Genomic DNA, 112,414 nt, shown 5'->3' with positions numbered 1-112,414 from the left:
CAAGTCACATCAGTCCAGGGCCCAGCAACTGTCTCTGTTCTTGGTTTCTACTGCAAGAGGTACTAAGGGCCTCAGACAAGACTGCTGATGCCCCTGCTGTTCCATTTCCTCTGGTTTGGAGATGTCTCATCAGTGCTCAAATCACCCCATGTGTGCACAGGACAGGTTCATGGCAAGGGGCTGGTGTCCTGTTGGCTTTATTGTGACAGTTTTGCCCTAATCAGGTGTGGAGAGCCACTTGGTGCCAGAATCTGCAGCAGCCCCTGGCCCCACACCTTCCTTCCGTGGCTCCAAGTCAACCCCTTCTTTTCCTGTAAGGAAGGCGTAGAGCAAAGAGAGCTCTGCAGGTCAAAACAGATTGGGAAAAGCTGTCAAGAATATCAAATGCTGCGGTAACACTTGCGAGATCAGCACGGATGGGGCACATTCTTTGGCAACCAAGTATAACAGTCAATGTACCAATTTGCTCTGCACTTAAGTACGTAAGGCAACTTCTTTAAAGACAGGCAGAGACCAAGAAAACCTGCAGCTTCACAACTTCTTTTGATTTTCCTCATACGGGGATGGGATACTAACTGAGAGCTAGCTGTTTCTGCCGAGACTTCTCTGCCCAAGCACGACCCTGCATGGCTCTTCAGGGCTCACTGGCACCTTGCCTCTGAGGAGGAAGCGCTGCTGATGCTGCCCATGATGGATGTGGCATTTCCCATCCGGCTCTCCCCTGCCAGATAGGGTAATGGCCGAGCTTACAGGTTGCAGCAGAAATCTCTGCCGGCACCTCTAACTTTTGTAAGCATGGCTGAAGCACTAGCAGAGGAGATGCAGTGTTTATCTCTTGAGAATACTGTTCTGTTTCCATGGCAGTAGACGGCTCAGTCCAGATTTGGGCAATCTTGTCTGCAAAGTGGTATGGAAAAAAAAATCAGAGAGAAAAACTTGACTGCAACTGAATGGAGGCAGTCAAAATTAATTAAGCTTGCATACACTGAGGTTGTGTCTGCTCTATGAGACTGCAGACACTAGGAAGAAACCTATTTTCTTCCTGCATAGCTAAGGTATCTGATTTAAAATCAATTTCAGTGAGATTCTGCACGAGACTTTTGCCACTTGCACTCTAGGGGGTTGTCTTCTGACAGGTAAAATATAACTACTTGCAATGAGAAGAAAAAAAAAATGTTGCAAAATATAATTATTAATTCTTGAATCAACAGTAGAGAATGAGATAGAGATTTTGTAACAATAGCTACAGGATAGAATGGTCAATGAAATGGCTGTTTCTTCAGGGATGCCTCAAACATCATCAGTGCACACAGCTTTGGAAGACAACTTGTTAAAGTGGATCATTTGCCTTGTTGGGACAGATATACTGTGATCTCTTTCTAAAACTTGATGAAAGTAACGGGGTTTGTTAGTCACAGAAAGGAGGAAAATGATAGATGAGGTAGGTTTCAAGTTGAGCTGTGAAGGAACACACAAACTAGGTGGAGCAATACTGGCCACATCTGAAAATGTTGGTGGATCTTTAGTGTGTTTCCAGTGATTTTGATGGCATCTGAAGGAAGGTTGTTTGACTCCCTCAAAGCTAACTTCCAGTGAAACAAAACTGCTCCTAGAGAATTTTAGTGAGTGTTTCTATTCTTTTAAAAATATAGAATAGCTGTTCTGTATTGATAGATGGTAAGCAGTATGTGTGCTGGATGATAGATGTATGTTTATTTTTGTAAATTATGTTAAGGCGTTACGTGTGTGTGTGTGTCTGAGTCAAATTGTATCCAACTCAGACCTAAAAACTAAAGATTGTTCTAAGTTCTTCATTAGGTTGCTTGATGGTCCTTCTGGAGTATCCCTGCAAATAGGCTGTTTCTTCATACAGTCTTTGCCAATGAAACCAAAATGACAGATGTTGCTGAGCAAACTATGTTATAGATTTTTTTTTTCTTTTCCTTCCTGTGGAGGATGTACTAAAATAGATAATAAGGTATCTCTTCTGTTTAGACAGATTTAGATCTTTCAGGCCATGCTTTTCTGTAGCTGAAGAAAGCTCTCTGGCCTGTATCTTCCAGGGGACTGTGACTTTATTATTATTTATATCATAGCACTGCTTAAAATGTGCAACAAGATGAGACCATCATTATGCTGAATGCAAGCATAATAACAGAGTTTTATTACTGTTCTGTTCTTCAAAAGCTTCAGTCAAGAAGAATGAGATGTGTAAAGAACAGAAAATTGCAGAAATGCTTACATTTCCCAAAACTTTCATGAAGCTTGCATTCATACCAGAAAACAAAAGTGAGACCCAGTGGAGGCCAGCATATCTCTGTTGGCTCATTTAGCAATACTGCAGGAGAAGATGCATGGCTTGGGCATTTCCCTGTCTCTCTGGGCTTTCTGGTTCCAAATGGAAAGATCATCAACCCCCTTTGAATGATGGAAGCTTGTACCCAAGAGCTGAAACTAGTTTGGAGTTGCTGTATTCATTTCCCTGTCCCTCTGGACTCTACATGCTTGACTAGATCATTCTAAGACAACCTTTCCCCCCGCCCCGTGACAGTCCCTCAGAAGTGGCACCGTGTTCTGACAGATTATGGATGAGAGAAATCACTGACCGTTAGCTGGAACTGAAGCAAAATTTCAGGATAGATCAAAAATTCATTCTTGCTATTTCGGCTTTTGGTCACCAAAAGATGTAAATATGGACAGAGCCTCAGGCAATGCCTCCTTCATGAGCAGAATGTAATATCCCACATTGCCAGGGAAAAACGTGCATCCCACAAATATGAATCAGCACTGACAAAGCTACTTGAGTTACAGCAGAAACAGGTGAGTAATATTTCTTTCCACCATCTTGCATTACTAATATCTCTGACATTTGTAATCAAGGGGAGCTGAAGGGCATGAATGAAAAAGCCAGAGGGTTTCAGAGAATTCTGGCATGAGTGACGTTTGGGCAAAGGGCGTGTGGGATCCACTTCTGCTTTGGAGGAATGGTGCCCTTTTTCATCAAAAGTGAAGGGTCATGGTTTCTAAGGGTCAAAGAAATGGTGCAGCTTTGTGGTATGACTTGCTTACAAAGAGGGATGTGGCTTTGAAATCCTTGGATCGCTTGTGGAAGGACTGCAGAACTGAGAAGAGGATGAGGACGTGCAGGCTGGTGTGCTCCAGGGTCTCAAACTACATCAGAAGAGAAGAGGAGTACTTCTGAGGGACAACACAGCCGTGTGGCTCAGAGCTGTGCCAGGAACCCCATGAGAAATGTGCGGCTGCAGCTGGAACTGCACAAGACCACATTGCTTCCCAACACCCCTTTCTTCTGATAGGAGAAATCTGAAGCCTGCCTTAATGTATGGAAAACTGTAGACATTACTCCCCACCTCCAGGGAGCATAGGCTGTGCTGTGCATTCCTAACCAGGCAATGCAATTAGTGCTCACCCATTTTTCCAATGTGTCGCGTGGCTTCTCAGCAGACCCCAGCCTGGGTCCTCTAGCTTTTTTCTTTCCTTAATAAACATAATGTAAAAATGATGACAACTTCCTTTTGGCTTTGTTTCCTTGTGGACTTTAATTACCCCATGGCTTTCTAATTGTTGTTTCACAGACATTCACTTAACCTAAGCTTGTCCCTCTTCCTCCCCCTAAATTCTGAATAGTGATTCTGACTTATCAGCAGAATACTTGAGTATAACATGGCTGTCACATTCTGCAAGATCTGGAATGAATTAGTATATGTAATTGTAAATAGTAGAGATGATTATAAATAATAAGGGAAAATAGAAAAATAAGTAAAAGAAACATGGAGAAGCTTAATAAAATGTTAATGATGGTGAATATTTAAAATAATTAGTTCATTTATTTAATCATCAACTAAACGGATATAAATTGATTGTATCTTGGCTGTGTTGCACTGTCTTCATTATAACTCTCAATTATAAAATTGATTTCTTTGTTTCCCAATTACAACATCGTATGAAAAACAGGAAGTGGTGGCTTCTACCTTATGTCCTCCTCCAGAAGGTAGTTGGGCAGGTTGACCTTCTTGGGCACCAGAGCTCCTCCAGAAGGTGGTTCAGAGCACAGCTGTAACAGGGGTATGCTCTATTTGCCCTCAAATCTGTTTTTCTTTTCCATGTGTCTTTTTTTTTTTTTTTTCCCTGCCTCTGCCTTCCTTCCATTTACTCTTTTATTGTTAGACAGCTGGCAATTCAATGACTTTGCTTTGCAGCACTCAAGCTTGCATGAATGACGATCACTACTAGTAACTAAAATGCTCATTTGGCTTGGGTTTCTGATGGCAGTCTTCACAGCTAATTTTATTGCTTTGTCAGTTAAAACAATAACATAGGACTTTTCCTTTCATAACACCTATCAAGCAGGGAAAATTGGTTGTATATTACCTAGCGTCACTCTGTTCTTCAAATTAAGTTCCAAATTCTGAGCTACAGAAACATTTCCACTGAACTTTTACATGAAAATATTTGAGAGTTTATGCTTATTGTCCCCCCATTTGCAGATATATTTCATGGTACGCCTAACTCAGGAGGCACATTTCTTTCTTACATATGTTTCATACATTTCCACTTTTATTGGAAACTGAGAGGTGCCAAAATTCAGGTCAGTGTCTTGTGGGGTGTGAAATTAATTCGTAAATGTTACTATTATTGCCGATGTAGAATATTATCTTCTTATTCCATTATATCAGTCAAGAAAATTTTGGCTCTGAAAAGTCAGTGTCTGACATAATTTCATCCTTCATTGAGAAATCTGCCACATGCTGAAAATACAAGGAAGAGCGACAGAGAAATTAATAGCGTTATGTTTAGAAACAGACGTGCTGTAGAATATGGACATTTTGACTTGACTGAGGGACTATTACATTACCGGAGAGACCACTCTTTTTCTTACCAATCATAAAAATGATTTTTGTAGCTACTTCTTCTCTATGGAATAATAATAATAATAATATAAAAACATTGAAACAAAAAATCCACAAAACTACCCTGCGTTTAAGAAGTCTGAAGCATAAACTATATACAGGCCTTTTCATGACATATGCGTTATGGGGTATGACTGTAAAGTTTTGATTATGAGATGCCATCCTTGCTAGTCTTTGGTTTGTGGTGGTTGGTTGTTTATTCGTGGAGGGATGTGCGTGTCCTGTAATGTGACCATGGATGTGGGATTTGGGCAGACGGTGGTAGTTCAGGGGGAAGTCCTGACACCGATGGTACAGTTTGCCTGGTGTTTTGGCAGCTACTGCCACCGCATGGCTTTCCATAATGGATAAATGCTGCAGAGATGTAGTTGATTGCATTTCTCCAGAAACCTCTTGTAGGTCAGAGAGACAATGATGCATATTCATTTTGCTTTGCTCTCTCCTTCTGCACGTCCCCTTTTCTCCAGAATCCTCTCTGCAAAGAAAAGCAAGTATGGCGTGAGCAGTGCTACTTTGGCTCAGGGTGGGTGAGTCCTTTCCACTGGATTTACAGCTATGTAATTGAATATTAATTTTGGCTCCCAGGAGTTTTCACTAACTGATTATATTTGCCTTGGCAGGAAATATTCCAGCTTTTTTTTTTTTCTTTCTTTTTTTTTTCTTTCTTTTCAAGGAACTTCAAAATGTACAGCTGGAGCAAGCTTCTGAAACTCATCTCAGAAAGTTGCTGCAGCTCTGGGAGTCTGCATTTACATCATGGATGCCACAGACCGACAGATCTGGGTTAAAGGAAGCTGGTCGAAGTGTGGTGTTGTCCTCTGAGCATTGCTTCCAGCATGGCTCTGACATGGAAGGGGATGTTTCAATAGCATTATTCCCCTCGTTACCCTGCTTCATGCCAGGGAATACGCTTGGTATGGAAGAAAAATGTTGGTTTTATTGCTGTTTTTTGAGGAAGGAGCAAGAGGAATCATGTCTCCTCTTGCATATCTTCTGGGGCTGGACATTTCTTTCCTTTTCCAACTGAGCTGAAACCAGACATCAGTAAAATAGGCTGTCGAAAATAACTCACATGGCTTAGAGTCAGAGATTTCAGCACAGGTGTTTGCAGTACCTTGTACAGTATTGGGATCTCTCACCTTTAATCCAGTCTACGGTGGCCAGAGCCTGTTGTGGGTGGAGAGCACCCTGTGCCCGGTGTCTGTGCTTTCAGGCTGCCCTACAAACCGCAGCCCCCCTCCATCATCTGCCCATGGTGCCTGAGGACCCTGGTGGCTGCAGGGTGCCAGGACCCTCTGCGGGCATCTCCTCCCTGCCCTCACCTGTAGCTGGGCGCCGCTTTTCTTCACGAAAAGAAAATAAAATCAGGAAAACAAAACACCGCTCGCAGCCCCCATCCCTTCCCGGCTGATTCCCTCAGGCGAACCACAGTGTGCGGGGACGGGGGGGGGGGGAAGGTGGGTTGCCTATTTTTTGGGGCGGCCGGGATCTGTTTGCGCTGCCGCCTCCCCCCGCCCCGGGGAGGAGCCTGGGCCCCGCGTGGGGGCTGCGGGGAGGTTGCGGGGGGGCTCCCGGGGCTCGCAGCTCCCGGGGAGGCGCCGCTCGCTGCCCGTGTCCCCGCTGGCCGCCCGCGATGCTCTGCCGGCCGTGCCGGGGCGGCGGCGGCCCGGGGAAGGGACGGAGGCGGGGGCTCGGGGGGCGCCGCTGGTATTCCCCTCGGAGTTGAGCCCGGAGGGGAGGCAGGAGGAAAACAACAAGTAGTTGGCGCCGCGGGAGGAGGAGGGGAGCCGCTTTCTGCCCCCTGGCTCAGGTACCGGAGGGGCAGGGAGGGGGGCGGCAGGGACAAGGTAGGGGGGTGGGGGGGGATCGGGAAGGATGCCCTGCCTTCCCCGGCTCGTCCCCGAGATGCGTGGTTTCCCTGGGAAAGTGGCAGCCCCGGCTCCGCACGAACGGCTTCTCCAAGGGTGTGCCTGCCGCCCGAGCTGCTTCATCCCACAAAGCAATCATAAATAGATGGGGAGGGGGGAACAAGCCTCCCACCCCTCTTTATCTCCATAGGAAGCTGCTCGGCTACCACAAGGCAGGTGCCCGCTCTCTGTTCCCCCAGCCCCGCGAGGAGCTGGCGGTGGCGGTGGTGGCGGTGGTGGCGGTGGGCTGGGCGGCTGATCCTGCCGGGGGGGAGCGCTGACAGCTCGCAGCTCGCCCCGGGGGGACCGGGGGACCGCCTGGAGCCGTGCCCGGGGCGGCGGGGGCCGGGCTGGGCGGGGAGCGGCGCGGTGCTGCCGGGGGGGGCTTCTCCCTCATCCCTCATCCCTCACATCTCTCCTCTGTCCGCGTTGAAGGCGCAGAAGCTCGTCCCCCCCGGACCCGCCCGCTCTGCCCCCTGCCCAGTCATGTCCCACCCGGAGCGATGGGGAAGCTCGAGGACAACGAGAGGGTGATCCTCAACGTGGGGGGCACGCGGCACGAAACCTACCGCAGCACCCTGAAGACCCTGCCGGGGACCCGCCTGGCCCTGCTCGCCTGCGAGTCCCGCAGCGAGTCCCCCGGCGCCGAGGAGCCGTCGCCGCCGCCCCCGCCGCCCCCCAACCCGCCGCCCCTGGCCGGGGGCTGCCCGGAGCCCGGCAGCGGCTGCGGCCCCCGGCTCGGGGGCGGCGGCGGCGGGGCCAGCGAGTTCTTCTTCGACCGCCACCCGGGGGTCTTCGCCTATGTGCTCAACTACTACCGCACCGGCAAGCTGCACTGCCCCGCCGACGTCTGCGGGCCGCTCTTCGAGGAGGAGCTGGCCTTCTGGGGCATCGACGAGACCGACGTGGAGCCCTGCTGCTGGATGACCTACCGCCAGCACCGCGACGCCGAGGAGGCGCTCGACATCTTCGAGGCGCCCGACCTGCTGACGGGCGAGCCGCCCCCCGACGGCGACGACGACGACCTGGCGGCCAAGAGGCTGGGCATCGAGGACGTGGGGGCTGCCGCCGGGGCCGCCGACGGCAAGGGGGGCCGCTGGAAGCGGCTGCAGCCCCGCGTCTGGGCGCTCTTCGAGGACCCCTACTCCTCGCGGGCCGCCAGGGTAAGCACCCTCGGACGGCGCTGCCGCCCCCAGGGGGGCCAGGGGAGACCCTGCCCCTGCCTCTGTCCGTGCCTCGGGGTGCTGGGGTGGACGGTGGGGGCGCGGGGCGGCGAGGGGAAGCATGGCCGGCTTGGGGTGGGAGTGTGGCTTGGGTGGGTCACCACCATGGGGTGATGCTGGTGGCCCTCTGTGTCTGCAGGTGGCAAGGGGCTCCTTTCCGAGGGCCCCCAGGGCGGTGTGTGGGGTGTGTGGGAGCCATCATCCCACCCCAGTTCTCAGGGTAGCCTTGGGTTTGGGGTGAGGTGGTGGCAGCCTCCTTGGCCACCTTGTCCCTTCAGCATCCCTCTGTCAGCGCTGGGAGAAGGTCCGAGTTCAACGCAGTGCGTGTGGCAGAGGGTCACCCTGACTGCCCGCACTGGTTTCTCAGGGTCACCCTCACCAGCCTGTGACTGGCAGGTTGGTGAACAGAGTAAGCTTTCATTATTTAGGTAAGGAATTGAGTTTTTGATGCTACTTTCTGCTCTGGAGTACGATCTGGATTTTAGTTCTGCCGGGTAGCTGCTGCTATCAGTGGTGACGGGAGTTTGCTTTCTTAACCCTGGCTTTGGAGCAAACTAATAGTTGTAACTCCTTTGGGAGAAATACACAGCCATGCCTTGAACGTAGCTGTGACAAAAGCAACCAGCAACAAATCCTCCCTGTAACGCGTGAAAAGAACTTGTAATGGGAAACGTGCTCGAATTAAGAATATCAGTAAGTTTTTTGTGGTGTATTTACTGGGATTTCCCGTGAAGCGTTCAGACCTGAGCCTCATCCTGCAAAAAGTGCAGTTACAACCAGTGCCATCCCCTGATCAGCCATACCAATTTCGTGGCAAGCCGATAGATGCGAGCATAAATGTGTGGCTCACAGATTTCTTGAGTTGCACCTCATGGCCTGGCGCAGGTTCTGTGAAACTTGGCAACCCCCACGAACTTAGTGGGCTAGGCAACACAGAAAGCAACATCCTTCTAGTTATTACTGACATTTGCCGAGTGCCAGCACTGTTAATGTTTTCAGTGTCCAACAATTTGTTTACCTTTGGCAGCTGGCTCCAGCTGATAGTTGAAGTACATTTTTAATACTGGATTAGTTCTGAAGACGCTTCTGGGAGTTTTTTCTGGTTTTGCTCATTAACGACTCGCACGCGTTGCTCACATCCTCGCTGCCGGAACTCCACAGCTCCTTTTGCTGTCAGGTACCTGACAAAACAGCAGCGTGCAGCGATCCTGCTGCAGCCTGTCTGTCACCACTGCTTCTGTCAAAGTTGCTGACAGCAGCGAGCCCGCAGCTGTTATGCTACGGAGCCTTCCCCGTGGACTGTGCTGGGGCACTGATGAGCCTGAAGTAAACATTACATGGAAGGTAGCAGGAGGAATACGAGGATAGGGTGCTGGTTGCCATTACACCCCAAAATCAGAGCCGTCACTTGTGCTTTCAGCCCACTTCAGTCCACCCCAACAGAACCTGTAGGCAAGGTTTGCCCAATTTCCCATCCATGCTACACCATCAGTGGGTCGGGTAAATACCTCTCAAATTTGGAAATGAGTGCTAATTAAGTTAATGTCATAGTGTAAGATTAACAATACTGACCTCTTAAAAACTGGTTTTAAGTGTTGTGTTCTGGTTTCTACCACAGGCACTGTCAGAGCTGTAGCAACAGTGTCTAAATTGGTGTTTTAATTTTCTTCTTCAGTTCTGCTACTGTGTATAGTGATCTTTCCAGTAGGAAGACAAGTTGCAGAATCCTGGCAAGTTTTAAACCATAAAGCACCTTTGCACTTAGGGACTGGCATACACCTGGTGCTCACACCTGAACACATAGCAGTTGAGGTGATGGGAAGCTCAGCGTGGAACTGAGATGTTACTGTCAGTTCAACATTTTCCCACACCTGAGAGAGAGAGAGAGAGAGAGACGTTATTTTCTGAGCATTCTGGCAAATGCCAGCATATTGTTGTGTGTCAGCTGAAATGATGACTAACTCTAAAAATATTTGGGTGAAATCCTGGCCTTACTGAAAGCAAGAAAAACTCCGTGAACATCAATCTTGTCTCATAGTGTTAGCTACTGACTCATGCACTGCTGGGATTATGGTGAGACTGCTTAGTGGTAAACTTTCTTAGTAACTGTGGTAATTATTTATTTATTTGTTTAAAGCATTGCTGCCTGATTTAACTTCCACGATATCCATTCTGGGAAATATGATGTTGATTAAAAACTGGATATTTGTTATTAATGAAACGGTACTTAATATTTCTGATTTTCTTTATCCTAAACTGTGATCTCTAAAAATAGAAATTTATAGAAATTCAAATATAAGTTGCCATGGTAACCTATTGGGGGATAGTGCACGCACAAGATTATTCTAGCAAGACCATCCAATGGTGTTATATAAATAGAGAAACTAGTTTGTTGACAAAAAGGTTTGCTTCATTGGAGATGAAAAAAAAATCAACTTTAATGTGTGCAGTTTGTTAATCAGTGAGTGACATCTACTAGCCATGTTTTTTTTGTAAATATAGAATGTAATACACATATGTACAATTACTTTGAAACGTGCAACTCTTTACTTTGTATTTCAAGTTCAGGAGTTATTTCTGAATATTGTTTCTGTTTTCATTTTATCATTTTGGGTTTTATAGTCTGTGAATTGTAATTAAAGGGTAGAGTGGCACTCCTTTCACTCCAGGATTAATAGAGCTATCATTCACAAACTTCCATCTGACAGGACACTGCTATGCAGGTGCAGAGATGCTGGCGTAAGATACTGTCACAGGAAAAGATGTATTGGGCAAATAAATCTTCCTGTGTGTTGGTTTAAGCAGCTCTGAAGCAGATCCTTATCCAATTCTTACCTCAGTCGTGTGAACTGAGTGTGACTAGTTAACACCTGTAGACTATTTTGGTATCCTTTGGCATCCCTCGCCTCATAAGTACAAAGTATTCATTATGCTTTAGTGCAAAGAAATGTCTAAATAGTTTGTAAGAAAGTACAAGAGGCATAATTAAGCACGAGTTTGAAAGAGCGTCTGCAGATGCCCAGAGGGACCTAGAATGTCAGTGCCAGTCTCAGATATCATATTTCAAATTAATTAAGCTTTTAAGGCCTTTTACTGTTGAATAATAGTTGAAGTATGGCACTGCTTAAAGAAATAATTATCATTTGTCATTGATTTTTCCTAAGGATTATGGATTATTCATGTACTTAGCGCAGGAACTCACAGATGCCCTGGGGAATCTCAATGCTCACAGCTGTCTGTCTGTCCCTCTGAGAAGCCTGTCCGTCTGTGTGTGGAGCTGGGACGGGGAAGCCAGGGTGGGTGGGTTGGTGGTGGTCTGGGGCACACAGTCAGGCACTGCCTGCTTGTCCTGTGTCATGTGTGGTGGCTGTAGGGACCTGGCATAACCCCACTGCTGCACCTTTCTTTTCTGTCAGAAAGACCATCATTATTTGGTTTGCAAGGGAAGGATAAAAGCTAATTAGCATTCGTATTTGTAAAGTTTGCTTGGGTGATCACAGAAATGCAAAAAAAAAAACCCCAAAACCAGAGAGCCTTGCAGTTTGGGATTTACGCTCACACCTTGCAGGTGTTCTTAAAAACAGTAATCCTACAGCACTTCATCGTGATGCAGGGAGCGGGACATGAGCAGCAAGCAGCACTGCTGGCTGGAAATGCAAAGTTCCTGTGTGCTGCTCTACGTGGTGGAGTCACATCAGCAGAGGCTTGTTGTAATGCTTCCACTGGCCTCGAGCATTTGGTGAGGTTAGTCGTAGGAAGGCTCAGCTGAAATAAGTCAGGAGGGAGAATGGGGAGAATATGATTTTATGGATCCCCTCAACAACCTAAAGCCCCAGAAATCATATTGGAGAGCATTCTTAATAAAAGTAACATATATTTACTTGGTAGCTTGTGCACTTTTTTTTTCCAGGAAACTAGATACCTGTCATGTCCCAGGGTGGCCGAATTGCATGGTTTATATTTAGGACTTTGGCTATTCATAATGTAAAACAGCTTTCATTTCTGGTGGAAGCAATGCTGCTGGGACAGTCTGATGGAGACACTATAAATGGAGTGGGGAGAATATGCTTAGCTCAGAATATACATTTGTAGGTTAATAGCGAAGAGAAGAGTTCATTTGCTTTCTTAAAAATAGAAAAGCCATTTAATTTATAAGTGCAAGCCTTTACTCTCTATCTTTTATGCAAGAAGGAAAGCAAGTATATTTTAGATCTTACTCTTAAGTAATTCTTTAATTATGAAGATTTTTTCTATCTGAAAATGATTATAGAAGTGTACAAAGAAAATAGTAAAGAATGGCAGAGAAACTGAAAGAGGGATTTCCTCTTGCCATCTTGGTAATCAAAGTGTTGAATTTTATTTCTAAGTGGGAAAGGAGAGTCCATTCTCTTAAATTGGCTAAAAAAAGTGGTTCTGCTTAAAGCATTCAGCCTATGGAAGCAGCAGTTGCTTTTAAAGCCACAGCAAGATTTGTACCTAGTGACAAACACCATGAGGCATCACTGTTAAGGGCATTTGTATGCTCCATAGTGTACACAGGATGACTAAATCACATTATAAGTCATTTTTATTAATTTATTTCTGGAATGCTGGCTATTGAAAGACTTAATTGTAAATTGTTGCTTAATGAGTTACCTGTTCAACATGGGCATGTCTGATCTACATTAAATTTAGTTGGAATATGATGGCACTGATATATCGGTGAGGTAAAATCAGAAAGATTTCTGCCTCCCTAACTTCTGCCTTTTTCTTCTACAGCTGTTCTGCCTGCTGCTGCTACTGTTTCCATGGAAACAAGCCAGCTCTTGGCTTCCTTTTTCCATTGAAAACAGCCTTCTCTCTGTCACTTATTAATCTCGGAGAAGCATTTTGTCATGGCTCTGACATGAACGCCACAGAGATGATCTGCCCTATCATTTCAGAAATAGATGCTGTCACATATTTGCCCATGCACATAGCCAGGTTCGTTTTCTGACTGAAATAATTTGGTTAATGGACTTATTCAGTATTTGCTTTGGTGTAACTGGAAGTGGAAATTAGCCTAACACACATAGCTCAAGATAATAACAGTGTGAGAATTATTCTTGGTTGAGAAATCTGGCAGACAGGATTCTTTTATGCAGTTCAGACATAACGCTCTGCTCTCTGTCATGTTTTGTTTACAACAGTGAAATGCTAAAATGATTTACTTTGGGGGTGAGAATGTGTTTTCAAACCTACTAAGATGGTGGAGGAGGAGTAGCTCAAATTCTGGTGAATATAAGGTATCACACAGAATAATGCCATCATGCAATGCAGTCAGGGTAAGAAAAAAGTGAATTAAAAATGGTATATTCAGGGACCCTATATTCATAAAGTGTCTGGTACTTCGCCCATGATAAATGTATCAATGCTCTTTGAAGAAGCCAGCATTTTTTTGCCTGTTTTTGTGAATTTGTTTTAAATAATAGTTAAAAAAAATCAGAACTTGGACTAATCTCAAGTCCTTGATTAGTTTCCCTCTTTGCAGAAACTCTAAGATGTTTTAAGGAAACTCTGTGTAAAACTTATTTGCCCTTTTTGTCTTCAGCAGTCATTGGCAGGAAGTGTCTGTTCTCTTCCTATGAAGTTACCTTGCAATCAGGGAAGAAGTATCAGAGAAGAGCAAAGGCATCTCTATACAATTTTTAAATATTTTTATATTCTGATTGCAAGTGGTGTTTCGGCGTTGTTCAACTCCACAGAGATTCCTGCTCTTAGCTGATCTTGGGGAAACATGGTTTCCTTCAGCCAGAACAGGAAAGAAAGGGTTTGTACTTTCCGTATTTAGCACCTGATGGGATGGGATGTTCCCTTCTAATTCTCTTCACTAAATTCTTCTTCAGACATTTCTGCTGGCAGTGTGATTTACATAAGCTTACTGATCCCATGTAGGAGCTTGTGGGGATTTCTGCTGTTTACTTTTTACCATGAGTAAAGTATGTAGGCCAATAAAAATACAGATAGGGTAATATATGGAATATCAAGCTGTTGGTTATAATTCTGCTAAGGATATTTCTTATAGCAATACTTTCTTACGTGTGCAGTTGCTTCTAAAGAGCCTTCCTCCTGATGCAAGGGCTGAAGCATGAGGATATTTCTTGCACCAGAAATACTTTGAAGTGGTGAACGCAATATACAACTATGGAAATGTGTACAGACATAGTAATATAATCTTAGCATTGGCAATTATCAAATTTAGCATTATCAACATGATAAAAGGGATTTAAGTTGTTAGTGCTGACCTGGTATATTTACATACACGTGTATACGTTTCTATAACTGAATGGTAATCATATCAGAAAGAGATCCAGAAACAGTTGTAGAGAAAGAACATGAAATCACTTTTCTTTTTTTAGTTCTACAAATGTGTTTAATTAACATCATTGTTAGTACTTTATGATGACTAAAGCACTTTTGAAAGAAAAACTCCACTTCCATCTGTTAATCAGTAGTGTTAAAAATAGAATGCCATCTAATCACATAAAACACATTTTCTTGTGATTTGTAATTTGCTTTGCAGAATTTTTGACTGAAGTAGTGACATGAAGCTTAAAAAATGGATTATCCAATTATATATTACATCTCTGTTTTTTTCCCTGTCTGAAGATTTTGAGATGTTGCTGTGATTTTGGTCTTTATACCTGTAGGTTAACTATTGCAGGAGTGTAATAATTCAATCTTCTCTTATGACAGACAGCCTTTTTTAGTTTCTTAGCATTTCTAGGTGAACCTTAGGTATCAGGTCTTTGATATGCTCCTGAAAAAATGCTGTAAATAGAGGAGAACAGTCTTTTATCCTGGTGCTGAATAATATGGTAAAGTTTACTTATATGTGTTGAATAAAGAATATGCTATCATTTAGTCTTATTTCTGAGATAAGTATAGTTTCTTAAATATTTACATTGTCATTAGTATATAGCATACAAATCTTTTTTGTTGTTGTTTCTTTCTTTTTTTTTTTTCCTTTTCAGTATGCCTACACTGAACAAGGTGGAGTATCTTGAAACTTGTGTTTTTTGTTTCAATGATTTGTAGAGTATACTGCTGTATAGCAATAATCTTCTTAAATGTTTAAACCTTATCCTAAGAGAAATAATTCTTCTTCAGGAATGACTTTCACCACAATGAAGTGCTTTCTTTAGTAAAAGCTCAGGGCTACTCTAATGCTAGGGGTCTAGCACTATGTGGGATTTTGAAGTAACAGAAATCATACACTAAGACTCAATTTCAATGGCTGAGAAAATTCTCTTTCAGGGAATCGCTTTAGAGAACATTAAGTATAGTGACACAAATGGTGACACAGAATGGTGCTGTGAAATGCTACTTACATGTGGTTGCAAAAATAAGGAGCGTGAGATGAGATCCTGACGGTTTTGCCTGGGGGGCACCTTTGCTGCCCGTCATGGTGCTGGTTTGGAGTAGTCAGCCTCCCAACAGGCACCCTGCTGCTCAGTGGGTCTTAACTAGGGGGAAAAGTAACATCTCTAATCATATTTCTCTTGGCTTGCTTAATTTCTCAAAATATAAATGTTCACAAAATGTATTACACTTTTATATGCTGTCTACTGTGAGATCAAGGGTAATCAAGCATGTAGTAATTAGTATTTAATATGAAGACTCTGCAACCACAGAAAGATATATATTTTTTTAAACTAGTGGTAAAAATTCTTATGGAATAAGGTAAAGGTTGTTTTTAAAGTACATAAACACATGGTTATAAAATTTCTTTAGTTCTTAGACAACACCATAGGAGACATCTTTGCGAGTCCTTATTCTTGAACATGTATTCAAAAATTCTAGGCAATTTTAAAATGAAGTGTCTGTTTTTACATGTATGTTATTCATTGGCACCTAGTAATCCTTTACCCATGTGAATGGCAATTATTCATAATAATTGGATTCAGGATTATATTAATTTTTACAGAATTACATTGGTTAAGAGGTGGAAAAAGCTATATTAGATTTTTTTTTTTTTCCCCAATATCATCCCAAGCATTCTGCATTATTATTATTATTTAAACAGGAACTTTGCAGCATTCTAAATTTAATCCAGTTCTGGCTTGGAGAAGAACCTCAATTCTCTTTTTGGTTTCTAATCACACTGGGGAAAGGAATTTTCTTTCCATTGAGATTCTAGGTCTAGTATCTACCTTCACTTTTCCATTTGAATTTTAGGAAATGATTCATCTCCAGGCACATATGGGTTTCATCTTGAACATCCTTGCATTGGTCTGGGAAAATATTTAAACACATTAGATGCTCATTTGATTTCTTGTGTGCTTAAGTTTAATCTTGTGTCAAAATATTTTGTTGGACTGGGAACTGAGTTTGGGCCACTTGCCGGAACTTAACTCTTTCCCTTACACTGAAAAATGAAGTCCTTTATGTAATAATTATTTTGTGATTCATATTTTCATAGTATAAAAAATAAAGTGTATATACAGTAACTGTAATAAATGGCATCAAAAGGGATTTTTTTTTTTTTTTTTTTGGTAGAAGTCAAGTGAGGTAGGATTTCAGCCCAAATATTGAACATAAGCTCTGCTGCATAAGTCATTGCCTGCTTGTTATCTGGTAAAACTTCATGTTAAATTTATTTTAAAAACTTAGATAGATGTCTCCATCCCTTGGTCAGTAAATCTCATTACTGGATATATGCTAGGCTAGGTTGAAACTTTTGACAGTAGGCTGGAGTTAGATTCCAGCTTGCCCAGGTGATATTATGCCAATGTAGCTTAGAGAAAGAACCAGTCGTGTTTGTCAATTGTCTCCAAAAGGGCCACAAAAAGCTGATGTTTCAGTGACCCTTGAATGGTCAACAAAATTGGTTTGATGCATTGCAGCTACAGGGTCTCCTTGGTTAGTCATTGCGTGTTCTAAATTGGTTTCTCAATAGCAGGACAAATGAGCTGGGGAAATTAAAAAGCAGAGAATATTTGATAAAAAGGAAAAATTACATCTTGGTTGAAATTGAACCATTGTAGACTGAAACAAGGAATGTAGCTTCATTATTTTACTTTATCACAATACAGCCGGCCAAACCTTAAAACCGGGAAAGGCATTTTGTATTATGTCTATTTTTTATGAATGGCTTTCATTGTTTTAAGGATGGAAGATGTCAGTTGCCTTTAAACTGCAGGTTTATCTACCAGATTGATGCTGTTCATTGCAGTTGCCTCTTCCTTAATCTTAAAATGAGAAGGGAGCTTTGATTTTTTCAGAATGATTTCTCTAATGACTAGGTTTATTCAATTTTAGAAATGTCTATTGTAGCAAGTACAGTTTTGATGCAGGTCTTCATCTTAATTCAGCTTCTGAGACAACTGCAAGTGTCTCCCCAAACCATATTTGGAGGCTCTTGGTTCTAACTTATCTGCTTCCTCAATCCTCAACCTCACCTCATTGCATTCAATACCTTGCACTACAACTGAGCCAATGACCGACTATTCTAATACTTATGAATCTGTGCTTTTCCAGTGTTTTTGTAATACAATTAACCATTCTGCTTGAGCTTGAGTTGCAATGATAATTATATATGCTTCTCTACTCTCAGTGCTACCTTCAGTAGCTGTACTAGCAGCATTTGTTTGAGAGAGTGACGGCATTCATCACGTATTGTAATGATTTTTCAATTTTAGTGATTTTGTATTCTCAACAATTTAAAGAAATTTAAATTCAGTATTTGGTAGCAGAAATGTACCCATTAGTCTTTAGAGAAGTGCAGATTTAGTTCATGTTGGGTTTGTATTTCATTAGAGGAATCTATCTCGCACTGGAGTTATGACAGATTCACGAGATGAAGGCAATCCTCTTTGAAACAGTGTCTGCTTTTGTTAAAATATCGATACCTAACTTTCTAAAACAGAGTGAGGAAAATTATTGAACTCCTGTCTTCTAGTGCTACTGTTTGTTCACTCCTTGAAAATACAGATCAGGAGGCATCTATTAGTAATTATAATGAACAAACATTGCAAATCTTGTTTGTTTACTGGCAAAGCTTTTTAAAAATGATGAGGTAATTGTTACGGTTTGTAATTATATGGTGAACATAACCCTTTCTTCATAAACCTAAACCTTGTTTCTAGGTGGGAATGTCTCGGCAATAGTAGGGCCTAAGGGAAAACACTATATGCTGTAAAAATTTGTGCTATAATTTTTTCTTGTGATTCTGCTGCTCAGACAAGCACCATGCCAGTGTGACAACTACATGCCCTGCAAGACCAGGTGTGAAGAGTAAGTCTGACACAGGAGAACAATGTTTATGGTCCTTGTGCTTTCAAATTTCAGGTGGAGTTTTTATCCATATATACATCAATAGGGATGTATCATAGAATTACAGAAAGATTTGGGTTGGAAAGGACCTTAAAGATCATCTAACTCCAATCCCCCTGCTATGGGCAAGGACACCTCCCACCAGCCCAGGTTGCCCAAAGCCCCATCCAGCCTGGCCTTGAGCACCTCCAGGGATGGGGCATCCACAGCTTCTCTGGGCAACCTGTGCCAGGGCCTCACCATCCTCTGGGTGAAGAATTTCCTCCTAACATCTAATCTAAATCAACACTCTTTGATTTTGAATTTACACTCTTTGAAACTCATTACTCCTTGTCTTATCACTACATTCCCTGACAAAGAGTCCCACACCAGCTTTCTTGACATCTCATGTTGAGCTTCTCATCAACCAGCACCCCCAGGTCCTTCTCTTCAGGGCTGCTCTCAATCCATTCTCCACCCAGCCTGTATCTGTGCTTGGTCCTGCACCCAGCCCGGGTACAGGACTTTGCACTTGGCCTTGTTGAACCTCACGAGGTTCGCACAGGCCCACCAGGCCTCAGGCCTACCCAGGTCCTTCTGGATGCCATCCCTTCCCTTCTGTGTGTCAACTGCACCACACAGCTTGGTGGCATCAGCAATCTTGGTATATATTTACACACACACATATGCGTTTCTAAACATGTACATAACAGTGTTCCTAACTTGATTATGATCAAGTTAGATTATAGTAAGTAAGATTAAGATTAAGTAAGATTATAGACAAGAAGATTTTCTCTGTGCATATGTATATTTTTCCCCATCTCTGTGTCCTTGAGGACTTTAATGAAGAAGGACGTATCCCAGGTCTCATGACTTAATTATTTTAATTGTTTAACACAGATTCCACCTATTAGTTCAAATACTAATAGTAGCATGTCTGAACACCTTGCAGAAGACATCTTTTCTTAAGAAAGCATTTGCATTTCCACTTGTTGCAGCATCAGGAAGTGTAACTCTGCCACAGTACCTGGAGTGGACTTGGCTGATGTAGGAAAATCCTTTGAGAGCTCTGCCTTTTGTTCAATAAATCATAAATCAAGTTGGAAATTGTTTTAGTATTTCATTCAGTCAATCCTGCATTATTGAATGTGTGAAACCAATAGTCTGTGGTGTTCATTGTTACAAAAAACATCTACAAACTTTAAACAAGAAGACTTCTTTTCACAGATTTACTTCCAACATCCTTCAACAGTTAAGAGAATTATATTATTTTTATAGAGTTAAACTGAATCGCTCAAAAGCCTATAACAAGTTCTGGTAAATTATACAGTCTTGCATTTGAACCCTACTGATTTTTATATTGTAAGATTCTGTACATTCTTTATTATTATAAGACGTTTTAGGAAAAACATGTCTCCCAGGGATGTAGCTTTCCCCTCTGCAACTATTGGTAAAAGGGAAATGCTAAATAACATCAGATTTGGCAATCATCTTCATGAGATGAGACTGATAAACACATACCATGATATTTCATCTTTGAAATAATCCAACCTGTTTTATTATTTATTTATTTATTTATTTATTTATTTATTTATTTATTTATAAGTTTAGTTATTTTTTGTAGAATGAAGAGAAGTTCATCTCAAATCAGATTCACGCATTTCTGCTTCTTGTAAGGCAGAATGGGATTGCCAAATAAAGAGAAGCATGAAAATGTGAACCTAACATTTATATAGAAGATGCAAAAATCTTAGTACAGTGCATACTGTGAGTGTTATAAGGATTACGTTATGACAAACTTGTTTGGTCAGACTCTGTGGGAGATGAGGAGTAAAGAGGGCTTGGGGACTAATGCACTGGCAGGGAATTCTGGAGATACAGTTTGTGCCTGCCAGGCTGTAACATCTTCCATGGTTCACCACACTGGTGTGATTCACCCTGTCTACAAACTGGGAAGACACAGCTGTCCTCCTGCTCTAGAAGATTACAAGATAACTTTTAAAAAATAACGCAGTGCTAAAATAATGCAGTAACATAAAGGGACTAAGTATTTTTGTTGGTGACAGTCAAATGTAGTTCAGAGGAGAGTTTAAGAACTTTTTAAAGAAAATTGGGGATAGTTTGCTGTTTTCTGTGCCCACTAGTTTAAGTATATATAATCATCTCATGTTCTTCTGTTTTTATTTTTTCATTACCTCTGTCTCATTTATTTTACAACATGGGTATATTCTGAGAATAAACTGGGGCTGTGTCTTTGTGGTATATGCAATAATTAGTAGGAGAGGAAATCCCCTAAGTATATTGATAATTTGATTTGCTCAACAGAGACAGAAGGGAATATTCAAATAAGAAGGCACATATCCCACACCTGAGCAATCTAGAAAAAAGAAAATTTGGAATTCAGTAAGCAAACATTATCCATTTTGTGAGCTGACTGAGGCAGGGTTTACATGGGAAGAAACTCTTCAGTCATGTTAATGAAGATTCCTTTGTAGCATATGAATGCAAGGAGATCAAATTAAGGTGGAGCTTGGCTCAGATACACAGATTGTCAGAGTTTTTCCCTGGAATTTATGTTAGAACTTATGAAATAAAAGATTCCTGGAATTCAATACACCTGAAAACAATGCAATTTTCAGTCTTTCTCACCAATTTCTGAATGTTTACAAAGACATTTGGCATTCAGCCTGTGCAGTTAAATTCAGGCAAAACAGAGCAGGGAGTCTTAAAATGAGAAATACTGGCCAATCTATACAGTTGGCTCTGCTACCAATTCAATCTGCAGTATATTAGAACAACTGTACAGTATTTTCAATGATCTTGTGTTGATTCTTGGTTGTGTTCTGCTTTTGAAGCATAGATTTGTGGTGGCCCTCAGCTACCAGATATGGGGAGGAGGGGAGGAATGGTTGAGACTGCAGGCTGTGCTTCTAGGGAATATGTTTTATTAGACTCTTCCTAATAATAATAATAAAAAAAAAGCAGCAAGATCCCATAAGAGTGCCTGGTATGAGCAATACTGATGGTACCATTTGATTTTGTACTTCAGGAGTGTTTGTATCATTTAGTGAAAGCTAGTTCCTACCTTTGATGCTTTTAATATGTTAACTTGTTGTGTGCAACTGTTTGGATGTTCATTATTGGCTAAGCACACTGGTGTTGTGACTGAATTACTGTAAATATTGGTAAATGATTTTCCCAAAGGAGTAGGTCATACCTGCTCCTTAATTCTGAAATAACACCCAACTTTCTGTCCTGCTTCATGTGCAAGACTGATCTATATGAGAACTCTAGCTGTGAGTTTTTCTTATGAGAGAATTCTTCCTATAGAGGTAAATGTATTTTCATGAAGAAGACGTAATTTAATAGTTTACTGAAAATTGAAGTCAAACATTTTGTTAACTCGATAGATCTGAATTATTGTGTAAATGGTGGAAGCCAAGGACAGCAAACAAGTTGCCACAGAAATGGTTGAAGTGTTTTGAAAATCTGTCTTTAACTGTGGGCACTGACATTGTTGATTTGATTTCTCCTTTATCCTCAGAAAAACCCTTTCCCATGTCAACAGAAGCATTTATATTACTTTTACATATTATGAAAGCCATACAAATTACTACAGGAAATTCATTAATAGATTAGCTGCTATGTTTCTGTGCTGGAAATGACATCTAACTTTATTTCGCCAAGATCTGGGGATATGTTTGCAGCACATGGCATTGTTGGTTGAATTCAGAACAGAAGACAGCAGCTTGCAAGTATTAAGTCTGCTCTGATTGCAGAAAGACAAGCAATTTCTTCACCCTGTTAATAGCTGTGGGACAAGAGGCAGGATAAATGAGTGAGCACTGTTTCTTTTTCCACCTGAAATGGTAACTGCCTGTAGTCCTGACAGGAGAAACCTACATTTTTGGACTTTCTTCTGAGGCTTTTGAAGTTTGAAAAATTCCCATTTGGAGCGTTGTTAATAGCTGCATAAAACAGATCTGGATTTCAGTACAGTTCCTTATGCAGAATAATATCTGATCTTGAAACAACATCCAAGATTTTACATAGAATTGAATGCACATTTCCAAGCAATAAATCAACTGTAAAGAATTTAGCAACAGAAAATATATAGAGTTATAGTTTTATGAGTCCACCTCATATGCTTTCTCCTTTGTGCATGTGTTGTGCTGATTTTGTGCAAGGTTCTGAACCTTGTGAAAGTGAATCAGGAACACAGCACAGGTCTGGTTTCATATTCACTGTATAACTTTGAAAAACAAATCTTTCATTACAGGAGTTTAGCATGAAAAAAAATAGTTCTATGTATTCCTAGTGGCAGTGGCAAATTGTTGGCATGGGTCACTAGTTTAACTCTAAAAAAGCTATGAGCTTGTAGCCATGCTAACAAGCTGTAGTGCTTTTCAAAGTGAATTTGGCAGTAGAGGTTAAGAAGGTCTTCCTTCACCGCCACAATATTTATTAGAGTAAAAACCTGATTTTTTGTTTTTATTTTTAAAATTATTTTTATTTTAAAGATAGTAGCGCATTGCGCTGTTCTTTCAGTTCCAGGATATTTGTATATAAAAGAATGACACTGGGCTTCTCATTGGCCTGGCAATCTTTAAATCAGGAAAGGATCTCCTAGAATATGCAGGGAATCTTGGATACACTGCACATTGTCAAACTGATAAGCTAAGTATGCTAGAGGATTTGAGTGTTCCTATAAATACCTATAAATAGGAAACCAATAAAAAAAATACATTAAGACTTTGAGGAGACAGAATCTTAAAGGAAATATCTAATCAGAAGAAGCTGAAGAAAAAATATATATATTCGAAATGGCAATTAACAAAAAAAGGCTAGGAGAGAGAGAAAAAAAAAAGACCTGATGATGGGGGTGGGGAGATTTTTTTTTTTTTTTTGAGGACCACGAAATGAGGTAGGCTCAGATAATTAGGGACTGGCATTGCCTTGAAATGGAGGTTGTGTTGGTTATAGTTGCTTCCAGATTTGTTTTATTCTGCAGCCTAGGGAAGGAAAAATACATGTTAACAGGTTTGTAGGGTGAAAATATTTGCATTTATTACAGTCCTTGGGAATCTTCAGTTGATTAGAATAAAATATTGGTGGAGAGGAAGGGAAAAAAGAAGGCCAGGGAGAAGCCTCTGTGCCTATCCATGCTGAGCGGTGCATCACATCTGAGGTGTAATAATACACTTGGTTCTTGAACTTCTGAAAACAATATTTAAGACTTTCAGTTTACTGTGAATCTGTCTGAGCTGTATCTGAAGGGCAAAAATTCAGTGTACCTCTGTAAGATTTGGAAAATGGTCCTGCCTGTGCACTTATTCTTTATTTTTCTAATGAGAATCAGTAGCTCACAGCCTTGACACTGCTCATGCATAAACTCTATCAAAACTCGTGCTTATTCTGCAGTGTTTGTAGTGGTTTAGATAAGAGATAATAAATAACTGGAAATATGTAACATATGGCATTGAGATGTAACTGTGTTAAAACGCTTTCAGTTGTTAAACATATTTATGTACTAATATTATAAAAATTACTACATGTACTAATATTGTAAATATTATTATATGGTGATTTTTCAAGAAAATGGAGCACTTTTTTAAGTTCATAGAAAAATGAAAAATAGGTCATGATAAAGAGACAGAAGAGGCTAATAAGATAAATTTTTAATATTTGAAATTCACTAAGTAGCAGAAAGATTTTTTTTTCCTTCATAGGAACTAATGGGCTAGAAATAATAGACTTGAATAAAATTATCCTAAGTCAGGGTATACTATATCATTCTGAATTGGTCTATTCAAGTCAAAGCTTTTTCTACATCTTAAAACCCTTTTTTGGGGGGGCTGTTGAAAGAACACTAGTACTGCAATTGTAAGAAAGAATACTAGCAAGGCTTTGAGGAACCTCAAATTCCAGCTGAGTCTTCTACTTTTTTAAACAAAGAGCATTTCTGAAGTTACTGGAAACGAAGAAAGATGTGTGATCTGTACTCCATCATGGGGTACTCTTCTGTAAATGTTGCATTTACATGGTATGAGCTAGCAGCAGCTTTTATTCTTTTGTGGGAGAATCACCAGAGATAGTGCCAAGAATGGCTACTGTCTTGCTCTGAAGAGAAAAGGTGAAACCAACTTTAAATGATGGGACAGAACTTTAAATAAGGATGGAAATTTCCCCCCGCATTTTCCAGCACAGGAATCTCCCTCTCTTATTAATAAGGAAAATTATGAGTGAATTAGAAGCTTAATAAGCATGTTTCCTAAAGACCTAATTGTTCTTTAATCTTGTCTCATGCTTTTCATTGATCAAAGGTGAAGTCTAGAAGAAACTGTTCAGCAAGCATCTCATTTTATTATTTATTTATTTATTTATTTAATATTTTTACTTTTTCTCTATGGAATGTTAGTAAATTTTCTCTCAATCATTGTCTTGAATACAGAAATATGATGACCCTTGGAGTTCCAGGCTTAAGCTGATACAAATTCCTTTTTTTTTTAATTCATTTTTTTTAATTCCTGTTTTTTTTTTTTTTTTTTTTTTAATTTATTTATTTATTATTTATTTTTTTTTTCCTTAGTGCCTTAAAAGCTATCAGAAGCTTTGTTGGAGAGTCTTTCAGATTTTTTTTTTTCATCGTAAATTTATATTATGGCAATATATTTTTTGTTGTTGGTGGTGATAGATGGTGTTTTTGTTTTGTAATGTACTTTTATGCTCACAGCAGTGAAGAATGGGTGATTTGCTTCGTCATTGATCTGAGGTTGGATCTAAGATTGATAGTTGGATCAGATGATCTTGGAGGTCTTTTCCAACCCTAATGATTCCATGATTCTAAGGTGCCCCTCTGTATCTGATAGTGGTTAGACAAGTAGTGTATGTATGCAATCCAAAACTGGAAATCTTTTGTTTGGCTGTAGAGTCTTACCTTATTTTCATCAGCTTACCTTATTTTCATTACCTTAGTTTCATCATGTGCTGTTTCTGCTTTGGGCTAATACCATAAAAAAATAGAATCCTTGTCCTTGACTGTGTCATCAGTTTTCTGTCTTCAAAGATAACACTGTTAATGCTATTAGCTAATGTTGGATTGTTATGAAGAGAGACAACAGTGAGCGGCAGACTGAATGACTTGCAATAACATAAAATGCTATGCTGTTTGACCTGTAGGATACATTTTTATTACTGGGTCTAGGAGACTTATTATGCACCCATTCAATTAAGATGAAGGCTCAGGAAAGAAGAGGAAGAGCAGTAAAAATTGAAAATGAAGCCTGAAGATTTGCAGTACTGCTTTTCATGAATTATAGATGATGTAAATTAAAGTGTCAGACAGTATTGAAAAACTGCTTTGTCTGTAACCATTTTATGAAAACTGGAATTATTTTGGAATAAACATGAAGAAATAGACCAAATCAACATATGAAAACCAGTATGCGTGAATGATGATTTTGTAACACCTTTTTTACCAGAGGTTTGTTTTGGAACGCCTTATTGATAATGGTGTGGAAAGGATAACTCTTCCTAGATATGCACAACCAGAGACAATTCTAGTTCTGCATTAAACTCAGGTTTTTCTTCACCTTCTTTTATTCAAGTATGCAAATGTTATATCATCCTCATTTCATAAATTAGTTAATGTTTGGAACAAATTAATTTTCTTTTGGACATGTCCTATTTTTTTTTTCTAATTCATTTGTTAGTTATCTGATCCTGCTAAGAAAGTATGTGGGGTGAGTCTAAATATTTTTTTCCCCCTTTAAAGGAGAAAAAAATAAAATAAAATATATAAAAAAACAAACTCCGTAGGCTCACAGCTCAGTGCTGTGAAATATAATGAATGACGTTCTCTTTTCAAAAATAGTTAGACTTGCAAACTTAAAACAACAAGGAAAACTACCTCTATTTTTTGTTAATCTTAGCTGCAGACCCATTTTATTTCTATTACAGAATCCTGTACACAATTTCTGTCTGAAAAGTTCTCACGTGTTGTGGTATGTATTTTTTTGTTTCAGCTGGGTGTTTAGAAGGTGCAATTCAGAACACCTAAAATTAGGAGTCTAAGTTCTCTGTCTTTATAGTTAGAGATACAGGCCTAGATGATTAAAAATAGCCAAGGGAGATGCATACATTCAGAGAGCACCCTTTTGAGTGTTTTCAATACAATTCTGCTATATGTATAACCAAACCACACATTTATGTGCAGTGTATTTTATTGGGATATGCTTGTTTGCACACAAGTTGTACTACTGAGAAATAGGCATGTGAAAAGTGGAAAAATAGCAAAATTGTTGTTTTTGTGCTCTAAATATAGAATTGGCATTAGCATAATTATTTTTTTTGCTAAAGCTGTTTTACCTAAATCAATATAATAAGCTTGTATGGCCATGTTGTTCATAGTTCAATCAGGTTAAGAGTATCTTGTACTCGTTTAGCTTAGTTTGGGTCCAAACCAATTTTCCCACACTTTACATAATGCACTAGAGGGTTGCTCTGATATAAATAAGAAAACTTTCAAAGCAATTTACTAAATTGGTGCAATTTCTATGTATACCACTTTATTTATTAGGATATTTATACCCTCATCAGATATTGTAGGAAATCACTAGATTTTAATATGTCATACCTATCTTGAAATTAAAGTATTTGAGTAAAATCAGATTGAACTGACTCAGCTACTCAAAGACTTACTTCAGAGCCACTCACTGCCTGCCCATGTGTAGTACTTTTCTGTTCCTGCTCTTTGCCTTGGTCTCTCTCAGCTTTAAATTCCTTGTAAGCACTGGCTTATTTCTATATGTGCATACATATTTGACTTGAGCACGTTTTGGATTGTGCATCAGGAGCCTTGGTATCATCTAGCTTCCCTGGTGAATGGAGAGTGATGGGTTCTCAATGCAATTTACTGTAAAGTGTATGGTCTCAGAGACAAGTGTAGTTTTAGAGAGCTTGGATTTATATATGTATATATAATTAGGAAGTCAGTAAAATCATCTTGATTCCATTCTAGCATGTCTTTATTAGTGTTAGTGGGCAGGGACAGGATTGTGACAGTTGCTAACATAACTTATTGCAATTTATGACATCACATAACCACTAAGAGTTTTTTTTTTTGTTGTTGTTTTTTGTTGTTGTTGTTGTTTTCTAATTCTTTACATTTGTGCTGAATTTTCTCCTTGCCTGTAATGCCCCCCAGTTGTACAACAGAGCTGTTGCATGCTCTTTTGACATGCTGTGACTTCATGAGCCCTGCTGGGGCATGAGGTGCACCTCTAAAGCTGTTATTTCTATGTTAGTGATTTCTATTGTGTGTCTCCTCCTTCCCCCCTAAAAAAAAAAAAAAAAAATCTGCCCTTCCAAGCAAGATAGCAGAGGCTCAGATGGCTGCACCACACAGGAGGACTGACGTGCGTCTGGGCTGTGTTCAGAATCAGCAGAGAAATTCTCGTGGTAAATCGTGCCTTGTGTTTTTGTGGTGGGTCACTTGCAGGAGGTCAATCAAAGGGTGAGGACTGTTTGTCCTCTGCCATGTGAGGCAACGAGAACAAGATTAAAGTGGAAAGTTGCCTGGATGGAACTGTGGAGATCCATGCAGGTGCAGCCTTGTTTTTCTTCCAGGCCTTTTTGGGGGATAGGATAAGAGATGCATCAGAGCATCATTAACTTTCAAAGCTGTTTTTCTACAGAAAACAATACACAGCAATCAAAATCAAAACAGAGGCCAGCCCTAACCCAGGCATGCTTTCATTTTAAAAGGTATGTAAATAGTAAATAGTCTATGTTCAAAGCGAAAGCAAAGCAAGGGCTCAGCAGGAAACCTCATGCCAGACTGCAGTAGGCACACACCTGCTCAGCAGTGGTGTTCAAGTGGAAAGCACCATGTGCCTGTGCAGCACCGTGGTAGCGCTGTTTGGTTTCTTTTTACCTTATGAAGCAGTGCATATTCTTATTTTGTTATTTTAATTTTTGATAGAAGAAGCTATTTGTGTTGAATTCTTGTAACTTTGAAAATTGTTGGGAAGGGTATTATTTTTCACGGTGTGTGTTTTAGAGAAACAGATTCTGAGGTTAAACAAGGTGTAACATGGCAAGGCTGTGAAGATCTTCCTGTTTTCATCACTGCATACTAAACTACCTTCTCAACACTGCTGTAGACATCACTGGGATTTGCATATATCCAAGCTGAATTTTGGTTGTGGATGACATGCATGCACTGGTTTGATTGGGGAGTTTACTGCAGCGTGGTGTTCAGTGATGGCAAAGAGGCCACAGAACAAATACAGACTTCCTGTCAAAGACCATGATCTCTCCTCCAAATACTGCCAGAAATAAAGCATTAGGAAAAGCTGCTCTGAAGGGTGGCTGACCATTGCTATTTTGTTTTTCTAGAAGAAGTTTCTTTGGAGCTGGAATCCAATTCCATTTGCTTGTCCGAAATTAATGGCTTTACCCATTGCAGAGGAAACTGTCTAGTCATGATCAGAAGGAAATTGATTGTGTGACTGAATGTCACTGGAAATGTCATAAACATGAAAACACCTTGTTTTAAATTTCAAGCAACAGGTCTTGCCAGTGGAAATCCAACCCAGTCATGCAGTATGTGGCTGTTGGATATCACTCCAATGTGTTGTGTTTCGTACTTGTAGTTTCCAACAAATGGGGAAGGTTGTGAGAAACAAGTTTCTCTGCTGTAGTGGCTGTTGGATACTCTTATAGGGTGTGTTGCCTCATGCTGATAGATTTCTTTAATTAAGTCTGTTCCGGAATGTAGTAGGATTTATAACATTTTCAAATATTCATAACCACTATAGGATCTGACTTAGCAGGGAAATTAATGTTTCATGGTTTTGACCTCAAAGGATGTACAGACTTCACAGGTTGGCTATTGCAGAGCTTAGGTTTGATTCTGGATCCAAAATAAAAATTTGGTCAGTCTGCAGCCAAGCACGGAAAACAAATTGAGCTCTATTAACTTGGAAAACCCATGGCTTAAAGAACAAAACTAAAACTAAATCTTCAAAGACACATATTACAGATGCTGTTTTCAATAATTAGAATTGTGAGATTTTTGGCAATGTTATGGATACAACATTTCTGAGCTTTCTTGTTTTATTTGTTGTGGTTTAAGATTTTGTGGATTTTCTATGAAACATGGTTTTATTATTGGGCACAAAAGCTGTATGTCCAGCTGCAGTTGAACAGCTGTATAAATATTTCTAAATGACTCCTTTTCCACCATATCTGGCACAAACACAGGAAACATTACAAATAAAAAACAAACTGTTGATAACAATCTGGGTCATAAACACAACACAGCATCCCTCCCTCCTCAGCTTACCTGAGCTTCTGCCCCTTCAGTTTTATCCATGCAGGTTGCCCTCCTCCTCCTTCTCCTGGTGCACCCCTCTGCAGAGGCTCTTCCGCCGGGGTCAGCACCCTCAGGAGGAGCTGGTGTCTTTCCTCCAGGAACGGTAATAGGGGATGCTGCTTTTCTTCCCAGCATGATTTTGGGAAAGGGTGGGCCAGGCTAATTGCAACTTCAATTTGCTGCATAAATTCCTACTGTTATCACTTTATTGGTTTTATGTGGGTCAAATCCTCAAGTGTTGCTAAACTGTTGTGAACCAATGACTGATAATAACGCGTCTGGGAAAGAAGTAGAAATAGGAAGGAAGGTAGGACTAGGATTTACCGAGATTGAATCTACTGGGTTTGAAGGGATGGCTTTTTTTCTCATAACCCCTTTTCCTGTAAGTGGCAGTTTCTGTTTTCATTTATTAAAATGCTTATGGAACAACGATAGAAAGATGTGTACTAATGGCAGACAGCCCAGACCACCAAAGCAATCAAAGATTTAGAAATTGTGGCCTATAGGAAAGGATAAGGGACCTAATGTTTGTGTTAGGGATTAGGATGCTGTAGAAAGACATAGGGGAGTTCCAATAGGCTGCTGCAAATAAAAAAAGTGAGCTTTTCCAGTGTCAATACCAAAGAGACCAAAATGTAATAGGATTAAATTGGAGATGGAGAGATTTAGTATAGATTTACACTTCAGTTCAGTGCTTTGGTATGACTAGAACAGATTCTGATGAGACTGAGTTGAAGCCATAAACAAGAAACATCAAGCCTTAATTTGCTTGTCTCCTTACATTTTTCCAAATTCTTTCAGGTCACAAAGAGTCTTTAGGATTTAAGTTCAAATTGTACTTGTGTATCTGGAGAGTTATAAATTAACAAACAATTGCCTTGGATGAGATCGTCCATACTTTATTCTCATTCATGCTCATTTTATATTTTGTTTTTAATTGCAGTGTTACTTTTAAAGTTTTTAGAAGTGGAAAAATGGTTAATATTTAGGAGATAATATACTTATAGTCAAATAAATTTGGAAAATGTGTATTTACCCATAGATTGTGATCATACACTTGTAGAACAAGAGAGTGACCTCAGATTATAGCTTAAAATCTGGTGTACTCCTTATTTTTATTTATTTATTTATTTATTTTCAGACATTCTTTCTTCCTTACTCCACATTGTCATTATGTGTAGCTGTTAAAACACCAAGTAACAAAACGAGTCCCCTATGACAGAAGTGTTGGGAGCTAAGAGAATTGTTCTGCAAGGCAATGTAGACTGAAGTTATTTTGCATTTGTATTACACTTGCTTTGTAACAATAGTGGGATGGACACAATTCAGATGATAAAGAGAGTAGTGGTCCTCCAAAAAGATCTGACTGGGGAACTGGAACATTTTTCATGTGCAGCCTTGATTTACAGTCATGAATTTCTGCTCCACAGACTATAGTCAGAGTCATGAAGCAAGCTTTACTTTTCAAGTAAAGCTTGAAGTAGACTCTGAAAGGTGATCAAGGGGGTGCCAGATCTTATTGTCCAAATTCAGGGTCATCACTCACAATTTCTGTGACACAAATCAAGATTTACAAGCCTCTCCTTCATAACAGAAGATGCCAGCCAATTTCTACCTCTATATCTACACTCCAAATAAATTTACACTAGTTTATAAATAATCCAGTGATAATCCAATGACGTATTTAAAGAAGTGCAGGGAAAATTTATAGTGCGTGCTTGAGCCAGAAATACTTCATTGTTATTAAAAGCTCTATCTTTTTCTCATGGGAAATGATAGCAAAATTTTTACCTGAAACAAGATCTGAAAACAGGTTTAGAAAGACTTGAAAATAATAACAAAATGTGTCTGGAATACCCTCCAAAATATTGAGTTCAACCAGATTTTATCTTCCAAATATTTTTATTCATTCAACAGTTTCTTCTTCCAGCTTTGTCAAGCCTTTGATGTTTTTCTTCTTCATGTTTGTGCATATGCAGATAAGTGCCCGTTTAATAGCTTACATACATTCCTGAATCAGAGCTATAATTTTATTTCCTGTAGCGTGTGTTTCATACATGGAAGTGCATTCAAATCTATGAAAAGTAGCCGAAATGTTTGGCAGTATTTATTTCTGACCAAGTCCTTCCAAACTGAAGCTTAAAGGAGACAAGCTATATTTATTTATTTATTTATTTTGATAACGTAGGTATGGAGAAAGAAAAATAGTAGGAAGGGGCAATATTTTTAAAATGAGTAAATATTTTTATCCGTTTTTAATTCTGGAACATTATTTTCAGTAGCAATCTCATTATAAATTTGAATGAAAGATAAAAAAAGATTTAAATATTTCAGTGTTGAACAGAAAATATTTTTTCCCCTGAAAAACAGAAATATGTATATTATAGACTCATTCATGTTAAATTCTAGAATTTCTTTGTGTTCCTCAAACTGAGAAGTTCATTATTTTTATTGCTCAAGTGACGGCCCATGGTTAGGCAGCATTAAATGGCAAATGGTGACAGAACACCCTGGGCATCAAACGCCTGAAGCAAAACTGACAGATTGCTCCAGTCTGAATTGTGTGCCAGTATGTCAAGGCCATGTGCACTTTGCCAGCAGTTTTCTGGTGAAAGTTCACTAATTTTGGTGAAATTGTTGTCCTGTCAAAGGGAAAATGGAGTTTGCAGCTTAGCGTTTCAGCAGAAGTAAGAGGCATGCAAGGGGTTAAAAACAAACAAACAAAAAATAACCTTGGTACATTTGATGGTCATGATGAGTTTACTAAATCTCAGACTCAAGTATAGAGAAGTTAAAAAAACGTTTTTAGAGATTTGATATGTAAACTTGAATATCTTTCAATAAAAGCATGTGTAATTGAAGGTGGTGAGTCTTTATGAAGTGTTACTGGCTTTTTAGCAAAGTTCATTATGCAGAAATATTTCTGTTCTGCTCATTTCAAAGTTTGGTCATTAGGCTTACTGATTCATAAGAAGGTGACGCGGGTAATAGGCTGTTATTAATGTGCATAACTGCTGAGGTGAGCTTTGTTCTGCTGCATTAATAAGTGAATAGTAACGGAGACGGCCCAATTACCAGCTGAAATGGAATAGAATTTCTTTATAGACAAGGCATAAATAAATATTACCAATTGTGATAACTTTTACATTTTATTAAGACAAACAACAAAACAAGTGGAAAAGAATAATTGAAGTTTCAATGTGAGAAATCACAATGGTTAACTTCTCTATAACCGCAACAGTCTGAGCTAATGGAGCATGACTGCATGCTGGCTAGGGAAGGGCTTCTCTCTGAAAGGAAGAAAAAAGTAGCATCCTTAGATACATCCCTGGAAAAAAAAAAGTGAAAAGCTCTTTAAAAGGCATTTCTGGAAGGGGAATCAGTTACTTTTGCTCACCTATTTAGAATGCCTACTCAAAATCTCTTCTTATACACTTCTGTAATTTGTGTATGCATGGATATGTTGTTGTCCAGGAGTCCTGTTTTCAAGATTTAAATGACTTTGAAAATTCAAAGCATGTGAAATGCTATTTCACTGAAATGGAAATTTCTCACCAAGATTGAAAAATTAGAAACTCATCAGAAATTTGGACCAGAACTGTTCTTTGCAAGATGAGTTACTGTTTACTAGTTGCAGGAAAAAAACAGTTGGTTTTTTTTTTTTTTTTTTTTTGAGTGAGGGGAAAAAAAGTTTGTAAATCCTATTATCTTGTTGGCTGATTTATAGTAAAGGATTGTTACTCCTGCTGTATGAGTGCCCTGCAGATATATGAGATTTTGTGCAATGATGGCACAAAGGGTGTGTTGTGTAAAGGAATACCCACCAAACAATCCCTAATTGTCTTGAAATTTTGTTCTAGTATTAACAGAAAAAAAGAAAAAAATGTGGTCCTTGTGAGCACTATGCTCTGTGCTGTTTCCTGTTCAGTCACCGCTGCACAAGTTGAAATATGAGTTAACTCAGTTCAGCAATCTGTTTGATGTTGTAATGAAGACGGAAGGAGTCTGAGGTGAAGGCCTTTTAAACAGGAGCACCGGCAGACACATATGCCCACAGCACAGGCTGGTTTTGTTAATATTTCTGCTCACAGGACTGTCAAGGTTAACCGTGTCTAGCAGATGTTTTACCAGGAGTGCTGTGTTCCTGATGCTGCTGGAAGGTTTTCATCTGAGAGATGCAGCAGTGTGTTTTTCTGGCACTCACAATGTGAGAGAACAATTTCCTTTTAGAGCGATGTTGCTGAAGGGAGAAGTAAGTGCTAAGTTAATGAAAACACGTACCTTGAATATCTGAGGTTAAAAAGTTCATTGAATGATTGGAGCAGCAAATAAAACAGAGGAGAAACAAAACACAACAAAAACAAAAACAAACCCAACCCACACCTGGGAACTCCAGACACTCCCTAGTAACTGGATGTTTTCATTTCTGAAATTGTTCCAGAGCTTGAGTAGTGGTCTGCACAGGGACTTAGGGTGATCCTGAACTGCTTTTCCAGAATATGCAGTGTGAGGGGCTTCTCATGGCAACACGAACCTCATGGTTGTACTCTCTATGTCAAGGAGACCTTTTTTCAGTGAAATATGGTGAGGAAAGAGGCATGAAAGGTAACTAGAAAATACATATATGTGTCTGGAAGGGCAAGATGGAGTATCTCTACTGTCTCTTCTGTCCCTTGGGAGAAACAAGCAGTAGCGAACAGGTTTGTTAGGACTGACAACTCTAATTCACAAAATGTTTAGTACAGTGAACTAGCTCTGTTTTTGGAAGAGTGATTTTGCATCGTTGAATAACTGCTGTGGGTACAACCAGTAGCTTTTAGACAATAGACTTTCTACAGCAGAGCTGGTGTCTTGCTTTCTGTGTAATTTCAACATTTAGCCAACAAGACCGTTATTATGTTTGTGACCTTACAGCACTGTAACTTTTTTAAAATTTCCAAGTAGTCTAATGGGCAAAGGGGAGAAGTGCCCAGGATAATCATGGGAAATGATGGGAAATGATTTGAAGCAGCCTGCAAAGGTAAAGGTGTCCCCAGCTTCTCTATTTGTAATAGAAAACAGAACTGTAAACTACATTTGCAAACTGCATCCATCTCCCTTACATGCAAAATTTGCTCATCATAAAACACTGGAGACTGAAACAAGCTTTTAATTTTTCTTAATTTACTATCATATCTGTGACAGATAGAGTAAGGTGACAAAAAACAAGAGAGACTTAAAATGTATTTTAAACAAGAGAGACTTAAAATGTATTTTTTGAATTCACAATATGTTTATATATATTTGGCTTTCTATCAATAAAACATGTCTATTGATAACAGTTTTCTTACCCAGCTTTTCAGCGACTTCAAAACAAATTGGCTACTAATAATGGGAACAGAATTTGGCAAATGACTACCCTAGCTAGGCAGTAACATTTGTTAAATCTGTCTTTTTTATTTTTGCTGTAATATAATAAAGCTAGTAATCTGAATATATTTGCTATTCAATGGAGAGTGATAACTACTATAATTATTAAAGCAATGCCAGTCATTTAAACATGTGGTATTCAGTATGAATAATAGTCTTTCTTCTAAAACAATTTTCACTCCTACGGTAATAATTTCATTACTTACTTCATGTCTTGTTATTATTACATGGAGTATACCTAAATGCACTTCAGAAAAGATATTGCTGACACTTTCAATTTTGTTTTAGGTCTAATTAAACTTCTACCATAACAGATCAGGTATTTGGGGCTTTCCAATATTTCATTTTTATTTTTTAAGAGCAGGTTAAATGCCACTGGAACAGATAGAAATAGGAAAGCAAGCCGTTGTGGCATGATTTGATAAATAATGCTGAGCCTTCCCTCCTTCTGGAAATGCTGAAGGAAGAGCACCAAGTGTCTCAGGGCACAACTGGACATCAGAGCTGACACTGGAATGTGTTGCTGCTCAGATGGGATGTTGCAGATCTTCATAAGGCAAAGCAGGCATGTTGAAGCTTATGGGAGTATTGGAATCTGCAAGAGAGTAGGAGAAACCCTAACTTGCAATATTAATCACCGTCTTCAAGCCTGTTAAGTTTCCATTAGCAAGTAAGTAGTGAGATTAGATCCGAACACAGGAGTACCAAATGCATCCTGCTGATGGAAAGGCGGATGGTCTGATTCTCCTGATAAGCATTTAAAAATAGTCTCAGGCACAAGAAACATGCCAAAGGGGATACCATCCCAGAGAAATTGCAGGAGGGGTCACTTTGATTCGCGTTTTATTTGCTTGTGTTCTGAATGTAGCATGACTTCCTGATCTGTGGCAGTTGTATTTTTTAGCTCTGGATCAGAACCATATACTGGAGAGAAATTTGCTTTTTTTAACATGGAAACGTTTGTGGAGAACATTTGACGAGTGAAATTACGCATCTGGCTGCATCACAGCTTTGGAGTCAACAGAAGTATCAACTGATTGTCTTTATCGTACAAGCAATGAATAAAACTGGTATCATGTGAGAATTCCTTTATTCCAAATGAAGAACTAAATGGTACTTTGGCTCCCTGTTGCTGAAGTTCTCCATGGCTCATAGGTGCCATTTTCAAAGGAGAAAAGCTATGTGCCAATTTGAATTGCATACCAATGCTTTAGTGCCTAACTCATTAAAACTGCCTTGCAAATCCTGGCTGACAGATGTCAATAGTCAGATATATCACCCATTGTGCAAACTGCTGCAAAACTGGGTTTATTGCATGCTGGTATAGTTCAGGCAAATGACCCTGGTTTATACCACAATAGAAGCTAATTTTTTTTCTTTAATAGATACACAAGAAAACTATTATTGATATTTCTTGGTTTATTTTAGGATTATTATTATATATGTATATTTATCAATATCATTGTCCTTTATTAAGTAGGAAAAAAGTCTCAGTTTTGTATGTAAGAATTCCATGGCTTTGTTCTTGGTAAGTATTCACTTCCTTAGTTTTCTGCTGTCAGATAAGAAAGTACATTGAAAAGTAGTTGATTCCTTCAGCTACTCGATGGAAAATTAGCTTGGGAGAATAGCTTAATTTTGTGAGGCAAAAGGAAATTATGATTTTATACCAAAATAGGGTGCATAAAAGGCAATTTCTTGACAGTTTGTCATGAGGTACTGATAGGCATATATGCAAAGCTTTGGAAATTAATTTCATATGGGATGGAAGCCAAAATGTAATATTGTTTTTGGGCCTGTGAACAATTCTAAGTTTACTATCAACTTACTGCTAAAAGTCATTGTTACAGCTGATGTGACTGTTTCCTAGACCTTATTAAGATATTGATTTCATGCTCTTTCTTTTTAGCTGGATATTTCATTGTATAATCTGATGATACAATATATCTTTTGTTGTCATACTATTAGTTTATTTTTCTCCTAACTTTTAGTTAGAAGTGCAAGCCACATTTCCCCCATGTGACACAGTCCTATTTACAATTCTGGCCCAGCTGAAAACAGGAAGGTACTTCTAAGTTAGAGTCAAGCCAAAAGGCTTGCCTGTTTATTAGCTCCGTTATTTAGGCTAGAAAAGAGCTGAACTGATGTCACACATACAGAAGATAATAACATGGTATATTAGATCATTAGTGCTCCCAATAAGTTGTGGAAGATTCAGAGAATAACTGAGTTAGGAAAGGGCCCCTGGAGATCATCTAGTCTAACTGCCTGCTCAGAGTAGGTCACCCAGAGCAGGTTGCTCAGGGTTTCGACCATCCTTGACCATCCTCATAGTAAATTATGTTTTCCTTATGTTTAAAGTTCATTTCTTGTGCTAGTTCCTCTTGCTTGTCTCTGGGCATATCCGGGAAGAATCTGGCTCTGACTTCTCTGAGAAGAGTCATGCTAGGAAGTTGTTTCATTTCCACTGGTGCACAGGTGTGTTGGGTCAGCCCTAAATTTGAATCACCATGATGTACCTGAACCAATTTGTTTTCATGGAGAGGCTCAAAGCCTCTCCATACAGATCTTAAAGATCTGTATGGAGGACCAGTTTCTAAGGCTATATGAGAAAACAGTATTCTTAATATTCTATTTGATGTCATTTATTAGTGTTACATTTTGATGTGTTTTTGGTGTTTAAAATACATTATCACTCATTTGATTAAAAGAAAAAGCTTTGATTTTACTGGAAAAAGAGTAATTCTTCTTAAAATTTGTTTGTTTCTGAGAAAACAGCACCTTCTTGTTGCACACTCTTCTCTACTGCCTATTAGAAGAAGTCTCTAAAGCCATGAATAAAATTAATATTAATTTTTAAAACAATGTACTTTTACAGTGTCACCTCTGCTGGCAGAAAAATTGATAAAAGAGAATGACTCCTTAGTAATGAGGGTCTAAATGCCATTCGCATGAAAATTTACTGAAAATTTAAAATTTTCAAGGCAAGCAGTTCTTTTTAATTTTCAGTCAGGGGGGTAGCTTTATTTTGGGAGAATGGAGTATCTTGCTTTATCTAAGCAGAAATACAGCATGGAAAACATCCAGATACTTGCTTCACAACATGATGAAGAATCTTATTAACCTAGCCTTCCATGCCAAAGGGCAAGATAGTTTTTCTCAGTTAAAAGTTGTGTAGTCTTTCTGGGTTCGTAATTGTGTAGTCTCTGAGAAGTGCATGTGAAATCTCTGGTTTAACAGCAGCAAACATTTTGGTAAATCTCCATGAACAATGAACACAGTACTCTAGCAATAGAAACCTGACATGGATTAATGAGAAGTATCTGTATTTCTTCAGCGTTTAGATGTTTCTTCATTATATAGAAAATTTAAGGAAGGTTCTGAGGGGTAGTAGACACAGAGACTGCACGTGGCTGTTGCCAAAACTCATGTCATAGAATCATGAATGATTTGGGCTAGAAGGGATCTCACAGATCATGTAATCCAACCCCCTGCCATGGCAGGGACACCTGCCACCAGACCAGGTTGCCCAAAGCCCCATCCAGCCTGGCCTTGAGCACCTCCAGGGATGGGGCATCCACAGCTTCTCTGGGCAACCTGTGCCAGGGCCTCACCACCCTTATAGTAAGGAATTTCTCCCTTATATCCAATTTAAATCTACCATCTTTTAGTTTAAAAGTATTTAATTACTCCTTGTCCTGTTACTACGCTGCCTGATAAAGAGCCCCTCCCAGCTTTCTTGTAGGCCCTGAAGTCTCTTGTTGTTGTAGTCTGTCAGCTTCAGAAAATAGTGTTGTCTGGCTAGCTCTTTCTGTGTGTCATTATTAGCTCATAATCACCACTCTTCACTATCATTCCTAAACTACTAAAAGGTGCTTGCAGGAATGCTTCTTAACTATCACGGTATTGTCCCTCAATTTTGGATGCACTTCTGTTCTGTCGTGTTTTTCAGAATTTAACTATACTAAGTAATTTTTTTTTTCTGCTCTGAAATAAGACAGAAAAGGGGTGTTAGCAACAACATTTGACTGTAATTAATTCATTTTAGTGTAAAGCTATTGAGAGTCAGGGAAATTGTCTTTGGCTTGGGTACCAAACCTGCATGCCTCCCATGGGCTGCTGCATTGCTTTGCCCCAACCCTTCCCTGTGTCATCACTCTTGTGGAAGGCTCTGCATTGTGGTAGAAGGATAGAAGGTTGTATCAGGCCTTTTCTCCTCTGGATGCTATGGTTAAGAGCAACAGCTTTAGTTTCATCCCTGCTAAATATCAAATTTGAGTCTGGTTTTGTGGAAAATCTTCCAACCTAGAAATTCTGTGATTCTGTGATTCTGTGAAAATGAACGGATCTGTCATTACAAGAGGTAAACATAAGGTTTGCCAATTTGGCCAATTCATGTTCTCTGTTAAAATAAAAATATTTACGCAGGAAATGGCTCTCTGACAGCATTATGAATAAAATTTCTGTATTTATGTTTTTATTTTTAAATAAGTAAAAATCATGGCTTGATTTTTATGTAAAGAGGAAAAAGGAAGACTAGATAAATCGGTTTCCAGTATCATTATTTGCTCATTTGAAGCCTGCAGGTTTGTGTAGGGGCATCAGGCTTCATGTAAATAATTTTTTGCTGCTGTAATGAGACATACGTGCCTTGAAATGATTACTACTTGAGATGAATACATACACTCAGACTGTCTAAGACTGACTTTGGCAGTTGTTGGCCTACAAGAAGTCTGCAGACTTTGCCTATGAAAGATAATTACAGTTCTTTTGGGAAGTAAAAATCCCCTCTTTTCAGCAGCCACAGAATATGTGCTTAGACATCATGGAGCATTGCCTTGGATTATAAGCAGCCTAATTTTATGCACTTTAGCGCTTTTTTTTTTTTTTTTTTTTTTTCTAGGCTCTGCTGGCAAATCAAATGTTAATGTAGAACAATTTAGGCTTTCCTGGAACTAGGAAAACTCAGGCCATCTAACAGCAAAGAGGAAAAACATTTCATGTAGAGTTTAGTAAATTCATGGATGAAACTGGGTGACAAGGCTTTTAGAAATTGAAACAACTAGTCCAATGTGTGTCCAGCTTGCTAGTATGCTCAAAGTATGACTGGTATTGACAGCATCTATTTGTACCATTGTTGTACTAATCCCAGCCCTCGGGTCTTCTGCCGTTTGCATACTGGGATTATTCCTGACGTTCCGTTGTACATCCTGTCTTCTCAGGAGTTTCTCATTTTTATTTGTAGCAGTATAAGAGAGGCTGCAGTAGGTAGCCAGGAGAAACTGGTGGGATCTGCTGATGCCATGAGAAGTACAAGAGCATCATCAGTCCCTGGTGTGGTTTGTCATGCTCATGTACTTAGATCTGTTACCAGGTTTGTGGCTGCAGCACGATTTCCCACCCAGGTTTGAAAAGCAGGCGTTGATTGGGTCATTGGTTATCATTTTAGTTCCATTGCAGAATCGGGTCTGGTCCACTTTCTTTGAGATTTAGGTCTCTTATATGATGAAAATGTAAGATGTATTGTGTTTTTGTTTGTTTGTTTGTTTAATGGGTGTAGTAAAGTGCTTGTTGCTTGCAATGTGGGGGCACTTTAAAAAAAAAAAAAAGAAAAATTATTCCTTAGTTGCATTCAGTTACAAGGGATTAGGGTTCATGACGCTGGCAACATGGTCTATTCCTGTGAATGAGGGCTGAATGAGTGAGCCTGGCATTTCCAGCTTCTGAGTGTTTGAATTTTATGACCTAATTAACATTTTTAATGTAATTCCTTATGAGTGGAGTGTGTAGTACAGATTATTGCTTTATGCAAATTGGTTTTTGAAAAATACTGAAGAGAAAATGAAAATATTCCTTTCAGAATGACAAAAACAAAACAAAACAAAATGCAACAACCTTCTCATGTAGGAAATATCTACAAACATTACATAAAAGGTGCTTTTTCTTATCACTGGGAAAGATTTGTATTTTTCCTCTTGCAGTTTTACTTTTTTATTCATTGGGCAGTAATAATTTTGAAAGACAAAGCATTTACAGGTCCTACATTTAAATACAACAAAACAGAAAAGCAACAGGAGCCTGCTTTCAGTAGTTGTTTCATTACAGTTCCATTGAGTCATGAAATTAACCCCCCCCCCCCAAAATATTTTTAGTTTTGAGGTGGATGAATCTCTCTCAAAAAAGGTAAATCTCTATAAACTAAATTGATTTAATGTTCATTCATTTTTAAACATTTGCACATTTGCTTTGTGCCAAGATAGTGCACAAATATTTCACCTTATCATGCAATAGGTCTCCTTCAAACAACAGATTTTTGTGTTTATTAAGAAATTTTGAACTTCTGTTGTCACTGAATAGCCTGCAGCTGTTATGAAACATTGACTAATGATTGCTCTTTCATGTACATCAGCAAGAATTGCTTACCTGAATGGTATTATCAATTATTTGTGAGCTATGGGAGTGTTTAGCATTAAAAACTGCTTCAAAATCTTCTGAATGGAGCAGTGGTCCAGGCTTGGCTTGTCACAGGAAATAAAACTGCTTCTTTTGCCTGGACTACTATCTAATTGTTTGAAATGTTATCTAATTATCTAGCACAGTATCTAATTTCTAGCTATAAAACTCCTGGATACCAACATTTTTGAAGCTGTCAGATGTATAGGAGGCAGCATCGTGTAGCTCTGGGGCTGAAAAAGAAGCGTGCTGTGATCTGACCTGAATTCACATGGGCTGTAGATATGAATACCTTGAGAAGGGTCTAGAGGCTGGTCCTTCCTTGGGGCAGGGATTGGTCTGGACAGCGCTAGGATGACCAGTTTATTAAAAATATGCACCATGGTATTTTGTACATGGGTAGATACAGATGGCAAACTGAGAATTACAGTTTTCTCCTATATGTTGCTTGTACAATTGAAATTCTTATCAGAGGTGAGATGAAGATATTTAATTCTGCAAGTTTTGCAATCTAAAGGGTTGCTAAACTACTTCTCAGCTTAAATTTCCAAATGACTTTATTTTTTCCTTTAAAATATTTATTCTTCTTTAAAGAGATGCTTTCTTTAGTTGCATTTTGCTCTGCTGTCTGACACAAATTCTACCTTTTTAGTACTGTTCCTGGCTGAATGGAAAAAAAGAAAATTCTCCAACCTTCTTTGCCTGTTTTCCATGTGATATAATGCCTTTTGTGAGAGGCACTAGTAAGGAACTTAAGTGCATAAAGCTGTGAAATACATGAAAATCCTAAAAGCATCATATAAAAAATTAAATGTCTAAATGTATAAAGCTCACACAGCATATCATCCTACTACATATTTAACAGTTTTTCCTGAGCAGTAGGCAGCTCGTATTGGAAAGTTCATGAATATTTTATTCTGTGAGATGAAAAATAACCATGTAGCAAACGTGCAAGACCTGCATTTTTTATTTTGTTTATTCCTTTTGGGGAGCTTTGTTTTCAAATGTGTGAATCAGCCTTTCATCTCCCACAAACCTAAAATTATTCCCATTGATTTTGTAGTCCTCACTGCTGAGGGCAGACCTCATCTGTTGGAGGTTCCCTTAGTGAAAAACTGAGCTAAACAGCAGATAGATCATGAGGGATCTAGTCTTGGGGCAGCTCATGGGGAAAAAAAAAAAAAAAAAAAAAAAAAAAAGAAGAAAAAAGGAAGTTTTGAAATGATAATGCTGGGTATCAGATTCAAGATACAGTTCAAGCCCTTTTTGCTGCTGTGAATGACAACATTCTGTAGCTTTCTAAATTGAGAATAGAAGCAGAAACCTGGGATATTGGCAATTTGTTTGTTTGTTTGTTTTTATTATTTATTTATTTATTTATTTATTTATTTATTTATTTTTGACAGAGGAACTAGCTGAAGAGAAACTGGCCAACCTCTGTGGAGAAGTTCAGCCTAGGTCTGGCAGTCATGTTGTTGCAGTTCTGCTGTACTAAAGATAGAAGGTAAATATGAGTTATAGGTAGAAATAATATATTTTCTTGGATTAAAAGTCATAAATAGAGGAAATAAACAAGGCTTTGTCTGTGTAAGCCCTTGTTCACAGAAGAAACAGAGAAAGCAGAGCTTATAGATTTAGAATACAGTCCCTTTGAATTTAAATTAATTATGTAGATCATCTAGGCAATTGAGAGAAAAGGGCTCCTGCCTGTGGAGCAGAGAGAGCTGTTGTGATGGATCATATTTTTTGATCAGGAGGTGGCAAGCCTTAGGCTGGCGAGATTTGCTGGCATCCATATTTTCCTTTGAGGCTAGAGGTATGTTAGGGGAATGCATGATCTTTTTTGTCTAGGCAATTATTTTGTCACCGCACTGGAATTTCTTTTACTGCCTGTTGACAGGCATCTGTTCAAATTATCCTAATGCAATTTTAAAATACTGTTTTATGACTTTTTTTTTTTTTCCCTGGGAACTCTTGAGAGCTTTTTTTACCCTCTGCCCTTTTTCTTTTTCTAAAGGGTATTTTCTTTCTTTCCTATCACAAATCTGCTTAGCTTACATCTTACTGTTATTTTGTATGTTAATCAGAGAGTTCTCTTTTCCATGGCAAGATGTCAGGAGAGTTAACTGAACATGCCAGTACAAGTTCCCCAGATGTCATGTCACATGCATGGCATCTAGAACAGAAGTAAAGGAGTGATCTGCATGTATTGTAGTTGGAGGCAGTGGACAGGAAAGCCTTCAGCAGCTGCCAACATTTATTTATTACAGATGCTGAAACCAGGCAATCATTCTGCAGCTGTAGTTCAGAGGTGGCCAGAAGATCTAAAGAAGAACCAGCAGCTGAATAATTGTCTCTCTCTCTTTTTTTTTTTTTTTAATGGAGATATCAGTAACTGGTAATCAAATTCTAAAATGGACCCTCGAAGCAAAGCATAGATGCACTAAGACAGCAAAAGCACCTGAGCAGCTCATGGCTAGGGGAAGAGGGCAGAAATCCATGGAAAATAGACAGTTTACATCAGCTACAGATCTGCCATAAATCTTTGTTTTATGTCTCTAAATCCTAAAATGGATGATAATTTTCCAAGTATGTTTACCTGTAAATCAGAAAAAGGGATAAGCCAAAATCCATATAAAACATGTATGGCATCCATAACTCCTCTTCTGAAACTGAGGATTGAAACACCGTTGTGTACCTAAAAAGAAAATCAGGATAGTTTGCAAATTGTTTAATGAAACATGAACGTCTGCACATACAGCAGTTGGAGGAGGGAACAGAAGGTTTTGTCACAACCTGATGAAGGGATAATGTGATGCTGAACCTCATGGGGAGCAGAAGAAGCACTGAGTGTGCTGCCTTTCTTCCAATTCACATGGCCTAAAGAGAAGACTGTATAAATGGGTCTGGGCTTGTCTCCCTTTTAGGGACTTTTCCTTGGCAGATCTATCAACAAAAATGAAGATAGAACTTATAAACAGTAAAAATACTATATATTCCCATTTGCACTGTTTTTTGGTTTGTCTTGTTTTTGTGCATACCTTTCTTGAAAGGGTGGACAGGTGGATGTGAGGATTAACTGCTGGGGTGTTGGAATTCCCTGAACCTCTCTTCAAGTTTTCAAGTCCTGACCACTTTTCTTTTTGCAAGTGAGCTTGAAAATGCTGCAAGTCTTTGAAGCCTTTATTCTTTCTCTCTCCATTTGTTTATACCAGTAGAGTACCACTCCTTCAATACATTCATGCCCCCTAATCATCACTGACTCTGAAGGTAAAACAGATGGAATTTGTTTGCTTATGAATTATGCAAAATTGTAGTTTATTAAGTTTCTGCATTTTAATGGGCAAATGAGCTAATGGCTATGTGGGTGGGCTGGGTACTCTACAGAGTGTATCTGCGTAGTTGGACTCCAATTGCTTCAATTCACTAACTGTGCTTTCAAGTACACCTGTTCTCCATTGTGATTTTCAGCTGGAAAATCTGCCATCTGGATACCGATCACTCTTTGAACAAAAAAAGTAAGGCTATAGATTTAGGTCAAAAGGTTTTTTTTTTCTTTTTCAGCTAAAAAGAATGCACTTTTTCACGGAACTTGATAACAGAAACAACTATTTGTTGAGAAATATGAGGATAATTAGAAAGTGAAGATTTTCATATTGCATGCTAATGAGTGATGAAAGCTGAAAATGAGGGGAACATGTGAAGTGTATTGGCACCACTTTCAATTTTGCAGATTGCATTTAATCAGAAACTGATTTGGCTTGAAATGAATGTTTGTTGAAATTCCATTTTTTTTGTGTGTGTGTTCTGAGAGACAGTATATAAAGCTCCACTGACTCTTTTTGATTTAAAGGGAATGAACTGGAAAATATAAGCAGCAGTAGAAAAAAAGGTATGTTATTTGGCCATTACCTAACTTTATTCACATTATTCATAGACAGGAGATGGGATGCTCATCTTACTTTATTTTATAGCTTGACAAAGTATGATGGAACATTTAAAAAAAAATCAATTTCCCATTTTGGTTTTGAAAGATACTATGGCAACTCAACTTCATAATAGTAGCCCAGAAACACACAAAAATATATTACAAGATACCTGGTAGTGTAAAAAAATGAAATAATTAAGGTGGGAAAATTAATATTTTATATTACTTTGAGTATTCTTGTAAGCATGGAGAGTTCATGGCTATATAGTTGACATTAAAATGAATTGATATCTAAAGAAAAATAGAGATTGTAACCATTAGCAAATTAATGTTTAGTGGTTAATTAAGTTTATAGCTTCTCTTTTTATTAGTGTGGGAGAATCAGAATCTAAAAAGATGAGCTGTAGGATGCCTTTACATACCCTGGTGACAGTGCATTGACCTATGCATGATTGCACAGCTGTAACCAATGCTGAAATGTGGCCATTAAATGAAAGCCTGAACGACAATTTCCTCCTCTGCTAAGGGCAAAGACAGATTCCCCTTTATTGCAGACGTCAAAGATGTTGCTACAGTTACCTGTGGGTTATCACCAGGATGGAGGTTATGATGACCAAAAGATGAAGAAATAACTATTTATCCATTTGTCATTTGGGTCTTTCAAAATGCTCTAGGAAGGTATGTTAATGCTGAGATGAAAAGCTTTGCTTTGAAATGAAGTAAGCTTACACATTTATTTTCTTCGGGGACTGGTAAGCTGTAGGAGGGGACAAAGAACAAACAGCTTGGGAGAGTAGTACCACCAAGTCACTCCAGTATCTTCCAAAATAGTCAAGGATATCTTTTTGCTACCTCTCCAGTCAGTACTTTGTGGTCATTATTGCTTCCCCTTGCTATTTTTATGCCAAGGAAAGTGATTTTAGGTGTTGATGTCGGTGGTTTGAAAACACTCTTTCCCCTTCAGAAGGGAAGGGCCAGGCTGTCAATACTGCAGGATGCACCCACGACAAGCACTGCTGACAGCTGCTCACTCACATTTGTAATCGTTACGTAAATTGCAGTCTGCCAGAGATGGGCACTGTCTGACCAAGAAGCAAGGGGGTTCGCTGAGCACACGGACCTCTGGGATGAGCTGTGGGGTCGGGGCTGAAGGGGGGGTGAAGGGGTGGGGTGCGTCTGCTGCTGGCCTCAGCACCTTCCTGCCAAGTTTTTAGGGTTTGGACCAGTCACTCTGCCTTGACTGGGTGGTATGTAGTCCTCGTTTCTGGTACTGACTGGGGTAGCTTTTGTATCATGTGCACGGTGAACTGCGCTGCTGTGTCTGGGAGAAAAGTCAGGCTACCTAACTATTGCCTTCCTGAGAAAACAGCTCTAAAACTAAAGCAGCTGGCAGGCTTGGAAAGAAGTAGTGAAATACTACTGTAGGCAGAATAAAGGGAAAGAATAATTATTAATCTGCAATGGGACGATAGAACGGTTTTCATCTTTACAATATAGAACAGTTTGGAAAAGCTTTTCTGAAGACTTCATTTTGGTCCAGTTAGTACGAGATGATGTATGAGAAAGTTCTAGCTGAGTATATTTAAAAACTAGTGTTAATTACAAATTGACCTACAACCTCCTTGCTATTCAGGTGCTTCTTTTGCAAATTTATATTTTTATGTTACAGATAAGACAGCACTAGTTTTAGTCCAGCAGAGTAATATTCCACATTGGCCAGTATACACTAGTGTTTTAGTGATCTCTAGCTGCAACAGCTCCTACAACAGGGGATTTTATTTGTTCACAGGCCTTATGTTGCTGTAATGTTTAAAATTTTCAGTCAGATTTCTTGATAGACTGATTAAAAAATAATTAAAAATCCTACTTTTTTAATCAAAAGAGATGAGAGCACTTCGGTGATTCTGTTAGAGGTAATATACATACTTGTATATATAAATATTTATTTCTAAATGAAGGTAATACTACGAGCAGCCACAAAATATGCAATAAAAAGTGAAAACTTTTTGAAGGTAGTTAAGCTGGTCTTTAAATGGACCTTCTTCCTCGGTACTGTGTTTCTCGGCTGCTTTGAGGGTTTGGATCCTATGGCTGGACCTGCTGCACTGGTGGGCTGGATGGCAAGGGGCCATGGCACAGAGAAAAAAGAAAAATCAGGAGGCAGGAAGAGGTGGGCGGCTGAACTGCACGGTGACTTCTGAAGCACGACGTAGAGGGTGTTTGTTTGGTGGTCTGGGGAGGCTGCAGCTCCACCAGCCCTTGTGTGCTGCACATCAGAGCCATGCAGCACAATGGTGCCTGCCTGACCCTACTGCAGTGCCCTGCCTGAACAGGGCAGGAGGTGAGCAGGGACTGAACCCTCTGTGCTCTGGAGGTTCACTTCTCTGTGACAACAGCGACGCAATATGATGCAGTTTGCTCTTGGTCACAGGCCGTTTACAATGTAATTAGTGCATTTAGTCAAGGTATAAATAGGAAATAACCATCCATATAAAAGTATTCGTTGTGTATGATTTTTTTCCCTACTGTAATAAATTAGCTAGTAGGAGATTTCATGCGGTTTTCTGATGTTTATTAGCTATTGTGCCACACCATACTTTAGAAAAAATTGTCTGCAATTTTATGTAACTGTAGAAAAACTTTAAACGAAGAGTTCATGGCCAGGTATCCCAAATGACAGGTCCAGGAAACAGTAATTTTAATTTGTAAAGTGTTTTTAGCTTTCCTTCATCAACTATTCAACTCACTGGAACAACAACAAAAAATATTTTATTTTATTTATTTTATTTTATTTCATTTATTTTATTTTATTTCATTCATTTATTTATTTATTTTATTTCATTTATTTATTTATTTTATTTATTTATTTATTTATTTATTTTATTTAATTTATTTTATTTTTTATTTTTTCTATGCAGCTTGTACTTGGTCTCATTTACCATGTTTTTCATTAAGGAGTTTGTGAGTTAGAGGACAGGGATGCACTGAACACACTTTCCCTTATGGTGTCCCCAGTCAGGCCATTCTTGGCGTTAACACATAGCACTTCCAGTTTGTGCACCGTGGTCAGAGTCTGTTATACACCAGCAAACAGCACTGGATTCTCCCAAAGCCTGGGATCCTGCTTAACCTTCTCCCTGCTATACAACAAACCACAGTTTCTTTTTTTTTTTTTTTTTTTTTTTTTTTCCCCCTTGGCTATCACTCCATCTGCTTCATGGAAAAACATAAGCCAAACTACAAGCACGATGATTCAAACTGTGTAAGATCTTCATAAAGTATCCAAAGGATTTCTATCCCATTCAAAGCCCTTTTCACTTGCTTTTTTTTTTGCAAGGGATTTAGGACAAAAAGATGGAAGAAACAGCTGAAATAGACGTGAACAATTTGTTAACTGCTCATGCAGTTAGCTGTCCTTGTGTGCCAAGTATGCAAGTACCCTTCACTCCAAGTGATTTTATCACATTCATAGTTAGAAAGAAATGATATTTCTGGTACTCTTCCAGTATTTAAAATAGGGCAAGAATATATATATATATATATATATATATATATATATATATATTTACAAGACTCACAGCAGAACAGCTTCTTCTTTTGTGATGATTTCACGTGCTCTGTATTTATTCTTTTCCCTCTTAATTTTCACCTTCAAACTGATTCATAGGATTTTTTAAATCTTTCTGTAACGTCACATTTTGTCTGATACTAAGAAATGTTTAATCTTGCACTTGTGGCTGAGATAAAATAAGTACAGGAAAAATGGAAAACTGCTTTGAGGAAATGAACCTTATTGCAACTTTGAGAAAATGGCAGTGTAACTAAAGCTGAGACATTTTATTCAAATCCCTTCTCTTCAGCTGTTCATAGCACATTGAAAATAATGTGAGAATTTATCATATTTTACTTAATGGGCAATTTGTGGAGACAATTTGTACTTAATTCTGAGAGAGAAAAGGGAGTATTATTTTTAGATAGGAAAAATCAGAAATACTACCTGCAGTGTCTTTTACTGTTGTAAGGTCAGGGTTCCCACCCACGGAAAACACATAGCCAGTGGTATGAAAAACTTTTAAAAGAAGCTTGTAAAGGCTACCTGAGCAGCAAAATGATACTCCATATAATGTTTGAAAACCTGTGACAGAAACCATGTAGGCTGAACTCAAATTCAGTCAAGAGGGGAGGGTCTTTCCACCCTGATTTCTGAATCCATACAGACAGTCTAACTAAGCTTTTGACTGTGAAATTTTCTGGTATATGTGGCAAATAGTATAGGTAAAATAAGGAAATGTTTTTTCTTGTGGCAAACTTTTATTTTTATTTATTTATGTATTTATTTTGTTGACAGCAGCACGAAAAAAGGCTAAACAATTACTACAAAACACCATATAGCTGAAATATCAAATAGGAGGAATACTTTTGTAATAAATCTGTCCTCTTGCAAGAATATTTACACAGAAGCTTTTCAAGGAGAACTTTTGCAGTCTGGGTTCTAAGCTGGAAGGGATGTCTGACAGCAAACCTGACTGTCAGCTCTTGATATTCCTTATTATCACACAGGTTAGTGAAAGAGTGAATTCCTATTATCATCTTGATCTGTATAATCAAATTCACTGGAGCACAACAAGTTCTAAAAAAGTCTGTGCATAGCAGTAGATAACTTATTTTTAATTCTCTGTGTTGGAGATGCGCTGAGATTTCTGAGATTGTTCTGAGATAACTATTAATAGCACCATGCACAAAGAAGGTCTGTAAAGCTTCAAAGGGCCATGCAAAGCCTCTGGGGATGCTCAGGCTTACTGCTGTGTGAGACTGCAGAAGAAAGTCATGAGACTTGCACACTTCAAAAGTCAGGACATGGAAAAGTTCAAACACTGCATGCAACTTCACCTCCCCTTTTCTGCTTGTGCATTACAGTTTGTGCAATTGCTCAAATGGTTTCATTTTTTTTCAGTGTTTTCTCTTAGCAGTTAAGAGATTTGATGATAAAAGTATGAATGAAGTTCTTAAATAGTGTTTATTGCTATTAAGCTTTTTAGCTGAATAGAAATGCAAGCTTTTTGCTCTTTTGCTGCTTCTTTGCCTTAAAAATCCATCTCTTTTGTTGTTGTTGTTGACCATGACCTTGTCTATTAATGATCTCTCTTTTCTACCTAAACAAGACTCTGTTCGCAAATGCCTATCTGGTACATAATTCACCAGTGTTTTGGTCTGTGGTTAGCATTTTTATGAGCTGCTGGAGTTGAAATATTACACGTGAACAGTGCTGTCTGCCAATATTTAAATATAATCTATTAAATGTATTTGATTTCCATACCAAAAAAAAAAAAAAAAAAGCAATCTTTTATGAATATAGGGCTATACTGTGTGTGTTGAATCTTAGCTCCATGGAGCTCCCATGCAACAAATTGACTCTGGGGTGGTGCAGACACGTATGGGTTTAAACCCGCCTAGGAGAATAGTAGATGGTAAAAAAAAGTATTAACGTAAAGGTAAAAAAGTATTAGGATAAAGGATTTTTATGATCAGATGAAACAATCTGAACAAATGTATGGTGTCTGAGTAGTTTTTATGCATAACTTGTAGGTGATATCTGGTAGATGTGATGTATATTAATTGCCTCTGGCATTAGCTATTGCTTACTAACCAGTTAGTAAACACATACAGTAATGTCAAATGTGTGAATAGAAACTGTACTAAAATATTTGTACTTCCGTTTGTGAACTGTTCTTTTCCCCTGCATGCTGAGCCAATTTACTTCCAATGCCTTTATTGCTGAATTGTCATGTTTTGCTGAAACTACTGCACTTTAAGGTTGATTTTTTTTTGATTGCATAGTTCAGTCTTTTTTCTTCCCTGTGTCACAAAACAGAGGAGTTCTAAAGCTAGTGGTGAACTGGAATGTTAGCAGGGGATGACAGATAAGGCAAGACTTCTGTAGATAATATTTATGAAAAAGTATTTTAGAGGAAAAAGCTCATAATTACAGCAAAGAAGTAAGTCAGACAGTCTTTATTTCCAGTCCTGGAAGAAACTTTAGGAAGCTGTTTAATATTTTTACACGTCTTTGGTTTTGTTTCTGTAAAATGACACAGTAAGGGTATATGGGAAGCCTAAACTAATGCACTGCTGCAAATTATGTGAAGTCCTGTGGATGTGTTAGATGGGAAAAGTAGCAACTTATTTCAGTATGAAAATTTACCTTAATTCAAATTAACTTGATTACCACACTAATTATTTTTTAATCTAGAGCATAAAGCACACTATTGAGTTAGCTCATGTATCAGAGTAATAACTTAGAGAAAATTGTAGAAGAGCTAGAAATAAATTTCACTTTTGGGTCACACATGAAAGTCCAAGTTGATAATTGGTTTATTCCAACTGTAATAATTTTCAATTTTTACTACGTATATGCAGCAAGAAAACCCCTTGAACAAACAAGAAAATGGGAAAAACCCTGAGTTAACTAACTTGCACAGGATTTTGGCTGGTCTGCTCTGCTGCTTTATGCCCATCCTGATTATTTGATTTTGGAATTGCTGTTAGAGTTCCCCAGAGGTCCTGTCATCTGGGGTAGCAGAGAATGGAGGCAGTCTGGTTGAGCAAAGTGTTTGTTTTTGACATTTGAATCAGTTTTAATTTCACGTCAGTGTGTGAACTGTTTTTCTACCATCAAACAGCTTAATGTTTTAAAATATCCCTCCCATTAAGACTGAGCATACTACTGTTTTTGATTTACTCTGAATTAGAGCATTTATTGTCCCATGGTAAAATACTTAAGAGCCAGTCTGTGCAAATGAAACAAACAGCTAAAAATAAGTGAATAATAAATTAATGAGATGCATGTTACTTGCTAAAGTGTCTCTAAGGGTTTATTGCCTTAGTGAAAAGAAAATGAAATATTCTGTGTATATTCCTGGTGATGATGTGGCAAATCAATCAGTGGGAAGGTACTGTCTTTGCTGTGACTAACCTCTCAGGGAATGAATGCAAAAAGAGAGAAATCTGAAGCCAAATCTGTTCATCTAGAAAAAAATACTGAAAGTATTCAAATTAACTTTCTTCTAAATAAATGATAAAATTTTATTGAATTAGGCAAATATTGTCTAATAGTAGGCAAAAATATTTGAAAATTCTATCCCTAACATGGTTTATCATAGTAAGTGAAAAGTAGGAAACACGTAAACCAGGTAAAAGGAAGAAGTCATGCAGGATCCAGAAGGAAGCTCTTTTAAGATTTTTTTCATGTCTGCAAGTATCCAAAGTACTCGATTGCAAGGTAATAAATAAAAAGGAGAAATGAGCAACCTTTTGAAAATACAGGTCTTCTTAAATGCAAAATCCAGGTGTTGATTTCAAAAAGAGGTAGTAACCTGTATAAGTGGTTACACCTTTTGATAATCTGCCTTTGTATGAAAATGGAAGCCTCTACCATCCATGGCATGAACTTTAAATGAGTCTTAGGTTATATGATCCTATTCTGTACATTGTGAGGAATCTGTAGAGTGAATTAGCCCAGCCACTAATCTGCTGATAAGCAGGACGAACTGTGCCAACCTCTTTCTTTTTATATTAGATGTGGTTTTGAATGTCACATACAGGATTTTAAGCCAGTAATATTACTCCCTCACAAGGCATTCCTACACATGTATGGTTTACTGTGTTGTCGGTACAGTGTAAGTGGTAGACTAAAAATGATGCTTTGTGTACTCTCTAGCTCAAGAAATGTGCAATATTTCATCATCTCTGTTTCTCCAGCTCAGCATGGACATTTGTTTGGGTTATGTAAAGAAGTTACTACTAACTGGGCTAAATGTTTTACTCTGTTCTTTTTCTTACACGCTTAAAGCTAACTGTGCACAAGAGAGAGATGAGTTAAAAAATTGCACGTGACAAATTTTAACTGTGTAAACCCTAGCTTTAAAAATATTTCTGTCCTGTATAGCACTGACTTGAAAATCACGGGTATTTAATTTGGAGCAGAATCAAAACAAATGAATTTAAAGTTGGCTTTTCAAAAGGAATTTGAAAAGTTGTAGTTCCTGAAAGAATAACAGTATTATTTGCAGATGAAGGTCTTTATCTTACTATGACAGTTTCTATCAGCTAGGAATATATGGTTTCTTATTCTGACCTTCTTTTGAAAGCAATGACTTAAGGGGAACAGTATGAAAGTTGAAAGGCTTTACAGAAACCTTGTCCTTAAAAATCTGAACTGTAGGTGAAACCATACTGATTTTATATTGTGTGGCATCAAACTGTAGAAGACTCTCCAGACAGGAAGATTTGAAATGTCACGTGCACCGTCTGCTATGAATATGCACTGAAAGTTTGCTGAATAGATAATCTGAACACGCAGGCATTTGCTTATAGCCACATTTTTGGATGGATCTCTAGAGAAATTCAGAAAAAATCCATCAAGAAAAGATTATCAACCTTCTAAGAAAGAGTTCCCATTCCCTTCCATTTAAACATAAAAATTAAAAGAGGCAGATATCTGTGTAACCGCTGCTGGACCTGAAATTTTTATTTATTTATTTATTTTTCTATTTTATAGGGGTAGAATTATTATTAGCAATTTATGTCAGGTTTGTAAAACATCTTTTGGCTACTCATCCAGACTATAATAATAGATTCACACTGAGCCTGAAAGACATCTGGCCTTTAAATTATCTTTCTTCCTTTTTGTTCCTAATGGATTGAACAACACCTTCTCCCTAACTCAATAAGCAGTGTAATTGCCTGCGTAGTAGAACCCAGTGATTTGGCCATATTCCTATTAATTTCACGGGGAAAACATGATTTGTTCTAGTTTTTAAGGTTCCAACAACCTGGCCTCTAGCAGGAATTACCATCTGCCCTGGCTTCTCTAGGGTGAAGAGAGATTCATCTTGGCAAATAAACTGAAATACATACTCAGTTGTTTATGGTAACAATGCATCTGTCAATGAATGGGACTTGCAAACAGGACTTCATGAAACCTTACACTGTGAACTTTCTCGAGAAAACCTTCTGCTTACATGGAATAAGGGGACCCCAGTGAGGTCCCATAAAGGATCTTATTTTGTTGTACCTAACCAATAGTACAAGAATGCATGGCATAGGTATGGTCCATTTCTGCCAGGGCAGGTATGTCTTGATTTACTTTTTTTTTTTTTTTTTTTTTTTTTTTTTTTAAATCGAAAATAAGGTTTTCACAACTTCCCCCTGCCAAACAACAACAGCAACAACAGAAACCTATTGATTTCAGTTTCAGCTAGCTCTTTATTTATATGCCAGCGCAGAGTGTTAAGCATAGGAAGTGTTTTCAGGAGTTCATAGTCAGGTAGATGAAAGTCTGAAATAATTTACTGATTTTAATAATCTACTTGCCCCAAAACAAATAAGCTGACTTTTGTCCTTAAAACCTTTTGATAGTTCACATTAACCCTCATCACAACTTCCAAGAACAATCCCAGAAGTTTTAAATGCTTTTATTTGGCAGAGCCAGGTATGTTCATTGCAATATTATATATATAAACCTCTTGTAAACAACTTTACTAGAGGAACAAACTCAGTGTTTTCCTGAAGCCTATCCCTGAGCAACTGCATGAAGCACAAAATACAAATTGTGTGTAGGGACACTGAGCAGTTTCTAACTCTGGTTAGTCTCAGGTTATTATGCTTGTATAATTCCCAGGCAATATATACACAGATTAGAATCATAATTAAGAAAAGACAAAATTTCTGTGATAGACTTTTAACTTCTACTTTTTTGCTTTACATGGCTTGTGGTTGGGGACCATGTTTCCTATAGTGCTGTAAGTTGTTTGACATTCTGCATTCAGATCACTGAATATATAACTGCATGTAATAATGTTTGTACTTAGCCTAGTGAAATGCTGATCCCAGCCAACAATATGTGGGAAAGAGGGGATAGTACAGATTTAGAATAACTTGAGGTAGAATAAGTCAATTTGTATATTATGCTTTTTGCCTAATCTAATCTATTTAAATATTATTTGTCTACATCTAGCTAGTGTCTGCGCTCTCACTGTAGTCAACGAGAATAACCACATTATTCTGTACCCACAAAATAAGATGTATCGCTCTCCTGAGATACCCATCTCTCTCCTTAGAAGAGTAATTCTGTTCTTGGTTCCTTATCTAGCATATTGCTTTCCTGAAGGCATCTGTGGTTAAGAATGATGGTTGGCAAAAGTATTTTTGTTTGTCCCAACTTAGATTTTTTTTTTTTTGCTATATTACATGCAACTTTTTTTTTGCTGTATTGTGTGCAATCAAATCTATATTCAAACAGCCAAGGGGATATATTATTCCTACCTGGATTTATACTATGAAAAATATAAAACCTAGTATATTTCCTTTCCTACTTTTGTTGTGAATTGATCTTGGTTGTTACAGCACTTCAGGCTCTTCTACCCAAATCCATCCCATCCTCCAGCGTGCCCCTACCTGCGGGCACAGGTTGGAAGGTCAGTCATTGGCTTTGCCGAGCTTACCATTCTCTTTGCTTTGATCTCCATCTTCTCCAGACTTCTCAGAAAAAGTTTACAGATCTCCCAGAATTTCCAGGAGCCTGTAAACCACAAGCGCAAAACTAATACCTCTGGGTTGGTGGGAGATGCACACACTTTTGGGGAGGTTCTTCCACCATAGGCAGGCCGGACTCTCTTTTTCCATTGCCTGTACAGAAAATTGAGGAAGCTTTGCTCCTTAACTAGCTACTTAAATGAAGATGTTCAGCAGCACTGAAGTGAAGCTAAGCTGCATGCAGCTACCTGCCTCTGTGGTATACAGACACTTCCATTGTCATCTGCACTATTATTCCCCATTGATATGTTTTTCCAGTTGCTTCTCAGCTGCCTGTTCTCCACATTAGGCAATGCTTAGTAGTCTGGTAGTCAGCTCAGCCTCTACTAATATCCTCTTCAGGCATTTCTGTTCATGTAACTGTCTCTTCTCCTCTTAGTAACCCCTATGTTCACATAAAATATTACAAACATTTTACAGATCATGTATACTCCTAAGGTAACTGTAATGCTATTGCATTTCTGCTGTTTGGTATTGCAAAAAATTACCACAATCCTCAATTTTCTTCTTGTTTGCTTTTAGTTGCTTTTACTGTCATTTTTTATTGCAAGCCTTTCAGCAGGTTTACTTTTTTCTTTTCTTTTTTTTTTTCTTTATAACCATGACAGAAAAAAAACAAAAACAAAACCAAACTCTTTTAAAATATATGTACGTTAGGAATATGGAGGAGCTGAAATTACTGCTCCAGAGGAAAAAGACTTTCAGCATGCTGGGAGTGTGATAATTTCAACTGTGGGCAATATTTAAATCATTCTTCCTGGGGAGCTGGGGAACCTCATGTTGTATGAAGGCTGAACAGTTTCTGTCTGAAGAGATCTGGGATCTGCCAGATCCTCCCAGAACTCCCAGCTTTGCATGCCTGACTTTTCTTCCTCTCTAGAGCAGGGGAGAGAGGGAACTCTTCCAGAGGGGCCAGGGTCTTGACCACAGCACAGTGTGGTCAAAACAAATTTCTGGACCCATGAACTCAGGAAAAACCCCCAGGTCCAAGTTCAGCCACAGCTTGGATATACAGGAGACTTGTAATCAGATGGAAAATTCTTCTTTAATACACCGTTGTTATCAAACATTTTTTTTTTTTTAATTCTGATAAAGTTTTAATTAGGATTTACTTTTATGAAACTTTTCTTAAAGCTGATATTTAACTGAACTGCAGTTGGCTGAGAAAGGGGACAACTGAGCACTCTATGGAAGTCCCTTAAGCAAATGTTAATTGTCTGCAGTTGATAAGGACAGTAAGTGCTGGAGGGGAGATGCTGCCTGCAACCCTTGTGGTTACAAACCTAAGATTGACTAGAACATAAGGAAGGTAACCCCTTGGCTAAAGTTAGACTCAAAGTGAGATGTTGCCTGTGAAAATCTGAGCTTAAAGCAAAAACGCATGACGGCTGGGGATTTCTGCTAGCTAGAAAATATTCCTAATAAGAAAACAAGGACTGGCAGGATAGTGCTACATTTAGCAGGAATTCTGCTCCAAGGCTCAGGCTAAACGTGGAAGCTGTGACTTTCACTGTCTTCTGTAGGTTTTATTTAATTGAACTGCAGATGTTATGTGAATAACCAGCCTAATGTTTCTGAGGCTGTCTGCCATTCCAGTGTTTAGTTCACCCTCAGATAATCCTACAGAATATGTAAGTTCCAGGACACAGATCTCTCGCATCTCGATATCTAAAGATTGCCACTGAATTGAGGGGACCTGTTAAAAATGCACAAATGCAGGCTTTATAATTTGAAGTTCAGCTGCTTTTGTTCCTTAGAAAGCACTTTAAAGTTGGAGATATTTTTCTAGGATTTATATCGTTGAGGATTTATTAGAATCTGTGTTCTTCTCTTCAGGCTCATCCAGTCTCAGGCCTTTCAAAAACTAATAGGTGTTTTGGAGTGAAGTGCCAATGCAAAACCAAATACTAGTCAGCCTGAAGAAAATGTAGAAGTTGATGCAATAAATACATACAACCAATTTGGGAGAATAATGATAGTTTGACTCCCATGCCATGCACACCTGCTTAGGTTGTGTTGATGTTCCTGGTCAGAAGAGCATTAACAAGATGAGATTTCCACAGGTCCAACTATTCTTTGGCCAGGGAGAAGAAGCACGAAGAAAATGCACAGGGTGTGACTGGTTGATTTAGTGAGACTTTTTCTACCCTCTAGACAAAATCCTGCAGGAATCAGAAAAGAATTTCCTCCCCTCGCCCCAGGCTAGAACCTGTCAGGAAAAGAGAGGGCCACAAGCACTTCCATGTGTTAACAAGTATTTTCTGTTTCTTTTGAAACAGATGTGCTGTATATCCACTGAGAAACTAACAGTCTTTGAGCTCCCATGTGTATTTCCCTTCTTAAGTATGACATGAGAAAAAAAAAAAAAAAAGTCTGCAGTTACTTATTTGTAATCTAAATGAATAAATACATGTGGAAACCATACCATACTTACATCTTGAGTATTTCACTCTGAATTGAAATGTGCAATATCTGCACATATTCTTCTCTGCATGGGTCACATTAAATAACAAAGAAGTTTCAGTAAGTTAATTCTTAAAACTGATGTAGTTATGAAATTCATATATATATATACACATACATATTTATATATTTATTTATTTATGTATTTTTCTTTAAAGTTACATGAAACAGAAAAGCTTCCAGACAAAGGCTGGTTACATCATGGGCTTTGGAGAAGTTCAGGGTCAGCACTGAACTTTCTGGTATGGGCCCCCGAGACAAGTGAGAACTTGAAGAAAATTCACATGATGGAAGAAAAGGTGATAACCTTAGATTAAAAGTTGCATATAGAAATCTCTTAGCAACACAGTCTATGAAAATAAGGAAGCTGATGTTAGTATCAACACCCCAAATGCCTATCACTCAGATGTCATAGCTATGTAGAGTAGTCTCAAAGGTGAACTAAAAGGCAAAATAGTTCCTGTCTTTATTACTTGGTGGCAGGAGAGTTATGGAATTACCTCCTTGTTGTGCTTGTCTGATCCTGTCTGGAACACAGCAAGCCCCAGAAGGTCCATCTGCTAGAAAATGAAAGGAAATGCTAATGTGTTTGTTTTCTTCATCCTTTGTATAATGCTTGGCTGCTTCTAGCTGTTACGTTGTCTGATGGTTGTGAGTACTTGTATCGCATTTTCCGTTGAGAAGACAGAGAACAGCCCTTGCCACTGATTAAGTTAAACCACCTTGGGCCTCGATAGTGCTTTGCCCTTTTCAGAGTTTCTAAGTGTATGAGTCTATCTGTGAGCTTTTACACTGGGGCCACTTTGGTTTCCTCCCTCATGTCTGCCTCTTTTTGTTCTTGTCTTTGTGTGCCTTTCACTCCCAGAACAGGATGTCTCCAGCAAAACTTCCCACTTCTCCCAGTTTTTTTCTCTGTAGAGCTGAGCATATCAAACTGTTCACTTGTCTCACATTCATCTGGGCTCCAACAACAGGAGAAAATCCTCACCTTGGGTTAAGGTGCAATCCCTATTAAGAATGCCTATTTCTCTGCACCATCTATGACAGAAACCTGGATTTAGGTGTGTATGGCACAGGCATCTACATTTGGTTATTGGTGCCTGCATAATGTTAAATGTGCTGTTTGCCTTTTTGATTTCCATATAAAATAATCCAGAGATCTGGAGAAGCTGGGGAATCAGCCACAAGGAGAGCATAGTTTATCCAGATGCACTATTCTAATACTATTTGGTGAGGTCTAAGGATGAAAAGGAAGTAAGCGGTTGACAGGACCTGTTGCTCAACTTTTGTGCTCGAGCACTGTGCCGAGTCTTGCTTTATCTGACCACAGAGAAAGCTGTCTTTAAGGAGCTGGGAGGAAGACAAACCTCCGTAGTGCCAGCTACAGTGCAGACAGACTGTAGTATGTGCTTTCAGAATAAGCACAGAGAACCCAAATTATTTTTTTGAGAATCAGCGTGTTAGCTGATTCAAACTGTGAGGAACATCGTCCTTATGCTTGTGTATGTGTATATGTACACTCTATATATTTCTTACATTCATATTTAGAACACATGAATTATCCTATATATATTCTTACCTATGTGTATATATATACTTTTAATGTATATATCTGTTTCAGAGAGAGTGAGCTCCTGTGTAAATGTTTTATTTTCACATAATCCATGCACTCTACTTCAATTCTGCATGAGTAATAAATATTATGTACCTTTTAAGCATACAGCTACAGGGCTTAACAGATTAGCTGCTGTAATGTAAAATGACTCTACAGTCCCTGAAGATCATACTCTGTCAAAATTGCAACTAATTAAGGCTCATTGTCTATTCAAGTTAATACAATTGGAAATAACTATACACACTGCTATATTTTATAATGAAGTAATCAAATAGAATTTGCAATAATCTTACTCAAAAATTTCATTCTTGCTTTCATCAAACAGATAGTTATATTCATCCTCAAAAAAATGTGAAGCAATTAAGCCGGTACTGATTTCATAAATTCAGATTATGCTCAAAACTCTCTGGGGCAGAGGTTTGTCACTTAATGTTTGCAAAGTTCTGCTCTAATTGCAATTGAAGGTTCTGGTACTACCACAATTGAATTAATAGCAGAAGATAGGATTCCTGTAATGTCATATATTTGGGAAGTACATTAAATAATTTATGCAACTTTGATTCTTTTTATTTATGCTACTTTGCTTCTTCTAAATCTGACAAATGTTATCAGCACTTTTGTAAAAATTGGACATGCTTTATTTTTTATTTCCATATGCACTTCACTTACTTGCCTTGTTAATGTGCATTTTCCTTTATGATAGAAGGGATGATAAAACTGTAAAATTCATAAATTGGCTCATTTCTGAACGCATGCTAATTTCACATGGGCTTACTGTTTTTCCCTATATTATATACTTCATAATTCTCTAGGAAATAGAAAACAACAAAAACAAACAAACTTTTAAATGCAAGGGCAATGTTAAAAAAAAAAAAAAAAGTTAAAGACTAGAAATCATTTAGGTTACAATCTAGTTTTACATATCTTTATATTTGAATTAGTCCTGGTAATTATGGAGAGAAAGAACTTGATGTTTAGGTGGTTGAATAGTCAGTTCTGAACTTTTTCAAATTTACTTGATGGCAATTCATAGCCATATTTAAAGGAACTGACAACTGCAGTATTTACGAGTATCTACAAGCTCTTATTGTCTGCTTAGCAGCAGTCAAATAACAAAATGAACAGATGTCTCTCCCATGCTTCTTAAAAAGAGCTCAAGAAGAGGGGGAAATGACTTATTAAGCATAACTAATGCTGCAGAAACTACTTTTCTCTTTGACATAGATTCACATTTGCATGGTGAGGTGATGTGGTTCCTGTTATGAATAAAGCAAACCTGTTCCTGATTACATCCTGACTGCGGTACATTTATAGCGCTAGTCTTTGCTCTAATCTGTGTTGTACGCACTTTGAGAGCTGCGTGTATCTCTTTCATTTTCAGGCGTCCAGGTAACCTTTTCAGGTTATTTGGGGATACAAAGAAGGGTGGCAAAACCAACTCCAGGCCAATTGTCGTGGGGCTGCAGAACATTAGGAAACCTGCAGAAATTAATTGCTGCTGGTCTCAGCAAAAAGCACATTTTTGAGGGACTCAGGCTCAGGGAAGTTTTTCCCACTCTCAGCCTCTGCGGTCCAGGAGGCAAGGTGACTTTGGGGGACCAAGTCTCCTGACACATACCCCCGTCATTTTCATCAGCTGAGTGACTTTCCTACTTGCTGATGCAGGTCTGTGATTAAAAGACATTAGCTCAGGATGTATAGTTTGTTCTAGAGGTTTGTCTAATGCAATTTGTATAATGCATAATCATCCCTGCTTCACTTATCTAATAGGGGTGGAAAATAATTCAGGTTATGAAACTTGCAAGAGAGACTTGTGGTTGCAACATTTGAAAAGTAAAAAAAACTTGATGATTGTTTATGTTTTTGTTCTCCTTTATGCAAATTGGCTGATGATAAATGAATGCAGCTTTTTTTTTTTTTTTTTTTTTTCCTTCTGTAAGCAAACTGAAAACACGTAAGACTATAAGACAAAATCCTCTACCCTGCATAACTATAGCTGATCAGGAAACCTAACTGAATGTTTATGTCTTTGGTTTCTTTTCTGCAGATTAACATGAAGAATGGCAGTAACTGTTACTGCTGAAATAAATCTGTCACTATTTAATCATACTGTGTCAAATATACTGTTGAAGTTAGAAGTTCTTTGGATGTGGGTACTTATGTAGAAATTCCCACCTCTATTTTTCAGCACGTTTCACATCCAAAGGCTGTCTCTGCACTCCCTCTCTGAATAATGCTGTGGCACTGTCTTCCTCTGTTTGTTGGGTTTCTTCTGCCTTTATTATTATTATTTTTTTTCTGGTGCATCATGCCCTCCATCCTAGCTGAACAAGTCTTTAAATTTTGTGTAGGGAATTGGGAAATTCTGTAGTGTACGTGTGACCAAGTTATGCACTGTGTTGTGGCATTTACCTCCAGCACTCTATGAATGGCACTTGGACTATAGCTCCTCATGTGTCTATCTACCTCACTTCATAAAGAGGCACTACTGATCCTTTCCTTTGATTCAGACATAGGCTTAAGACCTGCAGCTTCTTTCACCAGATTTTCTGTTTTGTGTTGATTAGGGATTCCTTTTATGACAGCTTTTGATGCTGTTAAGTAAACAACAGCAACAGTTTGCTGGTGTATTTGGCATAATGCAGGGAGAACATCAATAGGAATCCCAAACGCATCCTGTTTAAAAATGCTGTGTGGTATCAAGTATTCAACATTTCTATTCACCTAGATTAATGACTAGGTCAAAATGTCGTTACTGCCTTGTCATTTGATGAGTATGTATATAGTCTGTCCTCCTTTCCCTTGACAGTAATAAGATCAGTGAAAGCAAAGCTCTTTTTAGCTCTTTTTTTTTTTTTTCCCATCATCTATGCCATTCAGTGCTACTGATAGGTGTGTTTCATGCAGACCTACCTTACCTGAGTGTGGTAAGATCTAATACATTTTCTGAACTATTCTCTGCATCTGGTTGCCATAATGGCATCCCTTTTCAACTCATATTCTTTCAGTGACTGGTAGTCTTGCTTCATAGTGTTTTTGTTCATTTTTCCAAAAGCTTGCCAGAACATAGTTGAAGCTCATTGAAGCTCTTCTGTTCACTCATTGAAGCTCTCCCAAAGCCATCTGGGAACCTTGTAAGAAGTTATGCTGCTTCAGATTTTCAGTAAGTATAGAAATACCATGAAAGACAAGATTGTGTCGTTAAGGGCTCTGGACGGGAGGTGAAAGAAAATACTAAGTAGTAAGAAGAGAGTAGTCTTGTGACGTGAAGAGGACAGTAGCTTTGTGATTTACATAAATGAATAGATTACCCATCTAACTAGTTTGAAATAACATCTTGGTTATACAGAAGCAAAACAATCACATTGTAAAACTTGGATGCTATTGAGACAGGATGTTGTATCAGAAAACATCTACAGAAAGTGACAAGAAAAGATAACAATTTTTTTTTTGAGTTGTGTGTTTTTGAAATCAAAATACTGATAATGTTTGCAGTAAAACTTAAACATTTTATCTGCTTATGCATGTGTTAATGTAAATTGGAAACAAAGTTTTTTAAACAGCTTCCTCCAATTTTTCAACCACTGAGAAAATTCCTATATTTCTTTTAAGAGGACTACCTATTTCATTTTCAAATGACATGAGATAAGGTGAGTGAAAGAAGCTATGGATGTTTTTTCCACCAAGGTTTTGTTGGTTCCATTGAAGAAATCAGGCAGTGACACATGGAAAGAGAGCACTGTATACAAATAAATCATTCTTGACATATCCCTTGGGCAGTTGGCTTTCTCATGCTATGCAGTGCACTGGGATGTACTATTATTATTTCCCATGTGATTATATGTGTGCATATGCTGTCACTTTCCATTGCTGGAATAAGCTACTTGAGCTAGATTGTTTCTGTGTTTAAATATTGCTTCTTTATTCATCAATGAAAAGTTGTTTTGATGCAAATTAAGGGCTTGCTGAATTTGATCAACAAGAAAAAATATAGTCCTTTCCTCTGTCCAGCTAAGGGATAACGACTGTGGTTGATGCCTTAGATGCTTGAAGTGGCGTGAAGTGAACAAGGTGCAACTTTAGCTGTCTACTTCCAATTTGAAAGCCTCCAATTTGAATGTGTTGAGTGTTGGCAGCTAGCACAGAAACCCAAAGGAGCCATGTGAGTGTTCATTATCTCCCCACATATAGACCTAAAGAAAGACATATGAAGCAGTGGGAAAGATAATTGTCTTTTATAAATCACCATGTGATGTCCTGTGTGGCTTTCAAAGCAATTTTGTTGTGACTTTCTGTCCCTTCCATCTCTCCTGCTTAGAACCTGACAAGATGATGATGCTTTCACTGTATTAAATTAAGACTAAGACCTCTGTGACTCCTGATCACAATCATATTTGGTTTGTCCTGGAGGGAAGAAGAGTCTTGTTATGTTTATTTGTTCATGTGCCCTCCTCCCTCCTATTCTTTTTGACAGTTATTATTTCTCACTGTCTGTAGCTGCTTGTTGGAGGGGCAAACGCTGTGTTTAGCATTTCTGTCAGTACAGGGAATGTAACGTGCTCAGTATTTTGTACAAGAAGTAGTAATCATTTTGTGGCAGATTGATTATTCCAGTAAATATCACTGAAACATGAGTGTTAATTTTTTTTGTTGTTTGCTGGGTGTGCACATGTGTCTGTGGAAAGTCATAGGGTTTGTATGGGGTAGGTTCCTAATGCAGCAATTCCTTAGTACTGAAGGCTGACATGAGAGAAGACAGGAGATTTCATTACCCAAATTCAGGCATTTCCTTAGCTAACTGCAGTAAAGGTTCTGTAAGACAAAAAAAATATTGTGGGGACAATATAGGCCTGTGGTATTTCTGCTTTGTCACCAGCAAGTATTTCCCTTCCTGCTTCACAGTGCATTGCTCCCTTTGCTGTTTTGCCACAAAGCTTTGTGCAGCTGTGCTGTGAATTGGATTCAGAAGTGGATGACATAAAAAGCATATGAGATGGGAAAATTTAAGTCAGAACAGTGATGCTTCTTGTGAAACCACAGCCAAATTCACCAGACAGTCTTCTGAGGAACCTTATGTAGTAAGTGGAGAGAGCGTGATTCCTAGACAGTGCTGCCTTCACTACAGAAGGAACTGGCTGGAAGTTGGCTAGTGTGAATTTTTTTATTTTATTTTTTTATTATTCTTTATCAAGCCTTCTTATGCTCACAGAATATGTAGGGTCATGTATTTCATACAAACCAAGTTGTTATCAGGAGCTTCCTAGCTCCTGATACTCCCGAAACTTCTGAGAATTTCCTCTTTCCCTGGCTTTTTCCAGCCACAAGTACCAGTCACTGTGCTTTGGCTGCAGCTCCTTCAGCACCTGCTTGCAGCTGGTGGTTTGGGCAGGAGAGCAGTAAGAAGCCACAGCCCAAGGGGGCTGCCTTCAAAGCACACCTGGCGCTTGATTCTCGTACTTCAATCATGTTCACTTCAGAGCATCTCTGACTGGTAGGAACTGCACAGGCAGGGTTAGCTCTCAGGCTGTCAGATGTGCACGCTGGATCCATCCCACATAAAGCTCAGGAGGTTATTTCAGCCTTCTATTATTAAAGCATTTAAAAATAAACTGTGGCTTTGAGCTGCTTTCCAAGGTTAGGGGATTGTGAATATGCCCTTCCTGGCTGGGAGCACAGCGAAGAGTCCACAGATTCAGCTCTTCCAAGGTTGTCAGAGGCAGGTGAAGTAAAGTGCTGTTTCATATCTCTTTTCTTCCCCGTAATTGATTTTCATACTTCTTTGATGTGTTTTGACATCAGTTGCTAGGAAGGAAAACTGCTTCCAACTCTGTGCATTGCAGAAGGTGTGTAGGATTTCCCTCACACATGAAATTATGGGTCCATCCCATTCAGTGTTCTTCAATGACTTCAAATCAGCCAGCAATGACTTCAAATCAGCCAGCACAAAAAATGTGCTTTGCTTTGCTATCCCTCCTTTCAAACATGGTATTTTTCCTAATACAGTAGAGGCAGAGAGACAGAATTGTTTCATGTAGAAAGGGAAACTGGCTTAGGATTTCGAATAGTTATACCAGAAAGTATATAACAAATTTTCTTAGAAATGTGAAATAACACACATATATGTGCCTATATAAATTTGGTAATCTGAAATAATTTAGTATACAATAGTATACATGCTGTCACTTAAAATGCATGTAGAATTTTCTTCAGAGAATATATGGGGAAAGCACAGGGACATACCAGTACTTCTAACTGTTTACAGTGGTATGCCTTATTCCTGTTTTAACCCTTGTGGTTCTGTGTGTATCAGTGCAGTAACAAACAATGCATTCACATTTTTGGAAGAAATTATTCAACTTGAAATATAATTCTGCCAAAATCGCATGTGCCTTAAGGGATTGTTGCAGAAATTTATGTTTTGTATAACTCCTTCACAGTTTTATAATTCGATTATTTTATATTTCAGAATGAGTTTCGTAATGAGTCAACCAATGCATGAAATTATGAAAAACACCCGTTTCAATACCAAACAGAAAATGCTCAGTCGAAGCAAGTATCTAAACTTCTTCCTTTATTCTTTGTTTATATGGCAAATGGAGCAATAGATAAGCAATATATCCATAAAAGAGTCAAGTAGGATTGAAATCATGTAAACAACATCTGTTGTCATTTGAAGCTCTCTCTAAATGCTATCTTGTATGTAACCTTCATAGTCAATGGCAGAAATATTTCCCTGTCTCCTCTTAAAACATGGTTTTGTGTAGTCTGCTCCTGGTCAGCTCTGGCAGCGATCAGCTCAGAGGGATTTCAGAGTCATAGAATGGTTTGGGTTTGAAGAGACCTTAAAGAGCATCTAGTTGCCCTTGGATGATGTATGCAAAGTGTTTGATGAATACTATTTACTGAAAAAACTTTCTGCAACTGTGAGACACCAAATGGAAATGTATTTGATCGTTGTGGTTCTTGAATCCTGTGATGATATATTTTTCACCTATGTCACTTAGGAGATAAAATGGATATAAAATAGTTCCTCTAATCAGGAACAAAGTACACACACATTTGAAATGGGGGCAGTGCAACAAAACAGTAGTTGTTTGTTTTTTTTTTTTTTTTCTCTTCATTATAATTTTTCTTTCATTCATGTTGTATATCCAAATTCTCCAGTTTCAGCCCCTTACTGAAGAGTAATTTTTCCAGAAAGGTGGCCTCCCTGCTTGCGTGGTCTCTTCTGCAAAGGATTACAGTTATTGTCATGATATCACACCTGTGTCACACCTATTCTGTGCAGCACATACTGTGGAATATAAACCTTCCTGCTGAATTATTTTATTCACCTGTAGTAACGTACTCTGAGTGCCATATGGTAGCATGTAATGGGCATTCACGCTGGCATTTCAGGGGCTGAAGTGTGCCCCATAAACTATGAACTTGATTCATGGGACGTGCTTTTCACTCCCCTTGCCTCCAGACTTCTCATCACTTGTACTTCTTATATAAGAGTCACTTGTGAATAGCTTGTACTGTCTTTTAAACCCTACTGCTCTATGACAGTGCCCCTTTTGTTGCAGTTTTCCTGGCTCCTCTGGCTTTTGCAGCATCCTGATCTGCCAACTTGGACTCCTTTGTTGAGAAGATCTGCAATGAGAGAGTGGGTCTGAAGAGAATTGCGTAGAGAGCAGGGAGTCACTGAATGTCAAGGAACAGTTGCTTTTTCTTCCCCCCCCCCCCTCCCCCTCCCCCTCCAGGACAGAGAAGGTTTAGATAAGAATTTCTCTTGATCATCTTCTTAAGTCTGAGCAGTACAGAGACTCTTCTGCCATCTTATTGAGTGGTGGCAGATGAAGCAAGGGGTGGAAGGCTGTTTTAGCGTTATGTGATGAGTGTGAGAGCATTAATGGAATCCTTCCTTTCCATTGGCTATCTGCTGGTTTCAGTGGTCAGTCAAAAATGCCACCTTCAGCCCCACAAGCGCCTGAGAAAGGTGAGAGTACAATAATAAAGGGAGTTGCAAATGCAATAACATTTTGTGGGAATGTTATTTTAGAGTTGAACGTACCTGATATTCTTAGTTCATTCAGCATGATCAAAAAGCCTTCTTGGAGTATAGTGTCTCAAAGGGCAAGAACATGTTTTGCATACTTTCTGTTCTGCAGATAGGCAGTCAGTTTTCTACTGTCTGTTGATTACTGTTACATGTACATGGAGACACTCTATACAAGAGAGGTAAAGAAAAAAACTCCATGGAAAGAGAAAGAAAAATCACAGAATTATGAGGTGATTGTTGGAATATTGCTTTATATTTTAAAATGAAAATGAGTACCACTGAATGTAAGATATTTTCAATATTTGAAGGCAAATTAAAAAATTAAACCAAGCAGTGTTGAACCACTGCAAAAATCTGTCCCCAAAATAAAATCCCTTCTAGGTCACTACAACAAGCATTTTTATGTGTGAAAGAAAGACACTGAATAGCAGCATTCTAACTGTTATCTTCTGTCTGATTTTTCAGATATCATTTTTAAGCACAATATTAAAGACATAGAGAATTAAACTCAATTTGCCATGAGAAAAGCAATAAATGAAAGTCAGAGCAGTTTAACTCACATAAACCTGCCTGTCAAGACTCAGGTTGTTTTTTAACATTATTATGTGAAGCTCAGGGATGAAGGACAAGGAGAGTAAAGCAACTAAATGCTTCAGGAATTTTGAGAGCTCCTGAGGTGGTAGTTTGTAAGTCAGGCATTGTTTCCCCTTGGGAGGCTTACTGACTGAATTAAATCAGAAGACAAAGTGCCTTCTTCCGTGGTGTACTTTTGAAACAATAGAGAGGGGATTTCATCAGGAACTGAATTTTGGTTTGATTTTCCTCTTTCAAGGCAAGCAGTATTTATTGCGTTTTTCGTGTTGCTTTGTTTTGTTTTGGCTTGTATTGATAAGTCCATGGGAAGATGCAGTCTGTGCATGTGTAGAGCAAGGATGTAAAACTGAATGGGAAAGTGTCTCATGTCCCTTTAAATTGTATGAATAATACAATTACATCTTAGAGAAGGCAATTGTATAATGTCTTCAAAGACTGCCAAAAATATATGATTTTTGCATGTATTTTATTATTTAAATCATACTGTGTTGATTTCTAATTGCTAATAATTTCTTACACTTGAAGATTTAAGAACTATCTGGAAAGCAATCTTTTCTTCTATTGAACTTTCTTTATTATTATTTTCTTTTACTTATTCCAGAAAAAAATAATACAAAAACCACAAAACAATAAGAAAATATAGAGTCTGAAGTTGTATGCGAAAGGCAGCAAGTCAAAATACTCTTTCATATGCTGCAAACCTACAGGTATAAATAGGTGTAGTTACCAACAAATCTGTAGGTCAGCAATTTGAAAATATTTTTTACTCCATAGGGACAGTATTTCACATAATGCCTACACTCAGTGGTTATAAATCTGTTCATGTTAGTTTATACTGGTATGCTATTTCTTTCACAAGAAGAGTTTACCAAGCAACACAGTAATCATCCATCTGTTGTGTGTGTATTAAAAAGGTTACAGTCTTCCACCCACACCCATGATTTTTTTTCCTGCTATTATTAGATCCATATAAAGACCTATTTAACTGAAACAAGAAATGCAAAATAAGTCACAGTAAAATATATGTAGCTTAAAAAAATGTAGCAGTAGTAGCACATCAAAGAAATATGAGGTTGATTGTGAATATTATTGAATATAAAAATATTATGAAAGGGAGTAGTAACGTACTGCTTTAGTTGCCCTCTGTTTATCACAGGTATATGTATATAGTTTGTGAAACTCGTTCATAAAAACATTCAAGAGTGTTCTTATGTTTTTTATATGACTAGAGTATTGTGTTTTATTTATTTATTTATTTATTTATTTATTTATTTTTCTCCAGAATGAGTATTTCTATGAAAACCTGGGTAACACTTTTGTTTAGCTACAGTACTTGTAATACCAACTATTTAGCACTGTATATTTCCAAGGCATTGATATGATAGAGAATGATTGATATTATTTTTTTTTCTTTCATATAAAATAAATTGCAGGATCTATAGTTCTTTTCCTTGTATTGGAATACAGTTGTGTTTTACCTGCAAACACACAGAAGATTAGACTCAGAATTGTAGACGGCTTGGGTTGGAAGGGACCTTAAAGACCACCCAGTCCTAACACCCTGCCATGAATGCCACCCACTGGATCAGTTTGCACAAGACCTTATCCAGCCTGGCCTTGAACACCTCCAGGGATGGGGCATCCACAACTTCTCCAGGCAACCTGTTCAGTTCCTCACCACCCTCTGAGGAAGAACTTCCTCCTAACCTCTAATCTAAATCTCCCTGCTTTCAGTTTAAAACTATTCCCCCTTGTCCTGTCATTGTCTGCCTGAGCAAAAAGTTGCTGTCCATCTTTTTATAAGCCCCCTTTAAGTACTGATAAGCTGCAATGACATCCCTCCTGAGCCTTTTCTTCTTCAGGATGAACATCCACCACTCTCTCAGCCTTTCTTCATAGGAGAGGTGTACCAGCCTTCGGATAATCTTCCTGGTCCTTCTTTGGTCCTGCTCTAACAGGTTTACATTCTTCTTGTGCTGGGGACTCCAGTCCTAGACACTATTGGTAGCTCAAGTTGTCAGCCAAAGTGGAAAGTAGCAAGATTAAACTCATTTGGGGTAAATTAGAAAATGTGACAACAGTATCAGCAATTTAGTGACATTCTTCGTATAAACGATATTAACAGCTAGTGAGGATACTACACCTAGCTGTGGAGCTACAGCATAGGAAGGGGCTAAAAATACTACTCTGACTCATTGAGTCTTAGTTTCTTGATTCTTAAAAGATGTAAAAATGAAGAGGTGTTAATATTTGTCAAAAACACGTTGCGCCCCAGGAAGAAAGTTTGTTATGGTGCTGTTGCCTTTGCACTCGGCAGCTGTTGTCCCTGTGAAAATCCCAGTCTGAGCCCTGAAGTCTTCTGAAAGGTCTTTGGGGAGACCTTCAAAACTCACGTTCTCTGAATCACGATGTCTAGCTTGAACAGTAGCAAGCAAATCCAGTTTTGCTTCTATTAAATAAAAATGTGCCAGTGAAAAAGGAAATATCACTTGTCCCTGTGGTAATAAGTGCTCTTTAAATCAAACTATGGAAAAGATGTTTTTCTTCTCAAACTTTTCTGTGCACTGTTTCTTTAGAACAAAATATTTCTTAGTTTGTATTCAAAATAAGAAGCTTTGCTTATTAACAATACTTTGTCACACACATAGAAGTTCATTTATAGGCTTTTTTTTCCCCTCTTTTTTTTTTTTTTTTTTCTTTTCTACCCCAGGTTGTATATCCTTGTTTTAAATAGAAAGGAGTAAATGGCCAGTCATCCAACCAAATAAAATGTATTTGAAGGTCAAATTAAGACTGCACATTTGTTTCATGACCTGGTAAAACTGCAGTGTTATTCTTTTGATAGAAATATATTCTGATCTGGCTTTTAAAATACACAGGAAAAAAAAAAAACACTTTTAAAATGCACCCTTATATTAAAGTTCCCTTTACTGCCTCACTTAGCAGAAATCTGTCTTTGGGCATAATTTTACAGATACAAATAGCCTGAGATGCAACAAGCAGAAATTCTGTTCTATTGTGTTTTGGGGTCTGAGACAGACATTTTTATTCAAAAGTTTAAAAACAAAATAAATTAAAGGATATTCAGGAGTATCTAAAGAATTTAATGCTGTCTAGTCCTAATGAAATGTTTTTCTGGGGGGGGGGGGATAATTCTGTCAATTTGATACTTTAACACAAAATTTTTAGAATTCCATAAACATCGAAGAATTTTGAATTTTCTCTGCAAAGTAGAATCTTATATTCAATATATCAGACTTTTCTGATATGGTTTGAGTTTTACATCTGCACCTCTTTCTCTCTCCTCAAAGTTAGTGTAACTCAAATCTAGCTCTAACGAGACTTGCTGTCATTATCAAACTCATTGTCATAAGACTCTACTCTCTCTGTGTAGGAAGTTTCTACAAGTCATCCCATGGTATTAGTATTCCAAGTGCATTAGCTATGAAGATGAGAGTCATCTGCTGAAAGGTTGGTCTCCGCATGATAGTTCAGACACACTGGGCTCCTTTCATGATCAGTGGAGGCAAGTGCACACTTTTATGTCCTGTGGTTCAGTTCTACAGGAGGTATCTTTATGGTTCAGATAAGATGTAACTTAAAATTGCCCGACTCTCTCCGCTGACAGTAAAAAGAGGCTAGAAGGCAGGAATTTTGTGAGGAGGTGCTATAAATGTGAGAGAACATCTACTGTCTGGAGTCTCAATCAGCTTAAACTTAACAGAGTCCTTGAAATCTATGGTGAAATTCTCCAAATGGGGATGTTGTGGGTAAGGAGGATATGCAGATCTCCTGACGCTCAGAAAATTATAAGGACACAACAGGGAGCTGGTAATTCAGGGCACCTCCATACGAGGAGGCTTCTTTAGACACTAGTGTTGGTGTTTGGGGGGACTGTAAGTCATATGCAGTGTCTAAGGCTTCTGGATCTGACCTCATGAACCTGGAGACCCAAGAACATTTTCCTTTATTAGCTAAGGAGAAATAGAAAATGTAGGTATCAATTCAGGAAAATGAAAACAAGTGCTAGACTTTCAGCCTGAGCTTATTTTCCACTAACTTGAATGAAATTTATTATTCCTACAATAACGTGAACTTACAAGATGTAAGAAAACATCCTTTATTAAGACCTCTTTGAGATAACTTCCAGCCTGGTCAAGAATTCTCTAACACTTTCCATTCAAAGAAATTGTGTGCATGACATTTACATTAAAGGGTACATTTTCAGAGAATTATATGTGGTTTCAACTGCCGTATCTCAGCACTTAAGAAACATACATCAAAGAGCTTTAAATCCTACCAATCTTACCAGCTCTGTTTCTCCCTTTCAACATAATTAACTTAATCTTTCAAGGCAAGTTGACACAAATATCCAATTGGTTACAGGGATTTTAAAAATCATATTTCAAATTCTTCCAACAGGCTAGTAACTAAGGTGAAATCTAACTTGGGATATTTTGTACCTGTGCTGGCAGTTCTTTATTACTAAATTCAACGTGCATATATGCTGGTTGATTTCTGATCAAATCCTTTTCTTCTGGAATGCTCCTACTGAATTATCTAGATAGTTTCTTTTGCAGTGAAGTATTATGAGGGAATAATTCACTGTGTTATGTGCAATTATTTGCAATAATAATGATTTGATCAGTAATATTTCCAGGATTCCAGACACTGGCAACATAAATTGCAATAAAAAGCTATTATAGTTCAGTTGTAATTTTCCTCACATTTAGTTGCTCTCAGTGCATTATTAGTTGAACTGTGAAATTTAAAGGCATCTTGAGAAACTAACAGCTACCGAGTATGGAGCAAGAAGCCTGCTCGTAGCGACTGCTGTCATCTTGATCGATATGCTATTATGCTAAAGAAGAGGTATATAAACTGTTTACTGATGAAGAGAGAATCTTTAATTGGGACTTCCATCAAGACCAACTAGATATTAAGAAGAAGGTCATTGTGCAGAAAATTGGTTCACTGATAAATGGCATGATCATCTGCAGAATGAAATCATGTCTTCACATGACTAATTGTCACAAGGGTGACTGCAGTATGGTCCACAAGATCCTGATTTATATCGGCATGGTGAGATGGTGGTGGGTCAGGTGCTGCTCTTGACACTCCGCTTTGAATTTGGACAAACTTCTGAAATTGCTGAACCAGCTTGGGTTTCTGTTCCCTTTATTCTCCCTGTTGCAGAGCTATTTCTGCATGCTGTCTGGAGAGCACAGAGCTATCTGTGTGTTTAATGACACTTGTTCCTGCATCCTTGTAGGAGAAGCATCCAAGGAAAATGTGCCAGAGGAGGTGGGATTGTGACTAGGATTGTTTACTGACCTTTGGCTCACAGAACCACCATGAATGAGCCTTTCCAGCTGGCACCAAGGGGACATCTAGGATGAAGGACAGATGCAGAACTGTTATATTTGGTGGAATTAGTCCAGGCTCAAGTGGCCCGCTGTTGACGATGGCATGGCTGTTGTTGCTATGAGAAACCAAACACATATGAGCAAGAGGGAATTAGTGCAGATTAAATATTTATGTCATGTTTGTTTACCTTTTCATTTGGAAATCAAACAAATTAATTGCTTATGGCATGGTCAGGTTAAAGATAAGATTTTTTGTTTGTTTGTTTGGTTGGTTTTTAATTTTCCTAGTTAAGATATATCTCTATTCAGATGTACTCTTAAAGCATCCTAAGCAGAGGAACTATCATATTGTGAAAGCTGCAGAGGAACCAGCAGCAAGGACATATTTTCATCTATGTATATTTATCAGAGAGGGATCCTATCTGCTAAACAGTAGCATTTTCTCTCTGTCCTTTGCTGCTGAGAGTACAAAAGCAATTCCTAAAGCTGTTGCACTGAGAGAAGGCAACATTTGCTTCTTTTCATGATTTCCAGTCATTGTAATGGTAAGCTGTGGTAATTGTGCTAAGCTTCTTCCTCACAAATTTTCAGTATCGACTCATCACTTGTGGACACACATGTGCACTGGAACAAGCCTCTCACCTGAAATATGTAGAGTTAGTTGTCTGAGTCAAAGCTACACATCGCTTTTTTTTTTTTTTTTCTTTTTTTCTTTCCTGTGGGAAGTGGTAGAAATTCATGGAAAACTTGCTTTTGACTGTGGCACGAGTGACTGCCAAGAAGCCTGTGAATGACTATTATGTTAAATTGGTACTAATGAACAAAGCAAAATTCAGCCCAACCAGGCTGCTTACTTGAGTTATCAGGATGTTCCTCCCAGGGGAAACACCATAAATAACTCTCTGACTGAAGATCATCTCTAAGAAAATAAATTACGTTTAGTTGTGTTGCATTTCTGCACTGCAGTGCTAAGAGGAGTTCAGCATAACTCGAGGGCTAGAGCTCATAGACTGCTTATAACACCTGAGCTAGCCCATTTAACGGTGAACTGCACTTGAATGTGAGCTTTCCTCTCCCTCCTTTCTAGCATAGGAATTCCTCCTGTCTCCTCTGTGAGTTTCTTAGCATACATTAGATAAGCAGCTCTCAGGTCTAGCCTGTGGTTTAAAGTAAGTTCAAGCTAAAGACCAAAATAAAGCTTCTGATCAGATGAATGCAAGTAATTCCAAACATTTCTTCTGACATTTCATAAATGCATCTGAGATAAGAATAGTACTAAGATAGAGATTAAGGCCAAGTTTACTTTTTTTTTTTTTTTTTTTTTTTTCTCTCTTGTACTCATTTATATTATTTGGCATAATTATTTGTATTATTCTTAGGAATCCATTTATAAGACTAGTTTGGAAATAGAAACAATGGCTTACTGTCTCCTGTAAATCATTCTACCTGATAATCTTGAAAATGGTGTTATCATGGCTGTCTCAGAACTGCATTATGGAGAACTGGGTAAGGTTTATTTCAGTGACCTTCTCCCTATCCACACATGCCTGGTTTGCAGTGACAACTGAGTGCTTTCAGTTTGGCTGGTTTGGCGTATGAAGAATTTCCAATAATTCAATGTGTATATACCAGCCAGACTTAGTTTAATGAACATGTTTATCATGCCAATAGCATCAAGAGAAATTTCACACGGTTTTGGGAAAAGTAGAGCTTTCTCTCTTATATTCTCACTGCTTTGAACTCTAGTTGAAGCTTGCTTCTGAGGTAAGTCTGTAAGAGAATTTTAATTGACGATTCAAGACCAGCACCTCACTGCACATTTGCATATCTTACAAGCCTGCACTGAATTCTTTTGTTGGGCACTTCCAAATTGCATTTGCTTCTCCAGATTTACTTTAAATAAAAGAAAGATCTTAAGGTCCCTAGCATAAGCTGAATGTTGGACCATGTAACAATGGATTTCAGAGTTTATTTTACTGTCTCTCTACACCTGCTAGCTGTTGAGTAGTATGGCAGAAGCTGTGGACACTGAGTGAGCTTACACACACGCACGAGGCACAGAGTCAGCATCACATTACCAAAATCAATATGTTTATTCCTGGGTCAGCAAAATTCTTAAACATGTGCTCTATTCAAATCTCCGTGTCCTCACACTGACTTCAAGAGAACCGCACAGCCACTGTCTTTGCTAGTCTGACATTGCCAGGCATTGTCTATGTTACTTTTCCTTTTTTTTTTTGGTTTATTTTCCCATTTTTCCATTTTTTTTGATACTGTGTGTGTTTTTCATCTCAGTTCTAACAACATGAAACTCCACAGAGTCATACTAAATTATTCTGTTATTATACCACCGCAGCTGCATTCATAATCACGTCTTGTATGGTGATGATCAGCCACTGGAGGAGTTCAAGCCTGAATCAGCTTATATTTTTTGAAGAATGTCATTGATACCAGCTAGCAGTGCAGGCAGTCTAGAACTGAATGAATTGAGAAAAAGAAGTCTTTGCTTGTGCAGGACTTTGCTGATCTATTACATAGCTGTACGTCTACCATACCAAGTCTTGCCTAATGGCCCACTGCCTCCCTAGTATGCTCTATAAACACACATCTGACTGATGGGCATTCTTTTGCTCTTGACTGTTGCTTGCTATACTGCCTTCTATTATCTTTCATGGGCCCAAATGTTCATTTGGGCTGCTTCTGATCTCTATGTGTATCCATTTGTATATGTAAATTTTATATTACCATGTCTTGCATAAGTCAAATTTATTCATTACCATTTCTGCAGCCAAAAACCACCCAATTTTAATACCAGGTTACATTGTCACATATTTTTCTCTCATTTTGCTTTCCGAAGGGAAGTTTTTCACCTACCCTGTATTCTTTCTTTGGAAAGTGCAAGAACCTCATGTTCCAGACCAGTTACGGCAATGTCACATTGTGGCCTTTCAGCCTCTTGTAATGTGGAGACTGCAATAACACAGAGCTTCAGAAAAAAATGTTGTAATATTTTCATATATTACTATTATGACTAGATGGTCTTAGTGGTCTTTTCCAACCTGAATGATTCTGTGATTATCAGATAAGTAAAACAAAATATGGAAAACACTTTAGCTCATGTAGTACAGGTAGTGGCTTTTTATTTTGCTGTTCCAGTTATCTGATATGGTCATGGATTTATGGCATGTAAGCAATGTTGTAATATAATAGTAGTCCATCCTTCTGGGGTGGGCACAGCTCTATTAATAAACACATCAAAACCTTTTCAGACCAGCTTTCTTCACCCTGTTTCTAACATCTGAGCACTTGGATCATTAGCCATCAGTAGATAAAAAGGGATTTAATAACAGCCTTTTGTGCCTTTTTTTTTTTTTTTTTTCTGGTCATAAGCAGCATATTTTTTCATACATTTGAAATAAGCTGATAATGAATATGAAGTTGTGAAGCAGATTTTTACAGTGTTGCTTGTTGCTTCATATCTAAAGCATTACATCAGTTGATAGCCTGCTAATGGTCATAATGTTTAATGAAATTCCTACAAGCAACATACGGAATACAACTTTTTAAATCTTTTAAACATTGGCCTCTACCCGGTAAGCAAAACTCCATACTCCATCTCAGCTAGCCTGAAAAAATATATCAGCTGGGGATAAAAACCGATAACCTTTTTTTATTTTTATTTATTTTTTTATTTTTTACAAAAATATTTTCAAAAGCTATAGGATATAAGTAGTGTTTAAGAGAAGCAATAACTGGCTGTACAAAACAACTTCTTGTTGCCCATATATTCAGAAGCTAGCTTTTAGAATATATTCCCAAACTATAATGTGTATCTATAGCCCAGGATGCCTGTTGAGATTCAACTGAACTGAAAAAAAGTAATACATAAATAATGATTGTTTATTTTAGAAAACCTTTCATCCTGGTACTGCAGTTGTCTGTACCTAAAGGTTTATTTATTTCCTACTCATTTACCTTATGAATAACCTACCATGAACTTACAAACAAGAAAGGCCCCAGGGTAAGGATTCTTACATAATGGCAGCTGTTCTAAGAGCCTGCTTAATCTTCATACTAATTTAACCCCATATGACATAGAGAATTTTCTGATTCCCATGTAACTTATAAGGTCGGACCAAGAAAATAAAGCTGTAACTGGTAGTGTGGGTAATTTTAAGAACTGCACTAAGACATTATATACTTTAAGAGATAGTAGATGAAACATTAACAAAGTGGAAAAAAATCCAGGAAGCTGACAGCAAGACACAGATTCTAGAAGCACTATCATAAAGTTTACTATAAATGCTATACAGAAATTGAGATAAAAGCTCAAGAGAGTCAGATGAAACAGTGTGTACAAACTGAGACTTCTACTGTTTTTATTTTCTATAAAGCTAAAGTGCTTTGTCAGATTGCCACATTCATACTTTTCCTACAGGGAACCTGGGCAAACAGCCCCCACCAGACTAGTCCTGTGTTCTGCTCATCTCTCCCTGTATCAAGTGTCCTCAGCTTTCACTGAAGGAGAGGCTCGCTATTTCATAGGTCTGAGCCTTTAAAGCTCTATATATTTGGGTCTGGTTGAGTTCCAACTACTCTTTATATTATTATTTTATTTTATTTTATTTTATTTTATTTTATTTTATTTTATTTTATTTTATTTTATTTTATTTTATTTTATTTTATTTTATTCTGATAGAAATAGTATTGGTGCCAGCTTTGCAAAATTGAAATAAATCTTTGCTTTGTCTCATTCTGTGTCTGATTTCTTCTGAGGAGAAGCTCTTTTATTCAGCGAGTGCATGGCCAGGCCATTTGTCTGAAGGCCAGGTTTTGTTCTGGGTTGGCAGTGTAGTATTTTTGCAAGCTTCCCCCCTGCTATCACTGCAGCTGCACCTGGCAAGAGGAAGCAACCCACAATCTAAGAAACTCATCAGAACAATAATGTCTGCTTCTCTTTTGACAGGTTAATTAATTGCATGCCATTATATTTTGTGTGTGTTTTTGGATGGTTTTGATACTTCCCTTTCAAGTGTGTTTCCCAGTAGAATTTGAAAAGGCATATATATTGTCTGCCTGTCTGTTACTTCAGATGGTGCCTGATGCAGATAGAAGAAATGGAGAAGAAAAGTAAGAGGCAGAATATGTTTGGGGTGTTGCAGCTGGAAAATCTTGCCCGCTAGGAACTGGCATAAGATCACAATTACGGATGAATGGAAAACAAGAATGTTGTTTCATAAAAATGTGTTTTTGAAGCCTGTTGTAATTCTGCATAGAAAAATTGAAAGGCAAGGAAAGGTAGACTCCACACCAGTCTAAGCCTGGAGTCTGGGGCATGCATTGATTCCGTAGAGGCTTGGATGGGGTCTTTCACCTCCCATTTAAGCATTGCAACCCCTAGGGACTGACTATTTTGCTGGGAAACAACTTTTGTGGAAGGGAGGAAGGGGAGCTCAGAGATTGAATTCTGCCCTGTAGAAACTGGAATTCCAAATGAAACTCTCGTCAACAATTTTTCTGTGAATAGCTGGAGCTTTTCATATCTTGGATCACATTATTTTAGGAATTAAAGTAGCAGCATGTACATACTAAGAGAGTTGACCAGACATTTTGATTTTTCAAACTGGCACATTTCCAGAAGTTGTATAACACCTCTATGTCTTCCCACCTAAAAATATGTTAATACTTACGGGCTGAAGAAGCTTGACAGTTTTCAGTGTGCTTGGAAGATGTACTGCCACAGGAAGTTTTAAAAGGCAGAAGTGCCATATTCGTGTATTAAGACTATCACTATTAAGACAAACAGAGTGACATATCAATGCCCACATACAGCATAAAAGAATTATTAGAAATGAGGTATTCATATGCAAGTGTGCAGGTTTGAAGAGCGTATGTCTATGGCCTGAAAGCTTTGTCTCCATGCAACAGTTTGCCATTCAATGACCCTGTATGCCATGCTCTATGCAGCCCTTCTTAATACTTTCATCATGTGCAGATGTGTAGATAATGCTGACCGCTGTTACCAGTTGCTGTTTTTGTGTAGTGCTGCATGTGGTACCAGTGCAGAAAGCATGCTCTGGCATCCAGGGTTCAAATTCACATGAATGAAAGAGAAGCATGTGGGCATATTTGTACCTAGAGAAAACACAAACCAAAGCAGAATCCTACATTAACTGGGTAGGTAGGATGACATCCTACATAACTGGATGTCATTCACTATATAGGATTTTTTTTCCATTGTATTTAGCTATGACTGATAAATGGGGTTCTTTGCTTCCCAGATCATCAGGTTGCTGAGAGATACAGGAGCCTGAGATATGGGGGAGAGAGGTTAGTTCTATCCAAAGTTCAATGACTGTCATCTCCATTGTATATGAGGAAGCCAGAAGCAGCCTTTTATGACACTGGGACACCCAGGACACGCTGTGCCTGGGAACTGCCTGCCCTTGCCATAGTAAGAAGGAGCTGAGCTCAGGGTCAGGAAGCACTGGAGTCACCTGAGGCTCAGAATCCCAGCCCACACAGAACAGATGGTAGCACAGATCATTCTGGAGGACTTGAACTGGGAATAAAAAATATATATATATATATTCTGAACAGGTCGATTTCTTTGTTGTTAATTTTTATTTAGCTAGTGAAGTCTTTTCTTCTTTTCTTTGTTTTTTCTTTGTTTTCCTCTGGAGAAGTCTTTGTCTTTGTTTTCCTCTGGAGAATAGGGGAATGGGTTTCCAGTCACTAGTTACTATTGCTGGCGTGAAATAAGAGCATCACAGTTTCTTGCAATGCTAAAAATCCCTTCTGTTGGAAGATTCTTCCACTTGTTAAGTGGACATGCTGCTCTGGACTTTGGTTCCTCCTGCAAGTCTTGTAGCACGCTCATCTGACACCCAAGGGACCAAACTCCTAATTGCACTGAGATGTGCACCGAAGGTTCCTGTAACAAATCTGGAAGTCAAACATGATGCAGTATAAGGAGTCCATATTTGAACATGAACTTGCAAAACTAAATATGACATAGCATACATTATTGATATAACACATATTGACACCAAACTTGGAGGAGTTGTGGACTCTGTTGAGGGTGGAAAGGCCTTGCAGAGGGATCTGGATAGGTTGGAGAGCTGGGCGATCACCGACCACATGAAGTTCAATAAGAGCAAGTGCCGGGTCCTGCACCTGGGATGGGGAAACCCTGGCTGCACGTACAGACTGGGCGATGAGATGCTGGAGAGCAGCCTAGAAGAGAGGGATCTGGGGGTCGTGGTAGACAGCAAGTTGAATATGAGCCGGCAGTGTGCCCTGGCAGCCAGGAGGGCCAACCGTGTCCTGGGGTGCATCAAGCACGGCATCGCTAGTAGGTCGAGGGAGGTGATTGTCCCGCTCTACTCTGCGCTGGTGCGGCCTCACCTCGAGTACTGTGTGCAGTTCTGGGCACCACAGTATAAAAAGGACATGAAACTGTTGGAGAGTGTCCAGAGGAGGGCTACGAAGATGGTGAAAGGCCTGGAGGGGAAGACGTACGAGGAACGGCTGAGGGCACTGGGCCTGTTCAGCCTGGAGAAGAGGAGGCTGAGGGGAGACCTCATCGCAGTCTACAACTTCCTCGTAAGGGGGTGTCGAGAGGCAGGAGACCTTTTCTCCATTAACACCAGCGACAGGACCCGCGGGAACGGGGTTAAGCTGAGGCAGGGGAAGTTTAGGCTTGACATCAGGAGGGGGTTCTTCACAGAGAGAGTGGTTGCACACTGGAACAGGCTCCCCAGGGAAGTGGTCACTGCACCGAGCCTGTCTGAATTTAAGAAGAGATTGGACTGTGCACTTAGTCACATGGTCTGAACTTTTGGGTAGACCTGTGCAGTGTCAAGAGTTGGACTTGATGATCCTTAAGGGTCCCTTCCAACTCAGGATATTCTATGATTCTATGATTCTATACGGTAAACATGGCATACATGGTAGACCCTGCTCATGAGTGGTATTTCTGAGTCGTTCATGTGTTGAGGCAAGAGGAAGTACCTAACTTGCTGGCATAACATTTATGTTGTAGCATATCCTTTAGTAAAGCAAGGAGAAGTCTTTTATTCCTAAAAGGGAGAGGAAGGACAACATCTCCCTGCTGTGTGCTCCAAACCATAAGGAGCTCCCTGGTGAATTTAAATCAGCTTCTGTTTTCCCCTAGTCTTCCAGGGCTGTCACATAATCTTAATGTGTCTCTGCTTGGCAAGTTCATCCTGCACCCTGCAAGTGGTAACTTTATATTGGACTATTTTAGTGAGCATCATGTTTTATAGGTGCTTCAGTCACATACACCCCAAAAAACAAGCAAACAACATACAAACAAATAAACCCACCAAAAAGCTATATAAATAAAGGGTGATGTTTTAATGCTCTTATCATATTAAAAATATTAGGATGCAGAAAGTCTTAATATTTAAGAATCCTTTGATAATAATAAGGCTTTTGTTAGAAATTAAGCTGCAAAGAATGAGGTTGCCACTAGCATCCTGCCAATGTTTTGGTTTTGTTTTCAGTTTCCCCAAGAGTTACCAGGGCAAATCTCATTAGACACCAGGGAAATAGTCTTTCATTCAAATCCTGAGGAAGCAAATCATCTGGAAAATTTGTAATGAAGTGGCTTATCTTTATTTTCTACATCTTGAACAACAGAATGGTAAGAGAAGAGCGAATAGGTGAACTGATGAGAAAGAGCTGAAGAAATAAGATGAACATGAAGGCTGAACCTGCCAGTAGACTTCCCTGCTTGTATGCTGCTAAATAAAGTTGTTTTTCTTAGCATGTATCTTTTTGCCAAGGTGTTGCAAGACTGCTAGTGTTCGGTAAACAGAGACTTTATTACCCTTCAAATCAGAGCTGCAGAGCCCTACACAGCATTCCCAAAAGCCCAGTTTGCTTCTCCATAAACAGCACCAGTGACCAGCCTCTGTCTCATATGCATATTTTAACAGCAACAACACTTGTAAATCCATGTACAAGCAACCTGTTCCTTATTTAAGAATATACAGACATATGTGACTGCTCCTGAAAGGAATGTGCTGGCAGTAAGTATCCCACGTAGACCTTAAACTGCAAAGCATGCCTCTGTGCAGCATTGTGTGCCACTCCTTCTGCAGATTACATTTGCAAACAGCTCCTAATGAGCACAGTCTGCTGGGTAGTGGCAGCAGTGGCACTTCTCCCAGAGCTCCCACCATGATCAGTGCAAGACCTCAAGTCATGTCAAGGAACCCATTCACTGAGTGACTGCCTGGCTCTGGTCTTTGCTACAGGAGCTCTCTCTAGAGAAATACATTCCCTTAGTGCAGAGCTTACGTTATGTGCTACAAGCATTGCTGTGAGGATCATTTTAAAGATACCAGCACAAACTGTAAGCAGTGCAGAGGTATTATCCTTCAGGTAGCCTAAAATCCTACTTATATGGAACAAGAACTGCCCCAGCTGACTCAATGGCATATTGATTCTGACATACAAATGGTAAGTATTCACATTGCTGGCTGCTTTGCTGCAGATGAATTTTAGTCATCTAAGGCATCCAAATGTTTATACTAAGTTTATATTTCTCCCTACACCCCTCTGCCCCTTTGTGTGAAGAATTTAATAAAAAAAGATATCCTGGAATGGATGCACTACTACTTTTTTTTTTTTTTTTTCCCTATAAGTAAGCTATTAATGTAGGTTAGAAAAAAAAATAAGAAGTGGGGTTTAGAATCACAAGAAAATCACTCTTGGATAAAGAAGTCTTCAGCAGGATGATGGCCTGTGCACAACATCACTGGTATTTGTCGTTGCGCTAATTAGTCCAACCCTGAGCATAAGGATTAGTGTCAGCCCTAGGGCAAACTGGTGATAAAGCTCTAAGAGAATGTTTAAGCTAAATAATGTTGGCAATGCAGATGCCTTTTAATAACAGGAATACATTTGAATTGGTGCTGCATGCAGCTTCAGTGCTAATGCTTGCAAAGGCAATGGCTTAGAAGATAATCTATGTATCAAATAAACGTGTAAATTGGATTTGGACATATTCGTGTGGACAGAGTGCTAGAGGAGCCTCTTGGGTCATTCAGTCCATAATCACAGACCCAATGTCATGAAATCCCTCTTACAGACTTCTATAATCTTCATACACTGAAGCATGCTTGTCCCAGGATCAAGAGGAAGGACTTGAACTATCGTTCATCTGTGTCCAAGTGTCTGCTTTGAACAGGGCTTTGAATGTCACAGTTTGCTCAGTATCCTAAAACCTGTTGTACTGGTGGCTTTGCTCTTTCTTGTTTCCTTCCTCAGTCCAGTTGAATGGTCACTTCTGCATTCTTGGAGATGGGAGTAAATGGAATTTCAATTCATTGAAAACTGCAAGTAGACCAACTATAGTTTCTAACTTACTTTTAGGAAAACCTTCAACAAGATTCTGGGTGAGTTGTTGACCAAAATATATATATTTATAAAATATATATATATATATATTTAACTTTTGACTTTATGATGTAAATATATATATATATAATATATATGTTAGTTCATACATATACTTATATTTATTATTTATTTATACTTATTTATTTATATATATATAATATTTATATTTATTTATATTTATATTATTTATTATTTATTTATATTTTTTATTTATACTTATATTTATTTTTATATATATAAAATATGTAAATATATATATATTTACATCATAAAGTCAAAAGTTAAATCTGAAAAAAAAGTGTATGTATGAACTAACATTGTCTGGGATGATGGGCTGAGTTCTTGAGAGTCTGGATAAGCCTAGCTGACTACTGTTACAATAAATAATTCACTATCTCTAAATTTAGCTTGGGTCTATGTGATTATGTTGTGAGCTTGGAACATATTCACATGCATCATGCACAGGAGCTTTAACAGCTTTGCCCTTCCCCCGCTCACAAAAATGCCCTTCTGACCTCAAACTGTTCTCCAAGTGCATCGCTCTTTCATCTGTACCAGCATTAGGGCACACAGTTCATTAATTTAGGCATCTCAAAGATTTTTTTCAAAACCTTGAAAGACTATTTAGAGGCTTCTGTGAGACTGAAGACGAAGTCCAAAGACACTGGCCTAGTAAAATGTTAAAGCTGAGATACAGTTTTTAATTTATAGACTATCCAGTAACTTGACTATAGAAAGGCATAAATCTCCATCTGTAAGGGACTGTTTTAATTTTATTAGATGGTAGATTTGTTTAATTAAGGTCAGCATTTATCCTGTGCTGTCTTCCGCTTTCCTGGCATCTCACTGATGTGGGGGAGGAAACCCTCAGGCTCAAAATGAGGCCACGTTTGTAGGAAGAAATGGTACCTTTCATTAGGCCAGTAATACCGCTGGAAAAAGCAGATGAGTTTGCAGGCATGTGTCCCCTGCAGATTCAAATACAAAAGTCACAGAAACTACATAGGAGACTGCACTGGGACAAAACAAACAAACAAACAAAATAAAACAAAACAAAACAGCCAAGGACAAAGAGTGGAACAAGGGCTGAGGCCCAGGGAGAGGGAGACCCAGGAAGAGGAGAGACACATCAGCTCTTGAGCGAGGGTGGCATATGAAAATACAGTGGTTAGAGATGCAGGGAATGGATATAGAAATAAAGGTAAGAACAAGTTACTCAGAAAGGAGGAAAGCCTGGGATACAACTGTAAACCTGAGCAGTAGAGCTGAGATTGAGACAAGAAGTGAAGGATAGGGTAATGGCACACTGAAATGTAGAAGGCGGAAAGGAGCAAGCTCTGGACAAATGGGGGGAAAAACAAAACAAAACAAAACAAACAAACAAAAAACCACCACCATCTGTGCTCCCTAGAGGTTGTTCATGTCAGAAACAGGGAACTTGATCTTCCCGAGTATCAACACTGTGCACTCTACCATGATTCAGTTCAAACTACTCCTGCTAGTGCAAAGGGCAGAGTGGTTTTGTCTACTGGGTTGCAGCTGTGACAGTTCCCTTAAGAGGCTATACAATAAAGTATCTGGGCTCATAATTTGCTTTTATCAAACCAAGGTTATACCATGAAATCTTCTACACTGGAAGCTCACTGTTAAAACTGCCATACCAATAAATTAAGATTCAGGCAATGTCATAGTCTAGGCATGGGTAGTTTACTCACTGTGCTTATGCTTTTGTGTAAGTAGTTTGAATAATGAAATAAGGATGGTATCCTAAACCATGGGGAGCTGAGTAAAGGTTGCTCAGGTAACCCTGCTTTTGGCATTTCCTTTCTTTAAGGTATTTGACTTCGCAATTTTTGTAATGTTCTTTTAATGAAACCTTGCTTTATATATTTAATTGAATATAGATTGCATTAATCTCTGTTAAAAGAAAACTCTTTAGTACCTTGATGTTTTGACATGGGACTCTTAAGGATCTCACTTTTCTGACTCCAGACTGGTCTTTGGCAGAGTAGAGAGTTGGATTTTAACCTCCATAGAGAGAGTTGGATTTTAACCTCCATATCCATTATTCTTGTATTCTCTTTTACCTGTTAGCAAGGGTACCACTTAATATCAACTAAATTGCATATACTGTGGTGGAGGTATGAAGAATTAAACCAGTTAGTATAAGGAACAGCTTCCAGTCAAATGAGACCTACTAATCAGCTGTTTGAAGTCTCTGTGTAAACTTTTGAACATCTTGGCAATGATTCCATCCCTTCAATTTTTAGGAAGTTGTTTGATAATTTCTATTCCAATGCTTGAAGTAGAAGTCAAAAGACACAAGCCTGGAAAACTTATAAATAATCCCAGTATATTTTGTTGGAGCGCTGTTGTCAAAAAAGGGCTAAATGGCTTGGTTATATGGCTTCTGTGGTAAAAGCTAAGATAGTCTTAACTAGTAAGTAGTTGTAACAGAAAAATATTAATGGATGTCAAGCCTTAAAATCTTAAAGTTTTCTAAATTTGCTTGAGTGTAATTTTAAAGTAGACTGTCAAAATTGTTTTGAGTGAGAGAAGAAGTAGACATAAGTGAGCCTGTGTGCTTAAATGAGACTGAGATAATAAGGCTCAAAATATTTCTGTAATTTTAATGGACGTGAGATTTATGTTGTAGGCAAACTACAGCATAATAGAATTTTCATCAATTTGTCTTAAGAATTTCTCTCTTTTCTCCATGTCTTCATGGGTGTGAATGTCTATTAATAATAAATAATATAATATTGAGGAATTTTTCTAGTTTTGACCCATTAAGCCAAATAAAACCTTTTCATAATAAATCACACGGGAAAGAAAGATACTGTCAGTGTAGTATTTCAAGTTGCTAGGTCCCAGAGACGAATCTATGCTGTAATGATGCAGACTATGGGTAGTCTAGGGAAGGAAAACAAAGCATGCAGAGAGGCTAATTCTCCTCAGCACGTAAATTTGGGATTGGCTGAAATGGGTTGTTCAAAATCTGCTTTCCTCAGCCATCAGTGAATTTTAGATTCTTTCTGGAAAATGCTCTCTTAGCTATACAAACCCTCTGATACCAGATACAGGATATGGACTGAGAATTCTTTTTGTTGCTTTTGCCTTGACCCCAGGAAGAACATCCATTGCATTTTTGCAGCTGCTGGAATATTCTTCCTGTTTTAGTGTGCAGATTTATAGCAACGTTTAGGAATGTTTAATGAATGAGTGGCGGTAGTTTTCTAGTTTTCTTATCAGTCCATGTAACCACACAGACTGACCTTTTCAAGAAAAGCAAGGTCAAAATGAGCCTTGATGGTGTTTTTTTTTTATTTGATTGCTAGATTATAAATGCTAAGTGTACTTAAAAAAACAAGCACAGCTGGCTGTAAGACCTGGTATATTGCCGGGGTAGTCACAGCTCAGAAAAAAAGTGAAACAAGGCTGATAAATTCAAGTGGATGGGGAAGGGAAGCTTCTGGAGGCAGCATAATTGCTTTTTGATGAGTTCTGCTGAATCTTCAGGAGCAAAAAACAGGTGGTGGGATGTTTGCTGTTTGTTGGTGTGAAATGTTTTACTTAGCTGCTCAACGCAACAACAAAATCAGATCATTCTTGATTTACATAGTGCAAAACTGATCTGTTTTTTTAAGAAACTGGTAATTTTCTGGATCATAAACTGACGAGGGATGTCCTGTCCTAGGACTCCCATCACACAAAGTGTGGCCCAACCACTGAAATGTACTGTTACATCTCCTTTCCAGTTGCACAGCAGAGGCAAAATATTCTATTCTGAGCAGGAGAATGTGTGTATATATCAGGGTAGGTTTGTAAATCAGTTTTGAATCCTTTGGAAGTTATATGTCACTTAAAATGCAATTAAAATGAAGAATAATTTGTAACTCTCTTTTTCTTTGTGATTTGCTTTAAAATGTAGATATGCCTAGGATTTGTTGAGTCAGATATGTATCTGAGTGTCAAACTGCTGATTTACCTGACAGCTGAGTTAGAGCGACTTAATTGTGGAACTGGGTTTCTGAATAGGAAAAGAGGCATTCATAACCTTTTTATTCGTGCTCCAGCTGGTAATGAAAGACAGCTGCTTTGCAAGACTATAACAAATGGGGAAAGAATGAGCAAGCAAGAGCACGTTTGTGTTTCCACTACTACATACAGATGGTAGCCAGTCTGAACTGTAAATATTCCTGTACTATAAATCTATTCATGGTATATTACTGTCTATCTTACTGTCTGTTCTTTAACAGTATATCAATAAAAGTGCACTGATATATAGAATTTTTCATTTAAATATGTCCGTATGTAGAATTGTAGCAGCAGAGTGTTAACTGTTAAACTGAATGCCAAGTAACGTTAGCAGTAGAGTACAAATGAGGAAGAAATGCAGTAAGGATTTGAAAACAGGAGACTCAGCTTTCCCAGAATGAAAACTATAATATTGGCAAGAACTCTACCAACTGTGGCTTAATGTTGGTTGAGAAATTATTCTCAATGAGGAGTTTCCCAATGAGGTTTGGATTGTTAAATCTTTATGTATGTATTCAAAAATATTTTAGTGCTGATATTCTACTCTATCACCCCAAATGAGGATGAGTTGCAGATTTTTACAGATATTAAATTAGTCTTTTCTTAGTGCCTGATACTTCACGCATTGAGTTTTTGTTTTTCCCTTGAAGATATATTTAACATGCTGTGCCTGTATCCATTCTGTAATCTTTGGAGAGTGATAATGTGAGAGATTATGATTTATGAGTGATAATACAAAATGATAGTATATTTGCCCTGAGTTTATATTTTAAATGCCAGTAGCTTGATAAGTAGCTGCAGATGGTATTTGGTTTCTTACTCAGTATACCCAGATGTAATGCACTGGAAATGCATCACACCATTAAAAATCTGTGACTTTTTTTTTTTTTTAATTTTGAATGGAATAGTAATTTTCCAATGGAAGCTTGTAGTTAAGGAAGAATAGCAACTTTGAGGAACAGAGTTGTGAAGAGACTGATGATCTCTTTCGTGAGATCTTGCAATAGCTGTTATGATTGGTGTTAGTGTGAACTGAACTTCAATATTTAAATTTCACTCCACAGAACATTAAACCAAACAAGGAGGTAAGGTCAGCATGAGAGCTCATTCTGAAATCCTATTATGATTTTAGCAGTATCCTGATACCAAAATGAATTTAAATAGAGGAAAAAAATCTATTGTGTTAAAGACAGAAACGAGAACAATCTGTCCAATCTACATGGAAATCCAGAGACAACTCTCTTTAAACCTGGAAGTGATATCTAATTCTGTGATTTCTTCCAACATTAATTACTACTCATTAGAGTGAAGCATGTCATATACTTTACAAATACAATTTCTTTTTCTGCTTCTCTATTCATAGTTGAGTCATAGTTTCCTTGAGCAACCAAATTACTCAAAATTACTTGAATTTTTATGGGATTTTTTTTCAAGGCTAGTTTTATATGACTAAACAGATATAAAACTGGATTAAAAAGTCAGCAGTGCAAATTAGTTGTAACTGATTGCAAATATTTTCTGGCTTTGTTCACTGTTTGACTGGGTCCCGCTCCTGTAGCACTAGGAGGATTCCAAAAATGAATTGGAGGTTTGAGTTCCTGGGAGAATAAAAGAGGCTAATGGAGAATATTACATGACAAATATATGGAAGATTTACAGGAACAAAGACTTTTCTGTCCTGTACCTTGAAAGAAAAAAAAGTCAATATCTGATTATAAAGTTTATGGTGGGAATAAATTTTATATAATTTTGATATAATCACTTATATATGTCTTATTCTAAGTTTATTTTAATCAAGACATAGCATCAATCAATTAGCATTGGAGTACATATCAAAAAAAATGTAAAATACAGTTTCATAGTTAATATATCTGACTGCTTTGTTGCAGATAGTGATGTTGGATGCATTTAATGATTACACAGATTACCTTCTGTGGTCAGAGAGTTAGTGGGAGGAAGAAGCTAGACAACCTATTTTCTCTGAATAGCTTGCATTATTTTCTGAAATATAAAAAGATGAGGTTTAAAGTAACAGATGTTAACAGACATCACTGGAAATAATTATTGTATCTCCAAAGTATGGGAATTTATTTGTGATTTTTCAAAATAATTATGATATTAAGAAAAAAAAATATATTCAACTTTCCTTTTCGGTATCTTCTCACCCAATGGAAAAGTTGCTTTGTTTTGAGGATTCTGTTTAAAATGAAAGCTCTGGTAGGAAAGTGAAGAACTCCTGACTGTGGAAACTCCCTCATTCTTGTTTTTTTCAGGAAAAGTTAAGACTCATTTAGTGAACTCTTATCATTTGTAATGAAAGCATAATTTGGGTTTCAATAGCAAGCAAGTATTCAAAGTTGGCTTCTTTAAGAAACAAAATGCAAACTCTTGTCCTTGCCTGTCTCCCTGTGGTTGTATTTTTATCTTAATTGTGAAAGGGAGGATTATGGGGTTTTATTTATTTGTTTGTTTGTTTGTTTTTAGCAAAATGTATATATCAAGTCTCATGATATTTAACAGGAAGATATTTAACACAACTTTTTTTTTTTTTACTTATTTATTTTTATTTTCTTTAAGACAGTTCTGTACCTGCATTAGAGAATATTAAATGTTGTTGTATTTCCAAGGGCTTATTAAATATTTGATAGTTTTCTTTTTCTGTAGTCAAGTGTGTCAAGGGCAACCCTTGTAAATCCTGGAATGAAACTCAAATAAACTAACCAAACCTTAAAAGCTGCTATTGAATACTCATGCTAGAACATACATATTGCACAGTGATGGGAGTTGAAGCAAGAGGTGTTGAGATCCAACCCCAGTACAGTTTGGATCCAGATAGCATAGACTCTTTCTGGGAAAATACTGAAATGTAGAGATTTTATTCAAAACTTACAAAACAGGAAGTAACAGCAACCGTGACTACCAACAATTACCTATGCATTAACCTCATCACTAACTGTTACCTGTCCATTGTGGAATACTTAAATAATGTGTAGAAACAGTTGGTTTTATGGGTTGAAGGGGATGGACGAAATATGGGGTAGTGAATGTGTCAGATTTTATGAATATGAATAACATACCCAAGTACAAGGAACAATTTCTACATCTGCCGTTGGTTTATTTAGGCATTGTCTAAGCTGATAAACCTTAGAATGACTGATACCAGGTGCCAACTCCATCACAGAGTCATACTGAGGTGTGCAACACTCCTATGTCTGGGTTTGCATTGGAAAGGAAACAGGCAGGTGACCTGGGCCATGACATCCTCTGACAGGGCACCTTTTCCTATCATGAAATCCAGACATGGCCTACAGGACTGTTGTCAGACCATTTGCAGCCAAGGTTTTTAAGGTGACTCTACTTTCTTTGAAGAACTTCAGGAGTTCAAGTGTGTAAGATAAAACGTGTAATTGAATGCACAGAAGTTCTCATAATCCACAGACTGCATTCCTAGAAATGGTTGTCATTTATGAAATTGTTTTAAACTCTGAGCAGCTCAGTTCCACACGGGACACTCAATACAAAACAGGAATCATGGTTATCTACCTCCAACATGTTATCTACAGGTATCTGCCACTTGCTTTGGATTTATATGCTTCATCAAAAAACAAATAGTAGATGATTAATCCAGCTACTGTGAACAGTAGTAGGACTCAGTAGCAGAGCTTGACTTGTGATCCTATCAATTAAAGAAGCTGGGATCCAGAATCTGCACCAGACTTGTCTGAAATGTGATGCAAACACACATTAACAAAATTGGGTGCACATTGCCTTCAAAACTCGAGCAGAGGGAATCAGCAACCTACTGAGAGCTTTAACTGCTTAATGAAGAATGTTCTGTTTGTTTTGTATTACATACTGAATATTTTCATTTTGCTTTTAATTGCTCTCTTCTGGCCTACATACAACAAACATTTTGTTAATTCAAATAATTTAGAAAAAGACTGTTTTTGGTGGCCGTGAAGTGTCTTTACCACCATTATCTCATCTACAAAATTGTTGTTCCTCAGGGGAAAAAAAAGTTGTGTGGTACCCTGTAATTGTTTTGGACATTAGGAGGACTTAGGAACAGAACCTGGTTGATCCCATCCAACAGAGAAACTGGAAGTTTGAAGGTGTACCAGTTTTCTCTGGAACATCATGCTTATCCACATGAACAAAAATAGATGTGTTTTTAGTGTCTCGGTGCCTTCAAAATGAGAGAACATGGAACTAGGAAGATGCAGAAGAATAACTGAAAGTGAGAATTCTGCATGACTTTATTTCTATCTGTAGAAAACATGACAGATTCTTTTCAACATTTTGCCTAATGTTACATAATACAATATTGAGAAAATATCGTTAATTAATGTAAAGTAAATGCCTAAGATCTTTTCTTTCACTGAGTAAAGGTTCCTCCTTACATTGGCCACCATTTTCTTTTTCTCTGAGCCCTTTTGACTACTGCAATAATAGTGTAGAAGTGTCTTCTTGTGTATGTGGTTTTATTGTGCTAGGTGCTCTGCAAGATCTGCCCAAAATGTCCAGATCCAAGGCATTTATATTTCAAAACAAACCACAGAAAGAGATACAATGTATAGCAAAAAGAAATTAGTGTCTTTGCTCAAAATCAGATGTATACGCTCTTGTGTACATGTACATGGCTAAATGTGTACATGGTTAAATTGCTTTACATTGCTGTGAATGGAAGGTGTGAGATTATCAAGAAATCTGCCACTAGATTAAGACATGTATTAATTTGTTCTTGCCTTTCTTATAACTTCATAAAGATGATTGCCTCTAGGGAAACAGGATAGACTACCCAGCTGATCTTGAAAATGACTGAAAGTATTTTTCTTTTAGGGTTAATGTAATTAGCCCTAAATTACATCACTGAATGTAATTTTACAGTTAAAAATTCGTAGCTGCCTTGCCAAGTGCCAAGTGTGCTGTGGCCTTTCACTGTGTCAATGTTGTTCAAAACAGTAATAAATAGGTTGTCAGGCAGTTCTACCTGTAGTTAATTCCTTGCTTTTGGGAACTTTTAAGAAAGAATCTGAACCAGAGAGGACTCTTTTTCTGATATATAGCCTAGAAATAGATGCTAATTATTCACCTACTGCTAGATTCAGTGTACTGCTGAATGTACATTTAATATTTATTATATCTGATTTGGTAATATATTTGAATTTTGCTAGGCTGAATGTAATTTTCAGTTCTTTCTAGACAAAAAACATTCCTAGCTTCCTGAAGTCACCAAAGTGTTGCTGCTATAAGAGGTATTTTATCTATTGAAAATCCCCACCCAAACTGCAAACTACAACACTGACTTAGCTTCAGTGACCCTCAAACTCTACAGATTCATTTGCTTTGTATCCTGCTGCTGGGTAGAAAGATGCTGGAGGATGCTGAAGTAGCATCCCAAGGGAATAACCCTGTAGATCTTAGTGCACCACTGGCTTAGAGTCTGATAAATTCTGTCCCTGTTATGGAGAGGTTTTGCAAATAACTACTGAGATTAATTCACTTAAGTTACATAAATCTGGTTGTATTTGCTGACTTTAGCTGTCTCACATAAGACGTGTGTGTGTGTGTGCGTGTCAGGTGCCAGGAAGAAATGAGCTATGAATGTGCAGAAATTTTGTAGTTCAGGCAAAGGCAGAAATGTCTGCCTGGTAAAAAACAGCCAGACAGTGTAAGATTGTTGGTTAGTTTGTGATTAGAAGTTGAGACCGAATGATAAGTGTTCAGTTCAGTCCCTGAGTCAGACCTTTTTGACAGAGAACAGATTAGAGTGTTTGCAATTGAGAGGCTTGGTATAATAATCTTGTTTCATTGATTGAGGAAGGGAAGCCATAAACAAGCTGCAAATCTCTGATATAGATGCATTAGGTCTGTGGGGTTGGGGTAGATATATCTTGTCACTCTGAATATAATAAATTTACCAGGCCTGCATTGCAAATTTGAACTTGTTTCTCAGAATCAAAGCAATTCTATCTACCTGTTGTAGAGACATTTTGATGTCTAACTAGCATTCTGTGTTAGAAAAATGTAGCCATTCAGTGTTGTACCAGCCTAAAGGAATTCTTCTATCACACAGTGTAAAATGTATGTGCTAATGCTAAATTCAGTGATTGATACCCGAATACTCAAAAGCGGTTTTACCACAATGTTGTGGCCTGGACTAAAGTGCCAGAATGGAGACATTCTTGTTTGTGGCTGTTGTTCTGACTCCGACATAACAATTTATTTATTTATTAAATGGGATTCATGATATCAGTGTGGTAACATACCAGTATCCTGCTGCCACAGTTTCTTTTGCCACCATCATTGAACTCATGCTCTAAGCTGCTCTTTCCTGTAGGCTTAGTAGAGAGCATGAAACCTGTTTTGACATCATTTCATCTCTGAAAATATTGAAATCTTCCAATAATTTTTTTTTATTTATTTATTTTTCCTGTCTATAAACTATCTGCTAAGTGGAAAATCCAGAATAGCAAGCATTTTGACAGTAGAGAGGAGACATTTAAACAAATTGCCTATTCAACTACCATGCCATTGCTGCTGGAGTACAAACAGCACATTTTACTGTGTGAAAGAATGCTTATCTCACCTTCCAGCTGTTTTCCTATGAAATCTTGTCCTGGAAGTAGTTTTCTTCAATGCCTGACTATGATGACTGGGTAGTACCTGGTTTTTAAGTCCTTAACAATCCTGTGTGAGAGCAGTCTTTAGGTTATTTATCTGCATTTTATGTTCATGTGCTGCTACTAAAACTGAATTTCTGTTTCCATATTTGTTCAGCTTGTCCTGGATTTGTAATTTCAATATCAGGATTTAGGTAGAGGACTGATAATACACTGCCGTAGCAATGAGAGAGGCTCTTCTTATTTCTGAAACATCTGTGCATGCTGTGCTCACCAAGTGCCCATTGAGGCAATGTGGCAAGACCCCATCCAAACTGCTTTAGTCTTTGTGTTCCCCAAAGCTTTGCTTCTGATAAACCAGGCAGTGGGTGAAGGCTGGTTGGGGCACAGGACTTGATTTCACAGAATTTGTTAAAAGTAGATATATTGCTGTTTTGCTAAGAAAGTTTTGTTGGAAGTGGAGACAGCTTTGTTAGGGTTACTTTTAGTCCTGCCTGAGAGAGTATGATGGATGACTGTGAACTAAACAGGCTGTGAAACCTGCTCTACCTGAAATGCAGAAGGCATTTTCTACCAGTGAGTATCAGTTATTTTTCAAAGGTTTTGGGAATCTGGAGGTCCCAGTTAAATGGAAGCCGGCAATCTTTTTGGATATCAGCAAAACCTCTGTTATTGTTTCTCACAGCATATAGCTAGATAAAGGCATAATACAATGGGTGAACAGTTGGCTGATGGGTAAAGTTCAAAGGTGTAGAGTAAATGGGGTCACATTGGGAATTAGTGGCATTCCCCAGGGCTCCATTTTACGGCCAGTTCTCTTCAATGTTTTCATCAATGACTTGGATATAAGACTTGAATATCCTAAGTTTGCAGATGACACTGAACTGTTCATAAGGTGCCATGACAACTGGTAGAATTCATATGATTTAGCATTTGGATTTAACATTTTTTGCCACTTTTTGGAAGAGTTTCACCCTGGCATATTGTCCATAACCAAGACTTTCCCTGCTCCCAGACTCCTGAACAACATGTGAGAGCTGTCTGACAGTTTATCTGTCTTGGATGCAAAGTTTTATGCCTATGAATTTGTGAATCGTTTGGGGATAAATCAGTAAAAGATTTATAATGACCACTGATCTACTGATATTATTAATGTGAAGCGCTGTGTGGTTCTGACGTCTCTTTTTTCTCTTTTTCTTTCAGTTCATTGCCTTTGCCTCTTTGTTCTTCATCCTAGTTTCAATCACAACCTTTTGCCTGGAAACACATGAGGCTTTCAATACTATTATAAATAAAACTGAGCAGGTTGTCAATGGAACAGAAACAGTACTACAGTATGAAATTGAGACAGATCCTGCCCTCACATATGTGGAAGGAGTCTGCGTGGTATGGTTTACATTTGAATTTTTAGTGCGTGTTGTTTTTTCCCCCAACAAACTTGAATTCATCAAAAACCTCTTGAATATCATTGACTTTGTGGCCATCCTGCCCTTTTACCTAGAAGTGGGCCTGAGTGGGCTTTCCTCCAAAGCTGCTAAGGATGTACTTGGTTTCCTCAGGGTGGTAAGGTTTGTGAGAATCCTGCGAATCTTCAAGCTCACACGGCACTTTGTGGGCCTCAGGGTACTGGGCCACACTCTGAGAGCCAGCACCAACGAATTTTTGCTGCTGATAATATTCTTGGCACTCGGTGTTTTGATATTCGCCACCATGATCTACTACGCAGAGCGGGTGGGAGCTCAGCCCAATGACCCATCAGCAAGTGAGCACACACAGTTCAAAAATATCCCTATTGGCTTCTGGTGGGCTGTAGTAACCATGACCACCCTGGGGTATGGGGATATGTATCCACGGACTTGGTCAGGCATGCTAGTGGGAGCCCTATGTGCATTGGCAGGGGTGCTTACTATAGCCATGCCTGTGCCTGTGATTGTTAACAATTTTGGGATGTACTACTCCCTGGCCATGGCAAAGCAGAAACTGCCAAGGAAGAGGAAGAAGCACATCCCTCCAGCTCCTCAAGCTAGTTCTCCTACCTTCTGCAAGACGGACTTGAACATGGCCTGTAATAGCACACAAGGGGACATCTGCCTTGGCAAGGACAACCAGTTGATGGAGCACAACAGATCATCAGGTAGGACCCCACTGGAGATGCATGTTCTCTGAAAACACTTTATAGACCAGTATGTTTGGTAGGGGTCAGAAAGCTGCCAGCCTTTCTGCCAGGAGAAAACATAGCTCCCACCCTTCTCCCCTCCAGTGTTTGCGTGTGTCAGTCTCATAGAGGACAAAATAGTTAGAGCAACATTCCCAAACCTCTATGTAGCTGGTCTATACAGTTTTGCTTGCTCTGTTGAGAATGCTTTCCTGCTGATGATATCAACCTTTTCTTTTGCCTGTTGTTTGTTGCGTTGTATGGATGTTTCTTGTTTTTCTGCATGACTGTGACTATTTGAGCAGCCACCGTGTCCCACCCTGTTGGACTCCATGGTGTTTTGCCTCAGTGTCTGTCTCTCGTGTCAGCTTTGCCTGTGCCACATCGTGGCCTGTTAAGCAAGATCCTACAAAGAAGCAGTCATTTAAAAGGAGCAGGTGCTTTACATCAAAAGCCCAGCACTCAAAGGAAATAAGGAGAAATTCTCTTTCTAGCTTTCTTTCCATTTGGCATTCTGCTTTCCTGGCTAGAAGAAACTCCATCTGAATTAGATGAGATATTGCATGATATTTACCATTAATTGGATTATAATTGTAAAGCTGATGTAGAGTTTGTTTGGAAAAACGAAAGTGGCAGTCCCTCACAACATCGATATTAGTGTTGATTTTTTATGATTTATATTACCTTATCTCTCAGAGTTCCAAATGCTGAATGAGGAGTATATTGGGCTAATTGCTGTGAAAACACATATCAAAAGGCAGCCTCTGCCCCTCTAAGCTACTGCCCAAAATTCCATATTTCTTCAAACTAAAGAGGAAATTTTATGTCAGTATAATTAAAAGACTTTTTATTTTATTTTATTTTATTTTATTTTATTTTATTTTATTTTAGCAGCAGGGATTTTTGTTTGTTTATTTCTTGAATGTATTTATTCTTAAGCAATACATAATCTGATTATAAAACTCACAGACCAGTCATTATGCTCCTGTTGGAAAGTTGCTAAATGTTAATAAGAGAGAAGAAAAAAAACAACACACAAAACTGTGACTGGTGTCATTCAGTAACTGAAATTTATTTTTTAGAAAGAAGAGCCTGGAAAATCGGTCTCTGAACAATATCCTTCTTTGTTCTGTTGCTCTGTTACTGAATAGCATTTATCTTCAAAGAAGCTCGGTTTCAGTCTCCGAGTGAGTGTTCACAAATTTAACATGCCTTTTAGATGTCCTAAATATATTAAGGAGGTTGGAAACCCTTGAAAGGTCTCACATCAAGGGTGGAATATAGTTAGTTTTACAGTGCTTTGACTGATACACACTTTCAGACAACATCTTTAAAGTGATAATGGTAACAGCTTTTTCATGCCATCAGGTCCCGCCAAAGGTATTCCGGAATGGAGGAGGCTTGGTGTGATCAGAGCAAAGAGACACTTTTGTGTGTCTGCAGCTTTATTTACAAGGTGTTATAATCCTTAAAGTTAGACAGAAAGCAGATATGCAAAAAAGGAGCAATTTTAAAGTGTTAACTTTTTCCTTGGTAGTGCCAGCACTCACACTAGATGCTCTAACTTTGTTTCTGGTAGAGAATGCTATTAGAATCATCAGGAATTTTGCACAAAACCAAGGCTGAATGGCATCACCCTTGGCATTGCCAGTTCAGAAAAGCACATGCTCAGGTTTAAATGCAAAGGTAAAGCTGAAGTAAAAAACATGCCATTACCTGTTATGTGCCGTACTAGCAGAGATTTTTTTTTTTTTTCTTGAAGTGTGGCCTGAATCTAAAATAGTAGATAATTTTTGAAAATAGTCCTTTGGGAGTCTCAAATCAGAAGAGGTAAGAATTTCAGTGTTTGACAAAATACACAGGCCAAAACCAGCATTTAATGTTGGATATAAATGATGACAAGCTGTGCAAGAATGATAGCAAGTGCAGAAATGAAAACTGTGTGTGTGATTAAACAGGTTTTAGTGTAAAATGTGGATAATTTAACCCTTCTGGGGGAGGGGTTGTCTTTAAAATATGCTAAACAACATATTCTAGGAAAAAATGATTAGCATGACCTCTAATTTAATAAAAAGGGTAGCCAAAATAGTAAAACCATTTATAAATATCCAAGACTGACTATACTTACAGTCTTTATCAGGCAACTAATTGAGCCTTGTGTTGCTTATTTCTTATTTAATGGTTTAGTAAAATCTTTTATGAGACTTAAAAGAAAGTCAAAAAGATCAAAAGTCAAAAGATGACTTGCTCTTGAATAAAAATTTTTTTTTTTTTTTTTTGCCATTTTGTACTGATGAATGATGAACTGCAATCTTGTTTTCTAATGATTTACCTTATAACTACTTTTTGAGTGATGGGAATATCTGGCATTCAACATAAGCTCTTTGTGATGTCTCATTTCCTCATTCATTATTGTCTGTAAATGGGCATGGTGCTTTAACCAGTGTTATCAGGTGAAGACAGTGCAGGAAGTGAGCAGCCACTCTCACCTGGTGAAAGGCTCCCTCCCATCAGACGCTCTAGTACCAGAGACAAAAACAGAAGAGGGGGAACATGTTTCCTACTGACAACAGGTGATTACACGTGTGCTACTGATGGAGGGATCAGGAAAGGTATGGACTTCTTTCATTAGATCATAAAGATCACTCAGCAATGTGCTTGTGAAAAGCAAGCTTAGAGTAAAATGATGTGCACAATGCTCTTAGAGGAAAGATTGTACCACGATGTATTTTTTTTCTTTATTCCTAGCCATTCTTTCCTTGTTTTTCTTTTAAAAACACTAATTTCCTTTAGTCTTCACAAAAAGTGCTTGATGTTGGATCCTCATTTCACTTATGTCTTCATTTGTCTGTTACCTTTTATAGAAAACCCTGCAATTCAGTCCTTGCTCATTCAACCATTCATCACTTGATACCATTTCTCATTCTAAAAGACAAAATAATTATTTTAATAACTTTGGTCCACACTTAATAACCTAATAAAAATTACAGCTGAACAAATTACATTTAAAAGATTAAGATACTAGAAGTAAACAACGTTTTTGTTCTGAACACAACAAAACTATCAATGAGATGCTATTTAGATTTCTATCAAAGAAGAGTTAGCACCACTAATGCTAAACTAAAGAAGAGTTAGCACCACTAGAGAAGAGTTAGCACTACTAATGCTAAAATGTGACTGTCTACCCCAACCAGAATTCAACTCCAGTAAGCAAGTCTTGATCTTGCAAGGTAATAAAAATGTCTTACAAGTTATTTAGCCTCCTCAACCCTATTCTGGGGTTGGGTTCCCCTGGCAGAGTCTGCAAAACCTTACAGAATTATGTATCACCATGTGACCAGTGGCATGGCCATCTGATCAGGACATAACTATCTGTGGCTGGAAAGCTAACCTCAGGGTATAACCCCAAAATCAGCAATGCTAGCGGTGTTTTTTTGTTTTTGTTTTTGTTTGGTTAAAAATTGCTTTTTTTTTTTTTTTTCTTGGCAAACTGTAATATTCTAACAGTTCTCTCATTCCTGATCCTTGGTGTGCGATCATTCGTGTCAGAGTTCACCATCTGCAGTAGCCATGTGGCACTGAACAAACATCTTTGGCTGAGATTTTTTTTTTAATTAGCTTTGTCTATTGCAATTGTAGTTGTTCCAGCCAGCCGAATCGAAGACCCTGAAGCAATTCTCTTGGTTATTCTGCAAATGCTTTTTTTTTATGTTTCAAAAGCATGAGCTCAGTAGGTTAAACTTGTGAAGGCAGACATACAGCTAGAATGGGATAAGTGTAGAATTTGTAAAGAAAATGATTGTCTCTATGCTCCTACATTGTACATATTCCTGTAAATAACATTCAGATTAAATAGGACTTGGTAACAAAAAATTTTCTGCACGCAGATTTAGGACTTTCCATGGTCTCCTTCACAACTAGAATTATTTACAATTTCTCTAACAGTAAGGGTCCTGTCTTTTGGGGAGGTCAAAAAACACATATAATGCAGAATGCCATGGCATCTTGCAAGATTAAGTTCTTGACTTCTTTTAGAAATGTTAGTATAAGCATTGGAGTGCTGTTAACTTGGCTGTAACTGTACTTAGAATGGAACAGAAATAATGGAAGAAATTGCCTGTTAGTACTAATGACATATCCATATAGCAATAAAACATATTTTATATAGGAATACATGAATATTTTCATTTCAAAATCTAGATTCAAGGAAAAATTAATCATTTAAGAGTTTCTATCAAAAAAACAGGGCTTGAGTTCAGAAATGACATTTTCTCAATAAGAAATGTGCTCTTTGACAGTCTGTAGTGATAACTACAGAGTAGGGAAGCTAGCTTATAAGTAGCATATTTGAATTTTTGAATTCTTGAATTTAATCACTCGTTAAGTCTACTAGTTTTTAATTTTGTTCTATTTTTCCCTTTCTCTCTTTTTGTATATCCTTCTTGTTTGGTTTATTCCTCGTCTGGTTCTTGGTTGTGTTCAATGATCATTTATTCTGAGCTTTTCTGCATTGGTGATTCAGAGCTGATCCAAACCCCACTGATCTACCTGGAAGTCACTGATTTTGGATTATGCCTCTATGTTTATTCATCTTGTATTTCTGGTTTTCATTCTTTATGGGTTCCTGTTTTCTTTGCCATCTTTACCACCTTCCTCTATCAGTTCTTTTCTATTATCATTAGAGAAGTATCCAGAACAATATACACATGTTGTTCAAACAATTAATCCTAGTTTCTGTGTAAAAAACCTACGTTATTCTTTTGAATTGTTTTGTAAGCATTAAATTTAAATGGGAGGTTACATATATATATTAGCATTGAGTGTTCCTTCTGTTCTGCTTTCAAACATGATTCTTTCTAATCTGTGTAAATACTCAGAAACAGGAGGCTGGATTTGAAATGTATCAGAAGTCTGTCAAGCAACACAGTTCAGCCTGCCCTTGCAATCTGGAGATAACACTGCACAGTGTTTTAGCAGACATGAGGTTATACATGTGTTTTAAATTCAGTTTTACAGTATGCAATTTTCAGTAAGTAAGAAATATTATTATTATTATTATTATTATTATTATTATTATTATTATTACTACATATTTTTTTTCACCATGGCTCTCAATAGCTTGGGACCTGTACAAACAAAAACCGAGGTACAATGCTTCCGTAAAGAGTATCTATTCTGGGTAGAGCCTAAGATATAATTTTTCCTGAAGATGTTAATTGCTTGTGGTCTGTTATATGGAGATTTGGAATTTGAACTAGTAACTGTTTCAATTAGAAAAAATTAAAAAGTCTGTTGACATCCCATGTAATGCTTAGATGCACTGTCACTGACATTGTATAATTTCTGTGGGAAAAGTCTCAGTATTTCACAGCAGCTCACAGTAGACAATAACACTTGAATGTTTTACCTGGCAAATGCTTAGGTGCGTACTAATTTTTAAAGAAATAGGTTGTGCCACTGAAATCAATGGAACTTCTCCTGCTTGCAGTGAAATGTGTATGCATACTTTAGGAGCAACATTCCAGCCAGCTTGATCTTCATTTTATACTCCCTTCTGGTATCTCTTTCCAGACTAATGCAATGATCCTTTTCTTCATAGGCAGAATTATTCAGGCACTGTTGAAAATATTTGAGTATGAAGATAGTGAGACAGAGCAAAGCAATGCTTTAACAGTATTTTGCACAGACTCTACAAGGTGAGAACAATGTATATGTAGCAAGAACTAGGTAGCTACAGCTCACAGTGTGTGTTAACAGAAATGTCTGCAAGTGCAATGTTCTCTCCAAATTGTGAAGCATCATGTTTTTGCCTTATTTAAAGATTAATTCTTCACTAGTTGCTTTTGTGGATTAACACCATTTATTTTGTATCAGTTTGCTGAAGAAGGAACACAAATTTGGTGACTTAAATTTACCAATCTGGAAGCATTTGAAAATATGTCAAACTCTGCTATCTTATAGTTTACGTCTTAGGGTTAACATTTATGAAAATGGAGCTTCTTTCCCATCATATCATTCAATGCTCTGCAGAAATGACTTACAATTAATTTATGCATGTTTTTCTTTTCTTTAAATAATATTTTATTTTTAGAGAAAATTCTTCCTTTATTAGGAATTGGATTTAACAGAGGTTATATCATTCTAACAGTTTTTATAGTCTGTCTTAACGGGTTTTTGATTATGCTTAGTCAGATAGCTCACCCAAAAACTCTGTTGGGATCTTTTATCTTACACTCTGTGCAACCCTGATGACGCCAATAGAGTGGCACAAAGTGCACATGGGGATGGGAAAGAAAAGGCCAGACCTTTCACGTGGTGTTCTGTTTAATTTCCTGGGAAAGAATAGCTGCATTAATTCATAAAGTATTTTATTTGTTAATATATTTTGGCAGTACTGTTTCTCTGCATTGAGTTCTTTTGCAGGCAGATTCCCTCTGAGTCCCAGATAGCTCCTTGGATTACACTACATTGTATTGTTTGTCTTTGTCTATTTTTTTTTTTTTTTTTTTTTTTTGGCTGAATTCAACTGATGTCTGTGCATTTTCTCATACAAGGCTACGAAAAATCTCGAAGCTTAAACAACATAGCTGGCTTGACAGGCAATGCTCTGCGACTGTCTCCAGTAACATCACCCTACAGCTCACCTTGTCCTCTAAGGCGCTCTCGGTCTCCCATCCCTTCTATCTTGTAAACCAGATGGCATCAATCGGCTATATAGTATTAATTCAAATACTGTTTACCACATATTGGATATAAATGTAGCATTAACCATAGGCTCCACAAATATGGTATAAATCCTGCATGATATAACTGTCAGTAGTAAGAAATGCCACTTGGGTAGCTGAAGATTTTTATCTTGGCTTTAAAAGATCATCTAAAGTAGCACTTCTTCTTTCATCTACTTTATTGTCCTACTTTCCTGTGGCAATAAAAGGACAGTTAGTGGATGCCATTGGCCAGTATATTCAATAAATAAGCAGTTTTTCAGGGAAATTTACTTAAAATAATGTGCTTCCAAATAATTATCTGTCACCCCATTGAACCTCCATTTCTTGTGACTCTAATCCATTCTGAAGATGTCTGGAATCGTGTCTTGGTTGCGCACTATGTGACTTGGGTCTGCTCATTTGCATGGACCATCCTGTCTCCATTACCTGACAAGCAGTGTTGCCGATCACGGAGACCACAGAGGCCTCTGGATGTGTGTACTCTCCATGTACCATCCTGCTGAAATGAAAGCACTGATAAACTGGTCTGCATGTGGGATTGTTTTTCTTTGTTTAACCTTCTCTTTTATTTTTTAACGATCTACTTGTTTATAAATGGTCTTATTTTGTGATTAACTTACTTTGGTACTGGATTACTGTATCAGAGTTCTGAATGTCTCCGGTTGTTTGCACACAGATAACTGCAAAGAGGTTGTCATTACTGGTTACACGCAAGCAGAAGCCAGATCTCTTTCTTAATGGCTTGGGGAAGGCACAAAACATGCAAGAAAGGTAAACGCCATCCAGACTTGCAATTTTAAGCTAGCAAGTGCTGCTTGGTACTGTAGTCATTTCTCTACTCCAGGGTTCTTCAACATTTTCAGAGGCTGAGTACCAAGCAAAATCGAGAAGATAACTGGGGGCTTTTTTGTTCCACTGTAAGAGTAGCTCTCAAGTGGGGTTTTTGACCAGACTTATACCTCTGGCTCATGAGCATTTAAAAATTCTTCAGTCAATGTTTTTTGAGGTGCTTTGTCCTATGTGTTGTTTGTCTGCCTGTTTTGCAACTTGTCTACTGTATTCTCCATCTGTCTCCATAAAGCACAGATACTGTTTAAAATGCCCCCTCTTTTAAGGCTAAGACACTTTTCTCCTTTTCTCTATTTTTTTTTTTTTCATATCAACTATATGTATGTGTATAAATACATAAATATATTTTTCAAGTGCAAGTTAGTGTTATATAGACTAACTCAGAGTGAGCACTCTGAAGATTTTTTGAGTGGGATTTAGTAACAATTTTACAATTTTGACCGGTTGCCTATTGCATCAATCCTCCTCCTAGCAACCAGTATCCATTACAGTTCTGAAACTGTATCTCCTCTAGTGGTTTTTTCATTCCATATAAACCTGTATTTATGCAACGGAACAAATGCAATAGCAGTTTTGATGTTCTGGGCTGGTGAGGAACAATTACCCTAAAATACATAAGTTTAGAATTTCATAGGGTAGGGAAGTCTGTAACTACACAGATCTTAAGAGATCCTTGAGATTGTTGAATAATCCCTGACTGTCATGTTTTATTTTTTGTTAGGACAAGAATTATAACTTATTGTTGACCATGTAACATGCTCTTCTGTATATAGGCTAGCCCAATAGCATGACTTGCATGTCAGAATTCTTGTACAATAATGTATTTATCAAAGTATACATTTCTGATATTTAGAGATGTACATTGATTTAGTTTTGGTAAAATATTGTCAATAGAGAGATAACTGCAAAAAAAAGCTTTTAGCAAAGGAATTAATATAATATTTGGTGCTGCTGTTATATTAACTACAGTGTTGTACAGAATTTATCATGGATTTTTGACTGCTGAAAAAGGGACAATGGAATTTAGCCATACCAAGGACTGTACTGGAAAGAGACTGCTGCTGCTGAATGGGCCCTGATAAACAGCTCACACCTTGAGGAGGTCACTGAGACTTTACTTGGGAAGTAGAGTTTGATAAAGAAGATTAACGACTGCTCATAATTACTGCTGCCAGAGGAAGGGGTGACTAGTCACTGTTGATGAGTCAGCTGTAAATAAAACGTGTGTGCATGGAATATCAGTTTTTATCTATATCAAAGAAAGCTGAATTCAAGTAATCATTGCTAAGACTCCATGCAAAGACCCACACCCTGATGCATATTATTCCTGGTTCCTGCAGTAAGTTGTGCTGTGAATCATACAAAGACACACACTTAATAATGATAGTGATGTAAACTACATCTGTCTTAAATTCTGTCATAACAAAGGTATATTTTGCAAAGGTCACAAAAATGAACAGAGTAGGTTTGCATAAGTCCTCGCTTTCTCAGTTTGCCATGATCTATATTTGTATGAATTCTAGTGTATATGCCAAGTCCTAAGTTTTCTTTTCACTTTGATAAGAGAAATGTGACTGCAGACAAACATCACTGACTTTGTTCACAGCACACAGTCTCCTTTCATTGTTACCTCAGACTATAAATATTATGAGAAATAAAATTCTGGCAGCAAGACTATTTTTTTTTTTTAATTCAAAGTGTTGCAAACCCAACGTCAATAAATATAAAAGATGTATTAAAATTATATCTTAAAAATGTATATTTTACATAAAAGATATATTCATTGATCAGCTACTTTCTGTGATTTTTGTGGTAAATGGATCTAGTCTAGTCTATGTTTATGAGGCATTGTAGTGGTATGATGTGGTAATTATGTTCTCTCCATCTTATTCAGTGAAAAATTCTCCAAAATCTGTTTTGTCACCCTGGTGTCCCAATTGTAGGGACCTGTCCCAGTTGTGAAACTCTGTACTGTGGAACTTCTGTGATCATGTCAAGGTGCATGCACAATCCTGGTGGAAACCAGTGGCAATGTAATACCTGAATTGGAGAATAAAAGGCAAAAGACCTGGGGAGGAACTTGGAACATATTATCTGAAGTGGCTCATGCGCTTTCTTTAGCTGTATCGATCCCTTGCCTGCCACTGGCCATCCCAATTCTCAAACCAATTTCCTGGGGCACATGTGGAGCTAATTCAATGACTAGCATGAGCTGGCTTCTAAACCCATATAAAATCTTCCTTCTTTTTAATGAGCCCACACCTTCTGCAGAAGTTGTAATCGGTCTAGATATTATTGGTCTCAAAACAGTTCTATTGCATTCTGGTATGAAATGAACCTAAAAAAGTGATAAATGATTGCTTAAAACTTCTAATCAAATACTGTATTTGGGGTAATCAGTGAAATCCATGAATACACAAGCAGGATATCAGAGGGGGTGAGGGTACTCGCACATCTGCATGCATAATCTGAGACGCCATTACTACAAAGGTGTTGGAACATGAGGAAGATTCCACAAAATGAGCCAAAAAGTGTTCAAGTTTTGGAAAATGTGTTAAGTGACATGATATCAAAGCTCAATGTTCTGAGTTTGCCTAAAAGGTTAAAAATTACCTGGACTGTGCCCTGTAAGCATTACATACACGAAGAAGAGGTGTAGCAGTCAACCAGGACAGGGCTTGCAGCCAGCTCCAATTGTGCATGTCTAATGTCTGCCCCAGGCACAGAGAGAGAGAGGTGCCTGCCTTTCCTCAGTGCTACCTGGGGACAGTGAGAAGTCCCAAATGGGATGCAGACCAGGCCATACATTGGTTGGAGAAAGACAGTAGAAAACACCAAAGACTACCAACACAGGACCTTGAGACCAGAACATCCTGATTGCAGCTATTTATCCTCTCCTCTTCCCTGCTAAGAACTAAACCTATGTGCAGATGTTTTCTTTCAGAAGTGACCGTGAGGCCAAGGGAACGGTGAGTTCATTAACAGTTCATGTGTCTTGGGACTATAATGCAAATCTGACTTTTCTAAGAGGGAGTATTTGCTTAACCACTGACACTCAAACACCAGCCCCCTTCTGGCTTCAGGGCCCAAGAAGGGGAGGCAGGGTATTGTCACAAGAAGTGAACCAGCAAGGTTTAACTTGTTCAGACCAAGGAAGGCTATGAACCCAGGTTTTCCTCTTCAGGGTGATGTGCTTCTTGTATCTCAAATACCGTGTAAAGGACGGGCAGCATATTTGCAGCCATTTCCTCTCTTGGCCATCCTTTAAAATAAGTAAGTAAAATGATCTTTTGCTAAAGAGGGGGCCTTACCCTGCCACTGTGGTGCACTTACATGCAGCGGATCTACACTAGTCCCCAGGGACCTGCAGCAGAACTGCACTTGGAGAAAAGAGCTTTGGGTCAGGGAGAAAGAGGCTGTATGAATGTAGGTATCCTGTGGATCAAATAGTCATCAAGAGGTGGTGATGGGAGTTTATGGGCCTGCTTGAAAGGTCCTAAGATTATCTAAGGACCTTTCAAGCAGGCCCATAAACTCCATAATGATTTAATCTTTTAATAAATAAGATTTAAGGATTAGAAGTCAAAACTGGATAAATTTAAACAATAAATAAGTTTAGAAATAGTGCACCCAATAAAGTAACTTTCCAGAGGCTGTTGCTTGTTTGCCTTTTGAAATTGTAACCTTCTAATGTCAAAAATGAGCATCTTTTTGAAAGATAAACTAGTGCAACAGCAGGACTGATGCAGAAATCAAAATCTGTTACATATCGTGGAGATCAGCAGCTTATGGCACCTTTGGACCTTGAACATAGCTATTGTTCTTATTGTTCTCTATTTAGCACCGAGAAAACTTTGTTGGCCCACTTAACTTTGAGATACTGTACGAAGAGTCTTACAGGTATGTACTACAAACTGGCACAAGAACTGCTACGAAACATGCAGCTTACAATAATTAAGATCATGCTGTGTGTTGGAGGCTCAAGTGTGAAAAAAAAAAATATTGTTCCAAAACATTCTCTTACAAAAGGTTTAGATTAAATTAAAACTGCCAAAAGAGAAGGGATTATAAAGACGCCTCTGTTCAGACTGGTTCCTGAAAACCAGAGGGGGAAGGGACCAATGTGACATTAGCAAACTTGCCAGCATATTTAATATGAAGATATGAATTTTAAAAGTCATAAATGAATTAGATTATATGAAAGAGGAGGGCATTTTATCATCAGAATAAATCTTGCAGAAGTCAGATTAAGGAAATTGGAATGGAAAACTGCTGCTAGAAAGAGAAAATGAATATATTAGTATGCTGTATTACAAGCAGTGGCTTGAACAATTCTATAATAGAGCCTTTGAATACTAACTGAGCAAGAAGAAATTACAAAAAGAAGCAAAGGTTTCTATCAAGTTAAAGTTATCAGAAATATTAATATTTTTATGATACATTATTTCTCCCTTGTTATTTAATTAATAAAGAGACAAGTTATTTTAAAAATGATGGTTTCTACAGCAGAGAAATGGCTCATGAGCAAATACTGAGATCTTGGTGTACATGTCCTTGTGTTGGGGACCTAACTGGTGTGCCAGCACCAGCATTTCACTCCTCCTTAACTGGATATCCCTGGGACACTTTGAAATTGCTGAGGTATCTGATTCCTGGTCCTAGAGATGCAGGTCTGGCACACTCCATCTCTGTGGGAATGAAATCTACTGTGGGAATGAAATCTCTGTAGGAATGAAATCTACTTAGCACTGGGGTGTGCTCCAGCCCCTGATGTGGAAGCACCCCAATGCAGGAGCACCCAAGTCTGTGGCTTCTCTTTGCTTGCTAGCAACAAGTGCATACTTCCCCCTGCCCAGCAACCACCTCCCCAAAAGCCAGCTTTCTGGTACTTGCATTTTTTTTTTTTCTCACAAGCATCTTGTTGAACAGCTGACAGATTTCAGATTCCTGCTTTCCCATCTTCACACTTAGAGATGGCAATAATCTAGCAGATTTAAAACAAAACAAAAAAAAGGTAGGAGATGGACACTTTTTGAAAATTTGACACCAACACTTAAACATTTCATTTAATATCTCCTGTATTATCTGCAGGTGGAAATATTGAGGTCAGTTTAAAACAAGGACAACAGCCAGGCTATCCTGAAACTCCCAGGCTGAGTTCATTTTATCCTCTGCACCTGGTTAGAGCATTGCTGCATGGTGCTATTATACAAAGCTCTCAGGATTTCTCCTAAAATGGGATTTGGGGATAAACAGCTAGGGCAAGTCAGATAGTACTGTTTGAAGATGAGTGTTCTCACTACAGCATGGCTGTGACCTCTATAGGACTAAAAACCCTTTAAAACAGAGAATCCCCTAACAGCCTCCTCAGAGAAGCATTAGACCTACATAAGGTAATGAATTACTAAAAGATGAAAGTGGAAGCTGTTTTCCTTGACCTTAACACAGCTTATTTGCAAAAGCAGCAAGATCAGACTTATTTAAGAATCTTAGCCTTTGCAGGGAAACAATGCAAGACTCCATCAATCTGAAGAATAGTAAGCCATAGCCACATTATCCTATTAGGTTGATTCTAAATATAGAACAGATTTTCAGTTTCTTACAGGGATTTCCTTTCTTTGTGACTAAATTCAGCACCAAGGGTTTATGAAAATCTAATTTTCTTCATGGCTATAAATATTGTCTGTACAATGCAGTGTTTGGCACTCTGAAAGCCTTAGAACTATCCCATTGTTTGCCAGTACTTTTTTCATGCTTTGCCAGCATGAAAAATTAGGCTTCTTCTGAACTGAAACAGCAGAGACGAGAGGAAAGGGAGCACTGAGGGACATGGTATTCTTGATTTGTTGTGAAACCTGCTGCATGTAACTGTAACTACACACAAGTAAAAATACACAGCTTTCCTTATGTCAGTGCCTTGACATTAACTGTAACTTTTCCAGTTCTGGAACTCTGTGTTGGTTGGAAATCATGGCAACAAGATTTATTTAGCTACTGCTGTTTGTAACCTCAACTTAACCCTTGGTAATTTTGCTTTAAATCTGTGAATAGAACAATAGAGTGCTTAAAAACACTAAGTCTAGCTCAGAAAAAAAACTTACACACAAACTTAATAGGTTCATCTGTAATTATTTAGGGATGTTCTCAACACAGGACATTATCTAGGTAAGTTTTCAGGGTGAAACAACCTCACTGAAATGAATGGCAAAACTCTCCTTGGCTTACTTAAGAGAAACTAGGTTTTGGTAAGCAATTTGCCTATATCACGGGCATTTCCGGAATATTTATCACCAACAATTTAGTATTGAAACATATTTCAACTGGAAAGATAATGATAAATATTCCCTGTGAATTATCACAGAGGTCACCATTTCTGCTTTGAGTACAATAGCCACGAGGATACGCAGCCCTAGCTTTCATCTGTGTCCTGTTCCCCTTTCTCCATCCTCCACTGGTTGCTGAGGCTACAACAGAATGGCTTGGGCCAGCACCCATTTGGGGTGCTGAACCTTGCCATAGGGCAGGGGTGGGGAGGAGAAGGGCATTGTCATCTTCGCACCCAAGTAACCCGCAGAGTGTGCTGCAGCACCTGTGTGCCTGGTGCCCACTCCAGTCAAACCATGAAGCTGAGACCATGAAGTAGACCTGGACATTATTTATTTATTTATAGCATGTATCATTGCTGCTCTCCACCTTCTGCAGCTTACTGAGCTTCAATCAGTCCATCCTGTATACAGGATTTATCCCTATGCCTCCTTTCTCTCCCTACTTGCTGCAGCACAGCTGTGGTCTGCATGGGAGCTGCTGGAAGGGGATGTTGATGAAAAAGGTAAGTGAATTTGAGCCATAAGCACAAGCATAGAGGAATGCAGGACTGAGCCTCCTTGTAAAGCTGACTAAAACTTGTTGTACATGTCACTCTTGCCTAGCTGACTCCAACCCAGCTTGGAATGAATTTGCAGTTCTCTGCAGCTCCTTTTGAATGGCTGCCACAGTTGGAAACATTAAATTTTGGAACCACAAAGTGTTTTCTAAAAGCAGCACAGCTGTCAATGAAGAGCGGTTTGCAACTGGAATATGGCCAGTGTCAGGGACACTGCTGAAGTCCATGCCAAACAACGATAGAAAAGATTGCTTAGAAACCAAACTCATAAATTAGATTCTCCAACCACATATTCACTGAACTATTGATTTGCCAATCAATATGATAGTACTGAGCAGACTGATTGGAGTGCTGAATGTATCATAATTTATCAAAAATAATGGAAAAAAAAAGACACGATTCTTTCTGCATTTGTTTATGGCTTCCTGTATGTAATACTGAATTTCATTTTGACCAGAAAATAAACACAATGAAAATAAGTGCTTCAGTTAAATAAATATCAGGTAATAAACGTCCCCCAAGAGTAACTAGT

The 112,414-nt window shown here is 38.3% G+C and overlaps 1 protein-coding gene and 1 long non-coding RNA gene across 13 annotated transcripts; both read left to right on the top strand.

The window, feature by feature from the left end:
• The first annotated feature begins 6,601 nt into the window (after positions 1-6,601).
• KCNC2 (potassium voltage-gated channel subfamily C member 2) lies at positions 6,602-107,092 on the top strand. Of its 12 annotated transcripts, none has more exons than XM_038170671.2 (6): positions 6,602-6,741; positions 7,274-8,001; positions 96,471-97,401; positions 99,867-100,034; positions 104,827-104,921; positions 105,979-107,092. In XM_038170671.2, exons 2-5 carry the CDS (start codon positions 7,342-7,344, stop codon positions 104,886-104,888), a joined length of 1,821 nt encoding a protein of 606 aa, XP_038026599.1. In that variant the 5' UTR covers positions 6,602-6,741; positions 7,274-7,341; the 3' UTR covers positions 104,889-104,921; positions 105,979-107,092. The 12 variants fall into 12 exon arrangements, with proteins under 12 accessions (XP_038026599.1, XP_038026590.1, XP_071891118.1 ...); XM_038170662.2 differs by having other exon boundaries at positions 105,969-107,092; XM_072035017.1 differs by lacking the exon at positions 99,867-100,034.
• On the top strand, positions 38,969-44,789 carry LOC140001953 (uncharacterized). The gene is made up of 3 exons (XR_011807787.1): positions 38,969-39,022; positions 42,979-43,076; positions 43,843-44,789. It is a non-coding gene; the product is annotated as an uncharacterized lncRNA (long non-coding RNA).
• Positions 107,093-112,414: the final 5,322 nt, after the last annotated feature.

Source organism: Anas platyrhynchos, chromosome 1 (assembly GCF_047663525.1).
Source record: "Anas platyrhynchos isolate ZD024472 breed Pekin duck chromosome 1, IASCAAS_PekinDuck_T2T, whole genome shotgun sequence".
Taxonomy (NCBI): Eukaryota; Metazoa; Chordata; class Aves; order Anseriformes; family Anatidae; genus Anas; species Anas platyrhynchos.
This window is presented reverse-complemented; position numbering and strand designations above follow the sequence as displayed.

Excerpts from the sequence above, each read along its gene's own strand:
- KCNC2 (XM_038170647.2), top strand. The coding sequence starts at position 7,342 with ATGGGGAAGCTCGAGGACAACGAGAGGGTGATCCTCAACGTGGGGGGC. Across the intron at positions 97,402-99,866 it reads GGAGCACAACAGATCATCAG|TGTTATCAGGTGAAGACAGT; the intron begins GTAGGACCCCAC and ends TGCTTTAACCAG. Across the intron at positions 100,035-103,976 it reads TGATGGAGGGATCAGGAAAG|GCTACGAAAAATCTCGAAGC; the intron begins GTATGGACTTCT and ends TTCTCATACAAG.